The sequence below is a fragment of the Colletotrichum fioriniae genome (assembly GCF_027942845.1).
Source record: "Colletotrichum fioriniae strain IMI 355084 chromosome Unknown scaffold_6, whole genome shotgun sequence".
In the NCBI taxonomy this organism is placed as follows: Eukaryota; Fungi; Ascomycota; class Sordariomycetes; order Glomerellales; family Glomerellaceae; genus Colletotrichum; species Colletotrichum fioriniae.
In genome coordinates, this window is record NW_027076842.1 from 1,326,281 (window position 1) to 1,440,000 (window position 113,720).

The 113,720-nt window shown below is 53.8% G+C and overlaps 25 protein-coding genes across 25 annotated transcripts; 13 read left to right on the top strand and 12 right to left on the bottom strand.

The window, feature by feature from the left end:
* Positions 1 to 1,204: 1,204 nt before the first annotated feature.
* lsb6 (Phosphatidylinositol 4-kinase LSB6) lies at positions 1,205 to 3,739 on the bottom strand (the record flags this gene model as incomplete). The annotated part of the gene is made up of 3 exons (XM_065757494.1): positions 1,205 to 2,135; positions 2,233 to 2,644; positions 3,091 to 3,739. The coding sequence occupies 3 exons, from the start codon at positions 3,737 to 3,739 to the stop codon at positions 1,205 to 1,207; spliced, it is 1,992 nt and encodes a 663-aa protein (XP_065613837.1).
* A 4,598-nt stretch (positions 3,740 to 8,337) lies between these two features.
* Positions 8,338 to 11,850, top strand: N0V96_005793 (uncharacterized protein; the record flags this gene model as incomplete). The annotated part of the gene is made up of 2 exons (XM_053189588.2): positions 8,338 to 8,362; positions 8,513 to 11,850. 2 exons carry the CDS (start codon positions 8,338 to 8,340, stop codon positions 11,848 to 11,850), a joined length of 3,363 nt encoding a protein of 1,120 aa, XP_053053041.2.
* A 2,107-nt stretch (positions 11,851 to 13,957) lies between these two features.
* Positions 13,958 to 15,449, bottom strand: OLE1 (stearoyl-CoA 9-desaturase; the record flags this gene model as incomplete). The annotated part of the gene is made up of 2 exons (XM_053189587.2): positions 13,958 to 15,272; positions 15,331 to 15,449. The coding sequence occupies 2 exons, from the start codon at positions 15,447 to 15,449 to the stop codon at positions 13,958 to 13,960; spliced, it is 1,434 nt and encodes a 477-aa protein (XP_053053040.1).
* A 4,308-nt stretch (positions 15,450 to 19,757) lies between these two features.
* N0V96_005795 (uncharacterized protein) lies at positions 19,758 to 22,626 on the bottom strand (the record flags this gene model as incomplete). Its single annotated transcript, XM_053189586.2, has 2 exons — positions 19,758 to 21,674; positions 21,724 to 22,626. 2 exons carry the CDS (start codon positions 22,624 to 22,626, stop codon positions 19,758 to 19,760), a joined length of 2,820 nt encoding a protein of 939 aa, XP_053053039.2.
* A 5,750-nt stretch (positions 22,627 to 28,376) lies between these two features.
* PIM1 (ATP-dependent Lon protease pim1) lies at positions 28,377 to 31,796 on the bottom strand (the record flags this gene model as incomplete). The annotated part of the gene is made up of 2 exons (XM_053189585.1): positions 28,377 to 28,571; positions 28,647 to 31,796. 2 exons carry the CDS (start codon positions 31,794 to 31,796, stop codon positions 28,377 to 28,379), a joined length of 3,345 nt encoding a protein of 1,114 aa, XP_053053038.1.
* A 1,384-nt stretch (positions 31,797 to 33,180) lies between these two features.
* N0V96_005797 (uncharacterized protein) lies at positions 33,181 to 33,723 on the top strand (the record flags this gene model as incomplete). The annotated part of the gene is made up of 1 exon (XM_053189584.1): positions 33,181 to 33,723. The coding sequence occupies one exon, from the start codon at positions 33,181 to 33,183 to the stop codon at positions 33,721 to 33,723; it is 543 nt and encodes a 180-aa protein (XP_053053037.1).
* Positions 33,724 to 34,014: 291 nt separating this feature from the next.
* Positions 34,015 to 35,430, bottom strand: N0V96_005798 (uncharacterized protein; the record flags this gene model as incomplete). Its single annotated transcript, XM_065757495.1, has 5 exons — positions 34,015 to 34,228; positions 34,494 to 34,645; positions 34,833 to 35,060; positions 35,255 to 35,319; positions 35,394 to 35,430. 5 exons carry the CDS (start codon positions 35,428 to 35,430, stop codon positions 34,015 to 34,017), a joined length of 696 nt encoding a protein of 231 aa, XP_065613838.1.
* A 7,960-nt stretch (positions 35,431 to 43,390) lies between these two features.
* GPA2 (Guanine nucleotide-binding protein alpha-2 subunit) lies at positions 43,391 to 44,756 on the top strand (the record flags this gene model as incomplete). The annotated part of the gene is made up of 6 exons (XM_053189582.1): positions 43,391 to 43,514; positions 43,586 to 43,931; positions 43,996 to 44,124; positions 44,181 to 44,310; positions 44,368 to 44,606; positions 44,657 to 44,756. 6 exons carry the CDS (start codon positions 43,391 to 43,393, stop codon positions 44,754 to 44,756), a joined length of 1,068 nt encoding a protein of 355 aa, XP_053053035.1.
* A 4,655-nt stretch (positions 44,757 to 49,411) lies between these two features.
* Positions 49,412 to 52,599, top strand: GPH1 (Non-essential glycogen phosphorylase; the record flags this gene model as incomplete). The annotated part of the gene is made up of 6 exons (XM_065757496.1): positions 49,412 to 49,577; positions 49,877 to 50,197; positions 50,259 to 50,524; positions 50,577 to 52,006; positions 52,062 to 52,134; positions 52,192 to 52,599. The coding sequence occupies 6 exons, from the start codon at positions 49,412 to 49,414 to the stop codon at positions 52,597 to 52,599; spliced, it is 2,664 nt and encodes an 887-aa protein (XP_065613839.1).
* Positions 52,600 to 59,957: 7,358 nt separating this feature from the next.
* Positions 59,958 to 61,364, top strand: HOG1 (MAPK protein hog1; the record flags this gene model as incomplete). Its single annotated transcript, XM_053189580.1, has 6 exons — positions 59,958 to 60,061; positions 60,149 to 60,278; positions 60,350 to 60,493; positions 60,553 to 60,909; positions 60,966 to 61,228; positions 61,289 to 61,364. 6 exons carry the CDS (start codon positions 59,958 to 59,960, stop codon positions 61,362 to 61,364), a joined length of 1,074 nt encoding a protein of 357 aa, XP_053053033.1.
* A 3,610-nt stretch (positions 61,365 to 64,974) lies between these two features.
* N0V96_005802 (uncharacterized protein) lies at positions 64,975 to 67,611 on the top strand (the record flags this gene model as incomplete). Its single annotated transcript, XM_065757497.1, has 4 exons — positions 64,975 to 65,204; positions 65,317 to 65,743; positions 65,800 to 66,012; positions 66,097 to 67,611. 4 exons carry the CDS (start codon positions 64,975 to 64,977, stop codon positions 67,609 to 67,611), a joined length of 2,385 nt encoding a protein of 794 aa, XP_065613840.1.
* A 2,094-nt stretch (positions 67,612 to 69,705) lies between these two features.
* On the top strand, positions 69,706 to 69,926 carry N0V96_005803 (uncharacterized protein; the record flags this gene model as incomplete). The annotated part of the gene is given in 2 exon segments (XM_065757498.1): positions 69,706 to 69,905; positions 69,920 to 69,926. The coding sequence occupies 2 exon segments, from the start codon at positions 69,706 to 69,708 to the stop codon at positions 69,924 to 69,926; spliced, it is 207 nt and encodes a 68-aa protein (XP_065613841.1).
* A 104-nt stretch (positions 69,927 to 70,030) lies between these two features.
* Positions 70,031 to 72,546, bottom strand: N0V96_005804 (uncharacterized protein; the record flags this gene model as incomplete). The annotated part of the gene is made up of 5 exons (XM_053189578.2): positions 70,031 to 70,728; positions 70,808 to 70,898; positions 70,964 to 71,943; positions 72,026 to 72,250; positions 72,330 to 72,546. 5 exons carry the CDS (start codon positions 72,544 to 72,546, stop codon positions 70,031 to 70,033), a joined length of 2,211 nt encoding a protein of 736 aa, XP_053053031.2.
* A 1,749-nt stretch (positions 72,547 to 74,295) lies between these two features.
* On the bottom strand, positions 74,296 to 76,659 carry N0V96_005805 (uncharacterized protein; the record flags this gene model as incomplete). Its single annotated transcript, XM_053189577.2, has 4 exons — positions 74,296 to 74,325; positions 74,381 to 74,444; positions 74,498 to 76,502; positions 76,560 to 76,659. 4 exons carry the CDS (start codon positions 76,657 to 76,659, stop codon positions 74,296 to 74,298), a joined length of 2,199 nt encoding a protein of 732 aa, XP_053053030.2.
* Positions 76,660 to 77,642: 983 nt separating this feature from the next.
* Positions 77,643 to 78,705, top strand: N0V96_005806 (uncharacterized protein; the record flags this gene model as incomplete). Its single annotated transcript, XM_065757499.1, has 2 exons — positions 77,643 to 78,245; positions 78,337 to 78,705. 2 exons carry the CDS (start codon positions 77,643 to 77,645, stop codon positions 78,703 to 78,705), a joined length of 972 nt encoding a protein of 323 aa, XP_065613842.1.
* A 363-nt stretch (positions 78,706 to 79,068) lies between these two features.
* Positions 79,069 to 80,149, top strand: N0V96_005807 (uncharacterized protein; the record flags this gene model as incomplete). Its single annotated transcript, XM_065757500.1, has 2 exons — positions 79,069 to 79,406; positions 79,870 to 80,149. 2 exons carry the CDS (start codon positions 79,069 to 79,071, stop codon positions 80,147 to 80,149), a joined length of 618 nt encoding a protein of 205 aa, XP_065613843.1.
* Positions 80,150 to 80,321: 172 nt separating this feature from the next.
* Positions 80,322 to 81,632, bottom strand: N0V96_005808 (uncharacterized protein; the record flags this gene model as incomplete). Its single annotated transcript, XM_053189575.2, has 6 exons — positions 80,322 to 80,441; positions 80,501 to 80,773; positions 80,872 to 80,947; positions 81,008 to 81,101; positions 81,229 to 81,443; positions 81,538 to 81,632. 6 exons carry the CDS (start codon positions 81,630 to 81,632, stop codon positions 80,322 to 80,324), a joined length of 873 nt encoding a protein of 290 aa, XP_053053028.2.
* Positions 81,633 to 83,137: 1,505 nt separating this feature from the next.
* PEX12 (ubiquitin-protein ligase peroxin 12) lies at positions 83,138 to 84,472 on the bottom strand (the record flags this gene model as incomplete). Its single annotated transcript, XM_053189574.1, has 1 exon — positions 83,138 to 84,472. One exon carries the CDS (start codon positions 84,470 to 84,472, stop codon positions 83,138 to 83,140), a length of 1,335 nt encoding a protein of 444 aa, XP_053053027.1.
* Positions 84,473 to 85,108: 636 nt separating this feature from the next.
* N0V96_005810 (uncharacterized protein) lies at positions 85,109 to 85,704 on the top strand (the record flags this gene model as incomplete). Its single annotated transcript, XM_053189573.1, has 2 exons — positions 85,109 to 85,219; positions 85,294 to 85,704. The coding sequence occupies 2 exons, from the start codon at positions 85,109 to 85,111 to the stop codon at positions 85,702 to 85,704; spliced, it is 522 nt and encodes a 173-aa protein (XP_053053026.1).
* Positions 85,705 to 85,902: 198 nt separating this feature from the next.
* Positions 85,903 to 88,022, bottom strand: N0V96_005811 (uncharacterized protein; the record flags this gene model as incomplete). The annotated part of the gene is made up of 4 exons (XM_053189572.2): positions 85,903 to 86,215; positions 86,355 to 86,505; positions 86,621 to 87,560; positions 87,837 to 88,022. The coding sequence occupies 4 exons, from the start codon at positions 88,020 to 88,022 to the stop codon at positions 85,903 to 85,905; spliced, it is 1,590 nt and encodes a 529-aa protein (XP_053053025.1).
* A 1,736-nt stretch (positions 88,023 to 89,758) lies between these two features.
* Positions 89,759 to 92,966, bottom strand: N0V96_005812 (uncharacterized protein; the record flags this gene model as incomplete). Its single annotated transcript, XM_065757501.1, has 3 exons — positions 89,759 to 91,661; positions 91,711 to 92,577; positions 92,629 to 92,966. The coding sequence occupies 3 exons, from the start codon at positions 92,964 to 92,966 to the stop codon at positions 89,759 to 89,761; spliced, it is 3,108 nt and encodes a 1,035-aa protein (XP_065613844.1).
* A 7,640-nt stretch (positions 92,967 to 100,606) lies between these two features.
* Positions 100,607 to 101,238, top strand: N0V96_005813 (uncharacterized protein; the record flags this gene model as incomplete). Its single annotated transcript, XM_053189570.1, has 2 exons — positions 100,607 to 100,819; positions 100,909 to 101,238. 2 exons carry the CDS (start codon positions 100,607 to 100,609, stop codon positions 101,236 to 101,238), a joined length of 543 nt encoding a protein of 180 aa, XP_053053023.1.
* Positions 101,239 to 102,002: 764 nt separating this feature from the next.
* MDJ1 (mdj1 protein precursor) lies at positions 102,003 to 103,700 on the top strand (the record flags this gene model as incomplete). Its single annotated transcript, XM_065757502.1, has 3 exons — positions 102,003 to 102,188; positions 102,247 to 103,481; positions 103,622 to 103,700. 3 exons carry the CDS (start codon positions 102,003 to 102,005, stop codon positions 103,698 to 103,700), a joined length of 1,500 nt encoding a protein of 499 aa, XP_065613845.1.
* Positions 103,701 to 106,896: 3,196 nt separating this feature from the next.
* On the top strand, positions 106,897 to 110,100 carry BRO1 (bck1-like resistance to osmotic shock; the record flags this gene model as incomplete). The annotated part of the gene is made up of 4 exons (XM_053189568.2): positions 106,897 to 107,174; positions 107,256 to 107,685; positions 107,771 to 108,922; positions 108,976 to 110,100. 4 exons carry the CDS (start codon positions 106,897 to 106,899, stop codon positions 110,098 to 110,100), a joined length of 2,985 nt encoding a protein of 994 aa, XP_053053021.1.
* A 956-nt stretch (positions 110,101 to 111,056) lies between these two features.
* N0V96_005816 (uncharacterized protein) lies at positions 111,057 to 111,455 on the bottom strand (the record flags this gene model as incomplete). Its single annotated transcript, XM_053189567.1, has 1 exon — positions 111,057 to 111,455. The coding sequence occupies one exon, from the start codon at positions 111,453 to 111,455 to the stop codon at positions 111,057 to 111,059; it is 399 nt and encodes a 132-aa protein (XP_053053020.1).
* Between the last annotated feature and the right edge of the window lie 2,265 nt (positions 111,456 to 113,720).

Consider the following 113,720-nt stretch of genomic DNA (forward strand, 5'->3'; position numbering starts at 1 on the left):
GCCTTTGGCCGTGCTGTGAACACCTGGGCTTTCTATGGGTAAGTCCTCTCTGTATTTTTGCTTCTTTCTCCCTTCTTTATTTGGTACCGTGTTTGGAATTACGAGAAAACGCCGGTTGGCGCATAAGCCCCCTCTCCCATCCCCTGAACCATATGGGCGCGCGAGAAGGTGCAGATATGTAGGTCTAAGGTGACAAGGCCAAGTTGGAAATCCTTGCCTGATTCAACCCAGGAAAAAAGGGACCTTTTTTCCTCGTTGCCGAAAAAGGTCACTTGCATGCGCGCCCTCTTATTTTTTCTTAACCCTCTTTCCAGCCTCCCGCAAAATGGAAAAAAGGACCAACAGTAATAGCAAATGTAGGTACGGATGCAACTGTTGCGGTATGAACCCACCCCTTCTCTCCCCTCACTTCACGGCCCATACCTAGCCTCCCCTATTCTTTGCTTTTCCTTCGTTTGTTTCTCATATCTGCGCCTATCCCTTCAACCCTTGTTCATCTCACGATGTCCTTTGGGAGTCCTGTCTCCTCTTCTGACCATGGGTCTGACTCTGCGGCCTGTTGGGACCCACGTCCCTCCTCGCGTGTTGTGTGATACTGTGTCGTGTTGTCATCGTGTGTCTCCCTCATCATGTCTCTGGCTGTTGCCCGCCGTCCGGTTTCGTGTTGTCTGTCTCAGCGACCCGAGATTTCTCTTCTCTCTCCCTCTCCCATGTGCCCAGCCACGCCAAGTCAAGGGACGAATGCACAAGAAACGCCGCCATATGCCATGTGTATCGTGATTTCTCTTCGTGATTTCTCTTCTCTTCTCTTCTGTGCTGACGCGCTGAAGGGCGGGATGTGCAGAAGGAAGAGAAGGAGGGGTTAGTCAGCTATTCTAGACACACGATCCGAAATTGAACCCCCCCCCCCCCCCCGGGCTCCCCTATTTCGTACTCGGTGGTAATAACCGCTCCAAAGCAAGCAAGTGGGAATAAAACAAAAAAAGAAGGAGGAAGAGAGAGGGGGAAAACACCGCTTCTCGACTCCTCCTCCTTCTCCTCTCTCCACCGCGGGACCCCTTCCCTGGCATGGGACAACCGCAGGCGGAGCAAGAGAAAAAGGGACCCCACCAATCGATAATCCAGCTCCAACTCCTCTCTAACTCCGTGCCACCCCCCCCCGTAATGTTTTGCTCGATGCAGGCCCCCCGAGTGGATGGGTGGATCACCAGCAGGTGAAAACCGGGTTCCTGGCTTTCACCGGCTCCAACCTCTCCACAATAACCTTGCGTTGGTTGCCCTCCATGCCCTCGGCGGCCGCATAGCCCAGGTCGCCCTCCTCGACGTCGTCTTCTTCGTCATACTCTTCCATGCTCCGGCGCGAGCCATACAGGTGCTGCGCGATGCTGCCGCTGTTGCGTCGTCCAGCTGCCGTCGCGAAAGAGTAGCGCCGTTGCTGCTGCTGTTGGGACTGCTGACGAGCGGGAGAATACATGTTGAGGGCGCGAGTGCCGTGGTAGCTCTCTCGGTGCGATTGTCCCGAGAACCTGGGCCGTTGTGACGCCGCTTCCTTATTACCTAGCGGTGCAGATGACGCCAGTATACCCGAACCGCTCATGGACATCTCGTCCGGTGATTGGGCTCCCTCGCTCGTCGGGCTTAGAGCAAGCTCAAACCTGCCCGGATGAGGCATGTCGGCCGGGGGACTAGCGAAGCCGAGCAGGTCCTCGTCCACGCGGTGGGTAGGTGCAGCAGACGTGTTTGCCTGGCCAATGTCGCCCTCGTCAATGGAGCGTCGGAGCTCTGCCTCGCGCATCATCTCAGCGGACGTTACCCGCATGGGCACTGCAACTGGCACGTCGACAAGATCATCCCAAACGCAGACCTTGGCGCGCCGGGTGAGCTCTAGAGGACCGTGATCCGGTGTCTTGAGCGTCTCTACCACGTTCCACGCCTGGCCCTTCATGACCGCGATCTGCCGAGCAAACATCTTTTCCTGAAAATCGGGATCCAGTTGGAACACTTTTCGCAACGCCAATTGTGTCTGGCTCCACCAGTGCGTTGAGGTCAGGAGGGGGAGGAAGTGATCTCGCGTCTTTTGCGAGAACGGCCGTCCAATCAGATCAACGGGAAGGAACAGCCAGCCAAATGGGAAACTGTATGATATGGGCGGTTAGTATTCCTTTCCACGCGCATTACTGTTCACGCGGAACAAATTGAAGAAGAGAATTGGACCATCTAAGGGACACATACCTTCGCCATGCATCGGGGTGTTTCCAGGGCCAGGAGAGTGAGTTGTCGATGGCACCAATCGTTATCTTAGGATCTTGTGCGCTTGGATTGGGACTGGACGCCTCCATCGGCTGTTGCGTCCTGTAAGGGTATGAGGAGCGGTTTTCTGCTGCTGGTCGCTGGTTCAAGTCTACTGGGCGAGGCCCGCTCTCTTCCGATGAAGCTGTGTCTGTGTTCATTTGAAGTGGTTCCGACACGATCGATACTTGCTGTGTGCTCCAGTCCACTTTGATCATCCAGTTGTCCAGGCCGCGATCAGTGTTGCGCATCATGTAGTCCAGAATGACCAGCTTCTCGAGCTCTTCACGGAATGATTGCTTCAAGCCTTCGGTCCACACAAAGTTGTCCGGGACCTGGCGGCAACCGTTCCCGGCTGCCTTCATCGTCACTCTCAATGTCATCCAAGGCTGCCGCACTGCTCGGCCGGCAGTTGTCTGCCCACCTTCTCCTACGCTTGCGATGTGGATCGTTGGTCCTGAAGCCGGACCAGTACTGGTCGGGCCATGGGTGTTCTCTGAGGAACACATTGGCGTCTTTGAAACCTTTCAGGAAGACCTGAAAGCTCCCGGGCTTTTCTGGAAGTGGCTTTTGCTTTCTGTAGAAGCTGCGACGGTCCCAGAACGGATAGTGGAAGGATTTTGAGGATAACCAAACGACATCCGTGTAAGGCACCATGTGGGTGCGCAGTTGGCAATCTAACGTGTATGCCGCCGCTTCGCTGACGTATGAAAGGTTGGGAATCAGACTGCGATGCGATTAGCCATGAAGCTTCTTGAGGTATTGTATGGAGAGTATCATACCATGCTCGCCCAAAGCAACAAGGAAACAGGTTCCGATGGATCCATTTGTTCCACTTGGGATTGCCAGCTGCGTACGGCTCCTCGTCCTTGGGCTTGAAGACGCCCACGACCTTGCCCTCCGTATTCCGGGCAAAATAGCTGCCGGAACTCCCCTGTGCAATCATTCGAGGATGCGTGCCCTGAAGGATGGCCTGCCTGACACTGCCCACGATCTGTTCGAACTGCGACTTGGACATGACATCTTGCGGCGCAGCCAGACCTTCAGGCGTAATGGGTCGGACACCCTCGGGAGCTTGGAATACTGAATGATGGATCTCTAAATGTTCATCGTCTCCCGTCTTGCCGCGCCCCTTTGTGCGCTTGAACCGGCTGGCGATCTCATCGGCCCATCGTTCTAATCGAGCATTGATGGCTTTTATGTCGACACCGGAATTGCTGCCGCCGCGACGGCGATTCTTAGGTCTGGAAGGGCCGGCTATCGCTGGTTTGGGGGTCGTCATACCCGAACGGGGCCGCGGTTGCGTGATGGGTGCGAAGCGAGGGGCCGAGGCCGGCTGGAGGGAGGCATACGACTGGGTAAGAGGGTCGTCGTCTTCGGAATCGGAGGAGAGCGCATCGGCTTGAGCGAGGCGCTCGTAGCCTGTCGTCGGGGGTCGAGAGCGAGGCATCGTGGCTTTGGGGGGGCCAGGGATGAGGGACCGTCTCGGCAAGGAAAGGGCAAGGTAATTATCGAGCAAAGGCAGGGCCGGAAGTCAGAGCCATGTGGGTTGGTTTGGAGGACTTTGGATGAAAACTCGCGGTTGAGAAGGCTTGTATGCTAGTTGGTCGGCTGTATTTCCGTTTGGATGCGATAATTGTGCTAGCGAAGGGAATGCGGAATCTCGGCCTAAGGATGGATGGAGGAAGCCACGAGGTCAAGCCCTCAGCAGGGAGAGAAGAGAGAAAAAAAAGGATAACACTGTAGAAATAAAGGTGGCTTCAAGGAGACAACAGGCAGCAAGTTGGCGATGAAAGCAAAGGAGGGAAGTAAAATGGTAGGGCTGTAGCGGTGCTCGTGGCGGTGGTAGACACAGAGCAATTTCTCGGTGAGTCGCGTCGTCGAGCATGTGTCGTTAGAAATCCGTGGTTTCGGCGGACCGCGATGCTGTCATTGGGGTGCAACCGGCGCTGCTGTCACCCTGGGCAGGTACCTTTTCAAAAGTACCTGCTCCAAAAGCTTGCTTAAGGTTCCAGAGCGCCTGAGGTGCACCGAGGTCGCCAGTTCTAGGCGTTCATAGCGGTTTAGCACTGGGCAGTCGGCCCCTTGCCTCCGCGCTTCCCCGTGCTAGTGCTTGAGCCGGTGATTGGGGTACGCGGAACGGACGCAGTGTTTACCCGACTCAAGTAGACTTACCTTAGGTAATATGGATGTCAAGTCAAGTACCTTTAAGGCAACTTTGCTCAGAAGGTGCTGGACTCTTTTGATTAGCAGAGATAACTGATCCGATACCTTAGGTAGGTATTGAAGAACCAGAAAATTGCATAGGAACTCGAGGTAGAACTCCTCGTGTCTTTCAGATCACCTCATTTGTTACTGCTGTCAGCAACTGTGCCGTTCCAGGTCAGCTGATACCAGGCCGGACACTTGTCAAACGTGTACCAAAGCCAATGAGATGGGGAGATCCAAGTCTGAGAGCGGTGGTGCCAGCGTTTGCTTATCAGTCTGAAGTGAGACACAGGTGGCCAGGCCACACTCTTGGAGCGTCTTCACATCGAACTTGTCGCAATAAACCTAAGAAAGATGATGCTCGTCGATCTGGTCTCTCTGGAAAGCGAGGGATACTTGACCAGCTCGCACAATGTGGTTGACAGATGAGATACTCTCAAACTCGGTTCTGAGGTAGTTTCGCTAGGTAGCCTGCATATCTCGATTGAGCCAGCTGTGGATGGCATTTTGATCAACACTGTCAAATACCCATCTGCGTTCTACGAGGTAACGGCTGTGCAGGCAACCAGACATGCCGCGCAGGATGGACAGAAGCCGTCGACTGCACAACCCAAAAGTAATATCGGCCTTTCTTACCTCACCAAGTGGCCAAGCTAGGTACTGGTAGTGTTGCTCCTCAGTCGAATGAGATGCCACGGCTGTCACCCCAGAATCCCCCCCAAACTCTCGGGTCACAGCCATGGACCCCACCCACACAGCACCGTTCTTCTCCTCCTCCTCCTCCCCCTCCTAGAGTGCTCCCCTCCATGAATTGGTTCGATTCATCACCCGACCTTTCGATTCTGACTTGATCGTCCCGGGCCAAGGTTCCGTTTGCATTGCGTAGGTAGGATTGTAAGACCCGACCAATCCTGTCCCAACGACTTTCATGATCCCCCGCGTCTTGTAAGTTTTTTTGGTGACTGATCAAGCCTGGGCAATCCCCCCCCTTGCAGAGTGACAGATCCCCCATCACCGTTTGCTTGCGGTTTGGATGATTGAAGCGCGCCGTCTAACCCGAATAATCTTCATACGTCAAGCCTCCCGGTGTATACTAAGATCCCGATCAGGTCAAATCATCAGCTACGACGCCCAGCGCACATCTTTCGATTACCTCGTGATTTGCTCTCCTCTACTGGCCTAGTTACTTTACCACGGAAGTAGAGAATGAATTCTTTATCATGCCTTGAACCCGCTCCACCCTTTTGCTCCCCCCCCAGCTTCTTCTTACACAGCAGCTCAGGTGTTACATTCCCATATGTGACTTCTTGCATCAAAACATTTGCACTGACATCCCATCATCTAATTTTGATCAAATTTTCGGTCAAGTGAATATGACGTCCCAACTCGAAACGGTTGCCAAGCTTCGTTCCGTAACGTCGAGCCCCTTCCCACCCGAATCAGATGCTCTCCGCGGCCGCAAGAGGCACCGCAGCCTCACGAGATGTGACCTAGAGGCCACTCACTACGGCGGCACGGGCGAGTCCAGCACGCTCCGGGGCCGACCCCGTCGTCGATCAACCTCGCCGACGCCGGTATCGTCCAGAGCGTCTTCGCGAACCGGAGCCGTCGCCGGTGGCATGCCGAGTACGACGGACGTGTCTCCCATGAGGAAGCGTCTGCTCCGCGTCGTGCTGCTGGAGCGCCGACGAAGCCAGAGCCCCTCTCGGTCTAGGTCGCCTGACCGCAAACAGGCCCCACCCCGACGCCGACACAGGACTCGGAGCCGGAGCCGAACGCATACCAAGGATATGTTCCAGCCAAAAGATCAGCTGCCTCGGCTTTTACTTGGAGAGCAGGCACACAAGAAGGTGGATACATCAGTTCAAGTCTGATCGTCAGCTGACCTGGGAGCACGCGAACACGAAAGGAAGCCCAGAATGGTCTAAATAAGGACGGAACGTGAAGAAGGAAACAACATCTCTATAACGCCAGTCATGCAACCGCTCACATGGGATTATGCGGTGTGCTACCAAATTATATCCTTGGTATGCTGGCTCTAGTCCCTTTAGTCGTTCGGAGTTTTTGAGCGCGCCGATGAGACTTTGCCACGAAGGAAATGTCTCGCACACCTCAGATCAACGCAAGACAACCATCGAGGCATCCAGGGCCATGATGGAATCGACCCGGTTGGGGGGGATCAAAAGAATGGGTGTGGAAGTTCACTATGGCCCATTGTCCGGCTGGTAGTGGGGTGAGAGCGATCTAAATTGCGTGGTACTGAAGGTGGTGGGCAGCGCTTGGAATCAGTGAGTACCTCAGGGAGTACACGTGTAAGAGACTTCAGGTCAAAGATGGGCCGGGACATGTTATCTTGGGCCGCACTCGAGATACTACTGCCCAAAGATTCGGACATTGAAGGTTGAGTAATAGCCAGTTGCTCAGACTGGGAGGGGAGGCGGTGACGCTGATGGTTCAGTTGGTGGTGTTGATGAATACGAAGAAGAGTGTCAAATGTATTATTCTCACCGGTAGATTCGGGTGACACTGTGGTAAGGCGGGCAGGTTTGGTAAACAGGATATGCCTGATTAGGAACATCCATAATGATACTACCTAGGTGCCTTACACACAAATGACAAGAAAGAAAGAAAAAAAAGTTGCATGGTCAAGTGATCATCCACCCTTTCACAGGCTGCCTCTGGGGAACCACTCGGACGCCCTGTCGAGGTGTACTTAGAACCCAAGAGGTGTAATAGAGGGTAGGAAGAAGGTGGGAAAGGCTTGGGCCGAGATGGGAGAAAGTGGGGTGCACAGATGGTAAAGGGTGGCCACGTGAGGATGCGAACTTTCCAGGTAGCTAATCGGAAATCGGGAATCAACGGGTCTCCACTGCAGCTGCCCCGCTGCAAGAGGCGGAGGGAACTCAGGGAGTGACCTCAGCTGCAAGAAGGCTGCAGCCAACTGCTGCACCACATTCCATGTGCCGCGCCTACCTTCACTTTTTTTCCTACCTCCACGACGACGACGACGACCACCACCACTAGTTCACTACTACCAGTCTACCACCACCTTACGGCAACCTGGGCTTCCTTTTCTATTCTTTCCCTCCTCCTTCAGCCTGCACTTCCATCCATCTCGCCCGGGGTGTTGTATTGGTTCCTTTCGTTTGAACTGCTTTCTTCATTTCGCCTTGCGCCGCCCCCCCTGCACAGAACTTCTTCAACCGCCGCGAATCTGATGAGGACGCAAGAACAATGATATGGAACAAATGACACTTGTGAATAGGCGTCGGACTTGACTCGACCTTTGGCCTCCTTCTTCCCCCGACTTCTCGCGCCATCCACCTTCTCCGCTTGGGCTCTCTTGTGTGTTGTTTCTGGTCCCCAGCTGAGCCTGCTCAAAGTACGAAGTACCTTACTTCAAGTGGACTCGACTCACTCGACGACTCACCATTGCGGAAGTGACTCCTCTAATATCACACTCTCATCACCCCCCGGACCAACTCATCTCAACCGCGATATAGCCTTGCGCCTGCCTTCCTCTCCTCGCCTCTCACCATCTGCATCATCACTGCCTTCAATCTATGCCCTTGAGCGACACTCGTTATTCGGAACTTTGCTGCTTCTGCCACTTCTTTCACATATTTCCTGGATTTGAGGTCGACTTATCTACGGTACGACTGTTCATTGTCACGCCAATATCAAACAACGACTCCACACCTCGCTCTCGTTTGTGATGATCGCAACCACCCCTCTCAGACTGCTCTACTGAAGCCCGCCCTCTGTGTGCAAGCTAAAGCACCTTCCTCACGACAGCAACAACAACAATAACATACTAGACGACAGTATCGAGACGCAGCCATGGCATCGCCAAACGGGCCAAATGGTGAGTGAGCCCCGCCATGGACCGGTTGCCTACCCCTCCAAGCCCTAGGTCGACTGCTCTTTCCCTTCTGCCAACCTCTGCCACAATCACAACCTCTTTCTGTCCATCATTTTGTGATTTCCAAATACTTACAACCTTTCCAACAAAAAGGCCGAGCAAATTACATCAACGCCCAGCCTCAACCACAGTCGTGGAATGCGCAAGCATTGCTGAACCCACGATCCTACGCTGTTTCAAACGCTGCCTCGAGGCGCAATTCACCCAAACCTCAGCACTTATCGAACCGATCTACTCCGGGAAATCAAAATACCACCAATAACCCTGTTGTCTTCCAGTTCGCGAGTCCCAACGACACGACTAGCGAGTCTCTGACGCCTAGCATCACCTCGGGCGCTTCAACTCCCGTTCACGACGGCGGCGTTTCTCCATACGGAATGGCCAACATGATCGAGAGAATGAATGACGTTCAAGATCGCGCTGCGGCGCCCCTGCCCAAGCGGCGAAAGTTCGATACCCCCGACCCCGAGTCCGACGCCGACAACAAGAAGAAGATGGGGCCTGCCGGTAGCGGAATGCTCGGCGCGTATGTGAAGGAAAAGCAAGACGAAGGCAAGAAGGAGAATGCCAAGGTTTCTACCCAAACTGTGGACTTGACAGAGGAGGGCGACGATGTGGTCATGGTGGAGGACCCCGCAACCGAGGAGGTCTGCTACGGCATGCTCACCGGCTTCCTGGACTGCCACAAGGTACCTTCCGCCAAACCGGGCACGCAGAGTATCTTCGGAGCCGACTTCATGCCACCAGTTAAGATTGTTTTGAAGCGAATCATCGGGGACTCGACCAAGAAGATCCAGGCCTACGACTACACTCGCGACATCATCGGAAATGTGGATGCCAATACAGCCAATGCTCTTGTTCCCCTGCTGGACTCCAACGTGCGCCTCCGGACGGACTGCAAGATTCCTGCGCGTAGAAAGCAAGCGGATGAGCAGCCGGGCCAGGCGATCTCGAGATCCTACCCCGTGGAAATGACACTGTATGGCCAGTACAGATTTGTCAAGGCTGTCGGCAAGCACTTTGAGAGATACAAGATTGTTCTGCGCCATCCCAACAGAGTTGACAAAGGCGTCAGGTACGAGAATGTTCATACAGCCAACAAGCCTAACCCAGCGCCCGGTGCCAGAAACCTGGCCGGAGCTCTCGCCCAGTACAACAATCATTCCTCGTCTACCTATTACACCAATCCCACCCCGCGCACTGTCGAAGAGATCAGATCGGACGTGATGGGCGTCTTCGACTCCATGGGAAAGACCGATGAGCTTCCTGAAATGGATCCAGCTCCTATCGTCACCACAGAGTTACTGAAGCATCAGAAGCAAGGCCTCTACTTCATGACTGCGAGAGAAAAGGAGTCGACGGCGGAAGAACGAGTGAAGGGATCCATGTGGCAGCTCAAAATCGGGCCCACTGGACAGAAGTTCTACTACAACGTCATCACTGGCCACCAAGAGCGGAATCTTCCCGCAGACACCCACGGCGGATTGCTCGCCGACATGATGGGCTTAGGAAAGACCCTCAGCATCCTCTCGCTCATTGCCGGCTCATTGGATCAAGCCAAGGAATGGGCAGGTCGCACACCAGTCCAGCCCGAGATGCCACCCCAGAAAGCTGGAGGGAAGACAACAGCTTCGAGCTCCCTGCCTCTGACAGGCATCGCAATGAACGCCAAGGCTACATTGCTCGTGTGTCCCCTGAGTACGGTCACGAACTGGGAAGAGCAGATCAAGCAACACATTGCGCCAGGAGAGATAAGCTACTATATCTATCACGGTTCGAATAGAATCAAAGATGTCGAGAAATTGGCCGACTTTGACTTGGTCATCACCACTTACGGCTCTGTCTCTAGTGAGCTAGGCGCTCGCAGCAAGCGAAAGTCTGGCAAGTATCCTCTTGAGGAGATTGGTTGGTTCCGAATCGTGCTGGACGAGGCGCACATGATTCGCGAAGTCGCGACTCTGCAGTTCAAGGCCATTGTTCGTCTTCAGGCCGCCCGCCGTTGGGCTGTGACTGGCACGCCCGTCCAGAATCGACTCGAGGACTTGGCCGCTCTCCTTCAGTTTGTCCGGCTGAAGCCATTCGATGACCGCAACAAGTTCAACCGGTTCATCGTGGACCCATTCAAGGCCTGTGACACGGAGATTGTTCCGAAACTCCGCGTGCTTGTTGACAGTGTCACACTCCGTCGGTTGAAGGATAAGATCAACCTTCCGCCCCGAAGCGACCACATTGTCAAGCTCGATTTCACAGAAGAGGAGCGCGAGGTTTACAATCTCTTCGAGAAGAATGCTCAAGATCGTGTCAAGGTGCTTTCTGGTAACGGCGTACAGAAGGCATTGGGCGGTCACACCTACATTCATATCCTTCGATCCATTCTTCGGCTTCGACTCCTATGTGCCCACGGCAAGGATCTCTTGAATCAGGAAGATTTAGAGGCCTTGCAGGGTATGACTGCTGACATGGCTATTGACCTTGACAGCGACGATGAGGACAAGAAGCCTGGCCTGTCGGATCGTAAAGCATATGAGATGTTTGAGCTCATGCAGGAGACGAACACGGATGCTTGCAGTGCCTGCTCGAAGAAACTAGGGACCAACGACGACGCTAGCATCGAGTCCGAGGGACAAGAGGACATTCTCGGTTACATGACGCCTTGCTTCCACATTATCTGCGGCTCCTGCATTAAGGGTGTCAAGGAACAGGCTAGACGACTGCTCCCTCCTGGCCAGGCTTTGGGACCTTGCCCCATCTGTTCCACCGTGATCAAGCCTGCCTACGTGGATATTCGTCGATCTCGACTCAAGGTGGAGCACGAGGGTCCTGCGAAGGAGAAGACTACAACGAATGGCCGTAAGAGCTTTGGAAAATACACGGGCCCGCACACAAAGACGAGGGCGCTGGTCGAGGATCTGCTCAAGTCAAAGGCTGACACTGATGCGAACCCCGATGAGCCGCCGTACAAATCGGTGGTGTTCTCCACGTGGACCTCCCACCTTGATTTGATTCAAATGGCTCTTGACAATGTCGGCGTGAAGTACGTCAGGCTGGATGGCAGCATGACGCGCATCGCTCGAACTCAGGCGATGGACAGTTTCCGGGAAGACCACTCAGTCCACGTGATCCTGGTGTCGATCACTGCTGGTGGTCTCGGCCTGAACCTGACAGCAGGTAGCAACGTCTATGTTATGGAGCCTCAGTACAACCCTGCGGCCGAGGCCCAAGCCATCGACCGTGTTCACCGTCTCGGGCAGAAGCGGCCGGTTCGAACAGTTCGCTACATCATGAGAAACAGTTTTGAGGAGAAGATGCTCGAACTGCAGGAGAAGAAAAACAAGCTGGCGAGTCTCAGCATGGACAGGAAGGAGAGAGTCTTCGACAAGAGCGAAGCGGCCCGGCAGAGACTGCTGGATCTGCGAAGTCTTTTCAAATAGGCCTCGATCAAATCGGCGGTATGGAATTTTCGGCTTGCGCAAGCATATTATCGTGGCGTTTGGGAGTATAGGGAGGCAGGAATCCAGCAATGGAGTGTGGCGAAGTCAAGGCTTCAACGGGTTTCTTTTCTTTTTTCTTTTCAACGGCCGCCTACGAATGAGCTCACGACAATTTTCTTCGGTGGCTGCGATTTCGGTGTCAGGACGGGGAGGCAATCTCACCTTTCATGCGTTTGACGGCGTGACCATGCGATCGATACCACTGCTTCGAGGTCTTCTATTCGATGATGAAAGCAACGGGGACGAGATCATTTGAGAGGAGGTAGGAGGAGTTGGAAGGCAAGCTTCAAATCGGTTTCCCATGCTTTTGGCCAGGGTTATGTCAATGTGTGTTACACTAGAATTGCATTAGACCAACGTAGGCGACTTGCTCTTGCGAAAGGCAACGTCCTTCGGGTAGTCGAGGATAAATGAATGGTACAACTTTGCAACAGATATTCCGTAGCATGTTGGGGGGCAGGATATCTCCTGGACGTGGCAAGTCTGGGTACTTTCACATGTGAATGCTCGAAGACCATAGGCGTACGTTTATGGTCGTCTGTTGGTCCCCAAAGGTAGCTAGCTGTTGAGCCATGCAAGTCATACAGAGCCGTTGTGATGTATCTGGGAAGATCAAGTTGGGGGGCGACATGAAGTCGGACCCCCATCCCTGTTCTAGAGCATCTCATTGTTGAATAGCCCCCCCAAACCCGAGGTAAACATCCAACCAAGCTATTAGCGAGTATCGTAAACATCATGTGGGTTTGTTTCGCCTGTTCGTCACTTGAGTGTTTTGGGTGGGGTGTGCATAACTCGGTAGCGAAATGTGCCCGCATGAATGATTCCAAGTTCTTTGTTATGTGGAGAGTATGTGTGAACACATTGTTTTTTCGTGGTATCCCGGAGCTCAAGGAACTTTTTTGATTTTTTGTTGAGGGTAATGAGTAAGGTAGGCAAGGTAAGGTTGTGTAGTACTGGTGTGTGTGTGTGTGTGTGTGGTTGTGTGAGTGTCACTCTTGCGCGTTTCGCTACCTTAGGTAGTACGCCTAGGAAGCCCCCGTGTGAGACACGGATGAGAATGATAAGGTACCTAAGGTAAGGTAATAATGAAGGGGAAAAAAGCATTGGGCGGGGGGCATTGAGAGCCCGCTGTGAGAACCGACGCCCGTTCGTCCGCGTCTCCGCCCCCCCCAACCTGGGAGAATAGATCTGTTATGCTGTTTGTTGACTTGCTTACCTTGCTTTTTTTTTTTTTATCGCAAGCGCCAGCTACCTTACCTTCCCGGCCGTGTGGATAATCTTCCCCGTCGGAAGGACAAGACGGCTCCGGTAGATGTTTAGAAGCGTACAAATAAGAAAACGAACAAGGGAGGGGGGAAGAAAAAACATGTGATTGAGGCTCCTGGTTGTAATGAGAGCGTGAGACGTATTTAGCTTATCTGGACGATATCAACAAGTGTAGATAGGAGAGAATCTGATAAGCTACTTCCAACGTGGAGAGAGAGAGAGAGAGAGATGATGATGAGTTGGGTAGAGCCTTGAGCAATCGCCGCGTGATGATAGAGGACATTCTTATTTTCAACTGGCTGGGCTGAGTTGATAACATTCAGCATTTTAAAGAAATGACTCGTGACCAAGTCATACCGTCGAATTGATCACAAACGGTGGCAAGTACGAGAGTTGTCTTGAAGTGAAGCTTATTGTTATTGTCATTCTCGCCCTTTCGATGGGCTTTCCAGTTTTCTAAACAGTTTCTCATTACTGTTATAGTGAACGCCCTCTTCCAATGCCTAACCCCGCAAACGCCTAAAAATATCCCATAAGTGTGAGGTTGGCAATTGCTCTCACCTTCAGTCGAAGCCGAAGTGTCGAAGGCTTGTCACCCTAAAACGGCTTGGATATGCCGTGCCGTGATGACGATGGTTTGAACAGAGCCAGCCCAACGGACTAGCTCGTTTGTACCAATCTATTGAAGTGAAAGTCAAGCGCTCCCACATCACCCGCCTCGGTTTTGTTTGTTTCAAACAAGCCGCCCAAAGTCATTAAACTGTCCTATCCATGAACTCGTTCATGCAGCGTCGGCGCTGGCAACAGGGACAGCAACACGAGTGAGCTGATCTCCCGCACGAACAATGCGCTCGCCACTTGAGTCGGTGACGGTGGTCATATCCTTGTTCTCGTACTGGGCACGCTTCCAAATCTCAACCTCGCAACCACCACGAAGAACACCAACACGCATGGTAGAGAGCAGGTTGTGAGCGGCGTTCGAGTGGAGATAGACACCGCCGTTGAAGATGGCGGTGGCATCCTTGCCGAGGGCGGAAGAAATGAGAGCCTTGCCACCCGGGTGCTCCTGAATGAAGTCGGTAACGTCGTGAATGACACCGGCAATAGCAACGAGACCTCTGCCGTTCTTTGCCTGTGCCTTGAAGTCGTCCCAGTCGATGACGGGCAGCTGCTCCAGAGGGACACCCCAGTCGAGCTTCGCGCGCTTCTGGTCAAGCTTCTTCTGCAGCTGCTGAACGCGGCCCTTCTCAATCTCGTTCTGGCGGAATTGCTTGAGGTCGGTGGCGAGTCCAAGCTGCTTCCAGGTCCAGATGCACCACTTAGTGGGGTCGTACTGCCACCACTGGATGGCGTTGCGGTAGTCGGAGGGGAACTCGTGGTGGAAGTTGTGGTATCCCTCACCGAGAGTGACAAGGGCAGTGATGACGTGGTCACGAGGTGAGTTGCGGTCGTCGAAGGGCTGGTCACCGAGCCAGTGAGCCAGGGAGTTGACGCAGAAGGTAGCCTGCTGAACGACGAAGATGCGAAGAATTCCACCATAGACGTAACCGCCAAGCCAGTCACCCCAGCCGAGGCCGCAGAAGAGCGTGGGGAAAATGACACCCATGGCGAGAACGCACTTGATGAAGTGAACGTGCTGCCACATGACGACGGGGTCCTCGTTGAGATCGGAGATGTCGGTACGGCCCATACGCTTGGGGTCCTGCTTCATGACCATCCAGCCGATGTGGCTGTACAGAAGGCCCTTGCGAACGGAGTACGGGTCCTTGTCAGTATCGGTGTAGCGGTGGTGGGCACGGTGTCCGTGAGACCACCATCGGATGGAACCCTCAACGGCACCGGCGCCGACGGCGGCGAGGTAGATTCTGAGAGGAAGGCTGGCTTTGTAGGAACGGTGAGCCCACAGACGGTGGTAGCCAGCGGTGATACCGAGACCAGTGTTGAAGTAGTAGACAACGGCGAAGACGGCAGTCTTCCATGTAAGAGGAATCCAGTAGGAGCAGATGAATCCAACCAAGGGGACAATCAAAATGAAGGTCGTGTTGAGCCAGTTGACGTGCTTGTACCAGTTGCTCGCGGTGATTGGCTGGGTTGAACTATTTCAATGTTAGTTGCCATTTCATATTGGTTTCGTTGGGAAAGCGGCCAACGTACATATGAGGCTTCTTGAGATCGTAGGCCTTGGCACGGGTGGGAACGTAGTCGGAAGTTCCATCGGGGAAGTTCTCGGCCTTGGTGACCTTGGCGTCGGAAGATGAAGTCGTCGCCGACATCTTGGAGAACGGAGCCAATAGGCTATGGATCTGAGAATCGGATGTTGTGGTCGGAAAACGAGTAATCCGAGGTGTCTGTTAGGAGACAACTCCAACGATGCTTGGTGAAGAAGCAACGTTTGCAATCAGACTTGCTGATCAGAAGTCCAAGTGGGTAGTGGACTCTCGAAGGAAGAAAAGGTCTAGAGGAAGAATAACAGAGTGGATGGGGTGGGCGAAGAGTTGTGAATTATATAAAGGGAAAAGGATAGGTTGAAAAGGCCCCAGTAAGGAGGGAACAGGTACGGAGGCCGGGGTACCTTTGGGCGAGGTGTCCGCCACTCACCAGGTTCAAAATCCCAGCAAACGAGAAAGTGGAAAGGGTGGGATGGTGGTGGGGAGGGGGGGTCAGTGAATCAGATCAGTTAGTTTAGACCCAGGTCAAGTCACAATCAGCCGAAAAAATGCAAAGACAGATGGGTTTCGTGGGCCGTGGGGTTAGACTTGACTTGACTTTTTTTCGTCTTTGCTGGCACGCCGGACCGCTGGCTGGATGGGAAGAAAGGGCGGGACCCTCTCGATCTGGGCCCGGGATTTGCAGGCGGAAAATGGGCAGATGGGAAGGGGGAAGAAGAAGCTTCCTCGCGAGACCCGCCCACAGGATTCGTTGTCCTGCCTCCTTCCCGAGAGGTACCGGACGACGCGTGTATCCGAATGGCGGGAACACTGAAGGCTCTAATCAGTACTTCGTACCTTCCATTCCCTTCAGACACCTTGCGGAGAAGGTACCATGCTGAGGTGCTCTTCTCGACGATGCAACCAGGTAGGTAGGGCAGGAACAAGAGAAATGTACTTTCCCTCAGTGCCTCCTTCCTGCCACAAGCCGGAAGGTGAAAGGTACCTCACTTCCAACCTGGGGATGGGCAAAGTCCATGTCCCCCTTGCAGATGCACCAATGAGTGTGTGTGTTGCAAACCGACCAGAACAGGAAGTGACCTTCTCCTTGCCTTACATCTATCACAGTAAATGGCCATGCATAAGCAGGTATTTTCCCTGACTTTGGGTAGTAGCTACACCCAATGATTACCAAATCGGCATACGAACCACCCAGTTACACTTAGTCTGCAAGTCTGCAAGTTGTAAGCGATGAATGATCGGTGTGCGTTACGAATACCTTGTGATTCAGAAACCTCGAGACTTGGATACTTGAATTCATGCAATTCCTCCGTCTGTCCGCCTCTGGCCTGACTTTTGGATATCCAACAACAAACTTACATCCTAACCTCACGCCCACTTGCAGAGCATCGTCATCCATCAAAGACGTATCTTTCTTCGTTGGGATTGAGGCCTGGAGAGATCCAACTCAACTCCTATTCAGATCCCGCAGAGGAGCCCTTCAAATTGGACTTTGGACCAACAAAAACCGATCCAATGTCATCAATATCGACGCGAACAGGAAGGAACATGCCACGAACAGCCCGACAGTCGATAATCAGAAGCAAATTCGGAACCTGCCAACGCATAAGAACACTCCGCACAGCCGAGGATAGGACGATGAAAGGCTCCAGATCAGGTCACACTTTCCGTTGGCTTTTTACGACACCCTGTCTGTCCCGCAAGCTCTGGGGTTTGTTCGCTATGCCGCAAAGTGCCTTGAGGTTGTCAATCTGCAATGGGCGACTGGGCTGGTAAGCACGCACGAGATGTGGTCCGAAAAAAAATGTCCCGGCTCCCAACAAGTTCCCCAACGCTTTTTAATATGACGGCCCGTTCATTGGCGGAAGCAGGGGGTTGCCCCTGCCATGTGGCCGCCGCTGGGGCGGGGCGGATGGGCGGCTGGAATTGACCATTCCGTATTAGGAAGTTAGCTCCACACTCTACCTCCAGATCCCACGACTCCAATGTGTCTCCAGGGCTGAAATGAAGACCTGCCATTCTCTCAGAAATCGCACCAGACGTGTTCACACACTTCCCATCAACCATGTCGTCTCGATCATCATTCCTAGACTGAGGATCGCTTCTTATCCTGCCACTGACCCCAGATCCCCATGACGGTGGCAAAGTCTCGTACATCACTGTCGGCGCTCGGCTCCTAGGCGAGTTACGACGTAATCGAAAGACGTTTCGACCATCATCGAGCGCCGTGAGCCTTCGGTCCTTGGACTTTCACGTTCCCTTTACTCCGTAGTTTCTGTCTCACCGCACTTGCGGCTGTAACTTTGTACCTGCAGCCGCCCATCACACTGCCGATTAGCACATCTCATCAATAGCTCTTTACCGCCCTCCAGGCGACTACAGGCGACAGCTAGTTCTCGGACCAGAGCGCACGAAAAGAAAGAAGTCGTGAACACAGGGACCTGATGAAAGCCACTCACCAGTCGCAAGCTCTGAATTGGCTGGTTCTCATGCCAAGGGTTCGATGAGCATGTCTCCAACTACCTAATCAATACCATCGCGTCGCCGTTGGATCATGCGCAGAAACTTACATGCCGAAGCAGCAGAAAGGCTCGGAAGACAGAACCATCAAAAAAAGGGAACAATCAACAGTGGCGGCGGCTTGTGCAATCCACATTCGCCCTCAACATGTTCCCCACCAGAGCTCCATTCAATGACGGAAGTCTCTCGTCGCCCCCGAGCTCTCCTATGGTAATGCTCCCCCATCGACAGGGGCTGGTCTTGTCTCTTTCTGTTCCTTATCGCCGAGGCGACCACATCGTCCAACTCAAACTTACGCCAACTGCCTCACCCACTTTCCTCCACGGGCACTCTCTCGAATACTCTCGGTCAGCCGCGAGAGAACACCGATGACACCCACGAGCCAGCTCGAATTCGGTGTGCCAAAAGCATCCTCGGCAATTCCAGGTCTAGGTCCATAGTTTCGCAACACACCCAGTCCGGCCCTTGATTTCGCGTTCCCCGGTGATCTTGTTAAAGAGAAAGACGACATCCGCTCATCCCACTCCGGCATCCCGGCCCATCCCCAACAGAAACAGGACCCTGCCCCGCAATCCTCCGCCCCAGTGCTGCAGGACACAGCAGGGATGAAAGTTGTCTTTGCCTCGCTATCGTCCCGAGGTTGTCTGCCCGTAGCTAGTGTAATTTGGCGAACAATCTTTTGCTATGCGCAATTCTCGATGCTCCCTTTGCAGCGGTGGCAAGGGTCACGTGTTTTCTTACAATCGTACACTTGAACATTCAAGGTCCGCGATGGTCATTGGCAGTGTACAATCGCAAAAGGGACTCCAGGGCCTGGTCTTCCAAATCTTCAGCTGGCTGGGCTGACCTATTCTGGAATATTTCTATACTAACCCGATCTGGCGAGGCGCCCCCTCTCGTACTTGGCCGACGCCACACCCGATCCGCCCTGCCAATCCCCGTCACCACCAAGAAGCAGAAAGATGCACTTCTTCTGGCGCACTCTCTTCTTTTTCATCCCATCCTTTTTGCAGCCGCTGCTGCCCAGAGCTCTCAATTCGTACCTTAATATTCTTAGCCGCACCTGAGTTGTGTGAGGCGACCCAAGCTCCAAGCTCCCCTTCTCGAGCTTGCCCAGCTTGACGCCCCTTGTCACACAGCTACCTTACTCCAAAAAACTCGGGAAAAGGAGATCAGCATACCTACTTGCACACCGCTCTGGTCTTTTCAAAGTCCAGACTCGCCATTTTTACTCGGACGTACACTAGCATCTCGGCCGTTTCCCTTGAAAAGACTGCCAAAGCAGTGGCAAATAGACCGCAGAATGCCTTTTGGACTCATGGAGTACCTACACATCCCAATTACATGACTTACACTGACTCTTGATCTAGACGGCAGTGATCTAGACGGCAGTCAACGGCCACCACCTCTCGAACGGAAAAAAAATAAATTCACTGGCCGCTTGTATGTGGCTGATGGGAGAGAAGGGCGATTCATCCTGTCATCGGGGTCCTCACTTTGACAAACCACTTGAGCTGCAAAGTCGTTTGCGTATACACGGCCATGTTTCTCGCCCCATTTTAGTATTCACAGCCAGAGCTCTGCTTTCGATTCCTCGACATTTTGATTCCATGATATCCCACGATGCAAGTCGGCTCACGTCCCGAGTCTTGGTAAGGATTGAGGTTTGACCAAAAGTCGTCTTCTATTCCACGTACAGTGTTCCCCGGATCTCTACAACAAGGCTATGCCGCAAAAAATCAAACGTTGTGACCACCAACTTGATTCGTATGCTGGTAGTATCATCATCAAGCAAAGGAACAGAAGAAATGGCGCCTCCAGATGCCTCGACAATCAAACTGCGCCTATGCAAAATCGCCTTCAGTTCCCCCCCGCTGCTAGTCTTACATCATATCATTTCTGGGCATCTGTCGTTGTTGCTGTTGTCGCCGTTGAGAAGTCATCGTCAAGGGATGTCTTCTCTCGCATCATTTGCTCATCAGTGTTGATATGTGCCGCGCCAACCCCTTTGAGTTCTGGTGTATCTGCCCCTTGAGCTCCCGTACGATTGTCTGTCGTGGGTACCTGAGTAGTAGTAGGTGACTCCGCCGGTGCCGCCTCTTGCTTTGCAGATTCGAGCCCTGGTCCGGCCGTTTGAGCGGCATTGATCTCGAACTCAGTTTCGGCGTTTTTCAGGTCGTCCATAGCTAGCCTCTTTTCTGTCAAGTCCGCTGTCTTGCCGTTTTGTGGCCCGTTTCTGTTCAGTTCTTCGGGTTCTGTTTCCCCCGTCTGTCCGGGCGCTGATTGCCCTGCTGTGCCTTTTCCGACTGAGGAACTCTCTTCAGTTCCTTCAGGTTCTCTCACATTCACCTCCTCTTCCTCCACTTCTTTCCCCTCTGTCTCGATATCCTTGATCGTCGTAGGACTGGCCATCTTAGGTCGTGTCTCAACGGGATCGCCGGTAGCAGTTGCCTCCAGCTCATGACTCCGCAACGTGTCGACCAAGCCTTCTCCAATGAGCCTTTTGCCATCTTGTCCCGGCGTATGGTCGAGTTCAGCACGATCGAGGGCGGCGAGATCACTGGATAAGGGAGTCCACTGCAAGGCTTCCAGTTTTTGTCGGACTGACTTGCTTGTCTCCTCCAATGGCTCGGGCGTAACGACGGAGTCCTTGCTTGTTGTCGGTGTTGCGCTCTTTTGATCGTAAACCTCGTCTGCCCCAATATCGCTGTATGATGGTGCAATATTTCTAGCTTCAGCCCAGCTGGAGACATTGCGTCCCATGTTAGGCGAGTCGCAAGGTCCATAATGACTTGGCAGTGGGCTAGGGGGGGAGCGGCCTCTAGTGTAGTAATACGGGTCCTGTGAGAAGCCCCTTGTCGGTTCGTCAACATAAGGTTGGCCCAAGTTTACGTACGACCAGTCGTGCGCTGGCTGAACAGTCTTGACCCTCGCGTAGCCGTGGTTGCCGTCCACGAAGTATTCCTGCATGGTATAGCCGTCGTCTACCGAGATTGACGGGGGTGGCATGTCGTCTCCATCCGCGGGCTCCGGAAAGAGGGACATGAGAGACGAGGCTTGTAACCGAAGCCGCGGGTCTTCGCTCAAGCAAATGTCTACGATTTGTCGATACCAATCTGGAACAACATACTCGTCTCCGAGCTGTAGCGGCCGTCCTTGGGCCTCGGGCTCATCATCCTGCGCTGCCAATGCCCACAAGACCATGCCCAGTTGATAAAGATCAGATTTGACGCCGATGTACATGGAAATGCGCTGGTTACTTTCGATAAGAGGCGTTGCTTCAGGAGGCTCCCAGCCTACCGGGCAGCCCCTTCTGTTAATGTCAATAATTTTGGCATCATCGTCGTCATCAATGACTATGTTTGAGAGAGTGAAATCGCCCTGCACAAAGCCAGATTCGTGAATATCCGCCAAGCCCTGTACGATTTGGCGTGCCCACTTCTCACGAATCGGCCAGGGCAGACCTAACTCTGAGTCCTGTTTGTTATCATAAATAACATCAATAAGCGCACCATGAACGGCGTAGCTGATGAGCAGTCCCTTAACGTGCTCATCTTCGTCATCAACCACGACACCATAGAACCGGATAATGTTCCTTGAATACCGAAGCCGGTTCAAGGCGTTGATCTCGTAGAGGAACTCGTCAATAGTGTCGGGGCCTGGAATTTCCTTTTTGATGAGTACCTCTCCCCCTACAGACACCTTGTAGACAAAGCCGGACATGTGAGAGTCGAAGACAATGTCCTTTTCTCTTATCCTGCGACATCCCAAGTGCTGGACTTGGCGGAAGGTAGGGTACTGAATGATTTCCTGTCGGATATTAGCACTGACTGATTTCCCTCGAAGCCTATCAACTCACATTGACATCTTCGACCACATGTACATGAAGGCGGCCTTCCGTGGTTTGGAGTTTCAGGTTGGTGACTGATGGGTAAAATTGTATGTCCTGCAGACTATCTCTGATGGCTTCGTAGATCTTGGAACTTTTGTCACGTTGAGACTTGGTGTGGAGCAAGTCCACCTCGAGGGAGTTATCCGGGGCATTGCGATAGTCGAGAGATATGGTTACTCTACGCCAGTGGGTTGGAGTTTCTCGGTATGTGACGAAAAACTTCTCTCTCTTGGACTTATCCCGGAAGTGCATGCTGAGGTTGAGAATCCAAACATTTTCGAGCTCATCGTGAATCATAGCCTCGTAGTGAGATTGAGATGTCGTTACTGAGTGGGCGTCCGAATTAGATTGAACCTCATGCGCATGGGATTCATCTGTCGTGGGTTCTGCTGCAACTTGCGATACCATCTGACCAAGACTGACTTCGGCCTTTTCTTCGACAGGGCTGACGGGGGCAGATGGGGCAGACTGGACCTCGTATGCATTTTCGAAAAAGTCCGGTGCGCTAGCTCGGGGAAAGGACTGAGTCTGTGACGCCGTACGTGACGACTGCACGCGCCTGTCCACTGATAGAGCACGCCTCTCTGCCGGTGAGGGTTCAACTGGTGCGAGGTTGTTCCTGCGCTCCGACTGTTGGCGTTTGAAGGTCTGCACGCGAGGAAGTCCGGGCACGACTTTTCTCGAGACTCGACGCACCAGGCCAGTACTTTGCTGGTCATCGGAGTCGGGGTCAACCTCGGGTTCGGGCTCGTGCTCCTTGGTCTGTAGCGGGCCGACGGATGCCGGGGCTGCATTGTTTCGTCCGAAGAGTTTACGAAGAAAGCTGGTAGACTGATGGCCCGATGAAGGCGGCGGTTCCGCAGAAGACATGTTTGGTTGCGTCATGATGAGTTGAGGAAGATGTACAGCTTGCCAACTCGGTTGGACTTTGGAAGTCGTCAAGGTGAGCCGATCAGGACGCTGACGGTGTGAGGTGAGGCTCTAAGCGGTGTGGTTCTGGGGACGAGGTGTTAATTATGGATAGTCCCGCAAACCTGGTCCGGGAGCGAACCAGGCGGGTGACAAGGATGAGCCTTGAAGCGAAAGACGGTCAACCTCCAGCCTGGTTTTGACCGGGCTTGGTGCCAGGTCGGAGCTAAATTGGGCTGGCAGCGGCTGGGATGTGTCCGGGCGCGGGGAACGCGATACAAGAATGACGGCGGGCGTCTTTTGTGGACGTTGAATTCGCAGTTCGAGCGTGACACAGTAGATGCAGGCAACCGTAGGCAAGATGGGACATCAGACGCTGTGACGAGATAGGATGGAAACGTGCAGAGAAGCAAGGGCGAAGATGACCATGTTCAGACGAGAATGACGGTGGCGGGGGTCGAGGGATTGGCCGATGCTCGACGGGCCTTTGGAGGAATCTCAAACCCCCAAATCAAGAGGCTGTCGATGATTGCTTCGTGTGCGTGTGTCCCTAGGTGGAAGCTAGATACGGCGGATGTGTTCTTTTCGTCCAGGGTTGTTCGAAAGAGAGTTCTGGCGAGTCCGAAGCACTGAACAAGCTCGTGATAGGCTTACTTTGGATGGCAGTTGCACAGATGAGAGCGGCAATAAGTCGTCTCACGTCCGCACGTCTGCATGTGCTTTGCTTCGTCTTATTTCCTCAGCGATGAAGGTGATGACTTTGGCGAGCGATGTGATTCGTTTGGGCCAAGGCGGGGTGGCAGTGTAGCCTGCGGGAGCAAAGCTATGTTTGATCGCTCTGCGGCTGGGCTGATAAAGGATGTACAAATAGGCAAGTAGCGTCAGAAGAGGTAAGATGACGGAGGACGACGTAGGCGTAGGGACAGATAGGCGAGCAGGAGAAATATGTATTGATTGACGAGGATGTTGGATGGATGGACGTATGCCGTTGAAGTCGGGGTGCGGATATGTATGGCTGGGTTCGCGTTGACCGGACGTGCGTCGTGAGCTGCTGGACGGCGGCAGTGTTGGTGGTGGTGGTGGTGGTGGTGGTTGGCGAGCACGCAGGCTTGGTGAGATGAGGCGAACGTTGGACTTTGGGTGATTTGTATGGAATCGGGCGGCAAGAAGATGACCAGGGGCTTCCGAGAAGAGGAAGAGGGGGAGGGGCACCGTTGACGGTTGCCGTGGACACAATGAAGGTCGTGGGGTCGTTCAGCGGTTGCGTCTTTTGCGGTTTTCCTTTTTCTCTCTCTCTCTCTCTTTACGGGACGGTACTGTGCAAGGTACGAAGTCGAATCTGCAAAGAGGAGCTGTAATGTACCATATCCAGAGTAGTGCAAGCGCATGCAGGAGAAGCGCGTGAAAGTGAGCAGGGCCGCTGCGAGGGCAATATTGGGTCCCACTAGGTCGTGTTTCTGGTTTGCTGCGACTCTAAAGAGAGGCTGGGAGGCTGGGCACCGGGTGAGGCCTTGTCAAGCTCCCGTGCCAATGGAATACCGGGTGAAGGAGCGGGAGTTCTAGTGGCGCTCTTCAGATACCGTAAAGTACTCCAAAGTATGTACATACGGTAAAGTACGAATAAGGTATATGCCCCTTGAAGGAACGAGGTCACTGGGAGGGCACATTGAGAGAAGGGAATTCATGGGGAGAAGAAAAAGACGTGGCCAGTGGTAGTGAAGACTCGAAAATGTCAATGGCTGACGGGAAAGTGCGTGCCTATGAGCGGACGCTAAGGCGCTTGATATTGTGACCGAGTGACAACCCACCAACAATGCGGGCAGGAGACGCACGCAAGGTGTATCGTACCTACCTCACTTTCCCACCTCAGTTAAGGTGGTACCTTTCTCAATTTGGTAGATGAACACTGCAGATCAGTGAAGGCTTACTTCCCCTCTACCTTACCTAGTATGTTCTTGCCCTTGTTCTTTTCTAGGATATGGTACCTTAGTTGGCTCTTTGCTAGAAGTGATGCCTAGAGGGAAGGGAAGGTACGTACGGTGACTTACCTTGGGGAGGGATAGGTACCGGTAATTGGTACCTTCCCAGACTCAAGATGGACGGTTGCGCTACTAAGGCGGGAGGGCACGCCTGGCGGAGAAGCTTGGCCATTTCTGGAAGAGGCGGGTGGGACTTTTCCCTACTTTGATGCGCTGGCTGTCCCGATATTTCCACTTGGGTGTTTAAACGCCGTTGATTTGAAGCTGACGAGACTTACTTTAGGGGCTTAGAAGTTTAGGGGGGATTCTCTCCCGTTGGAAAACGTGCCGGTTCAGGATGGAACTCCATGCCTTCCAAGTGGTGTTGGTTCAGGTGCGTCGTGAACCTTCCATAGTCCCTGGCCTCTCGCCAAGGCAGGGAGTACAACACTTTGACGTCCATCCTTCTTCCATCATCGTCACTTCATCCCTTTCTTCTGTACACGCCTCACCCCAAAACCATCTCATCCACAGACATCGTCAAGGCGAGCTGAGACCGGGACCGCGGGACCCAGAACGACAACTCAGCTGCAGCCCGAGGCCGCCCTCCTTCACGAACTCTTCCCCATGCTGCTCCTCTTAGCGCATCTCGTCTCATGTACGATGACCTCCGAATCCAGCCCTCCTCTGGCGATTGGGTCCCGACTTGTTATTCTGTGGGCGTTGGGTTCGTTGGGCTCGCATCAAGCCCTTTCATTCAAACCTGCAAACATCCACATCGTCACTAAGGACTGCAGTTTTCCAGATCCCTCAATCAATTGGCCTCACATTCAATCATCCGTCCATTGACCGCCCTTTGCTTTCCGTGTTCGACCCACAACTTGATATGGGGGAATACCATGGCATTCATGGGTACGGGCACTGTCACCAGACGAAGATCAGATACGCCCAGCACTTTCGATGATACGATCGCTGCCACTAAGGCCAGGGCCCAGGAGAGCATGTCATAATGGACCCCCGAGATGCTTCCTTACCTTGGTCAATTGATGAGTCAGTCGCTCAAGGACTACCTATCTTGCTACATCTGATCAGGGGGTCTGGCCGATTTCGCTTCTCCGCACTCGTGGCTTCCGGCTCATCGACCTGGTCTTTACCAGACTCACGTCTCGGCCGTGCAATGCAAAGATTGTTCAACTCCAAGAAGGCAACAGGCCGGATCCGAAAACTGAAACCAGAGCAATGCTTCTATACATTTATTGAGAGTCACTCAGCCACACGGAGCGTTTTTGACCCGCTATCTCCAAGGGACGCCAGCTCAATGGGAAGCACTTCGCTTACCGACCTGCGTTAAAGATATCATCATTGCGCAATCTCGCAATTGATGCATCTTCTCCGTTTTGTTGCGTCGAACTGCGTCGTCGGACCATACCCCTCTAAGCATTAAGCAATAAGGACGACTTACCCACGTGCTCGTCTCTCCTCTGCGTCAAAGCCGTCTGCTGCACGACCCAGCATGTTCACTCGTAGTCTGGAGGCCAGCACATCACCAATCAACGATGCTGGACGTGCTTTCAACCTCCACTGCCTGACACTACCTCTACTACTTGCAATGTGGCACGACATGAAGTGAGACTACCACAGACGATGGAACCGCAGCATAGCAATGCGGTGCATGCAAAGATGGACGAACGTGCGGACTGTCCCGGTGTCATTCAGCATAACCCTGTAGAAGTTGGTTGCAGTACCACCATTTCATCAAGTATTCAAACCCGAGGGAGACGAACCAACGACGGCGGCCTATCTCGGGACCGTTGATGCGTCTGAAGGGAGGTTACGGAGACCATAACAATAAAAGTGTCGGATGGCCTCGGGTATCTGCACTGTCTGTTGGCTAACATCAGCGGCCGGGTCAGGGGTGCGTCTTCCACACACTGCGTGCATTTAGGCATCGACGCAGCCCAAATGATGAGGCTGTCTTGTTGTTGACAGGCTGGCAAAGTGTCCCAAGGGACGGCTTGTATCTCTTGTCAAGCGTACGCTGACATCAAGGTGTTCAACTTTGCAGACGCCTGCCTACGACATGCTCTCTTCGAGTAACTATCCAGGAGCTCCTAGAAGCCCGGATGCTGACGCGTTTGTCGTTGCAACCTCACCCGCCATCCTGTTCGCTATTCCAAGCGCCAGGAGCAGGCATAGCCATGCCTCGTCAAGCGCCGCATCTCATCCGACCTGGAGATCTCCCGTGTCCGGTGCACTGAGAAGCCGGCTTTAGAGATGAACGATCGATGATCGGTGGCGAGAAGAAAGGGTAGAACGCAATACAAGGGTCGTGTCGTTGGCCCTTTTGACACTCACACATCCCAGCCAGTCTGGATGTCTTCCCGCGAACCCCACCGATCCCGCGTGGACGGATGGGCGTGGCACACCGGGTCAGACCCTGAGCAACCCAGCAGAACCCACCCCACCTCGCTGTCAAATAGAAATGCTAAAAGGGAGCTAGAAGCGTTGTCACCAATCTGGACAACATTCAATGTCGACGTCGTCAAAGCCTCTAGCTGCTACGGATTGGGCCACAATCAGGCACACAGAACATGTCACCATGACTCGGTTCCATATCGTACTGTAACCTCCATCATATATCACAAACGCGAAGACTTGTGTCCTGCACTCCGGCAGCACGGAGACGTACGCTCCACCGTTCAATACCCCCGGGGCTACAACGGCCTCTCGCGATTGGCAATCGAAATGCGCGGCACCGCCGTCTCACCAGCACCATCGCTGCGGCCGTTGACGTACATACTACATACACGGTGGCCAGGTCGGCCGCATCTGCAAGCGACAGCGTTTCCGGCGAGCTGGTCCTCTCCTCCCTTGGCTACCGCTCCACACGTTGTTGCTCGCCTCGAACGGCATCAGCGGGAGGTCACCACACCCCCCGCTCATCGGAAAACCAATCAAAGAGGCAATGCTGGCACTAACAAACTGTAACTCATGCCGCAACGTACCCTTTGGGAGGAAACAAGCTTCGTTATGTGGCTGTTCGCCGAGTGCCCTGCGACGGATGGCTCACGACCAGTGTTGGTAATATACAAGAATTCGCTTACTCTGGCCTGTCCCGAAAGCTAGCTACCACACCCTATGCAAGCATCGCGCCCTGCTATTCCCTCGCACAGCCGCCAATACCTATGCGCGAGACTGACTGCTGCGCAATCTAACCATCCTATGCAATTGGGTGTCGCTGCAACCCTAGTCTTACAAAGCCGAGTCCGGTTGTGTCTTCCGACAACACCGCCTGAAAACGGCAACCAGCCAAACAATTAAAATAGAAAAAGAACCATCTAGAGTAGAGATGCAGTATCGAGAGAGGGGGTGTGTGTGTGTGTGTGTGGTTGTTGTTGATATGCCGTAACATTTTTATGCGAGTTCGTCTAATCGTCCGGCTTTGGCTTTTCCTTTCCCAATAGACAGTACATCCAGCCTGTCATCCGCCCTCATCCGCCTATTGGCAATCTTTACCTTGCCAGGATCCTTCTCTTCAACGCGTCTGTGGCCCCCACAGGGCGTTGAGGATTTGGGGGGTTGAGGCGCGGGGGATGGATCATCCCAAACGGGAAGGGGGAGGGGACTGGGTGTGTCAATGGATTGGAAACCATCTATCGCGCGTGAAGAATGTCGTGAAATCTGTTTGTAGATTTTTGTCTGGCTCTTCACCCTCTCAGGGAGGAGGCGAGTGGTTGGTTGGTGGTGATGCATCTAGTCGTCGTCCTCATCGTCAGAGTCGTCCCTCTTCTTCTTCTTCTTGTCCTTCTTCTTCTTGTCGTCCTGGTCCTTTTTCCACTCGCACGTCTTGCACTTGTTGGCAGCCTCGCGATCGAGCTCTGGGAAGATGAGATCAAAGACGTCAGAGTACCATGCCACGGGCTTGCCCTCGATGCCCTCCTTGATGTTCTGTAATGATGTGTCAGCACTGATTCCGCGATAGTATGTATGAGTAGTAGGACTATTTGTTGTAATAGAACGTACCTCTGGGAGCTCGAGCCAGTCGGACATGCAGTCCTTGGGGAAGATAATCATCTTGCAGCCGGCGCGGCGCGCGGCGACCGTCTTCTCGCGCAGTCCGCCGATGCGGAGGACCTTGCCAGTGAGCGTGAGCTCGCCCGTCATGGCGACGGTGGGGTTGACGGGGGTGTCGAGGGCGAGGGAGAGGAGCGAGGTGGCCATGGTAATACCGGCCGAGGGGCCGTCCTTGGAGACGGCGCCGTCGGGGACGTGCAGGTGCAGCCTAGCCTTGTCGAAGAAGTGGTTGTCGGGGAAGTCCTTGACCATGAGAGACTTTGCAAAGGAGTAGGCAATCGTCGTCGACTCCTTCATGACGTTCTTGAGGTTACCCGTGATCTCGAGCCCGGGGCGGCTGCTCGGTCGCAGGGGCGCCTGGAGGATGGACTCAATGTACATGGCGGCGCCGCCCATCTGAGTCCACGCGAGACCCATGGCCACGCCGGCGGGGTTGACCTCGTAGAGGCGGTCCGAGGTGAAGACGGGAGGACCGACGTAGTCGACGAGGTTCTCCTTACCAATGGTGACATGGACCGTGTCGGGGACGTTGAGGGCGACACGGGGCTTCTCAGCGGTCGGCGTCTCGGCCGGCTGCTCGCCCGTCTCGCGCGCCTCCTCAGCCTTCTTCTCCGACGCCTCGAGCGCCTCCTTGCCGTCCTCAGTCAGAGCCTCCTTCTCGGGAAGCACCTCCTCGCCGAGGTCCTGGACGATCTTGAGGGCGGATTTCCGGTAGACCTTTTCAATCTGCTTCTTGAGGTTGCGGACGCCGGACTCGCGGGCGTACGACTTGATTAGCTCCTCAATGGCCTCCTCGCTGAGCGTGACGTCGGCGTTGGCCAGCCCTGCGGCTTCGCGGGCGGCCGGGGCGAGGTACTTGTCGGCGATGGCCTTCTTCTCATCGGCGACGTAACCCGACAACTGGATGAGCTCCATGCGGTCGAGGAGGGGTCGCGGGATGGTGTCCGTCATGTTGGCGGTGCAGACGAAGAGCACCTTGGACAGGTCGACGGGGACGTCCATGTAATGGTCCAGGAAGGAGCTGTTCTGCTCCGGGTCGAGGAGCTCAAGCAGAGCAGACGAGGGGTCTCCTTGGTAGCCGCGGCCAATCTTGTCGATTTCGTCAATGAGAATCAGGGGGTTCTCGGTCTGACACTTCTTGAGCGCCTGGATGATGCGACCAGGCAGGGCACCGACGTAAGTTCTGCGGTGACCCTTGATTTCAGCCACGTCTGTCAGACCACCAACGCTGAATCGGTAGTACTGGCGGTTCAGGGCGCGGGCAATGGACTTGCCGATAGACGTCTTTCCGACACCGGGAGGACCGACGAAGCAGATGATCTTGCCCTCGACCGTACCACGGAGCTTGCCGACGGCGATGAACTCCAAGATACGATCCTTGACATCCTTGAGCCCATAGTGATCCTCGTCCAGGACCGTCATGGCATTTTGAATGCCAAAGTTCTCCGCGCTGCGCTGGCCCCATGGGATCTGCGTCAGCCAGTCCAGGTAGTTACGCGTGACATTAAACTCGGATGCTGCGGGCTCGAGATGGGCAAGCTTATTGATCTCGTCGTCAAACACCTTGCGCACGGCTTCGGGCATGGCCAGATTGTTGGCCTTCTCCTTGAACTTCTCAACCAGCTTGTCCTTGCCGTCGGACTCGAGGCCCAGTTCGCGACGGATGCCCTTCATCTGCTCCATCAACCAGTACTCCCGCTGACGCTTAGTAATCTTACTCTCAACGTCCTTGGTGATCTTTGACTGAAGCTGCGCGTTCATGAGCTCCTTCTTCAAGACGATCAGCGCCTTTTGCATTCTCTCCTCCACGTTGAGACTTGACAGGACCTCTTGCAGCTCGCCCTGCTCGCCGGAAGACACGGCGGCGGCGAAATCTGCCAGCTTGGCCGGCTCGGACGTTACGTTGCCTGTGGACTGGCTCATTGAGAATGTCGAGATCTGATCACGGAAAAGGCTGTTCATCGTGGCGACTTCCTTGAACACGTTGACGATCTCGTTGGTCACGGCACGGATGACAGCGCTCTTGGGATCGTAGGGCTCCTCGGTCAAGTTCTCCACGTTGACGAGACTGACGGGGTATCTCTTGAGGAACGCGGTGGGCTCGTACTTCTCCGCGGCCTGGTCGGCCTTGGGGGCCACAGCACTCTCTTCGAAGCTGGCAACGACATCACCCTTCTTCTCTTGTTGAGCCTCCTCATCGGTGGGCTTCGAGGGTATCGGGTCAGGCACTGGCTCGACCTTGGCTTCGCTCGGCTTCTTGTCCTCCGTTCCCGGCGGCAGCAAGCTAGAAAGGCGGATACGGCGGTGAGGGTAGAGGATAGCCGTCAGGGCGCCCTGCTCCCCATGCATGGGGAACGCACTCGTGATCTGCGCAAAGACACCGGTATCGTAGACGTCATCGACATTGCGGATAACGTCCTCGTCTTGGTTCTCGTCCTTGAACAAGAAAGCACCGACGTACGGCTGGCCTCTCTTGATCATCTCGGTGATGGCCGCGGCGACGTTCGGGTCCTTAATGGTGATGGCTTTGTAGAAACCGGGGAACAGTGGCCGCTTCGCAATCGGGATAGCGAGGACTTGGGGGTAGACGTCGGGCACAACGGGCTTCTGCAGGCTCTTGTCAGAGGCTCTGCGTCCGCGTCTGCCGCTGCCGTCACCCTTGTCGTCGCCGCCGCTGCCGCCGGATCCCGCCGATGAACCACCGGCCGCGCTACCGGCCTTACCATCCTGTGCAGCTCCCGAGCCCTCGCCCTTGGCGGATGACTCGGAGTTAGAGCTCTTGGCCTCGGCCAACTCCTTCTCCTCGAGCTCGCGCTGGTGCTTCAGGTTCGCCTTTTGTTCCTCCTCGGACAGGGGCTCGACTGCACGGTCAAAGAAGCTGTTGTCTTCCTCCTTTAGCCATCGTGTTGACGTTGAAAACGGGGCGACGGCTCGCTGGGACGGGCGGGTAGTGAGGAGAAGACGGTCGAAGGTGGATGCGGAGCACCTCGGAGTACTCGCTGCGGGTAACCTGCTACTCGAGGCCGCGTAGGGGTTTCTGAGGTAGTTTGCCGAGCGTCCGAGGGCCAGGCGCCTGGGGAAGCTCGATCGCATCACCATGTTGGCGGCAGTTGGGGGAGGGTTTGCCAGTCGACTTGGAAGAAGCTCCGGTCGCGGCACGTGGTGATCGGGTAATACAGGGCCGAGGGCGAATTCGGATGTGCCGCTGTATTGGTTGAATTGGTGACAAAACAAAAGAGATGGTGGACGCAATTGAAAAGGTTGCAGATGTGTGTATTTGTGCAGAAGGGTGGTGAAAAGGACTCCGAGTCCTAAATCGCGATGCGCATCGCCTCCTGACGCCTTACAAATACAGAGTGTAGGTGAGTTGAGTAGGCTTTCTAGCTATTATGGAGACAGTCGGGGGGGAGACTAGAAAGTAAACGACATCACCAAAAAAATCAATGAGCACTGACGTTGCCGCCCGTGCCTGGCCACTCAGCGCGCGGCGGAGGCGGGAGTTGGCTCTGGAACCAGGAAGAACATCGGCCCCGTTTGCCGGCGGGGCAGCTTACCTCAGGAGGGTTCTCTAGGACGACGTCCCCCACAGATTGAAGTGTGGCTGGCGTACGGAGTACAGAGCACAGAGTACGTATAGCTGGACACGGCAGTACACAGAAGTGGTTGCTGCCGCAGCTATCCGTCACTCCGTACGAAGCACATTACTTTCGTATAATTACAACTTGCACATTCCGATATTCACTGACTTACCTTACATGAAAGCACACACATTGTGGCTAGTCAACTGCTTACAGGTATACCAACTTGAGATGTCCTCGTGTTGTCATGTACAACGATGAAGAGTACATCTCTCGGGTTGCCTGCCACAGTGCCTTCCAGACTCCCGTCCCTCTGACTCGCTGCGGGGAAGGGGTCAACCCAACCCCACAATGGGAAAGGGTTCCAAGCACAACCAGCCCATCCACGTCCCGCCATCCCGTCGTGCCCGTCTAACAGCAGTCCGTTCGCACACCTGAAAGGAGCCGAGGCCACTTCCAGTTACATCAACCTGTTTACCAGAACTTGTTTTCTGCTACGGATACTCTCTTTCTCCTTTCTTCCACCCTGTTTTCTTTCAGGAGCTTCACATTGCACAGAAACTCAGCCATATATTCATCAACCCTTACCTTCTCATAGTTGTCTCGGAGGATCTCTCTCAGGCCTCCTCCAGCATCACTCCAGCTGCAAGCTACACCCTCACCTTGTCGATCCTTCATCGGCGTCGTCCAAACACCACCGCCCCGTCGTCCACCGATCGACCTTCCCTGCTACCCGGAACTTTACCCACTCTTTACCTCGCTTCCCGACGGAACCGCACCCGGGTTCCTAGCCATCTCAACCTCCTGTCCATCTCAAGCAACGTTCTGCCATCTCTCTCACACACCTATATATATCTCTCTTCTCCGACTTGTCTAATATTTATCCATACACACACATCACCATCATGCCTTCCTCAAGTCAAAAGTCAGACGTCACGTCCTCGCTCTCCAAGCTCTCAATAGACAGCAGCAAAAAGACACCATCCTCCAAAAAGACAAAGGCACCAGTGGCAGACTCATGGGAAGATGAGGACGTAGACGAGGACGACGATGAGGAAGAAGAAGAGGCCGTAAAGCCCCAAAGCGACGGCGCCAAGGCTCCGCCGCCGACCCCCATCTCACCAACCTACAACGCCGCAGACAGGTCCTTCCCCAACCCCTACGGCAGCGTCGACTCCGTTGCTGGTGCCGGTGCCTCCTCGGGTGGTGGTGGAGGTGGTCAGGACGCCGCCTCATCACGCCCCAGGCCAGAAAAGACAGACGCCGTGGCCCGGCGCATGATTGCCAGCGCCCTGGGCGTGAAAGTGCCCCGGATGACAGAGGAGCAGAGGGCCTACGACAAGGCTGTCAAGGAGAAGGAGAGGAAACGCAGGGAGGAGGAGAAGGCTGCTGAGAAGCGCCGGCTGGAGGACGCCGAGAAGGCCAAAGTTGCCATCTGGGAGGACTAGATTTTGCTTCGCGACTCCGGTTGTCACCGGCTCTGGTAATTCTGTCGTCAGCCCAGCCCTCGTCTTGAGACGGATGGTGAATGACTAACGGTGGAAGATGGACTGTTTGTCCAAGCCACCACGGTTTTCGTTTGCACATATTCATATATATATATAAAAAAGGACAATATCATATGGGTTATTCCGCTTATCCTACGGGACAGAATACAATCATTGGGTTTCTGTGTGACAACAACATACGCATATGTAGCCAGCTTATATCGACTCTAGCCTGACTCGACTCCCATCCACTCACTTCTGAGCTTTAGCCTGCTCCTCCTCAGCAGCCCTCTGTTTTCCCATGGTCTCCAGTACATTCTTAACCACAGGCCGGGCGCGGATTCTCTCACCCCAGGCGGCGTAGTCGGGATACTTGGAGTCGACCTCCCACTTTGCGTTCCACCCTTCGCCAATGAGTTTTCTAGCGAGGTTGTCCCATGGCATGAAGGCGATGTCAGCATAGGTCCTACATAGCACACAGCCCCCATTGTCGTTAGTTACAATGAGTAGAATCATGCAAAGAGCTCTAGATGGGTGGTAATAGTGGATTTTCTCTTTTTCTGGAGAAAAGTGGATATCTGGGTCCAAGTTGCTATTCATAGCAAAGCAGAGAAGATCCAGATGGGAAAAGGGGGGAGTTGATGATGGGGGTCAGAAAGAATGGGGAGTGTGAAAGGGGAAGCATGCATGGGATGGGTGGGTGAGGATCTCCTTTCTGTCGAATAACGTACGCTTTGTCTCCGACGAGATACTTCTTCCCCTTGAGAGCGCGATCGAGGACGGAGAGGACGCGGACGGTCTGCTCTTCGTACCGCTCCTTTGCGCTAGGGACGTCTTCGGGGTGGAAGAGCTTGAACCAGCCGAGCTGGCCAAAGTACGGGCCCTAGATGGGTGGAAACCACAGTGAGCTGTTCGTTGCCTTATTGAGACCAAATCCATTCATACTATGCCTAAGAAATAAAATAAACGGTAAAGTCCAGAAAAGGGTGGGGGGGATGTTGTAATGGTAAAACGACGGGAGCATATAAGTTGACACATGTGAGCTAGGAAGAATTCAAGGACGCACACACCTGGCCAGACACCTGGAAATGCAACCACTGCTTCAAAAGGAACCTATCCTCTCTCGACGCGAGGGACAGCGCGCCGGTGTCGTCATAAGTCTCGACTAGGTACTCGACAATGGCGCCCGACTCCCAGAGCGTGATGCCCGTGTTAGGGTCCTTGATGGCCGGGAGGCGGCCGTTTGGGTTGATGGAGAGGTAGGGTTCCTCCTTTACGACGGCGAGGTCGATGATGATCTAAAGTGGAGGTGGTTCAGGTAAGTAAATGAGTGTAGATGTGTGTAGTGGTCTTGCAGTGACGTTGGCTTCGCATCGTGGGGAGAGGGGGTGCTATTTGTTTTATCACTGGGGGTGGGTTATGGTTGATGAGGTTGATGTGTGTATAGGGTCAGGAGGGTGGAATGAAGAGAGAGAGAGAGAGGAGACGTTACATGTTCGTATGGAATCTTTAGCTCCTCGAGAATCATGACCACCTTTGATGGGTTGGGGGTGTAACCTGTGATGGAGGTATTAGCATCTGTCCTAGGCTCATGGGGTGAAATGAGGATCTCAGGCTAAAACAAAACATACTGTGCCCGTAGAGAACGATGGGCTTTGAGGCAATCATGATGGCTTGTGATTTTCAAAACGTCGTGTCTATACTGGTTCTTTAGAGTGGTTGGTTTTAATGTGTGTTTGTGATTAACGTTACTGTTTGATGATCTCGAGAACGGTATAGTAAAGGATAGGATGGCGGATGTCTAGATATTTATCTTTCTATCGCAACAGGAGTCCGACAGAATGTTCAAAATCCTTCAGACACTCTTCCTACCCACAGAACCCCTCGTTTCAATGCTAATTGGGCGCGCCTCCAGGCGTTAGACTCATGATGCAATCATCAGTCTCCTCCAAAAGGACCTCATCTATTGAAGTTGCTCTGAGCCCCCGATGTGACCAAGCTCTTAAGCCCAGAAAGCGTAAATAAAAAAAACTCGAAAGTTCTTCTCACAAACATAATTCCACCACATGTGATCATCACCAATCCTAAAACTCATTTCTGCTGATCCTCCCGTTGCAGGAGACCTTCCCGCGCGATAGATGACGACAACCCCGTGATCTCGCCATCTACTGAGCATAGTCAGCTTTGTCATGCTTGGAAATACCCGTCAAGAACACCTCACAAATCCTCCCTCGCACACAAAGAGGAAATTTGGTACATCGTGTGATGCGCCACGTCGCGGCTCACGTATCCTTGTACACCCGGAAATATAGGGCTTCTGTTCGGCTGCGCCCCGGACGAATGGTCCGGATATCACGCCGATCAGCTTGTTGCTGACGAACCCGCCCCGGACTACGGACAATTTTCGTATAAACCGCCCGACTAACCAATCTCTCCGACGAACTTCCACATCTCAACCCGTCTCAACTCTGCTGCCTAGTTTCTAGCTATTCTGTGAAATACCTATCCAGATGATCCTCTCCCCAGGATACTCAGACACCCTGCCAAACCAAAGTCCAACTTACACTCGGAGCGAAGTCTCAAGACATAAAGACACACACAAGTCCCGAAGAAAGACGAGAAAACAAGGCCACCTCGAATTTGCGGCTTCCACGCTCCTTTTCGAGAAAACAGCCCAAAACTTTGTTTCGAACTCGAAAGATGACACATCCCAGAATCAATGCCCCCTCAAGCACGTGGCAAGAAGAAAGAAGCTTGATCGAATAGTCGGCCATGTTACCATACCCCTTCCAATTCACGAACCCGAAAAGGAGATAACCTTTTTCCTGCCGCTTTATCAAACCCTCCACAACCCGATGTTTTTATGAAAAAAAAAGGACGACGTTGCGAGACTCTGGGGCGAATCATGCGCCTTGGAGCCTCTGTTCGTCCCAGATTTGAAAAGGTCTCATCACCTGAATAGAACAGAAAGTTTCTCGACTCTTCAACGGCAGAATGCGAGCAGAAATCAACCACACAGAGTCAGAACTTCGTAATGTGGGCAAAAACATTACTCAGGGACAAAGGGGGCTCCTCATGAGATGACGTGAAACATTCAGGACACCCACGAAAAAGCCCAGCACACCCTTTTTTTCGACTTTTCAACGTGTGGGACACGTTGCCGATGAAGTCGGGAAGGCTATTCGCCTGAACTTGCTGGCTTGGCTGAAGATATTGCAGAAAGACCAGACCCGTTGTCCGTCGGAGTCCGGATGTGATATATTGGCCAAAACCAGGAAGCTCTTGAAGGGTCGACCCTAAGACGGCCGAGGACACTTTCCGATCACCGCCCATACACTTTTTCTAAGATACTCGCAAACATTTCGATGCAGCTTCCAGAAGCCGAAAATGCCACTGTTTGAACACACGGATAACATGCTGGTCCTAGATGTCATGAAACAGGTCTTTCTAGCGATGTCGCCCAGGTGTATATGGCGATCTTAGGTACGGCATTATTCATCTTCGGCCGTTTCCATTGCCCGTGGAGCCAGGAAGAATACGTCGACCACATTGCCGCGTTTGGGGTTCACCCTTTAAATGCTATTGAGAGGTTTGTATGATTTGCAGGCTAAAGAGTGGGCCGTTGTCGCAAAGCCGGACTTTGAAAAACTTCATCGGAGAATGTCCTGCATCCCGGCCTGGAGCGCCTGGCTAAGAAAAACACACCGGCCGGCTGAGCGCCGAGCAGAGGCATGGAAGCTCGAGTTACGCCGGCGAGGGGCAGGGCGTCCACCAAAGTCGACGTGCATCGGGTCTTGTCTTCTTTGGGAAGCTGATAAAGAAGTCTGGCAGGGGATTCCGACGAGAGTATCCGTATCGCTGAAGAAAAATGTTCAGGCGTAAGGCTTGCTCGGATGAAGATCTTATCAGACAGGCCTTAGTCGTGCTGTCTCGATGGCATGGCGCTCGTCTCCCAATGCGACTTCAAATACGATTACGGCGCTTGAGAATTAGTGCCCCGGCCAGCCGAGATCACCGGCGTACGTGGAATAGCTGGGAGTAGCTCTGGCCACGCTCTTATGATCCGACGAGCTCAAGATTACGAAAGCAAGGTCTATTGAACATTGATCACACAGGTGCTCAATGGCGAGCCGGACCGTTTGGTTGTTTGATGATTGACCCATGTCTGTGTGTCTGGCCCTTCAAACTGGTCAGAGAAGATGAGACTTGATGCCTCCTTCTCCCACGTGTGCTCCCTGCTGATATCTGTTCCAAAGGGCCTGTGAACCGCCAGGCCATTGACGCTAGCCGATTGGGCGAGGCGCTCAGAGGATACTCATATTGGGCCCAATCAGGGTCGATTTTCTGACGAAAGCGTGAAGGAGACCAGGGTTTCCCGTCATCAAGGCAAGCGGCCGATGCCCCTGCAACGCTTGAGAGGTATTCGGTCGGGCTTGACACGAAAACAGCCTATAGAACTCATACGGCAGAGTTGCCGTGAAATGTGAAATGCCGTCACGACACAGGTGCGGAGTCGACCATTAAGCTCAGGTCGGTATTAAATTCCTTTGTCAAGGGCTAGACTGACGTTGAGAGGAAGAGTATCAGACATTGGCGTGATTCGGAGGGTCCCAAGTTAGAACTTCTCGTACAACCTCGTACAACCAGTAGCTCGTAGCCTCATCATGTGGAATTGGAGCACAAATGGTGACCTGCGGCTCGATGACCTCCAACTTCCAACGCAAGAGTGCAGCCTCATATTGAGGCGAGAAAGGCCAAGAGCCAGGATGGGGCTGCAGCCATGCTGGAATTCGAGGAGCGATGAAAGTGCCCAAAGCGTGTATAAGGTTTCCGTGGTCCGAATTCTGTGCATCCGACTTGGATATGGTCAATTGCCGTGCTGTTCGTATGCTCCACCCCTAGTGCTTCACGAGGAGAGTCTGGGCTCCGTGTAACAGCAGAAAATTAGGGACGGACAACCGTCTCTTTGAAAAGTCGTTTGGGAGGTTTGAGGGGTTGAGGTCTATGGCTTGTCGAGCAATTGAGTTGCCGAGTCCTGGCATGGTGGAACACTGCGACGTTGGAACGTGGCCAGTAGACCGCAGCTCGACTAGACGGGAAACCGGTCAAACAATGATGGAAGGTTTGTGTCCTGTTGCATCTGCGCTCGCAAGCGCATCGTGACCGTAGCATCGCCGACGTTCTGGCCGCGTGCAGCTTCCATGTTCCGCCTCGCCTGTGTACATTTGTGACTCGTGAGCGAGATGGGTTGCATTCCTCGGTGTGATGCGGGGCGGCGACCGAAGCAATAGGTATGTAGTTGAGGATCAACCCGTACATGGCAAGCCAGCCGATGCTGGATGGGTAGATCTGCACAGTCAACTAGCAAGAAGAAGCCCGGACTCACGCCACAGACGCCTAGTCGACGGGTAGAGGTTATCCGTCTTTTCTGCTCAAACTGTAGCTTCGGGATCCGATGACTGAATGCCACTTAGCTCGTCATTGATGGCGGTCATTTGTTCTTGGCCGCCTCAGGTTGAGGCTTGATGAATCGTTGCAGCCAGAAAGAAGAAGATCGATTGTTGCTGAGCCGTGAAGCCTCATGCCAGGGTTCACCAAGTCGCTACGCAAAGTCGTTGGTGAAGAAGTCGGCATTTGCATCGCATGTTGCGAATTAATCTGTTCCCTGTTTGTTTTTGTCGTGAAGCAGTAACTTCACCCAATATTAACTGTCCAATGGTGCAGCGAAGGGATGGTCTGTCGACAAACCAACGTCTTGAAATGTTGGCGGGCACGCGGGTCGGGATCAGACTGGGGGCTGTGGAGGGTCATTACTCGGGAGTGATGACTGAAACACTTGTTCCATTGCCTAGCCCCCTCTTCCATTCAGTCTGCAAAAGACGGCGCTCGCTCATTGACAGCGTCTGGGGCTGCCGGATGCGGAGACGCGTTGCCGGGCGCGGTGAATCTTGTGTGACTTTCCTGGATGGGCCGAATTTCTTGGGGCCTAAGAACATATAATGATGGTCCAGACAATATCAAGATCCAGATCCGTCCGTACCTTGAAGCTTATAGCATCTTCCGCATCTGTTGGGGAATGGTGGAGAGGGTACGAGAGAAAGTCATCCAGAGAGAAAGAATAATGAATTGTGTGGGGCAGAATGAAGCCTTGAGTACACGAGCACGGGGTAATCAACACAAATGAGAGAATTCCGAGACTGGGAGAGGGAGAATGCAGCGGAATTCAAGACGTATGATCTACAATGGTGCCTACCTTGGTTGATGAACACAAAGTAAGGTAAAGCAAGTGCGGGTTCCGATAATCTGGATTGTGGCAGGAGACGACATCCGGGTGCAGATACCGATCGGGTCGGGCGGGAATGGGAAAGTGAGAGGAGAGGGCAACACCTTCTCCTTCAGTCCATACTCCGTTGTAGTAGAAGATTCGGGAACGGCCTGAAGGCATGTTCCATTGCAAGTGCGAACCAAGGGGCGGTAAGGGTAAAATCAATCTGATTTGAGATTGAAATTTTTCTGTGGTGTTGCAGAACGAGGATGCCCTTCTCAGAGGCGGAACCTTGTTGAATGGACTCGCGTTGTCGGATGGACTCTTGGTGCATGCTCAATTTGCAGAGTGCCTGGTACCTACGGATAAGTACGCGATGCCTTACCGCGAAGTGCAAGGCCAAGACCAAGACGGACCAAGACGTGGTGGGATGAGAGGCACGCACGTGGACCTTGATTTAAAAAAGGTTGAGGCCAGGAGCATGGCCCATTAAACTTTGCACTTTGCCTTTTGCTATATCTGTATCCGTAGGTACTCCTGTTAATAGCGTATGTCATACCGTGCCTCAGCTTGGATGGGCAAGCTGCCCCTTGCTCAAATTTCCAATTTCCAACAGCTTCATTTATTTTCTTCCAAGTCTCCGACTGTCTGATGCCTTACTTTACCTCAGGCCCTCCCCTTCCATGAGGCTCCCGTCCCAATGTCCCCATCACTGATCAAGCCCGGCTGCCTCGCATATTACACATTATTGGGGGCCACCTGGGGGACATGTCAAATAATCAAAATTGATCAAAAGGGATGAGAACAAGCGCCAGCCCAGCCGGGATTGGCAAGAACAACAAGGAGCAGAAAATATCCCGAAATGCCTGGAGAGATGAGAAGTCGGTACGTACCGTGAGCCGTAAATATCTGCGAGAGCTTGAGTTGGCCGGGGTCACCGGGGTGTACGCCCAATGAAAGTGATTTAAATGCCATGCATGCGGCAGAGGGAAGAGACTAAAACGAGTGGAGCTGCCCGCTGGTCTGTCCCAGTTCTTAGCGGTACCGCCTAAGTTGAGCAGGAGAGCTCCTGCCCGCTCTTTTCTCTGCTGTGTTCTTGCCCCAATCCAATAGCAACCTGAGACTGCAAGTACCTTACCTGCCCGTCTCGACCACTTGCCAAGTATCTTTCCATGCTTACCTAAGATTACTTCACCTGCCTTATGAGGTAGATTGAGGGAAAGTCCGTGTCAATTGTTTAGAACATGTCCACAGGCGTAGGTAACATTCTGCCTTGCTCTCACGATAATAAGTCACTCCAGATATTCACGCGTACCTACCGTTCGAGCAAGGTCTTCCTTATCACCCTCAACTCCCCAAACCTCGAAGGCCTGGCCTGTCATCATCAGCTCGTGCCTTGCACCTGAAGGTTGCTTGTTCACCCTGTGCCATGTACTAGTCCCAAGCATCCCGTCCACCACCAAGCCACAAGTGGCAGATACCTCCATTCCCCTCAAATACACTCAGAAGCAGTCGGCCAGCGTTCAACTGTGCTTCAGAAAGCTGAGAAAAGGACGTGGGTAAGCAAATATGTAGGAACCTAACCACATTACCTTAGGTAGGTACATTCGTCTAGGTCTATACACCATCAGCACTGCATACCTCTCCCGGCTACTCCCTGCTCGGCCTGTTCCCCCTCCGGCAGGCCAAGACCTGTCCAGGTCGATTGAAGAAGCTGTCCGCAGGTGGCATAGACCGAGTCCGCCCCGTCCACACACACACACACACACAAAACCTCTCTCTCTCTCTCTCTCTCTATCCTCTCTCCCACATTCATACTGGTACACACTCACTCACAGCAAAAGAGACAAGGCCCATAGGTACTGTACATGCCTATCCTGATCCACACACCACACGCTCACCCGCACCCCGCCGCCCTGGCCTTGCCTTGCCAACTTTGCCGGGGCCTGCTGCACCACTTAGTTAGTTCTGCGCTGGGAACGTGTCCCTGTCACCCATGCCGCCGCATACCTGAGGGGGTGAGCACTGAGGATTGAGGGACCCCGACGGGAAGGGAGGGCGGGTGGTTGGTGTCTGGGCTGAATGGGTCTGATTGTCTGAGCTGACTGCGTATGGGATTGGGGGACGTGTGTGTATGTGTGTGCGCCTTGCCTCGCCCATTTCTCCCCGTCTGGCTCTGGTCCTCTCACTTCTTTGCCGTCAGTGCCTTTTAAGTACATCGCGAGGTGTGAGGTGGCGGCAGAGGTATCCGTATCCGTAGATTCCAGTGCAGAGGTACCTGACCATCGAGACCGCTGCTTCTCGCAACTCCACGAGTCCAGCCTGCCCACCACTAGCATCAACTTTACACTTTCCCGCACGACAGAATTCCTTTTCCTTTTACCCACACCTGCTCTCCTCACTGGCCCTCTCCTCCCCTCCAACTCGTTTCCAGTCTTCTGTCCAGCTTTTCTTTTTCCGATCTCCCTCACTCCCCTTCGTCACTTGACAGATCAGATCCGAACCGCCAGTACGGCCTGATCTCTTGTCCCATTGATTCCCTGGGCCGAACGCGCTTTCTTGTCACACCCAGGCTGTCTGTCTACAAACACCTCACCTTCCATTACCAAATCCCCGTCTCTCTGATCTCAGTATTACAAGACTCAGGTCTCCAGGTCTCCTCCCCATATTGCCATACCTTATACCCACCCACCCAAGCACCTCTCACACAGCACGCTCCTTCGCTGCCAAGGTACTCCCAAAGGTACCTAAAGGTGTCGCTCTCGGTACCAAAGGTACATCGGTGCTTACCTTACCAGCTTGGGCCCGTACCCAATTGCACTTACCCGCCCGCCTGTCGAGGTCCTGGTGATACCCACATTTATTCCTCCGACACTGTCCTTGCCCGCCTTCCCGGTCGCACTCTCGTCTTCCGTCCTTCGCTACCCATCTCCCTCGACAGCTCCCGCCCATCCCCGATCTTCAGGGTCGTCGCTCATCATCCGTCCATCCTCACCCCGTTCGATAAACAATCATAGCAATTCACCGCTCTCGCTTTCGATCCTCGCCGTCGCTGTCTCCTCTCTCGAAGTCTTCTGATCCGAAACGCCTACGTTACCGCCGAGTCCTCCGCCGACCAAACGATCATCACTACCAATCGACGACGACGACGCCCTGCGATCCATCTCAGCCTCGCCATTAATTTTCTCCTCGCCAGCGTTATCTAATACTACTATGGGCATTTAACGTGCATCCATTCGGGATCTCACGCGCGGTTAAATCATTTCGAAGGCTCAACGAGCCCTGCACTCGAACATTTGACGCCCCCAAGTCCCATCATTATTCCCGTCAACGGCTCGACCGAAGCCCCGGCCTCTTTCGAAAATGGGTGCCTGTATGAGCTCAAACAATGAGGAGGTGGAACAGAAAAAGAAGAGTCAGGCAATCGATCGACAACTGGAAGAAGACTCAAAGAGGTTACGCCGGGAATGCAAGATTCTCCTGCTCGGTAGGTTTTTGACGCCAGACTTCAATCCTGCGGGATCTTGAGATGGAGCTGACTTGCTGACAACCATGCAGGATCCGGAGAAAGTGGTAAATCCACGATAGTCAAGCAAATGAAGATTATTCATCTGAAGGGCTATTCGGAAGATGAACTCTACAACTACCGCCCGACCGTGTTCAAGAACCTGGTGGAATGCGCAAAAGCGGTGATCCAAGCCATGCGACAATTCGACATCGAACCGGTAATCGAAGAGAACAAGGCGTATGCCACTTTCCTCATGGAATACACAGCCGAATCCGGCCCGCAAGCACACATCGATCCCCAGATTGGAATCGCTATCCAGTCAATATGGAGCGATCCCGCGAGGGAACAGCTCATGGAGAGGCAGACTGAGTTCTACTTGATGGATTCTGCAGAGTAGTAAGTGTGCTCAATTGGAGTGTTAGAGGTGCCAGGGCAAGAAGTGCTAACAAGATGGCGTCAGCTTCTTCCAAGAGGTCATGCGGATCGTAGCATCAGACTACCTGCCGAACGAAATGGATGTTCTCAGAGCCAGAACAAAGACAACTGGTATATACGAGACAAGATTTCAGATGGGACAACTCAGCATACAGTGAGGCTTTGTGATCGATTGTGCGCATACTTGACAATTGCTGACGATTTCTACAGCATGTTCGATGTTGGTGGTCAAAGAAGTGAGAGAAAGAAGTGGATTCACTGCTTCGAAAATGTCACTTCAATTATCTTCTGCGTTGCCCTTAGCGAGTACGACCAAGTTTTGCTGGAGGAGAGCAGCCAGGTACGTCATCCCATGAAGCCATGTCTCCCACCCGATGCTGTGTACTAATGTCTGCAGAACCGCATGATGGAAAGTTTATTGTTGTTTGACTCGGTGGTGAACTCAAGGTGGTTCATGCGCACCAGTATCATTTTGTTCTTGAACAAGGTGGATATCTTCAAGCAGAAGCTTGGACGTTCACCGCTGGGCAATTACTTCCCAGACTACTCGGGCGGTAACGACGTCAACAAAGCAGCCAAGTATCTCCTCTGGAGGTTCAATCAGGTCAATCGAGCACACCTCAACCTGTATCCCCAGTAAGTGAAAGCGTCATTGTTTCGGTGGGCGGGGGCTAATCCAACTGTAGCCTGACTCAAGCAACCGACACATCCAACATCCGATTGGTGTTTGCGGCCGTCAAGGAGACGATCCTCAACAACGCTCTTAGGGACTCTGGCATCCTATAAACCGCCAGTTGCCTCGGCTACAAATTTTCCTTAATGTTTAGATTCATCTCCTCTGTTGCGGGTCAGCGTTTTACAGCATTGCCGGGCGTTGTGGGCGGCACCTCGTTTGGACGGCGTTCACTCTGGTTTACACGCTCGCTTGCGATACGACACGGGTGCGAGGAAATCGTCGGTTAGTGCCTCGACTTGAGGACAGCACGGCACGACAATTCCTTTCCATTTTGCATCACGGAACCAATCGCTTGAAGATGGACATTCGCAACCGGTTGCTGCCCGCCTACGCGAGATACGCCGGGTTACTGTGGTGGAAGAGATGCCCATGTGAAAGCGTTTCTGGGACGAAAAGTACGCCATGGGTTGGAGTATGGTATGGGAAACGGGAAATTCAAAGATGATGTGATGAATTGGCCGTTCGTTTTCTTTTGTCTCTATTTTGGGATGATGCTCGGAACTTGGGAAAGCGACAGCATCTACCCTATTGGAAGCGGTAGCGTATGGGCCTGATTGATAGCTGGAGAGAGTTGCGACAGCCAAATGAAGCACATCTCTATATGCGAACCATTCGTGTGCCAGGAACGTGCCAGTACGTTCGTTGTGTGTACACAACGTATGGATACTCAAAGAGCCCATTCCAGATTCCAGATAATCGGATTCGGGAGAGAGTGAGAGAGATAGAGAGGTTGGTCGTGGGCAATAACAGCGAGGACGAGGGACGTGGATCGGGTCTCACGAGAAAGAGAGAAGAAGAAAAACCCCGCAGATGGCTGGCTTGAGGCTTCGCGATTGCGGCAGATAATATTCTTTTCTTTTTCCTCTACTTGTATACTATATGTCTTAATCACGCAAGGCTGTGTATGCGCTGCTGGAAGCGGCTGCATCTTTTGTTCTCATTCATTCGTTTCGCTACAAAGTTGTTTTGATGTGGGATGTGGTGATATCTTGCATTTGAAGTTTTTTAACGGCAGGTGAGGGTCATTCGTTTAATGATGGCTACTAATGCGGAATCGTGCTTAAATGATCCGTAAATTTGTATGATATCTTCAGTGGGCCTTGATAGCCATGGATTCGAGGGTAAAAGATAGGTTGCGAAGACAGGACCCAGGAATATCAGGTGATGTATTGTTGTAGACTTTTTTTTTGGGGGGTTGGTAGATTTTGGCAGGATATTAGATATTACATTGCATTCCGACTGGAAGGTGAGTGAACTGACCCTTAGCCTAAGATAGTGAGTGAGTGTGTCAGTTCCCCCGTTCGGATCCCCGTTATCATGTCGTGCTCGCTTTTGTTGTCTTGGGTACTTGCTTGGTTCCGTTGGACGACAGGAAAGGTGGGGAGGGAGGAGAGAGAGAGAGCTGTCTGACGCATGTTGATGGAGACATGGCCCGTATTCGAAGAGGTTGGGGGGTGGGAGTTTATCAGACTTTTGAAGAATGGAGCTGAAGAAGAACCCACTCCTCGAAGAATTAGAGGAAGAAGGAAGCGGTGGGGCAATCGCAAACGGGATGTTCGGCGAGAGCGGAGAGGGTTTTCATCCTCCCCTGTCACTATTCACGATTCCTACTGTCAAGCTTTCTATCTATCCCGGGCGATATAGCAGAGTTGGCGCTGGTATCAGGAGTTAGTCCAGTCCTCTTGTCGTGGAACTTGGGGGAGTAGTGAAGGGGGAAGTCTGGTCGAGTCGAGTCGAGTCGAGTCGATTGGGGGTTGGTGAATCACCATGTTTCCCTTACTTACTAAGGCCAAATAAAAAACTACGGATACGCCGTCCCGTCAAGCAACGTGTCAAGGAGCAAGGCATTCGTAGGCCGGACAGCCGTGGTCGAGCTTACGGGTTACCGGGGTGCTGGCATTCTTCGTGTGTCCCGCATCCGCATCCGCACCCGGGAGGCGACTGGCAGCTAAGGGCAGCTGGAATGGCAGGAAGCGTCCAGGTAACGGATGCCGCATGCCGTGGGCAACGAGAAGAACGTTAGTTGCTAGAGGGACAATGGCAGGAAGAGATTTGAAAAGTTCTGCCCTCCCTTGGGGGGATGGGGGAATTGGGGTATGCTTATTTGCACGATGCGGTTTTCCGGCAGGCTTGGGGTTGCCTTTCAGCTTGCTGCGAGTGAGTAGGTTAATGAGTGAGTGGTTGAGTCAGCGCCATATTATCATGAGAGCTGAGAGCAGACCCAGCCAGGTAAGGTGGTGTATTTCAGCAGAAGTGCGCAATTTGATGTGGGTGCATCTTTTGCTGGGTCCCCTTGAACCTTCTTTCCCTCCTTCTCGGATTGCCTAATTCGGGGTTTGCGGTTTGGTTGGTCCCGTCACAATCGGACCATACTCTCAGATTCTGATATCTCGACTTGCCTTGTTTTGTATCTGACAGATCCCCCCCCTTCTCCTTCAGTCGTCTAGGAAGTCACGGAGCAAAGAGTAGGTAATACCAAGACATGGAAGGAGGCACGACATGTATCGGTCTGGGATGAACATTCCGGGAGGGGCGCCGGTCCTACCTTACCTTAGGTTGCCTTCCCCACGCTCGCCAGGTGCAGGTATTTTGGTGTTAGTCTGCCGCCCATTTCTTTTCTGATGCATCGCAGCATCACTAGACTGGCGGCTGCTGCAGTCGCACCGAATGGTGTCTTTGGGGCTGCATAAGGTTGATGAGGTTCCTGATAGGTTGCTGAGGTACCGGAGCAGTACGCCACAGCAATTGGGCAATGGGGTGCTCACCGTGTCCTGACCGACATCTTCACCGCAGTGGGATGGGATGGACTGGTTGGCCGATTCCAGTCCGTCTCATCATCAGCATCATGATGTGCTGGACCGGCGACAACACAGACACCACATGCAGAGTAGATCAGGTAGGCGCTACTCTGCCCTACCTTACTTTACCTTTTGACTTCCATTCCTCAGCTTTTCACATCATGGATACTTAGGGAGGCTTGAGAAGTAAGTCAAGGTGTAAACCGTTGTTGGGGTTGCGTTCTTGGGACGCTTGCCCACTCACCGTGCGTCACACAAAGTCACCCCGCATTGAATCGCAGTACCTTAGCTCGAGGCACCAAAAACAAGCCGCAGCCCGTCCAATGAATGAATCCTGTTGAGCTTCGACTGTCGACTATCCACTGCTTCGAGGTTTCTCGCCAACCTTTTGCGATGCCGCAAGATGAGGTCATATCAGGTGGTATTCTTCTTTCCCCTAGGAGTTATCTTTCTCTTCCTCTGTCTCTCTCCCTCTGTCCCACGACACCCGGTCCAGAAACAGACCAGGGGGGTGGCCCAGCGTAAACCCAAATATCCTGACGGATGGGGAACCGGACAGGGAAAATGGGGCTCAATAGCTCCAGAGCTCCATCGCGTCTTCACTGGTGTGTGCGGGTTGTCAGATCAGCCCCAATAAAAAAGTAGTCTGGCCTCTCCAGACCTCAGGACCTCAGACCGTGGACCTTGGAACAATGCTGGGTTTGTCTGACACTCTTGGGGAAAAGTGCCACATTTGTTGGCCTCGGTACCTTCAGCGAGACTGGCGCATTCTGGGCAAGAAGATCATGCAAATACTTAACAGCATCTCATGCGTGTACCAACACATTACACTCTGTCCGCATATAGCAACCAGGCCATGCCACTCACTGCCCATGATCCAGGCCCCATGTTCCATACCTCCCGTGCCCATCTCCATGTAAAAAGGTAGGTAGCAATTAGCAATCGCCAACCTCAGCAATCCATCGAGACTGACTGACCGACTGCCTTTACCTTCTTGCCTACGTTGCTACCCACCTACCTACCCTGCACAGCACAGCACAGCAGGTAGTCAGGTACTTTGCACAATGAATGGGGGAGCTGCTTCTGCTTCTCCTTGCCCTTTGTCCATCGGGTATGGTCGTCCGTTGCATGCCATGCCCGAGGGGTAGTAGCTACCTTAATACAGATGCTCCGTACCTACCTCACCTCGACTCGCTCGTCTCTCTTTCTTTTCTTCTTAATAAGTGTCCCACCATCCCCCTCCTCCTCTTCTTGACCTCTGACCTTTCCTTCTACTTTACCCCTCCTCCCCCATCTTCCACTCTCTTCTTCCAACTCGCAGAGCTCCCAGTGAACCTTGTAGGAGTCCTCCCATCATCCATTGGTAACCTCGCCTCTACCAAGCTTCGTTGGCACCGTAGAGCTATCAGTATCTCCTACATCGTCTTTGACGGCTCCTTTGCAGACAACCTCACCTAGGGAACGCTATTCAAATTTGGATCTTCCAGCAAAGCTCTTCCACCAGCTTTGCTCATCTTTCAGCTGAGACGCTTCGTCCGCGTTGAGCTGAGTACGAATCCCGGCCGCGAGTGGTGTGGACTGAGCTTCAGGCACCGCCAAACACCCCGCTCTTCTCCCCACTAACATCCTGGGCCTGTCCTGTACGTCCCGTTCGCTCCGCCCGTCAAAATAGTCTGGACCTCCTCCTGATCCTCCGTCGCCTCCCCCTCGTTCTTCGCCAGTCGCGTATGACCGAGTGGTGTTTCGATTTCCGCATTCTTGTCTCTCGTATTCTCCGAGGAAGGGTTCTCCAGCATAGCTAACTAAACGTGCTTTGACAGTTCCCCAGACCAGTTCCAGGACTCGATCGAGCCAATTGACTCCCCAGTTCACCACCACTTTATTCCATCGTACGACAGCTACTCAAAATGTCGGCAGCTACGGAAGAGCGCCTCCCTGTGCGGGAGCGTCGCCCCTCGACCAGCGCCCCCATTGTTGATATCCAGGGCTCTGTTGGCCCAGCCGGCATTTCGCGCCCCAAGCACAAGAGAACTTTCACCGGTTTCGGTGCTGGAGAGATCAAGAGCGTCGAGGGTGAGTTTGTTCTGTCTTCTCCATTCAATTGCATGACTTCCGGGGAAGGGGGCAGACGCCATGTGCTCGCCAGCTTCCGAAAGATGTGGGCGAGCGAGCTCTCGCGCAGCTTTCGTGGAGCTTGGAGGGGCAGCTCCTCAGCCCGGGCCCAAGTACCCCGCACTGATCGTCGCGAGCTCCATCACGCCACACTAGGATCCAGTAGCTTCGTTTTCCCCTGCCACACATTCTCACTTACACCAGTGCTACTACCAAATGCAATGCCAACATCGGATCACGAGCTAATGGCCTCTGAACAGCTTCCATCCCCGAGCCTCAGCGTGAGGCTTGGTCCAAAGCCCAGGGCGGCCCTTTCAAGACAAAGGATGAGTTCGAAAAGGAGGTCGTTCGTCACGTCGAGACCACTTTGGCTCGCAGCATGTTCAACTGCGACGAGACGGCGGCCTACTCCGCCGCCAGTTTGGCCTTCCGTGACCGCCTGGTCAAGCAGTGGAACAAGACTCAGCAGCGCCAGACCACTGTAGATGGAAAGCGTGTCTACTACTTCTCTCTCGAATTTCTGATGGGCCGTGCCCTCGACAATGCCATGTTGAACGTTGGCTTGAAGGACGTTGCCAAGGGTGAGTTACAAGGAGGCACCGAACAATGTTAGAATGATACTGTGCTAACGTCATCATACAGCTGGTCTTGATGACCTTGGTTTCCGCATCGAGGACGTGATTGAGCAGGAGCATGACGCGGCTCTTGGAAACGGCGGCCTGGGTCGTTTGGCTGCTTGCTTCCTCGACAGTCTTGCGTCCCTCAACTTCCCTGCCTGGGGTTATGGCTTGAGGTACAGGTACGGTATCTTCAAGCAGGAGATTATCGATGGCTACCAAGTTGAGGTGCCCGACTACTGGCTTGACTTCAACCCCTGGGAGTTCCCCCGTCACGATGTTACTGTCGATGTGAGTTGTTCAGAGAGAGATCAGTTTCGAACGAGTGCTGATAATCCTCAAGATCCAATTCTTCGGCCATGTCACAAAATCGACGGACTCCAATGGCAAGACTATCGCCAGCTGGGAGGGTGGCGAGACGGTCACCGCCGTAGCATACGACGTCCCCATCCCAGGTTACGCTACACCTTCTACCAACAACTTGCGTTTGTGGTCCAGCAAGGCTGCCAGCGGAGAATTTGATTTCCAAAAGTTCAACAATGGTGAGTACGAGAGCTCGGTTGCTGACCAGCAGCGCGCCGAGACGATCAGCGCGGTTCTGTACCCCAACGACAACCTTGAGCGTGGAAAGGAGCTTCGTCTGAAGCAGCAGTACTTCTGGTGTGCTGCCTCCCTCTATGACATTGTTCGTCGCTTCAAGAAGTCCAAGCGCCCCTGGAGAGAGTTCCCCGATCAGGTCGCCATCCAGCTGAACGACACTCACCCTACTTTGGCGATTGTTGAGCTTCAGCGCATCCTGATTGATCTGGAGAAGCTTGAGTGGGATGAGGCATGGAACATTGTCACTGCCACTTTTGGCTACACCAACCACACAGTCCTGCCCGAGGCTCTGGAGAAGTGGCCCGTCGGTTTGGTTCAGCACTTGCTCCCTAGACACTTGCAGATTATCTACGACATCAACCTTTTCTTCCTTCAGAGCGTCGAGAAGATGTTTCCCAACGACCGCGAAATTCTCAGCAGGGTTTCGATCATAGAAGAGTCGCAACCCAAGATGGTGCGCATGGCGTACCTGGCAATTGTTGGCTCTCACAAGGTCAATGGTGTAGCTGAGCTGCACTCTGATCTCATCAAGACCACCATTTTCAAGGACTTTGTCAACATCTACGGCCCTGACAAGTTCACCAACGTCACCAACGGCATTACCCCAAGACGTTGGTTGCACCAGGCTAACCCTCGCCTGTCTGACCTCATCGCGTCCAAGACTGGCGGCAACTACGACTTCCTGAAGGACCTGACAAAGTTGAACCAGCTTGAGCTCAGCGTCAACGACAAGGAGTTCCGCAAGGAATGGGCCGAGATCAAGTACGCCAACAAGGTCCGCCTCGCTAAGTATATAAAGACCACGTTAGGCGTCAGCGTCAACCCTGCGGCACTCTTTGACGTTCAAGTCAAGCGTATCCACGAGTACAAGCGTCAGCAACTCAACATCTTTGGTGTCATCCACCGCTACCTCACCCTCAAGGCCATGTCGCCGGAGGATCGCAAGAAGGTTGCTCCCCGAGTTTCCATCTTTGGAGGAAAAGCGGCACCTGGCTACTGGATGGCCAAGCAAATTATTCACTTGGTCAACAGTGTTGGTTCAGTAGTCAACAATGACGAGGAAATCGGCGACCTTCTCAAGGTCATCTATCTGGAGGACTACAATGTCAGCAAGGCAGAGATGATCATTCCTGCGTCTGACCTGAGCGAGCATATCTCCACTGCCGGTACCGAGTAAGTGAACCACCATCCTCACCCCCGACGGCGTCTCGGCTAACGTGTCATGCAGGGCATCCGGTACCAGTAACATGAAGTTTGTTCTCAATGGCGGCTTGATTATCGGCACGTGCGACGGCGCCAACGTAAGTGAACCCGACGGAATGGAACTGGCGGGACGATCGTTTCTAACGCTAGCCTAGATTGAAATCACTCGTGAGATTGGCGAGAACAACATTTTCCTCTTTGGCAACCTTGCCGAGGATGTGGAAGATCTCCGCCACGCGCACAACTATGGAACCCACTCGATTGACGAGAACCTTGCAAAGGTCTTCTCTGCCATTGACAGTGGCACATTCGGCTCCGTGTCCGATTTCCACGCGCTAGTCTCGGCCGTCCGTGACCACGGAGACTACTACTTGGTATCAGACGACTTCAACAGCTACATTGAGACGCACCACCTTGTCGATGAGGCGTACAAGAACCAAGAGGAGTGGATCACAAAGTCCATTACCAGTGTAGCTCGTATGGGCTTCTTCAGCAGTGATCGCTGCATCAACGAGTATGCCGAGGAGATCTGGAACGTCGAGCCTCTTAAGGTCGAGGACTAGGTAGACTGAACTATAGCGCTTCAGAGACAAGACCCAGACGGCGTAAAGTGACCTAGATGGGGGATGGCTAGTCAGGCGTGCACGGAACCGAGTACCTATTGCACTATTGCACTCGAAACTCTTGAAGAAGGCGGGGCCTATAAGGAACAGTGCTAGATAATATCTTTCTTTTGTATAGTTTATGAGAATGCCCTAAGACTGGTGTCCGCAAGTATTGAAACCATGAGGTGTTGTGACTTGTGTGAAGCGAGCGTCTATGGTATGTTTGAGATGACTCAGCATTCAAGGTAGCAATTCGTTGTTGTCGTTTTTTTTTTGGAACGGCCTCGAACGGCGACCATTGTTGGAAACGGAGCAGGGTGACAAGGGGAATTGCAACGTGAACGTTTCGACAAGGGGAGTGGAAACAATGGGGCGCCTGTTTTGCTTCACTGACGTCACTATGCGGCAATGTGGACGTCGCCCACAGTGACCAAGGGAAAAGAGGAAAAGCACAACAGGCCAGGGGTCATCAGCAGTATGTACGGAGGTAGTGGCTCTCTCTCCAATGCTCCAGGGAGTGCCTTCTTCTGGGACGGATCGATTCCGGGTACTACTTCCAAGCTTCCGGTGAAGGGACGCAACTCTGGGAGAAAAGGGCGGTCAAGGATCATACTTACCTAGAGGGAGGGAGGGAGGAGGAGGGAGATCTAGAGCCAACTTTTTTTTCTTCCCGGACATTCATCATTGATCAGCAAAAGGTGTTCTGGAACTTTGGAAGGCTTCCCGTGCCCAACCCAAACTGAAATAATTGTGCATTCTTCCAAACTTGCTTGGTTCAGCACCCCGCGGGCGAGTCAGCAGACGAGTAAGCAGTGTAGGTACAAGTTTCCTTGCGTGCTTGCATGCCTTTGCGAAACAATGGAAACAAGTTTAAAAAAGACATTTTGGCTGCGTGCTGCATATGCGTGTATTCGAAAAAGTGAAGTGTGAGCATTTGGGTTGGCCGACCGCCTGCCGGCGTACATGTCCGTTTGAGGCGTAAGACAATACCGATCCGTTACGGCATGTCGGCAGCGAGTGAGATTGGTCCGGGGGACAACCTCCGGGGAAGAAGGTCAGGTTTATATTGGGTTGAATGCTGTCGTCATCTTTGCAAATGTGGGAAAAGTCGAGACCCTGCTTCTCTTTCGTGCTAGGTTCTGGACCCAGATGTGTTTTTCTGTGGTGAACCAAGGGACCAACTCAAAACCAGCCCTGCTGGAGCCTGGGAGAGCGAGACTGGAGGAGAGGTGCATGATGACATCAGAGGAACGACAGGAACGAATGCTGGCCCTCGTTAGGTCCCTGATTCCTGCCTTCCCCCCTTTTTCTGTCTGTCAAAACGGTATGAACCGGTCGGCATCGAAGAGACTTTTCATCTCGTCGAGTAGATGGATACGCCGGACGCGGTATGGTATGCTTAGAACAGTGTCGTGGCCTTCGATAGAGCAATACGCGTGCAGGATGTGATTTGGCTTCGGAGACGCATTCTTATGTCGAGTAAATGATTCGTGCAAAGAGGTTATTTTGTTGTTCTGCGCTGATTTTAGTACCGGAAGAGAATCGTCAGCTCACGGCCGCCCTGATGCTATGGATTATGTGGTCAATGGAGGAACCTCAAGGCCTTCAGCGCTAGTTTCGCACCGGCCGGGAGCTTAGAGACCATCGGCCGCAACGCCGGCTTGCGAGCTTGCCCTGGTGCTGAATGCTTCTCTAGATCACGAAACAGAAGCGTCGTTAGGAATAGTTTGACGAATCAGCATGTTGACAGGTCCAAATAAACGGGATGATCTTCGATACACATGAAAGAGTTCAGGGTCCAGAGGATGAAGGATCCTTGGGCCGTGTGCTTGTGTTCCCACCATTTCATCCTTTTCTGGTACACCTGCTGGCTGCATGAGGTAGGGAGAGAGTTGGAGGGTCCTTTTCATACATTCTCCCGCCTCGTGCTGCACCGCGCCGTTTTCTTCTTCTCTGCGGCTCGGATTAGCATCACCAAACGGATTACACACAGGTTGACCCCTGGAGGTTCTCGGCATGAAGGGTCCAGTTCGAGATCCATCGCAGCGAAGCCAGGGCACAATGTGCCAAAAGTTGTACGCATGTCACCCTCAGAGTTCCTGGGAAGCTCCTGAGTCCCGGGTGGGATGGTGCTACTTGTCATGATCTTACTCCATCATGACGGATCTGAAAGGTAATTGTTGACTCGAAGGTGTCCACTCTGCAACCACACAAGCAAACCAACGTCGCCGCTATGCATCGCTGTGCCTGAGCTGGCCGAGAATGGTAGCCGAATATTGTATATCCACGTGTCGCGTTTGGTGGGTGCATGCTGTGGGCGATGAATTGCGAATATGGTTCCGTTATCTCAATCGCCGAGACGGTCTAGAGACTGAGAACATAACTTGTTACAAGCATGCCAAAACCGGTTCTTGTCAAGCATGCCAGATTGTCATTGACAATTCTGTCCCAACGGTGGTGAATCGAGATTTGCTATCACAATCAACTCGAAAGGGGCTTAGGCTCCTTTGTTGTTTTTCAGCGTCTTGAGAGCTGGGAGGTCCCGTCAGTGCTTTTTGAAATATAAAGAGCATTAGTTATGCAGAGAGGTGTTACCCGTTCCCGTGCCGCGGAAGGGCTTGATGGGATCCATACCGTATTCTGCCCCTCGCAGCCCAATCAATGCGGCCGGACGTATGTCCAGCTACAGCAGGTAATGCGCTGAATTGGGCATATTCAGGCCAGTCTAGAACATGCGGCTACTGTAGTCGGGGAAGCCCCGTGACGGGAATTTTGAGCTACCGCAGTTGCTTTGCGGCGGTCACACGGATTCTATACCGCTGGGAAGGATAAGGAGGGGCGTGTTATGTGCGCTGTATGAGCTGTGTGACGGACCGTTTTCTCGATTCTCGATCTTCGCCTACGAAGTCGATGTTGGGTGAGGGAGGAGACTGGGAGGGACTGGGACCAGGGATCGACTAGCGTTATTGCCAGGGTAGTCTCTTGCTCCCTGCGAAACGGTGTGAAAGGTACAGCAAACGTGTTAGTGCTCGAGGGAGTTTGTCGACGTCTCGGGGCGCTAGAAACTCGGACAGTGAGCGGCTAGTATCCCTTTGCACGCTAAGCTGACAGGATGGACTCGATGGAGAGAGCAGGGGCGGCTGTACGGAGTACTCTGGTCTTTGGAGTCTGGATTAGCGGGACGGATCACAGACACACCCCTCCCCAGCCCGTCAACGCGACACGACACATGAAGGTTTCCATACCCCAGTACCATCTCGATGCGATCTCAGAATGACGTCAGAGGTTGCGGTTCTTCTTGTGGTGGTTTTCACACCTAGCCCCTCTGATGTGCTCAGAAAGTGCCTGGCACCTCGGTGCCGTAGTGCAGTGGGAGGAAAAGCTTTCGGATGGATGCGTTCGACGCGAAGCAGCCCGGGCTCCTCTATATGCACCTCGATATCAGGTACGGATACATATAGCTTGTTGGAACAGACCGCTAAGGAATCCACTATTGAGGTTGGTCAAGGGAGGATGATGCTAAAGGTATGCGGGTCGAGTGATTATACCAGAGTGCACATGTGCGCACATGCACAAGCGGCGGAGATATCGCGTTGCGGATGGCAAATATGATCTGGCATGGGAATTGGATGCGCGCCTGAGGATTATGCTCCTGCGACAGAGTTCGAGCCTCCGTGAGAAGGAGGTATGGTGTCTTTGGTGTCTTGAATACATGATGCTGGTAATTCGACAGTTGCATCGACCGGTGGTGCAAGGTGCTTGGTCGTGCTTGGTGCAAGGGGATGATGGGGAACGGGGAAGGAGAATACTGTAACTAAGGTAGGGGTGCCAGTAGAAAAAAGGTAGAAGAGAAGTTGGGGGCTAATTGGAACCGTTTGAGGTTCACCGTATCTTGGAGCCGGCGGGGCCACGGGGGCTTGTTGTCCGATGGTAAAAATTCCTTGTGGTGCTTGGGTGAAGAGGATCGAAACGGCAATTGAGCGATTTGGACGGGAAACGGCAAAAGTGCCTTTGAGAAAAACATGGCATTTTGGCAAGACGGGTGGGCAATCTCCCGTTGGGGTGCCTTCCATCTGTCTGCTCATGGGTGTCCTATGCTCCCGCAAGGGGCGCGGGAAGGTGAGGATAAAGATTGGACCGTCGGGGAAGGAACCACGAACTAAGGTAGCAGTTGCCACTTGTGTTATCGCGGTCGCAGTGGCAACTTCAAGGCAGGCACGGCGGGCAGGCCAAGACCATCATCGTCGATCTGTTATTGCTGGACGTTCCCAGATATCCATGATTGCGCGCATCCGCACGGTGGTACACTAAAGACTTCATGCTGATACTTCACCGATGCCTTCCCTGCCGCGGGTTCACCGACCAGTTGTCCAACGAACGTTGTGATTTGCTGTCTGGCGACTGCCCTGCCGCTAGGATAAAACAAGCCAGACCATGCCGTCCGGTCTTGGGATTGGAGAGTTATGTGACCTGCGACCGGCTGGAGCGGCGCCTTGTCTAATTCCATCATTATCAAAAATAACAGCTGGAGATGCCCTCTCCTGCCCGTCTTGTCTGAGTTGAGCGTTGAACAAAATCTTATTTTCACGGCACGGCTTTGTGGAAGAAAAGATTCCCAAGCTCGGCCCGTGGTGAGCTGAAAGTGAAATTGGCGGTGCCGCTGATGCTCAGGCCATTCCATGAAGCTCCTTTTGTGACAGGTCAACCTTTGATTGTCTCTCGGCCATTCTTCTGAGATATCTCGCAGCGGTTCTCCCGTCGTCTCATGTTATTAGCAGCCGCTCCCAAAACAGCAATCCAGAAAGACCGAGGCTCGCGGCAAGAGACAATATACGCAACCTCACACAATCATGAGTTCAGCCTCATGTTGACTTGTTTCTCCTCGAACCTACGAGATCGGATCGGAAAGCAAGTCTCTCTACTTCTGGAGTATGCACTCACGAGTCATCCCGGACATTATGCTCCTCTCCGTGGTTGTCGTTGCCGTTGCCGTCGTCTCATCTCAGTCTTGGTCAAGTCCTTTTGACTTGGCCATCTGTGACTTGCTGGCTAGTCTGGTAATTGTGCGCATTCAAGTACCTTACCTTAGTACCTAGTGTGCTAGTATAGCTGCCGTCCCCATCTAACCTGCCTCTCTGTCCAGTCAGACCTTCTGTAGTCTGTACGCACACTTATGTAGCCTGCTACGATCTTGACCTTGCCATGCCCTACCCATCCACAGTGCCCGTCTCGTACATGGAGGACACCGTTACCGCTTGCAAGTTCTCGGTTCAACAGAGAAACGCCCCCTCCCCGCCAGCAACATTCATTCGTAACCTGCCTGCCTTGATATATCATTGGACAGAAAGACAGCAGCGGCGGGGGTAAAGCAAGGTACAGATACCCCTGTCTTCCTAAGTCTTCACTCCGATGCTTACCGTGCAAGCTCTTCCGTCTTTCACGCTGGGCTCAATGTTACTTCCAGAGTTAGCCAGTGTCTCTCCGTCTTCTGGCCGAATTGTGCACACCCCTCTACGTCCTTCCTCCGCGAAGTACTCTCTCACACTCGGTCGCGCCTCCTAGAAATTATTGAAAAGTACTTTCCCCCTTCGAATATTGTGCCTATGAGTTGCCTGACTCTTCGTCTCCTTACATTTTTTTTAGCCAGAATCGATTCTGAGTATATATCTCTCCCTCTTACCCCCATAGCCCATATTCACGTCCAAAGGCAATTCGAGAAGCAACGCCTGAGCCACTTCCTGGAAAGCCTCATACGCGTCCTTGCCTCCATCCATCGACAGGTGTTGTGCATCCACCTCCAGCGGCATCCTCAGCTTCACCGCAGCAGCGAACGAGAGACGAGAACGACGACCTGATCGACACTTGTACGGATTTGCTACCTGCATTCCCCACGTGCGCCCGCCACTCGCGCGCCCATCACCACGGCCACCATTTGGTTTGAGCTTTCGCGCCCGGACTTGATCCCGAAGAGACTCAAGAAAAAAAGAAGGAGAAAGCGAACCGCTTTGGATAGACAAAAAGAAGAGGGAGACGTTGCGAAAGATAGAAGAAAAAGAGCATTACCGAGATCTTTGACTCTGTAAGTGAGCAAGCATCTTAACAGAATGTTGTGCCGGGGAATATTTTGAACATCCCCTACTGTTCCTTGCCATCATACTTCCCCCTTGCACTGAAAGTTCCCCCGTTCTTGTACTACAAGACTACTGCCTGCGCCGTCTGCGGCATGGTTAATGGTGGAATTGGACGCCCTTGGCACCAAAAGTCGACAATACCGGAAGGGCAAAAAACGGAATATGCATAGGAAAAAAACGGCGAATGACGAAGGAGATGGAACAGAATATGGGCGGGCCAGGATGCGAGAAAAAACCAGATTCTTGTTCCGCGATTGCTGTTGCCCCCTAGCTGCATTCGCTACCATTTACAGTACTCCGTACTGCGTACTGCTTGCTTCCTTGCAAGAAAAGAAGTCTCGCTAATGCTGTTGCCACATTGTTCAGGTTGCTCCGGATTCCATACCACGTATCCCAGAAAAGGCCCAGAAGCAGAAGCAGAAGGAGAAGGAGACATAGAAGCAGTACCTCAAGGCAGTCCCGCCATACGTACCCCAACGACAGGCCAAAACGGAGAAAAGAGACGTGCGCTCACTCGCTGCCCACGCTTCCACCTACCCCGCTGCGCTTTTGCAACTCCCACGCCCTCACGTCCCACACGTCCCACACGTCCCACGCCCACCGTCCCACGTCCCACGTCCTATACGGCCACAGTCCACCGTTCACCGTCTTCAACCAGCCAGCCAGCGAGCGGCCTTCTCCTCCCAGCCCAAGAATCCACGTCCCAGAACCAGGCCTAAGACCAGGACCGCCCCGCCGAACAGCCACCCCTCCAGCGCGCAACAAATCCTTGAGCTCGCTCCCCCGCCGTCACTGCGTCTCTTTCAAATCCAGCCGACTCCCGCTCTCTTGTTGCCTTCCATACACGCGCAGACCAGACGGAAAGCTGCCCATCGCACACCTCACATACCGCAAAACCTCTTCTTCGAATTCCCTCACCTCGTCCAAATTCGAGCTGATCATCGAGCCTGTCTCTCGCTCATCATAGCAGAACCGTCAGCAGAAGCATAACTTGGCCCGTCGATCTCCCGGCTGTCGTCTTTTTACTCCACCACCCCTCATCACTCTTGAATCCTCCCCGCCGCACGACGACCAATTTCCATCCTCCTCCCCGATCAGTCTTTCTCTCCCTCTCCCTCCCCCCTCCAGCCGCTCAATCCGAAAATCCAATCCTTATCGATCAGGTAGATCGACAATCACACGAAAATGGCCGAATTCGTTAGAGCACAAATTTTCGGTACTACCTTCGAGATCACCTCGAGGTACTCGGACTTGCAACCCGTCGGTATGGGAGCCTTCGGTCTGGTTTGGTTAGTCTGAGAAAATACCATCCATCGCAACCAGCGCTCGTTGCGAACGTCTATTCATACTTGCTGACACGTCTTTTCCGCTCGCAGCTCCGCCCGTGACCAACTTACCAACCAGAATGTTGCCGTCAAGAAGATTATGAAGCCCTTCAGCACTCCCGTTCTCGCCAAGCGAACATACCGTGAGCTCAAGCTGCTCAAGCACTTGAGACATGAGAACGTACGTTCTGTCCCGCCTTGGCTGCGTCTCTTCATACTCAGTCGGGTCGACGTGTGTTGATATCCACCTAGGTCATCTCTCTCAGTGATATCTTCATCTCCCCTCTCGAGGATATTTACTTCGTCACAGAGCTTCTCGGCACCGACTTGCACCGACTGCTCACCTCCAGGCCTCTTGAGAAGCAGTTTATTCAGTATTTCCTTTACCAGATCATGGTAAGCCGCGGCCCCTAATGGGAATTCTCTCCGACACCCGAATTGACATGTTTTTGTAGCGCGGACTGAAATACGTCCACTCTGCTGGTGTTGTCCACCGTGATTTGAAGCCCAGCAACATTCTCGTCAACGAGAACTGCGACTTGAAGATTTGCGACTTCGGTCTCGCCCGTATTCAGGACCCCCAGATGACTGGTTATGTCTCGACGAGATACTACCGTGCTCCCGAGATCATGCTCACATGGCAAAAGTACGACGTTGAGGTCGACATCTGGAGTGCGGGATGCATTTTCGCCGAGATGTTGGAGGGCAAGCCTCTGTTCCCCGGCAAGGACCACGTCAACCAGTTCTCCATTATCACCGAGCTTCTCGGCACTCCTCCTGACGATGTCATCAACGGCATTGCCAGTGAAAACGTGAGTTGATGCAGAGCACAAGCGATAATTGATTTGCCTACTGACACGGACCCAAGACCCTCCGATTCGTCAAGTCCCTGCCCAAGCGCGAAAGGCAACCCTTGAAGAACAAGTTCAAGAACGCCGACCCCTCCGCCATCGATCTCCTGGAGAGGATGCTGGTCTTTGATCCCAAGAAGCGGATAACGGCCACTGAGGCGCTCTCGCACGACTACCTTGCCCCTTACCACGACCCCTCTGACGAGCCCGTTGCTGAGGAGAAGTTCGACTGGAGTTTCAACGACGCTGATTTGCCGGTGGACACGTGGAAGATCATGATGTAAGCCTATTCTCATCTCAAATTTTCATGAATTACTTGCTAACGAAGTACTCTTTGCAGGTACTCCGAGATACTCGACTACCACAATGTGGATGCGTCTGCGCAACAGATGGAAGAGCAGTTCAACGCACAATAGATGAGGGAGTTCAGGGGCAGAGCGAGGATAAATAGGAGAGGGGGGGCTATGATACCACGCAAAACCAGAACGGCACGTGTTTCCAGTACATTCGCACGCAATCATGGTGTTCGGAAGAGGGGATCGGTTATTGTAACGTTGACAATGCAAAGGGCCAACAGTATACGCGATATAAAGGAATGGCATGCATCTTGGAGGTGTTTCTCTTTTTTTCATCATATTGTTCCAACAAATTTCCTTTTCCTGGGTCTCCAGGTTCTGTTAGAATAAAGTCCGCGGCATAGGGCATAGGGACAAGCTGACAACGAGCTTAGAGGCCCTGATTACGAGGACTTGCTTTATCAATCAGGATAACGGACGCTCTACTGGACACTTGAATATGGGATGCCCTTTGCGAACTGTAGGATGGATGAATTCGGGCGTAGTAGCAGAAAATGCTGCGGCAGATCACAATTGAAGACAAAGACGAGAAAAAGAAAAAAACCATGGAAACCGTAAAAAGGGTAGCCAAGGCTTGTGATCTACCTTCACTACTACCAAAGCGAATCAAACGATGATCCCAAGGGGTTAGGTACCTAGGTACCAGGTATGTTTTCAAAGACAACTGTGGCTTGATATGTGGTTGTGTACGTGCAGACCACCGCCACAGAGCGTGTGGCTTGTGGGCTGCCTCAGCCACATATAACGAGAGTGTGGCTGGCATTATGCCACGATCCGTCGCAATTAGGATGGTCGCACGAAGCGGAACTATACCTCGAAAAGTTTCACTGTGACCCTTTTTTTGACTGCAAGAAATTCAATTCATGATAGTCAGAAGGAAGCATAGGTGAGTGACACCTGAGGTGAGATGTTAAGGGGCGGGCAGGCGGCACACTCCGCACGGTGAAAAGGTGGTGGAGGATGGTGATTCGACGAGAGGGAGGAGGAAAAATCCCATCTCATGCAATGCAGGACACGCTGGCGGTGCTTGAGGTTAAGGTGAGATGAGGTTTGGGGTTTCCGGGAAGGGAGGGAAGGTTGACGTGGTGTTTTTGCCTCTCCGACTTTTGGTCGCTTTCGCTGAGGTAGTCGGTCATGGACTGGGAGGTTTTATCGGTAGGAGACTAGGAGTTGACTCCGGGTTGTTCTCAGTTTAGTACCTAGGCATTATGGGTGGTGGCATTTGTGATGTTGCTGGGGCAAAAGGTTTATTGATTTACAGGCTCAAAGTTTAGCTTCTAGCGTTGTTCACACCACCTTTCTCTCACCGTTTATCCGTCGTTATTGAAGAACTACACTTGAGGTAATACCGGTAATACCGGTACACCACACATGCAACTCATGAGTGAGTCGTCTTGAGAAGGGGTAGCACGGGAACCGAAGTAGCGGGAAGAAGCAAAGCTGTGAGTCGTGAAATCGTGATCGATTGATTGATGGACGTGCCATGGAGACGTGGTCGGTGCTTTTCCCTTCGGTGCATGGTTGACGTGTCTGTGGTGGACCACACGACCGGACCACAGACGTCGATGTCCGGCCTTTGGCGCTAGGCTAGTTGGAGGATGGTGAGGTTTTGAGATGGATGTCGAAAGTCTGGTAGATAACGAGTGTCTACACGGTCTGCTTGGGCTACTTTGCCTCCGTGAGAAGCAGTTTGTTGTTGTCGTGGTTTATCTCTTGCGGCAAGCGTGGACTAACGATGATATCCACTTAGAGCGAAGGGTGTTGGATGTCTCCGCGATGCTAAGGCTTGTGAGTTACTCGGCCAGGACTTAGTGGCTATAGCAGAATGTCAAAGAACGATTCAAGATGGCAATCAACTTTCAAGCATTGTATACTTGTCGCGATGGTGAGTGCAGATGTCTGTGTGTGCGTGACAGCGTGCATTTCCCAAAAGTAACGTATCTTGCTACGGACACTTGGAGTGGCATTTATTCTCGAACCGGGGGCCACGCGGGGTTACCGTAGTCGCCTTTTTTCCTGAGCCCGTGTTCTTGCTATTTTTCTTTTCCCCTCCTCCCCCCCATTGTTCTCGAACCTCGCTGGAACCTCGAACCCCTGAACCTGTCGTGCTTTCTTTCAATGTGGGACGAGTCGTTCGTTTTTAATTGCAACCCATCCCCGACAATTGACTTGTCTGGACTTCTGGTACACACTTGGCTCTATTTTAAGGGGTCCTGTGTCCGCATAAGAGCGTTCTCATAAAACGCGGGCAGAAAATAAAACAGAGAAGCCAGTGAGCAAATGAGAATAGAGGGGCAGGACGGCAAGGAAATTACAATGAGAGTGGAAAGACTGGACTGGAAGTAGTAATAAAGTATTTTACTATAGTTTTTTGCCATAGTGCATTAGCACTAATTCCAATACCTCACCCACAATGCCCACTCTCCCGAACCCAGTCTCATTTTGAACGTTGCCCGCCTCCGGTCCAATACAAAGCCTACTGCGAACCCACACCGCGAACAACCGTGCTGTGTGGTGGGCGAGCCATTCGAGTCTCTCTATCCCCTCAGCTCTCAGGTTTCCATCACCCTTACTTTCCACTCCTCCGCTCGCCGGTCTGCCACTCACATCTTTCTTTGCCTTCAACTTTTCCCCCAGGAAAGGAGGCGGCGAATTGTCCCTTTCTGTGCTATTACTGCCCTTCGACGCTTCGTATTAGCAAGGCCTTTCTCCACCGACCGCTCATTCTTACGGCTGCTAGCAAACGTCCCCTTCCCAGGACCCTAATTCGCCAGTGCAACTACGAGGCGGCGGTCGAATCACCGAGGCAAACTGCACAGCGGTGCAACCCGATTTTCCTAGCTCACAGTCTCACGGACGCCCCATTCGCGCACCCGCAACCGCGCTCTTTCGAGAGAGACGAACCCGTCACCGCTTTCTGCGAGTTCTGCTTGGCAACGCCGGCAGGAAGCTTGCCGGCCGATTTTCGAGGAGGGACGAAGACTAGGCGGTATAGAAAGCAGACGCCCATACTTCCCTACATAATTCTACGGCCCAGGGAGAGAGAGAGTCACATTTCTTGACGACCAATTCTTCGTATAGAGGACGATAACCGAACCCGCCAATTGCTCTCCATTGGAGACTTGTGCAGATCAACTTTCCCGGCGGCTTGTCTCACACTACCCCCCATTTGAGTGGACGGGGAATCTCGATACTACGTCAGAACAGTAACCCGCAACCCCTCCTCGACCTTTCCGGGGGTCGAATTGCTTTACCACAAAGAAGAGCTTTGCGTGCCCGCCCCGAGAGATCTCGACGCCGAAAAAAGACCTCCTCCCATCGCGAGGCTTTGCCAGCGAAGCGGCAACCGGTAGCCCGAAAAGGATTGACCCACGCAAGCAAACGTTGGACGAAACGTGCGACGCACGCGAGGGGGACAAGTGAAGAAGAAACACAAACAAAAGACCAGGAACCCAGGAAATACATGGCAATGTCGTAGGAGTGGCCTGGTTGCGCCAAAGAAGTCGATTTACAAACATAGATTGAGGGATTCGCGAAGGAATTGGGCGGTTTTCCGAAGTAACCCAGTCCTGGTTTCTTACACAAACGGGAGATTTCGACGCATGTCCACCCCTCGTCGGTGAAAGGCATTCCCCAGTAAGAGAGGCAGACACGATAAGAAGGAGGAAGCATGGATACTCCCGAGGTTGCGACGCCGACGTCTGGCGCCGCTACGCCCTTGACGGTTCCGTCAACGCCGGCCAAGCCAGATTTCATTCCGCTGGTCACGGTTGTTGACTTCCACCATGCCCGCGGACCCGAGGTTGAGATGTGGTTTGGCGCGGCCGAGGGCACCGATCCGGCAGTCGAGTATGACTGGGGCTTGCTGCCTTTCATGGCGTTGAGCGACGGCGCGCATTTGTGAGTATCGACTCTGTTCATCGTAACGCAGATGGTGATTGGAAGCTCTGCCTGGGTGCCCAGCCGCTATCTACGTCTCAGAGCTGGATCAGAAGCTAACGACCCGGACCAGATCAAGCGAGGACTTTTCCTACTTTACGCTTCTTCGTCCGGCCACCGCCACAGGGCCTGCGACATCCCTGTTCGGCATATCCTGTACACGGCAGCTCGATGCCTCCCAGCTCCTGAACCGGCCCGCCGACGTCACGCGCTCGACGGTCCAGAAAGCCGTCGTCGTCATCGCCGACACGCCGCAGCACTTTGGCATGATGCGTGAGCGTCTCAGCGTCGTCACGCAGGCCTGGTTCGCGCAGCGCGAGTTCACCGACACGGAGATTCTCCGCCGTTTCCAGGAGAGTCTGGCCGAGGAGAAGGAGCGCGGGTTCTTGACGGAGGAGGAGAGCCGCGACCAGTACCTCGGCATGAGCTTGCGTGAGCTGGTGCACGAGTTCAAGTCGCAGACACTGATGCTGTTCAAATGTTGTTTGCTGCAGCCAAAGGTGCGTTTTTCTCCTGGTCAAGTGGTAGATTTTCGGAAGCTAACCGATGAGCATAGATGCTTTTTTTCGGATCGCGATGTGAAAGGTTATGCATGATGCAGTTTTCTCTTATTTCTCTGATACCCGGACTTATCCGTAATCTCGTCGACTGCGCCGACCCGGAGCTGAACAACTACGAGAAGAGGTTGGCGCGGCCCACGAGCTTGCGGACCAGCGATCGCAACTCTTTGCTCACTTACATGGGCTTGCCCCTGCAGATTTTCGGCAAGGTATGTTTGTTGTTGCCATGTCAAGGGCCCTTCAACTGACAATGTAAACAGGGTAGTCTATTTGGCCCATACACCCCTCTACAGCAACTTGACATACTCGCCGACTTTGGCACCAAGTCATACATTGTGGGCAGCACGAATTCACTCCTCCTGCAGCAGAGGGACCGCTACAGCGACATTCTAATTAATCTCGACGAGCACACCGTCAACGTCACATCCTCCTCCCTCAAGAACGCCCTGGCTCTGTCAGCCGCAGACCGCCGTTGGATCGACTACATTACCCAAGTAGTTAATGACACTTGGGACGAAGCCAACCCTCAGCGTCCAAACACCATGGGCTATGTCGGTAGCGAGGAGTTTATCCGCCTTCAGTTTGAAGAGTACATACTATCTCTCGTCTCTTCGGTGAAATACCGCAACCACCTCCATGCGCACCCGAATAACCCGCGGGCGCTCCTCCCACATATTGAAGGCGACCCGTCCCTCGACTACGGAAACGAATTCATCGAATACTGGTCCCGCACCGAAAACCATCGCATCTGGAACGGCAACACAGATTCTCACCTCTTTGACGTCGTCGAGCCGCGGCACCCCTGTGCCGGCGGTCTTACGATTGATGACGTGCAGCGCCGCATCGCTCAGCAGGTCCAGGACATGCATCTGGACGAGCGTCTCGCCGTGGGCAAGGAAGTCCTCGGACGCAACTTTGCCGTGGGCAAGGAGAAGGCGTCCAACATGTTCAACAAATTCTACTCTGACCTGGAAGCGCTCCGCGAGGCGCAGAGGAAACGAGCCGAGGAGCAGCGCCTGGCTCAGGAAGCTGCTACCGCGGAGGCCGAAAAGGCCGGCTCTCCCGCCGCCTCCACCGCGGCGACGGAAGGGGGAGCAGCCGCCAAGACGGCGGGGAATTCCGGCAACAAGGCTAGTTCGTACGTGAGTTCGTGGGTCACTTGGGCGGGCGAGAAGCGCAAAGCCGGGTGGGGTGGAGGCAGCGGCAGCGGGAACAGCACCGTGACGTCGCCAACTACGAGTACCAGTGGAGGGTACGGCTGGGGCCGCGGATGGGGCAAGTCCAAGACGGATGCCAATAAGGCTGGGAACGGTGACAGGGACTCTGCTTCGATCTCGGGGTCGCGGGTGTCTACTTCGTCTGCGGGGACAGAAATCAACGATAAGAGGCCGCACGGGGAGAAGCACGATTTCCAGCCGCTGACGCAGGGATCATACACGGAGTCGATTCTCTCGACGGGATCGATTGAGTCGGAGACGCCTGCGGGTCACGCGAGGCCAGAGTCGAAGGATGGGACTGCGCCGTCCACGGCGGTAGGAGCTTCCAAGACGACTGGTGAGGCCGATGGTAAGTTGAATGGCGACGAGAGCAGCACTATTAGGACAGTGGCTTCTGAAGCCGATGGAGAGGAGAAGAGGGGAGGTTCTGCCACCGCGGCCGCGAGTGCTTTGCCGACCAAGGCGCAACAGCCGCCACAGCAGGAAAGCGACGACGAGGAGGAGGACGAGGCGGAGGAATCCAGGGCGACGGCGGCTGCTGCGGAGGCTGCGGCTGAGGCGGCCAAGGCTTGGGGTGATGATCGCCCATGAAGAGGTAGAAATCAGCCCCCACGAGAAGGAGAAATCGTCCCTACGCAGAAAGAAAGAATGAAAGCATGTTAGCAGGCCGGGATGATAATGGGAATGAAGAATGGATGGATGGATGGATGCAGAGCAACAGCAGCAGCAGCAGCAGCAGCAACAACAACAACAACAACAACAACAACAGCAGCACCGAACAGGCCAAACCTGCAGAGGGGAAAAGAATCATCACAGTACAGAGTTGTACAGAAGTATCAGCATAGCGAAGCATTTGTTGGATGGAGGAGGAGGGGGGGGGGTGTCCTATCTCCATCCAGGGTTGGATTGATGGGAAATATGGCGCGCATGAAAGAACCTCAATAGGGGACTCTACCCCTAGTTCTCCGGCATCTTGGTTTTGTCATCAACCTGTAGCTTTAATCATCATATATTTTACATGCAGAAGAGATTAGAAAGCTTGTTTAACGGCCTTTGATGGGTTTGAAGAGGGGAGGGGCACTTGGGATTTGACCGATGTACTACGGTTTGCGTGTGTTCGAGGAGATGGCTTTGGGGAGCGAGGAGTTGGATTACAGATCGGGAACAGATGAGATCAATGAGAAAGAAATACGGTTCATAACGATGTGTGATTGAGTTTCCGTTTACATTCCGTGACTTTGGGCATACGCGAAGGCTGAAGTGTCTCGGGAAAAACTCTTGTCCTCTCGTTGCACATCTAACTAAATGAGAAACGTAAAGTCTGGGTTCAAGAAAAAAACTTTTTCGTACCTCGTGCTCGAAACAAATGATGACCTGCAAAAGTGCCATGAGAATTCGTCCACGTAGACGGGAGACTCATCTGTGGTCAGCGGTGAGTGAGGAAAGCATCTATCAATAAAAGCCGACGTCAGGCTCACGGAGGGGGCTTTCCTTCCTTCTGCTCGAAGCAAGACGACCAAACTTGCATTTTGCCGTCCAGTCGAGTCTCCTGCTTGGACGTTTGTTCCGAATTTGTACTTTTGTTCTAGAACAAACGAAGATTTCAGGAGACGAGGTAATAGTCATTACACGCTCTGGCCCTTCTATACTGTTATTTATTACACAGAAGGGTATTAGTCTTGGAATATATTGGGAATGCCAAACGTTTGAGGAGAGAGAGTCTGTTGGCACGAAGCGGAGTTGCTAAACATGGAGCCCAGGCAAGACTGATATCACCGCCAGACCCAACAAGATTGTAGGGACTGGGTACGGAAGGTCTCTCGTGCCTAGCCGAAATGTCGCTTTGGTTTATTGTTCCTGATCGTTTCTCGTGTCGTCAGACGACCTGTCTTAGACTACGTGTACGTCGCGAACAAAACTTTGCAGCGACCTCGTACAAAGAAAGAACCCAGACCAACCTTCTGTATGTCCCCTTTTCCGAGACAGATGTAAACCTTGAGCGAATCCGAAGAGAAGTTGCTACGAGTGGAATGTTCCATAGCATCGCTCGTCGCTTTGAAGCTAGACGGCGAAGGTGTGAGTTGGAGATGGGGGGGTTATCCTAGTCTGTTGGAAGTACCTGTGAGGAGTTGGTTAGGCAAATGTGGAGGGAAGCGGTCAAAGTGAGAATTATAGGTGTCTGGGCCCGCATGCATTCATCTTGTAGGTCGATTATTGCTCTGAATATGTGGTTTCCTCTATGCCAAATAGAAGGTGGGGCTTTGTGTTGCTCTAGACTACGTTGTACACATTGTCGAGACCCCAAACAGGGCGAATACATGGCGGAAGCCTTTGATGTCCCTACGAGTGAGTCTCACTCTATGGTTATCATGGACGCATTCGAGACCGCGTAAGGTATGCAGAGCAATGTGCCTTCTCTCGGTGACGGCGAATTCTCGTCTGTATCTTTCAATCGTTACTGGGTATTGAAAACTCCTAAAAAAACAACCCAAAAAGGTATCTTCGTCCAAGTCCACGAGCAACATAATCCCATCACATCATATACCACATCACAATCCATCAAACTCATCCCCAGAAAACCCATCCATCTTCAAACCCCTTAACCAACAAATCCTGCCAAAGCCCAAGCCCTTGCTTCTTCCCCCCCTCCGTCACACGACCGAAGGCCGCGGCCCAGACGAGACCATGACATGCCCAACACTCGACTGCCTCGACGCCTTCCTGCCGGAAGAGAACCTCTCAAAAAAGCCCGCCGTCCCAGACTTCCTCCGCTCCCCGCTCGAGATGCTCGATCTATCCGAGACCTCGCGGATCGAGGCGGCGTCGATAAAGGTCTGCGGAAAGATGCCCCAGACGCCCTTTGCGTTGGTGCCGGACCAGCACCAGTGATCTTGCCAAGCCCCTAGAAAGTCTTGTGTCAGCAGACTGAAGGTACTCTGAAGGCACACCATGGAAACGTCTACACGGGAAAAGGGGAAAAGGGAGGACAAGAGAAAGGGGGAGGGGCAACTTACAGCTGATGTTGGTAATCCTCTCCCTGATCAAACTTCAACCAATCCCCGCCATCCTTCGGCCTCGGGGCAAACTTCCATCGCGCAACAGCCGAGATATTACTCGTCGTGTCCGCGCGAATCTCCGCCTTGGGCGGCGCCTCCAGCTTCAAAACATCCAGCGGCGCGGACCCGAAATTCCCCTCGTGCCACCCCATCACCCACTCCCCGTTATACTTGGCCGGAAACTCCAGCCCGCTCAACCTCGCACCATTTGCCAGCTCGAACCCGGGCGTATTATCGTACAGCAGCCGCATGCCGTACATCCTCTTGACAGTCTGCGTCGCCGTCGCCGTCGGGAGCTGCGCGAGCTCGAGCTGGCGGCCCTCGATGCGCGAGGGTCGGGGCGGGGCGCGGAAGTGCAGGTCGTAGTTGTTGCGCAGGTGGAGCGGGACTTCCCCGCCGCCCGTTGTTTCTGAAGATTCTACTACGGTAATGCCGGGTACTTGGGGAAGCGGTCGCGGGTGCCGGGCGAGGTGCTCGAACAGCTTCTTCTGGCTGAAGAAGACTGTCGCGTCGCATTCTTCAAGCGTGTGTTGGGCGTGGACACAGAAGACGCAGCCGTAGAGGAACTCGTCTGCGCGTTTGGTGGCGATGTGTGATTTCTGGAGGAAGCGGGGGCGGTAGGAGATTTTGTTGGAGGTGTGGTTTGCTTCCTCTGGAGGTTGTCATTATATTAATTAAAGCTCCTCCCTTAATTTGAAGTCTGATATCAAAATGCAGAGTTGAGTACGTACCGGCGTTGTTGACGTCGTTTTCGACTTGTTTGAAGTCGAGCTCGTATGAGCAGCTCGAGCATTTGGCGACCTCGTGTGCGCCAGAGAATCCCTTGCACCGAAAGTCAGTCCAGGTGTACTGCATAGAGAAAAGAGACTGGGACACTGGCGACTCACTGGTTTCTTAACCTTCTTAACACCGAGACCTCCGCGCGTAACCTCCTTCGCACCCTCACAGAACCCCTTATACAAATAAAACGAGCTGCTCAACCCGATATTACAATCCTTTGGCCGGGACGAGACCTGAAGCGCCGCCTCCCTCCCCTGCGGAGAAGACGACTCCGATTCGACGGGGATTAGCCCTTCACCGTCGCTCATGACTAGTGGAACCTTCTCGATGCCCTCGTGGACGCCGGGCGGGAAGTTGGGCGGGATGATGGGCGGCCTCGACGTCGGGCTGAGCCGGCCCCCGTCATGGGCCGAGGACGTGGAGACGCGGTGCTCCGTCATAGTGGGGCTAATGGCGCCCGAGTTCCTCCTGCCGCCGCCGTCGAATACGGAGTCGTGGAGGGATTCCTGGGAGCGTTGCCGTGAGGCGTGCGAGTACATGGAGCTGGTCTGCGAGTGCCGGTGGGGCCGCGGGGAGTGGCCTCCGTTCCCGTTCCGCGGCGTCTGCGTCTGATCTTCCGTGACGATGCCTAGTGTTGTAGACGGCGCTCGTCCTCGCGAGACGAGAGGGTGATTTCGGTCCGTCATCGATACTGGTGACCGCGTGAGGTCCTGCGGGCTCATCTGGTGGTACCGGTCTTCTTCCGAGAGAACGCGGTCGGTAGGGATCTCGAGCCGGTGATCTGAGCCGTGCGAGAGTCTGCTCATATTCTTCGGGCTGCCCGGCTCAGAGATGGGTGAGCTCATGGAGACGGGCGGACGACGCTCAATGTTCATCTCGCCCATTGATCCCTCCAGTCCCGTATCGATCATAGGGTTTGCTCCTATGCTCCACGGGTTCGTCGGGGGAGGAGGCGGCGGCTGCTGCTCGAGAACCTCCTCTCTGACTCTTGGCTCTGGCTCGGGTGGTGCATGTTGCTCTTCCTGTGGCTGGAAGTGATGTCCCTCGTGGGACGTGGTTAGACTTGCGTGGCCGTGGTCTTGGGTCTCTATGATCGGGGGGATCTTTGGTCAGCTGCATGGGTTTCCTTTCTCATGTTTAGATTCATGGGGGGCGATGGCTATAGTTACCGTGTGTAGCCGGTGGCGATGTCGCGATGAGTGGAATAGGAGGCTGCTCCCGCGGCGCCGGCTCTAGCCTCATCCTCCTCAAGATCTCACCGGTCCCGAGGCCGGCCCTCTTGCAGAGCTCCCGCAGCTCGACATACTTTTCCTTTTCAAACGTGTCTGCATCAATTACGTCTTCGAAATCCCATATCATATCAGTCATCTGTGACCTGTAGTCGGCGATCTCGTCTACATGGATGACAAAAAGGTCAGTTAACACCGTCGCTACAAGGTATGTGTATAAGGAAGAAAACGGAAATCACCATACTGTCATCTTTGAGCGCATCTATAAAGTTGACGCCAGACTCCTCCAAGTGGCGCAAGCACAGCGGCTCAATCATCTTGAGGATGCGCTCGGCGCCCTTGACCAGCTTCTGGCTCTCGGAGAGCATGTCCCGGTCATCGCCCGCATTCCCAAGCGCAATGGTCCCCTTCTCCACGACCTCCTCAAACGGTCCTGTCACCAAGTCCTTCACGACGTCCATGGTCGGCAAAAGGGGGTCCCGTAAGTCCTTTGAGAGCCGGTGGCCGTCTCGTCTGGTCTCCCGGCGGCGGGGTTTAGGTGGAGTCGTCGGTCTGGTTGGTTAAAGGTACACGATGGGCTAAGCCAGCGCGACAAGCTGGCAGAGGGTCATCCGAATCGCAGGTTTGAATCCGAACTTGCGCAATCGCCAAGTATTGTTTGGGGGTTCACAATCACACAAGCTTTTGAGGAAAGATCTTGGCAGAAAAGGTAAGAGAAAGAGAAAGGAGGAAGAGAAAGGAAATGCAAAGAGGACGGCAGGTCAGGATAGGACAAGGCTGTAGAAAAGCTACTAAGCTGAGCTGAGCAGATCAATTAGTCGGCTTCCCTCAGAGTCACCACCACAAAAAAACAGGGCCAGCTCCAGGCCGCAGGATAGATGGGCAAGGTATGGCACACAAGGACGGGACGGGGATTGGAGATTGGCGGCTGGCGGGCAAGGTAGGCAGATGCAGGGCGCACCGCATGTCAGACTGGCCTCTCTTTCTCTCCCGAGACACAAGGCGCACCTCTAGGCCGTCCGTCCATCTGTCACTCGAGAGATAGAACGAGAGAGCGAGGGCACAAGAGGACCGGTAGCCAACGGGCGTGGCTTGCTTCTCGGAACGCCGCCGCACTTTCCTGTCCCAGTTCAGGTCTTGAAAGTTGACAAGCATGCAAGGCGGTGCGGTGCTGTTGCGCCCAACTTTTGCAAGCGAATGCAGGTGAACCTCGCCCCGGTATCAGGCTAGTCTCGCGAGGAGATCGGCATGGCGGGCGATGAAAAGAGTGTCGACATGTCTGCTGCATGTTCCAACGTGGAGGAGGGGGAGAAGCGCCAAGGTGGAGGAGGAGGCGTTCTGGCGTCTTGGATCCGAGGTAGGGCTGCTGAGCTGTCGCTGGCTAGCCTTCAAACTCCCCCAGGCAGACCCGTTTGGCTTCATCGGCGTGGCACATTCCTAGAGCACGCTCCGCGATTGGTGTTTCTCAAGCGAAAGGAATGTCGCGGGCGTGACGGAGTTTTGCTGGTAAGGTATTGAGGGAAGAGGGACGTTTGGTAGGGGGTTGTAAGCGAACAAGTCCACAATGTCGGTACGTACTAGTACTGGATAAGCAAGGAGCTTCAGGCAGGTAGCACTGGTACCTAGGTCACAGCACAGACTGTGGTAGGCTCATCAGATGAACGCTGCAGCCACGAGGTCCAGCATAGCTAGCGCAGAGGCGCAGTTCAATATGAGCCCATCGACGTAACCTCTTAGAGTCAAGAGGCTCCTAACAAGCATTTGGATCATTGAAGTCGACGCCCAGGTGTTTAAGCCTCCCGATCTGCCTCGCCCGGTGCGCAGTTTGTTTTAAGTGGTCATCTGCCCTTTCATTATGAGGCAATACTGAGTAAGGTCAGGTAGGTAGACAGCCCTGACAACATACCTTATCTCAACCCCCTCGTCGGTCACCCTTTGTGGCCACCGACGACCGCATCACAGCTACTCCATATTTCTTCACCGAAGAAACAAACATCAAAGAGGTTGGCTACCTCTTATTTTGACCGAAACAAACGCCCGATTACAAACAGTAAATAACCCGTAGCTTTTCGAGAGACCCCAATTAAACATATTCGCTAGCAATACACGCCAGAATAGGCATAACTCATATTCTCGTCAATAAGGGGTTGTGTGTATACTTTGTTTCTTATCCACCGGCCCGTCCTTTGATCAATTATTGATGACGGCCTCTATGCCTTGGTTGTGTTTCCGGAGATGCTCTGATGATCCCATGTCAGAAGGTGGCAGTGGCGGTCATAGTATACAGCGACTTACCTGAGAAATCAGATTGCGACCAATCTGGATGGTCTCGGCCATACCGCGTTGGCGAAGCCAGAATCTGTCAAAGTGTCAGTTTGAATCTTCAACGTCAAGAGTAGAACAACAACTTACGCTTCCTCGGCGCCTCCGTGGCCTTGAGTCGAGATCCTGCGAGCCTCATCCTCAAGAGCCTGCATGGTGATCATCTCCGTCTTCTCGATACCTGGTGTGGCAGCTTGGTCCGAAACACCTTGGCCCAGGTTCTCCTCAAGCAGTCTCTTCTTCATCATGAACCGTTCCTTCTTCTCCCTCTGCAGTCCCGGGCTATCTAGCTTCTTCATGACGAGGCGAACGACGAACTGAGCGCCAAAGTAAAAGTGCTCCGAGAGGAGGATGCTGAGGAGGAGGCCCCATGCCTGAATGCTTCCAGGGGTGCCGCGAGGTCCATCGCCCTTGCCAGCGGATCTGCACAGGAACACAATCGAGGCGCTGGTGATACTACCCAACCAAGACAAGAAGCCGAGGGCATTGAGCCAAGGCCCGATCGAGTCGGCGCGCCAAGGAATTGGCCGCCTGCTGCTAATTGCAATCTTGACAGCGTCTGATCTCATCTCAACCCAGTTGTTGACGAGGAAGCAGCAAGCTGTCAAAGGCCAGGCCACGGAGAAGAGGGAGAGGTAGCCGAACTGAATGACCATCTCTCTGTAGTCTCCGGTGACATCGTACGTCTCAAGCTCGGCTTCGTTCCTCACACGCTCCAAGAAGGCGGCCTCTTCAGGCTGGTCCTTGATCTTGGCGGCGCTGTCCTCTTTGGACATCTTGGACTGCACCTCTCTGACCTCCTGGAACACCTGGCGCTTGACGTACGGCACAATGACCTCAGTGGCGAAGTTGACGACCTGGGCGGTGACGGTGAAGTAGAACATCTGCTTGCTGATTCTCTCGGGGTTGATGGAAAACTCCTGGGTCTGGAAGTTGACGTCCTTGGGGGTGATCTTCTGCGCAGTGGTTCGCCAGAAATCAAGGTAAGGAGTGAGGTGGTCGCCGAAGGGCAGGTAGACGAAAGTGGTGAAGAACAGGGCCATGTAGGAGGTCAGGAAGTTGAGAACGAACTCCTTCTGAACCAAGGCCGCGTGGTGTGCGTCAATAGTTTCGTAGTTTTCCATCTCGGTCAGTCTCGTCGCGAACTTTGTAAGTACGGTAGAGAAAGTGGGTGTCATAACCACCAGAATGACGGTTGGGAGGAAGGCCAAGTAGGATTGGAAAGGTCCGTTGTACACCTCGTTGATGAAGATTTCCAGCGAGTTGCAGGTAACGATAAGCGTTCCCAGTACCACGATGCACGCTGCGGCGAACGGGATCTGGAGAAGCTGCGTCTGCAGGCGCTTGATGGGCGAGTAAATCTTGACGGGCTCCCCGGTAATGGGGTCCTCGGCCTGGCGCTCAAACTCGAACTGCGGCCGAGGGTGCTGGATGTTGGAGACGCCGCGGACGCCCCACTGCACGGCGAGGTCGACTTCTCTCTGCTTCCAGAACTCGAAGAAGATGACGGACCACAGGCAACTGACGAGAGCATAGAGCCAGGAGAACTGGCCAAGGAACATCCAAGCACCAAAGCCGGCGGCGGCGGGAACGACGAGGAACTTGAAGTAGGTCTGCATAAAGGCAAAGTAGAAGGCGACGCTCTCGCCGAACTTATCGCGAATCTCGTCGAGGTCGTTCTCGTCCGTCTGCCCCTTTGTGCTTACCCTCTTGATCCACTGGCGGTTGAAGGAGTGGTTGTGGAGGGGGAAGATGCTGGCAACGTGCTTCCACTTGCCGGACTCGGGGGTGATGCCGGCTCCGCCCTCGTTCTTGGGCTTGACCATGAGCAGGTAGACGAGACGCAGGCGCTCAGCGTCGGAGACGGGCTCATCGCGGAGGGCCTGGGAGAGGTCCTTGTCTGCGGTGTTGGTTCGAGCGCCCTGTAGCCAGTCTTGCAGTCTGGATCGGTAGACTTGGTCGGCGAGGAACTTGTCGGCGATCTTGATGAAGACGAGGACGGAGCTCTTGTCGCCTCTCCGGACCTCGGTGGTCAGGCCGACGTGGGTCAAGGCTTCGATGAGCTGTACGAAAGAAGCTTCGGCGCTGACGCGGTCTGAACGAGGAATAGGTCAGTTTTTGTAGAAAGACGCAGGGGCAAAGGGGGACTCACCCTCTTGCGGGATCTTGTAGTTAATGACATAGTCGACGCCAAAGTTGGTGTCTAGACCCTTGGTCTTCTCATCGCTGTAAAGGTCGCGAAGAGTCGCCATGGCTGCTGTGGGCCGGGCGTTCGTCCCAAAAGATCAGTCGTCGGGAGCTCGAGCACGGATGTCGTATGTGCAGATTAGGAAGTTTGGATTGCGTAGGGTTGGTATTCGTAGAAATGGGATGCACTTTTGAGAAAAGATATGGGAGATATCCAAATGCTTGAGGGTGACGGATTCACGATAAGAGAGAAGGTCGCAGGATTCGCGATGGTCTTAAGGCCAAGTGCGAAAATGTAGCCAAGTGGCTGAAAGTAATGACGGTGATGTCTCGCTTGGCAGGTTTTTTAGATGAACAGAAGGAGAGAGAGGAGCTTGGGCATTTGGCTGGCGGGATTGAGGGAACCGTCACGTCACCGCGCAGGGCCCCGACTTGGGCGGGGGAGCTCATTTTCAGGGAACAAGCTCCAGCCCCTCAATGCCTCTACGAAATTCCTACTTGTAGACCGCTACGCCAAACAAGGATTGGCGCTGCCGTGTCGCTGGGAAATGTCCAGTAGTGTTGTACTTCGTAGGCTTGTTGCGCCGTAGCAGTGACAACGGTGGTGCGTGGCTCAGTGCTGCCCCGGCCTCCCTCCACCACCCCCCTCCTCTGGCCCCCCAGCATAGCTGAACCGCCGCCGTGCCAGGTGCCGGCCGGCCCACCTCACTGTGGACATGGCGATATGCACTGATTGATTGACTTTTGACCAGTGGATTGTCATTGGATTGCACGAGTGCTAGCTGGTGCTGTCATCGGTGGGGTTTCAGCTCGGGCAGCTGCTTGGAGCTCTCTCTGCCCCATGTGAAGATCCGTCCGGCCAACCTCAACACCACTTCACCTCACCTCACCTCACCTCACCCACCTCATCTCACCGTATCTCACCTCACTTCATATCACCAATCTCACTCACCTTGCACAGCAGCTCACATGGAAGTCGTATAACCCCTGCGTCCCCCCATCCGAAAGCCCCCACGAACAGGGACACCGACGGACACACAACCTCCAAATGACTTTCCTCACAGCCCTCGGCCTCCGCCGCAAAAACGACTGGGAACCCCTAACCCTCATCGACGCCCTCCTCCTCTCACCTCTCAACCTCCTCGTCACAATCATCTACAGCATCATCCTCTTCCTCCGCGGCCGCCCCTTCACACCGCCCCGCGACAAGCCCGCCATCCGCATCGTCTGCCTCTCCGACACCCACGACCGCACCGACGTCGACATCCCCCCCGGCGACCTCCTCATCCACGCCGGCGACCTCACCAACGCCGGCACCGTCGCCGACATTCAGGCCCAGCTCGACTGGCTTGCCGCTCAACCTCACCAGCACAAGATCCTCGTCTGCGGCAACCACGACAGCTTCTTCGACCCCAGCGCGCGTCTGCCTGAGGACCGCGGCAAGAGCCTTGACTTCAAGGGCATCCGCTATCTCATCCGCGATGCCGTCACGCTCGAATTTAAGGGCGGCCGTCATTTGAAAATCTACGGCGCCCCTGATATCCCGACCTGCGGCGGCTCCGAGATGGCTTTCCAGTATGATCGTTCATTACCGCCCTGGACTAACACGGTACCAATTGACACTGACATTTTGATCACTCACACACCACCAGTAGGTCTCATCACATCTCATATTATCTCCTTTCGCTTCATCTCATCCACTCCACCTTCGAAAAACTTTCTCATCTAACACACGTCACAAGAAAACCCACCTGGACCTAAATCTAGGCTGCCCAGCCCTCCTCCAAGAAGTCTGGCGCGTCCGCCCCAAACTCCACGTCTTCGGCCACGTCCACTGGGGTCACGGTCGCCAGACCGTCCACTTTGACGACTGCCAGCGCGCCTACGAGGCCCTCATGTCCCGCCCGCCTCGTGGCCTCTTCCGTGACCTCTTCCCCCACGCCGGCTGGCGCGACGCCCTCGCCGTCCTGGGCTACGGCATCCACGGCGTCGTCTGGAAGTGGCTCATGGTCGGGCCCGGCGGCAACACCAGCAGTCTCATGGTCAACGCCGCGCAAATGTACGGCAACACGGGACGGCTGGGAAATCCGGTAGAAGTGGTGGACTTGTAATAAAATAAAGAGTAAGATAGTGACTTGGAATCATGAAATTTTTGTGTAACTATAACAACAACTACTACATATAATGTAGTAAGGCGATGCGCCCGTTGCGCTGGTGTGGTATCATGGCGATGTCTATGCTAATGAATGTGTGGTTGGAGAGAAGAGCAACCAAGGGAACCAAGCAGAAAGATAGAAAAAGAAAGAGAGACCAAATGCGCCGCCAATATGCACCGGGAACCAGCCCCTTCGACACAATTATCCCTTCATCAGAAAAACATCAACGCAAATCGTACAACCGCAATTGCAACCCCCAACCCAACTGCCCACCCAAAATTCACCTCCGCTACGGACGCCCCGGCACTAACAGACACCATGGACGGAGTGGGTCTCCCGGTCGCAGGCGGGGTCGCCGCCGCACCAGTCACCGATCCAGTAGGCCAGTACCCCGTCGTCGCCGTCCCCGCCCCGGCCCCGGCCCCGGTACCCGGCACCGCAACCACCAAAAACGGCACCGTAAGCGTAACCCGATCCGCGCCGTCGGCACCACATCCAGCGCACGAAGCCACCGTCGTCGTCATCGGCACGCTCACCGCCGCGGGCTGCATCCCGTCGCCGCCGCCGCCGCAGTACTTGTTGCAACCCGGTACCAGAATCGTGGTACAGTGCTCGGCGGGCGTCAGGCGCGCCGCGTCGGTCGAGCAGATGGTGGTGTAGGTCACCGTCGTCACGAGCGTCGATGTGGAAGGGGAATGGGGTTCCGGATCGCCGAGAGGAGGGGCATTGGGGGGTACTTCGTCTGTGAGGCGGGCGTAGACCGACAAGAGGTAGGTTGAGGGCGCGGCGCGGCGGTGGAGGTGGAGGTGCATGAGACGGCGGTGGGGATTCGAGGAGAAGGATGCTGGGAGGGTGTCTCGCTTTGGCTTTGTGGCTGGGGTGCTTGTGGTGCCGCCGCAGAGTTGGGTGCTGTTTCCCGGGCAGGGGCTGTTGCAGAGGGCGCGGTCTGTTGTTGCTCTGGTGTCTGGGTCGAGGTCGTCTGCGCAGAAGCATTCACTGGGAGGAAATGTGTTAGTGAGGGAAAGATTTTTCATATAAGATGGAGATGGGACCAGAACGTTACCTTTCGCGGACACCGGCGTATTTCCCAGGCCTGCAGAGATCAATACACTTGCCCAGCGTCATATCCGCCGCCGAGGCCTTGAGCAAGAAGCTCTGGAACCCGGTCCCGGAGCCGAAGCAGCCGAGGTACGCATACTCCCCAATTGTCGCCGGCTCGCGCCCTGGGACTACGGGGTCCGTCGAGGGGCTTGGGGGTGCCGTGGCGGTCGGTCCCACGACGGTGGACAGGACGACGGACGAGACCTGGGAGGACTGCACTGTGGCGGTAGACACGATGACGGTACCGTTTTGCGTGAAGCTCGTCACTATGGTGGCAGGGTTCGGAACCGTGGTGTAGATTGTCGACGTGGTCTGGACCGTCGTCGTTGTTGTCGGTTCGGACGGGCTGGCGGTGGTGTTTGTGGCGAGGCCTTGTTCGTAGACGTCGATGTAGTTGACTTCCCAGTACCTGGTTTTTCGCTTCTCGTCAGGCAGGTTCCAGGGAGAATATTTGAGTAGGGTTCGATGACTTACGCGTTTGCGAATGCGGTAGGATTGTTCGCCACATACTCAACGCACGTCGGCGCCCGCTGGTTACAGGTATCTCCGTCCTGGCCCCAGATGTTGGCAGCATAATCACCGCAGAAGTTCTACATCTCAAGGTCAGCGTAACTTGTAAGATACCTACACAGCTTGGGGCAAAACATACCGTCTGAATCACAATACTCATATCCTTAAAGTACGTATCGACATCACAAGTCGACGTCCCAAACAGCGCAGACGGCAAGCCCCAGCCGGACGGATCCGGATTCTTGGCGATGATGTCGTCCGGGATGCTCTGTCGCGGCCAGTGCCAGATACTGATGGCCTCCGAGGTCCACTCGAGAGCGTAGACGCCGCCGCCGACGGCATTGAAGGCGTCACCGTAGGTGTGCGTGTCCGAGGCCGGGGGCAGGTAGTTGCAGCCAGCGTTGTTGGTGGTCTTGTTTTTGGTGCATTATTAGCGAGAGAAGATACAATCACACATCACCAAAGGACGAAGAGGAGAGAGACGGGGGCTTCATTGAGAGGGTTACGTACACCTGGGCTTTCGCAATCGAGAAGGAGAGGTTGGCCGGCAGCTGCGGGGGAGTCTGGGATACGGCATCCGGATGTGCTAGGTTTGTTGTTTTAGAGCCGATAATTTAGTATGGTGTGGGTAGATGACAAGACTCACGAGTGTCCAGAAATGATGTTCTTCGTAGCCTGGTTCGCGCCCTCAATGATATCAATCTCTCCGCTTGTAGGCCAGTCCGGTCCATACATCCAGACTACCCAAAATTCAGTGTCAGCTATCGAGCCAACAGAGGTAAGATGATACATCTTCAACGAGTCTGACTCCCCCTCAAAAACTCGCCAAAGATGCATAAACCAAAAAGAGGAGAAAATACAACTTACACGCAGGCCACAACCCGCAAACCGACGGCGGCATGTGCGCGAAATCACCGATAAAGAGGCCATGATTATACTGCCTCTTACTCTCCAGCCTCAAGCTCGGCCGGCCGTCGCTCAGACCGTACGTGTTCTTGTTGTCCACGCCCAGCGTCACGGCCTGCGTGTCCGGGTCGATGAAGTAGAGGCCCTTTGAGAGGGCGTCGGGCTGACTCTGGTATCTGTGATTTTGTACAACGTCCTTGCCGTCAGTTCATCTATTCAGAAATAACAGGATGGAGGACGATGTCTGTGAGCAGGGGAAAAAAGACGTACCTTACGAAGCCGTTGGACGGGTCGGCATAGTTGATAAAGTTGAAGTCTGAAATCAGGTTCGCACCAAAGTACGACTGCGATAAGCTGTACGCCATGTTGGCTTCTCTCTTTCTTTCTTTCCCTTCCTCTCCTACTGTTCCTTTACACCCTCTTTCGTGTCTTCTGCAGTTTTTTTTTTTGTTGCCTTGATTGTCGCGTCACCGGATTCAAGAGAGTGTAATAAGTGACCACCCTAAAACAACTGGAATAGAGCGAGAGAGGTCTGGTGCGTCAGTGATCGATGATCGGAAACCGATGGGCATACACACGTCAACGAGAGACTCTGGTTGATTCAGATAAACAGAGAGAGATCGAGAGAAGGAGAGTGAGAGAAAACGCCACGACTCAGTTTCAATGATCGAACAGAGACCAGATGTCATGAGACCCTTTAGAAAGAGGGCGTGTAGTTTCTTTATAACCCTTTGCTCGTCAAAATCTCCCTTGCGACTGATCCAGGTACAAAATCACCAAAGATGCGAACCTCGACGAATGGATTTTCAAGTCTGCCCCTCCTCCACATGAGAGCCACACCACCATCATCGCAGCCCTCACGTCCGGTCAGGAATGGCATTGCTCGACCGCCGTCTGGGCCAAGGACTTATCCAAGGAACCCAAGCCCTTGGGGGGCTCTCGAGATCCCCATCTCCCTCCCAGCCTCCTCAAAGCAGGCCCGTTTAGGACAGGTGACGTTTGCTTCTCCATAAAGAGTAGCTCCTCAGAGCCTCAGACGAGAGAGCGAGTTCTACAGGCTACACCTAAGTGGAGAGACAGAAAACCAAAAAAAGGACAAGAAAGCTGGACCGGTCTGGTGGGAGACTACAGAGAATTCAATACGCAGGTAATCCATTTCGAGAAGCCCAACCACGCAATATCCACTCCAAAGAAGAAAGTCAAGGAAGGGGAGCAACTTTGGCGAGAGAAAGAAGGGGAAACAGGAGGAATGCAAGCATCGCTAGCTCCAGTCAAAAAGTTGCCTTCATAGGTTATACTCTTACCCATAAACCCTCCGAGCGTGGCAGACTCGGCAGACCGAGACATTTTGACGGCGAGACAGGAGGTGCCGCCCAGAGAATTGAACGACACTTGAGTGAAAAAAACGTGAAACTCAATAGAAGTGCACCCAGAAAACTTGTATCGAATGCCAGATCATGAAGAAAGGGATCGGGTGGGCGTGGGGCCGGACCACCGCCCCGATGTGAGACATCCTCCCCTCCATTCCAATCGGTGGAGGTTTTCCAAGTCCCGCATTCTTCAAGTCCGACCCTTGCTTCCACCCGGCTTTCCACCTCCGAAATTCTCAGAGCCAGCCACAAAAAAAAAAAAAAAAAAAAAGAAAAAAAAAAGGACACAGATGCTCTAGATCATGAGTGGGTATATTATTCATATGGTGGATATGGCATACGAGCGACAAAAAAGACAAAGTTCGTGACCCAAACGCCGTGGCCTTTTTTCGGCTTATGCCCACCACCTTTAAGCAATCCCTCCCATCAACGCTCACCCCGACTCTTTCTCGTCAAGGGAAAGCTATTGATCCAAATGCCCTCTGACAGCCGCACTAGTCTTACACCATGATCCTCCTCAGCCCCTCCGTGCCTCCCAGGACGCGTCGGCCAGTGACCGCACACCGCCCCTGTCCGCTCTCCCACTTTCCCTCCTTGTCTCCCATGAAATCTTCCTGCATGGGATGCAGACCCTCTACCCAGCGGTGAATACACGTGTAGCAGTACACAATACCCGTCTGACACGCCGTCGGCGTGACGATGGGATCCTCACAGATGGGGCACAGCGAAGAGTCCTCGGGCGCAGTGACCGTGTAGATGGGCAGCAGCGAAGGCGTCGCGATAGGCGCTGTCTCAGCAGCCGGAACAGCCGCGTCCGCCGACTCGTCGTCGCCGCTGACCGCCTTCTCCTTGCCCTTGCCCGTCTCGATGCCGCCGCTCCTGGCAGCACCTGCTCCTCCCTTGCCGACCCCCAAGCCCGAGACCACAGGGGGCGGGAGATCCAGCGTCTCGGACGCCTTGCGCGACAGCTGCTTGGCAAAGTCGGAGGCGTGCCACCACTCGAGAAACTTGAGCGCAAAGATGCTCATGGGCAGCAGCAGAGACAGGCTGGAAAGCAGACGCGGGCCCATCTCCCGCGGGGAGAAGAGGGATCTCCACCCGGGCGGCGCTCCGGCCTTTCCATTCGCCTTGCCGCCGCCACCGCTTGTGAGCGCGTCAATGGCCTGGTAATCGGCGCCCGTCATCCTCCTCATGCGGGTGCCAATGAGCCACAGGAACGGGTTGTGGTACTTGCTGTTGTCAAACAGGTAGGCCAGGTTGAACGACAGCAGCGCAAAGTAGTAGGCCGCGTTGACGCTCGGGTAAATGTTGCGCAGAAACCAGCGGTAGTAGTGCAGGAAGCGCTGCTTCAGCGTCGGGTTGGGCGGCATCTGGGTGTAGGCGGCGCCGAGGAGCGCCCGCGGCGCGTTCACCTCGTAACCCTCATCGAGCTTCCTCTGCAGGTAGGGGACGCCGACGGCGACGGCGAGGTTCATCCATATGTCTTTCGTGCCGAGCTTCAGGGTGTCGCGGACAACGCCCGGTGCGGAGGCGCTGGCGCGCGGGATCTCGGCGTGCAGGGCCTTTTCGCGCTTCAGGCCGTAAAAGTTCTCGGTGAAGCTGCCGCCGCGGGTCTTTAGGTAGTGGCGCTCGACGAGGAGCATGAGCAGGGCGTAGAGCTCATCAAAGGAGTTGAGGGCGCGCAGGAGGTAGCGCGGGTATCTCTGGGTCGCGATTGTGAGGAGATATCGGATGGTGGGCGGGAGAAGAGAGTTGAGCTGCTGTTCGGAGATGAGCTCGAAGAGGGAGGGTTTCTGGTCGTCGAAGGAGCCCCGGAGGGCGGTCATGAACTCCATGGTGGGCGAGGGCGGGCGGGCATCGGGGTTGATGTGGTGGCGGTTCCCTCAATGGTTTTTTTGTGTTGCGAGTGCGCGGATGCGAAGGAGTGAGTTGCGGGTTATCTGAGCATGGCGATGACGGATCAGGCGTCGTCGGGTGGGTTGGTGATAATAAGGTAGGAGGCTGCAGGTCTCCGTACAGGTAAGGTGGTGGTTATCTTATCGTCGGCGGTTGGTTTGTCAGAAGTGGGAGGTTGAACGTACCGAAAGGGATTTGCCGAGGCAGTTCCACTAGCGTGCCGAAGATAGGGACCAAGAACCCGGGGAAGCCAGCGGGGGCCATTTTGCTGTGGAAATGGAAGGGTACCTGAGAAAAGGTACCCATTCGGACCCCCAACCAAACTCAATTGGATTATAGCATCATCAACTCAATCATTCTCATTTCAGACAGCGGCTCATTCATAGATTGCCTGTCTATTCAGTTATAGTCTTCTGGTTGATGATTTGTGGTCTAGCGTTACACCGATACCCTCACTTGATCCAGCTTTCTTCCAACAGATAGAGACCGACTCGCTGTCAGCGCCAAATAACTCTCACTTTCTTCTCTCACTCTCACTCTCACCCCCAAACTCACACGTCGTCACCTCGTTCATCATGGGCATCCCATCTCAGTTCAAGTCCGTCTTCGAAGCCAAGGCAGGCGAAGAGCGCATACAAGCCTGGCTCAACCTAGACAAGGACGATGCGGGCAACTTCAAATTCGGTGTACGTCCCCTTTACCTCCCTTCTCATTCATTTCATTCAACACAGTTAACATGAGACTTGGAAAACCCCCTCAGAACTGGATGGGCGCCCTCATCCCCTCCATAACCCTCCTCTCAACCTCCCTCACGCCAACCCCACGCGCCACCTTCTCCTTCACAGTCCTCCCGGAGCACTGCAACCGCGCCGGCAACCTCCACGGCGGCGCAGCCGCCACCCTCTTCGACTCTCTCACCACCCTACCGCTGGCCCTCGTCAACGACAAGCCGGGCTACTGGCAGTTCCTCGGCGTCTCCCGCACCATCAACTGCAGCTACCTCCGCCCGGCCCCCAACGGCGAAGAGTGCCTCGTCGAGTGCGAGATTGTCCAGATTGGCCGGACGCTGTGCCAGCTCAGGGGCACCCTCACGAGGCGGAGCGACGGGGCGGTGTTGGCGACGTGTGAGCATCACAAGTTCAATACTGATCCGCCCGCGAGCAAGTTGTAGTTGGGGGGAAAGACCTTGTTTCTACCTTGTTCCTTGAGAGGGAATACGAAATGTAAGGAGTATGGATGAGATGAGATGTTTGAGTGAAACACACGATATCTATTACCGACAAGGTCATACATATACAGTCGTAGACGTTACACATAAGCTAGAAAAAGAATACATAACCCCAAAGACCAGACTTCATAAATGACCATCTCACTGCTCTATAAGATGATGCCCATTCAGCACAAGGTCCATAATCTCGAGATCCGGCGCCGCCAACGCCGCCAAATCCTCCACCAGCTCCTCGTCATCAATATCCCCGTCGTCATCCTCGTCCTCCCCCCACTCCCCGACCACAAAATCCTCGTCGTCGTCCTCGTTGCTAGCCAGCTCCGCGTCAAAGTCCATGATGGGTAGGAAATCGTGAATGTCAATCTTCTTGTCGTCGCCGTCCTTGGGGCCCGGGGCCCGGTCCGAGACCTTGAAGTAGGCGCTGGGCCCGCAAGGGCCGTGGGGGTCGTAGTCTCTATAAGTCTCGGAGGTTAGCTATATCTCCTCTCTCATTCAGAATTGGGTTTTTTATTCTTTTTTCTTTCTTTTTCTTCTTTTGCTTCTTGGTCGATACTGGTAAGGGGTTTGAAAGCAAGAAGGGGGATACAACATACGTATCGAACCAGTGTCCCATGACGCCGCGAGCCGACCCGACACCACCAATCTGGATCCCTTCGCTCCGCCACCGCGCATGGCCGTTGAAGACGGAGAACGTCGTCCACCGCACCTCGCCCTCCTTGGTCATCCGAACCGTGCCTTTGATAGCTAATTAGAATCAGTCGAAAAATTTAACAGAAAACCCACAAGAAAAGCAAAGGCTCTTCTTCTCTCGTATAATCAAGCCTTTTCTTTCAAGAAAAAAGAGACGAGAAAAACTTACCACGAAGTTGCGAATGCGCATTCTCATCCCACGAATCATCAACCGACCGCGACAACCCATCAAAATGCACAACAGGCAGCTCCTTCCCATCATCCTCCCCGGGCGGCTGCACATCAACGACATACATCTTCATCAGAATAATCCTCGTCGCCTCCCCGACGTCCAGCGGCGGCCTCGGCACCTCGATCGGCGGCGGCTCCTCTCCGATGGGGAAATTATAGTGAAAAAAATCGTTATAGTCGATGAAGCAAACCACCCGCAACCACGTGCCCGCAACACCGTACGGATCCTCCAAATCCAGGTCGCGAATCCCTCGGCCCGGCGAGGGGACGTAACTCCCCGACCACGAGCCCGCAAACGGCTTCTCCCAGAGGTTGGAAAACACTTTTGCCGTCAGGCGCTGCGACTTGATGTTACTCCCCAGCACGATCATGATGGCCTCCATCTTCTCCCAGTCCACCCTCCCCGAATCGTCGTCGCGAAAGGGCCCCCATTTCGTGCGCGTCGTGTACTGCCGCATGTCGTAGACTTTGCACGCGGCGTAAGGGTACACGCGCGAGGACCGCGTGCGGCCAAAGTTGAAGATGGGGCGGCCGTAGAGGCAGTGGAGCTTTGCGCTCTGTTGGTGGATGTCGTCGGCGGTCGGGTCCTCCGTTTGGGAAGCGGAGGCGGAGGGGGAGGATGCCGACGATGAAGAAGACTGCGGGCGGCGGCGGCTGCTGCTCGTCGGGCGTGCTATGTCGCCGCGCGCGCGATCAAAGATGTGAGAACGACAGAGGAAGGCCACCCGCGCGTCCTCCTCGTGGAAGAAGTTGGCCAGGGCGGCGGCGTTGCGGGAGACGGCGTGGGTGCCCGTGTCGTTTTGCGTCTCGCCCGTCGGGGAGGCATGTTGTAGCAGCCTGTTGGCGACGTCGGATACGAATGGGAGGAGGTCGCGGGACTAATTACAAAGCATAGATGAGAATTGGGTTGCTCATAACTCTCCATATGAGTCTTTACGATAGTGAACAGGGGAATCTCTCTCACCTTTTCGTTGACACTATCCCCGGCGCAAACGAGACCAAGTCTCACGAAATCATGCAGTTCCCTCTCCCAATCCAATCCAGTCTGCTTAGGTGTGTCCTATTCCGAAAACCGCGAATTAGACCATTTCCCTTCCCCCAATGCGACGCCAAGACAAAAGGTAACTGTGGGACGGGGGGGACTTGTTCCATACAAGAGCATTCAAATACACGTCCTTGCAAAGTTTCTGGTTCCCCTTTACGTAGGAGTGCAAGAACCGACATGTGCGGGGCAGACGTCCGAGGTCGCGGGGCTCGAGGCCCGAAAAGATGTGATGGAGGATCTCTGCCGGCAGCAGGTTGATATGCAGCAGCTGTTGCTGATGCGGCGGCTGCGACATCTTGGGCGACGACGATGGGTACGAAGACGACGCCCCGTTGGATTCGACCATCTGGAGGGGGAGCTTATCCGCGCCGCTGCGGTTGCGGCCTCTTGTATGTGTGTATGTGGGTGCTCACAGCTCAAGAGAGGGATGTGTCATTAAGAAACGGACAGGTGGGATCGGGGATCAAGATCTTGAACGAGGGTTGGTCTGGGTACTGGTCACGATGAGAGGAAACGTTTCTTGGGGGTAGCAAGGTAGTGAAGGTGGGAAGAATAAAGCAAGGTAAGGTAAGGTAAGGTAAGGCAGGGAAGACAAACAGCGGATCGGAAGCTTAAACTTACGTCGTCTATCCGGTTGGTCAAACCCACACCGCACGAAAACCTCCCCACGCGGGAACCTGGAACCACCACATGCAGCGAGCGTTCGTGCGGGGGGGCACTACTTACTTTTTGTGTACGGAGTACCTATCCGAATCGCAGGGCGGGCTGGCTGGCGGGCGGGCGTGTGTGGGTACCGCCTGCGATCCGTGAAGCTCCCCCGCCTGGAGTTCTGCACTCTGGTCAACCCCCGGAGGTTAGGGGTGTGTAAGCTTCCGGCGTATCAGCGCGGTGGAGAATGACGGACAGACACTGTGTGTGTTATGCAGGCAAAAGTTGTCATGCCTTTGAGATTGGCTCGTCAAATTCCTGACGAACACAGCTCTCTCTCTCTCTCTCTCTCTCTCTCTCTCTCTCTCTCTCTCTCTCTCTCTCTCTCTCTCTCGATGGAGGTGCCTTTACGGATACCAACCTCTCTAGTGATACAATAGTTCCTCGGTTTCCCGATTATCCCGTCCTCCAAATTGTTCTCTTGGAAGGGTACCAATAGCCTCTCTCTCTCCAAGAAGCCATACTAGAGTCGGTAAAGTCATCATGACGTAAGGCAGGGTAGAAAAGATCACCAAGTTCCCTTCCTTACCTAAGACAAACTATCAAAATGCGCCATCGAATCCGTTGCCCCGCACTCGTCGGAGCCGTGGAAGTGGACCCGCCCCGGCTCCGGAACCCCGGGGTTCTAATGTCCAAAGCAAACGGAAGCGGAGCATACGATCGATCCACAATTCCAACTCGCCAACGTCGCCGGCTTTCCCTTGGCAGACGACCGTCTTCACATTGCCGAGCTTGCATGAGGAATCATCAGAGCCACCTCTCCGACGCAGAGAAAAGTCACCGGCAATTCCCGAGCTACATGGTCTTGGATAGGTGGAATTTCCAATCCCACGGGCGTCCCACGTTCCGTCCTCATCTAGGTCCGTTTTCTCTTCAGGCAGCGGGCCGTCTACCGCGACCAGGAAAGGTATGGCGCCAACATGTGTTAGATATTGCAAGGGAACATGGCATGTGATCAGGTAAGAATATATTCATCAATGTACTCTCTCCGAGACCCTACTTTTTCCATCTCAGCGCTAATGCTGCCATGCCACGAATAATCCATCGCGCTGCGGTAAGGCGTGCGCATCATGGGGGTATAGATACAGTACCACACACAAAAAGGAAAAAAAAAATGGGTTCAAGCTATATGTCCATGCTGGCTCCCATTTGTTCGAACTTCATCGTTTGGGGCCGTAATCCTCCCGTCATGTCGTCGCAAGAAGTGGTATAATATTTCAAAGTCAGTCCTCCCAGTCGTCAATAAGTCGTGCCATTACCATGTGTAAGTCGTAATTAAAAATGGCTCGAATGCAGTTTGGTCGTAATTTCGCGACTCGCCAGTTACATCGTGGTAGCCCCAGCGTTCAGCTGGAGACAATTACTGAGCAAATTGGCGCCCTCGTGCAACAGCTCCCACCGGGTGGTTTCGAATGAGTCTTTGAGAACAAGTAGCATCGCCGTGTTTTCGTTGATGCCCTTCATCGCCTTGAGCTCGTCTGGCGAGGATGCGCCCCCATATTTCAAAAGGTACTCGCGCATTTGTCGTAACTGCTCTTGCTTGGATGTCGGGGGTGGGACATCAGGACAGGGACCTTCCAGAGCGAATCCGTAACACCAAACAACAAGGGCAGCAAAGTACAGAACCCAAGGCCTATTGAGGAGTACGTCGTCTCGTGCAGTGTACGGCTCATCGTACTTGAAGCCGTTGGGCTGATGCGCGTGGCCGCCATCGGGTATGAGAACAGAGCTGATGAACTTGAGGGCATAAAAAGTCGCGTCGCGAGCCTTGGCAGTTGGTGCCCAAATGTCCTTCATCCTTCGCTGTGCACTGTTGAGATCTTGCTGCCCAATAGCTCGTCCAAGAAGCCGCTTTGCTCTAGCAAAGATCTGGCAGTCGACAATGTCAACATGCATTGCCATATGTGCAAGATGATGCAGGACGGTACGGCTCTCGAAAACAACGTTGGCGTCATTCTTCTTCGCCGAGTCGTAGCGGTATGGGTCAGAAGAACCTTCTGTCCTTGTGAGGGACTTGTCGAAATCTTCCTTCCAAGCATCAAAGGCCCTGGTGAGTGTTCCCCGCCATTTGTCTCTGCCGCCTAATGCCTGAGACACGCCACCACCAAGAACATTGACCTGAAGGTCTCTTTGATTCATATGCCAACTAACGCTGAGAAGTCCGGCCATGAGGACCATGCGACCAAATGGATTGGTCTGTACGCCTTGGCCACTGAGCGTTCGTTTGAGACCCTCCAGAAAAGAGATGGGCTTGACACCGTTGGACAGTAGATTGGACTCGACTCTGCCGACTTCCGCACCACTCGTAGCTTTCCACAAGGCCTCATCGCAGGGCAAAGGCAGCCTCATTTCGTGCGTGACCATGACCGTAGAGTGGCCAAACATGGTAGCATGGATGGAGTCAATGACGAAAGCAGCAAAAGCAGCTCGTCGTGTCGACTCGTTAGTGATCCAGTGATTCCACCACTCGTCTGCGGTATGAGCCATACCAGATGCTGAGGAATGGCGTGAGCTGTTCGTCTTGTCGTCTCGAGGGTTTGGTGGCGAGTCGAGAGATGATTTGCCAATGAGGGACCTTCCACGGCGCATCAGGGTGATTGTGGTTGCGTGGTGGATGTGGGCTCGCTCGTGCAGCTCTCTGGTCGAGTACATCTTTTCGTACAGTTCAAGAAGTAGAAGTGTCTGGAATAGCCACAGCTTTGCCGGGGGCCTGAAATTCGGGTCCATGAAAATCTCCCATCTCAGGTGCCAGGCCAGGAAGTTGGACAGCTGAGCACCCGCCTTTGTAACCTTCTGGCCATGTGTCTTGTCGAGGCATGCCGCACCGATTGTCATCATTGCTAGAAGAAGCAAATTCGGGGTCCGGTCGGGCGAGAATGTCGGCTTGTGGAGGATAGGAATCTGATCACTGAAATGAACCCAGTATGAGCCAATGTAAGCCTGCATCATCCGCTTGCTGAGCATGTGATCGCCGTCGCTGCGGTCACCCTCCAAGATGCTTTCACGTTGTCGCATCGCCGGAGCTTCATCGTTATCGTGAAACCTTTGGTTGATGAAGTCGTAAATCTCTTGGCTCTTCTCCTCAGAGATTGTGGCCTCTGGAAGATTCTGGTCAAGCAGGTTGTTGACAGCCATGACTTGTTGAGGCCCCGAAGGGAAGTATCCCATAGGAACGCCTTCTGTTCCCACATAGGGGACACTGTAGGGATTCTGGTATTCGCCGTAGCTGCAAAAATGTTAGTGAAGTCCGTGGCCAAACAAAGGTTAAAACCAACTTGCTAACATACCCGGGAGCCACCATCTGGCCCATGGGCGAGCCTTCACCTCCTTGTTGCGTGTTGAAGAGGTAGGCAACGAAATCTTCGGGAATCGTCACATAGGGCGATTTACTCAAGATGCTGTCGCTCCCAAAAACGGGGATCGTCCCAGGCATAGACATCTGATCAAGCAGCATCATCTCACCTGACTGCTGGGGATGACCCTGCTCACTGTACTCGGCCGATGTGGTGGGCGCATATGTTTGGCCCTCGCGGGGTACGTTACCCGCGCCGTTGGAGAAGTCGGAGGGCGGCAAGTTGAATTGCGGAAAGTTTTGCTGAGTTGTGTACGGCGCAGACTGAGGGGTATTGTGCGGCTGGGTGTGGAAGCCGTGTGGATTGGCAACCGGGGACATGTAAGACCCGTTGGTCTGTCCAACCGGCCTTGGACCGCTCGGAGACTGTTGCGGGGGGCGATGCGCCTGAACGCCTCCGTACCCGTTGTCGTGATGCATGTAGCCGTCCATTCCACCAGGGTGCACACCTATTGGGTATCCCGGCGGGGTGTTGGTTGCCTGGATGAACGGACTGCCAGATACGTCCTTGGGCGACTGATACTGCATTTGGGCTTGCCGCATATTGGCGAAGCCCGTTCCCGGCCGACTAATCTCGGGCGAAGCAGACCCAGGTAATGGGAAAGGTGGGCGATCCGTGGTAGGGGAGATATGGCTCATCATCGAGTCCTTACGGTTCAGGGCAGACCCCTTGGCCGTGTGACGGTCTCTATGGCGGTTACACAAATCAAGCCGAACAAAAGTGCGACTACAATCAGGAAAGTCACAAGCATAAATTTGCTTGGGTGTGTGGTTGAGCTGGTGACGGTACCTGAAGAGTTGTTAGTCATGTAGGACATGGACTGTACAGGGCACCACGTACAAGTGCTCGGCTCTGGAGTAGCTCTTTCCACAGCCCTCTTGAGGACATTCAAACTTTTTGTCCAAGCCTTTGCGACTCCTCCGTCTTTTCCTAGCAGGACCACCGTCCGAGTTGGATGAACCGGCTTTTCCTTCGTCTCCATCGTCGTCCATGATGTCGGCATCCTTGTCCTCGGAAACCTCCCGCAGTCTTCCTCTCCCGCTTTCGTGTTCCTGCTTGATGAAGTGCTGCGGACTCGCTCGCGGCTCGTGATTCGTCGCCATTGTCGCAGGCCCGGCAGAGGGCAGCGTGGTCGAGGATTTAAAGGTAGTTGGATGTGCAGGTAAAACAGAAGTCATGATTTTTCAGACGGCAGCTTCGTGAGGTAGGCGTCGGAAAATCCGAGGTAGTTGGCGGCGCGGGTCCTGTTGCGATGTAACAGACCAAGACTCGAAGAGAACAGCTTCGTTGCGCTCAAAGTTTATTGTCGCAACGGTGGTACTTGAGATCTTGTTTTGCGAAGCCTACAAGGGGCGGTCGAAGAATATTCAAGTGGCGCGACTTTGTCGGTCCAGTTGGATCAGTGTGCTGGGCGTCTCGTGTTCTTCAGTTCTCGTAGTATACAGCTGCAGGCGCAAAATCGCACTCGAGTTTTCTGGGTTGGCCTCTCCAAAGCCAATTGGAGAGGATTTTCAAAACATGACTGAGAGGGAGTAACACCGGCCAGCAGAGGTAACGGTAGCGGCAACGGCGTGGCAAGAAGGTAGAGTGCGATGCGTCAGGGAAAAGTCGCGGCTGAGAGAGCAGTCCTCGAGGACAGTGAAATGCTCCTTGAGTCGAGGTACCAAGACCCTTGAGGCGAGATCAGGCAAGGCAAGGTAAGCAGCTGGGAATGGTTAGCAGGTGGATGTCGGTGGAGATGGTAGTATTAATGACGGGTCTGCCGCCTGTTGCGGTAAAATGGACGAGCGCTGGACTGCATGACAGAGCGAAAGTGAGGGGAGGGGGTGGGTGTCAAAAAAACAAAATAAGAGACGGCAAGGTTGGAGGTTGCGGATGGGAGTGGACCGGGGCCTAAGGGCTGTGGAGATGTGGACTAAAGGGCGATAGAGATGGACCATAGCGTTGCGACCTAGGGGGTGGGCGTGTAACAACCATGAGCTAGGCCTGGCGCCATCAACTCTCTGTTCCTCAGGTCTTTCTCGCGTGGTTTCTCTCTCTTTGCCTCCCCAAGCGGATGAATCTCTGCTCAGTAGACCGAAGGAGTCCGATGCACTATTGCTTGGACGTTGGGCGATGACTTGCAGACAGGGCCTACCTAGCCCACGGCCCGGAAGGGAGTGTGGTTGGAGAGCGCAAGTACCGTAAGGTATCCGTAGATGAAGAGAGCAACTGAGTGACGAGGGGGTGGGAGCAGAGATGGCGAAGGGGGAAAAGAGAGTTTCGTCTTTTCCTTCCTCTCTCTCTCTCTCTCCCTATTTCCTGGGGGAGGCGTCGCCGCCGTTCCAGTCGCACAAGCTGTCGTCCGGGGCGGTCCAGCCTCTAAGAAGGAAGACAGGGAACCTTGAGTGAAAGGATGGCGGGAGACGGGACGACGACATGGTGTTGTATCGGGTACGGGATCTGCTGGTGGTAGCGGAGATGGACTGCAGTGGTTGTGGTCCAAGATCAGGTACCTGGAGCTTCGGGGTACATTGGGGCCGAACGGCGCGGTCCCTTGAGTGCGAAGTAAACCGAAGCGAACCGTTGCTGTCCGTCAGTGGCATTCCCAGCTAACCTGAGGTTAAGGTAGGTACCTCAAACTCAAGGAAAGCGGCGACCGATTGCACGTCGGGGAGCGCCGCTGGGCAGATAGATCGGTGTTCAGCGCTTGTGACGACTACAGCAGTAGCTGCGGCTGTAAAAGTAGCCGATGGAGCTTGGTCGCATGTCATCCGGCTGAGGCATGCCGCATCACCGTCCCGAGTAATCCGTGTTGAGCTCGATTCGTGGTCCTGGGCGATGGATGGTCTCCGGCACTGGAAGCTGGATGAACATAGGTAGACGTAGACGTGGACGTGGCGAATCTTGGTTCCTGATCCACGGCGGCATGTCTGACGGGTACCAGGTGGGATTGTCTCTCAAATCCCCAGGGGGTTGGGTTCGAAATGCCGGGAGACATGGTAAGGAACGGGAAGAAAAGAGAAGGAAATATGGAGGGCGGGAAAGAGGCGACGAATGACGAAGAGACATAAGAATAGAGAGAGAGTGAGAAAGAGAGGGAGAACAAGACAGACAAATTGGATTGGAATGCCTCACCTGAAGAAGATTTCACCTCGCCAAGTTGATGGATGCAAGGGCATCCGCTGGATAGTGAACGGCAGTGCAACGCAAAGCCAAACAAAAGGTGATGGTAGTTGTACGGAACGCGAGGCGCAGACACTATCGTTTGTGTTGCTAAAGAGAGAGAGATAGAGATAGAGAGATGGGGGCGGCACGCAAAAGCAGGAAACAATGTCGTCTTTCTTCTCGAAGCTCGGGTGGCAGGGCAGAAAGATGTTTGCTGCCGTTGAAGATTCGGGGCCTGGTGGAGGTATCGAAGGGAATGGATGGTTGTGCGTGGGTGGGTGGTTCTTGTGCTTGGTGCTTGGTGCTTGGTGCTGATGCTGGTCCACCGCGTTAGTAGTTAGTACTCCGTAAGGTATGGATACTTCGTACGCAGCAATGGCGGCAAAGTCCTGGGGAAGTGGGTTGAATTGGAAGGGGGGGGGAAAAAAGCGTTTGACCATCTGGGCAGATGGATCGAGAGCGCAGAGTGGGAGTGTGGGGGGTCTTATGCCGCCTCCCACATCTCATTCCCACTCCCCTTCTCGCCAGTCTTGCCTCTCGATTCCCCAAGCATCCAAGGTAAGGTAAGCTTCCCTCTCTCTGCTTCCATTCTGTGCAGGGCAGGGCAGGGCAGCCAGGCAAGCAAGAGTGTGCGGGTTCTCTCTTCCAACCCCCGTGCCCCCCTCCCTCCCCTCCACCTTTCCATACAAACCTGGCCATCGGTGAACCCAGGGTGTAGTCAAGGTGTGAGGCACGCCGGCGATGCGATGCGATGCGCAGAACGCAGATAGATGCCATTGACCAAGCAGCTACTAAGCTGTGCACTCCCATAGGAGCACACATACCGCAGTACCTACGGATACACGGTAGGGCCGTAGCATGCCAAAAGAGGTGTGGTGGGCCACGCCATTTGGGGAGGGGTCCTTCATTAGCGCGCCTTCCTTCGTAGTATACCTAACTCCGTGGTTCCGTACTCCGTACATTAGTAGTGACAGAGTACATGTAAGTAAGTAATAATGAACATGGCATGTTGCGGTTGGAATGCTCCTTGACTTTAGGTGACTCCCCTTTTGCGACCCTTCCTTGGCACAGTCTACAGAATGGTCTTTGAGGGTGCACTCGGAGAGGGGGGAGGGGGAAACTTGAAAGATGATGCGGCCAGGCACTACTACTATCGTATATCTGTACATGCAATAATTGCCATGGCACCTCGCCTCTGGCAGGATAGATGCGCCGAGGGAACGGCCCTCTCTGGAAGTGTGCTGCAGGGCAATATCGGAACATGAACAAGGGCAGCAGGCCGTGTAAGCAGAAGGGGGCATACATGATCCGGCTGGTCTTCGGTACCGTTCGCGAGAACCCGACAAAAAAAAAAGTTGACAAGTGACCACCTGTGCATGTGCGTTCCTGCGCCTCGTCATTTACCCTCATGGAAGAAAAAAGCGTGCGGTATCCGTCCGAGGCAGCCGCACCATGCTCCCGTACGTTTCCTCGGTATAGGTACACGGAGAGAGAGAGAGAGAGAGAGAGAGAGAGAGAGAGGTAGATAACGAGCAATGAGCCCAAAAACCTGGTTGGCCGCAAAATCCCGCTCCAATAGCCGTCGCTATAGTGGTAGCCGAGGAAAATGCAACTGAACATGCTCAAGACTACCGGGCACGGCTGGGTCTGGTTGCAATCCATGGATGCGTTTCGTCGGATAGGAAATCAGACACTTCTGACCTGCTTTTTTTTTCTCTCTAGGGAGCCAAGATCGATCTGGTTGGCGTGGATAATAAAAAAGACTAAACCGTAAGTATATCGGGTCAGGAACCCCCCAATTCACCACATTGCTCGCCTCATCTTTTTGGTCGACGGATATCGGTCGGCAAGCCGTCATGTTGAGCCAAGGTGAAGATAGAATCAGTGACGTTTTGCTCTCACAATAGCTCCACATGGTTCCGAGTAGCGAGGCAACGGAGCGGGTCAGTCAAGCTGTGAGGGTGCTCTCATGACATTTCCAAGTGGTGGCCTCTGTCGTCGTACGACCATCAACTGGATGAGCACAGCAAACACAGACTGGTCCCTCCGAGCTAGAGGGTCCCCGCCCAGAGACCCCCAAAGATCCCCCGAGTTCTCCTCGCTCGCCTTACGACAAGCATGCCCATGCCGTCCGTGACTGGCGTGGCTAGCTTCTGCAGGGATGGCCGGTGTGAGACTCAAGTCCCCTCCGTAGCTCACTTGAAGAAGACGAGACGTGTGGGGATGGGCACGGTCTGGAGCTTGGACGGTGGACTTCACTCTTCTGGGGCGCCATACCCCGGCCTATCGACATGGTTGGCGTGGATCGGCCGCCGGTGTCACCTACTTGTAGACTTCTCGAGCTTCTTTTTTGGGGGGTTTATTGCTGCCAGCCTTTGCCAACTAAAATGTGCGTTATTTGGTGGTTAGCTACCCACAGACGCCACTGTCAAAATTCCCACCGAGATCGTTCTCATTAGTGTAATTGCCCACGTAATTTGCTTCATGGCCCTTTGCCGCTCTGTGGTGCCTCGGCGTCACTGGTGCCGAGAGCTGCAAGATTGCTCCGCCCGAGGGTGGTGTTGTGTTGACAGAAAGTAAGACAATGTGAGAGAAGGACACGCTGAGCGTTGAGCAAGACGCAGAAGAGAGGCAGAGTCGCGCCACAGAACCAGCACAAATTTGCTGCAAATTGCCTGTCAATCACCCGTCACCGTTAATCTCACACGTGATTATTTTCGTGGCAGGTCGCACCAGACCTACCAAACTGCCCGGCTATCGCGTCTAAGTTGTCGCTGTCAAACCGAAGCTGTAGCACTCACTGGCAAAGCTCGGAAACGGCCATGCCGTGGCACTCCAAGCTAGCCGCCCATCATACGCGTTCGATTTCACCCAAAGGCGAATGCCATGTCGTTGTCGATCTTGTGCCAGTTATCAACCCCACGCTCTGAGGCTGAGATGCGTGAGGCACATCAGGAACAAATGCCGCATTCTCGGGTGGGGCGTGGGTGAATCTTCCAAGTCGGCATAGTCTAAATACTGAAGCAGATGGATACGTTCAAAAGAGTATTTCCGGAGTCTCAGTCGGTACGTCGGCCATCCCCGTTGATGCACTCATAATACCTTGGCTCTTCTCATCTCGTAATGGGTTCCCAATCTGGTATAGACCCTGAAATCGGAAAGGCAGCACACGACCGTCTTGGTCGGGGCACTGGCACTACCTACTTTTGCTCGTAGGCAGCTATCCAAGCCCGTCTTCCATCGATGCCGGCAGTCAAATGGGCTCAAGTCGCATTGCTTCGGTCAACAGATTGGTGGTGACTGGTTGGGAATGGCTATTCAACTCGGAAACGATGGATCTTCGGACTCGCTACCCTGGTACCCTGCACCCCAATAGTGCTTTGTAGCTGCGCAGGACACTTTTTCTGTTCGCTCTGGTAGTTACTCAGCCAAACAACTCGTTCGAAATGACGACGACCTAGCTAGATCTCGGATCGCCTCTCTCTAGGCAGGTTATGATGCCACCTGACGTGGAAACTCGAATCTCCGGAAGAGAAGGGAGGCCAAGAAAATCTGGTGTTCAAGTTGCCAACTAGATGATGTCGATAGTACTCCGTAGCCGTCATCTAAAGCTGTTCTCTTCAGCCTAGGACCGAGGCGACTCGCGAAAAGTTGTAGTGGAGGTGGTTGCAGGGATATTTAGCTGATCGTCGGTCAGCGCCTGTTGGAGGAAAACCACAGACAGTCGACTCCACTCACGGTGAGCTTCGACAGGGACAAGGGCTCCTTCGCAAGTTGGCCGTGGGCCCTCAAGGGTGAGGGTAACAGCTGAATGATGTCCCTGGCAAGCTACAGTTCGGAAGTATATCTGACTGACAGCAACTTGATGGCTTTCGCGTTGGTCTCGGAGTTGCGGTTTTTGGAGGATTTGTATGGTAATGCCATCAACTCTCCTTTCCGGGTGAGTATCATTGGTAGATATTTGTGGCGTCTACGGCGGGCAAAATGTCGTAAGGGTTCAGGTCTCTAATCGAAAGCGTGCCACTTGCGCATGTAGTGTACTTGCGGATTGAAGCTGTGGACAGGTTTGACACCTGACCAATCCGCACGCTGATGCGCATTCGAATGAGGATGCCCGATCTTGTATCGCTTGGGTAGCCAGCCCCCCTTCTCGCGGCCTTTGGCAGGACCATGGCGTCAGTCAAATGACCCGACGAAATTTCGAGACCTCAAAGCAGACGATATTTCCTCTTGTCTGGCCTGCGTACTCCGTAGTTAATTTCGATATTAGTTGAGGAATAGAGCAGATAGAACGTCGTGGGGCTCCCAAGTCTGGCGTCGAAAGAAAGTTTGGGGGTCTCTTGGTCCACCTGCGTCTCGACGCGGGATGACCCTCGTGCAAACATTCAATTACGTGCGAGATGGTAGCCCGAGCTACTGGGCCAGCCACACCTAGTGTTTCGTACAGCGTGGGGGATAGAAACCTAGACACAGTCTTGACAGGCAAATCTCGCGGGCCGTACTGTGACTCGGGTATCTGTATGGTCGGGAGCCCTGGAGGTCTTGAGATGCCCTGGCTCGAATCAACAGGCCAAGAATGAAGGAGAAGCTCCCTTGGTGCTCGGGGATGCGGCCGGTATGTTCGTGCAGCCCAGAGTCGGCCTCCCTCGATGTGGGGAAATTGGGGTTGATTTTGTGAAAGGGGATTGTCCCGTACAAGCAGACGTCAATCGCTGGGCGCACAACGGCCTTAATTTCCAAGCTCTGCTGAATAAATACTGCATTCTGTGATTCTGATTTGCGGCGGACAGGAGCTTCCCCAATCGAAAGCTTGATTTACTGCCTCTGCCTGGACTGGCAACTTGTCAATTCACGTCCATGTTTTGTACGCCGGTGGTGGCATGCATGGCTTCCAGTATTCATATAGTTCAGGCCGCAGCTGCTGATATTGCCTCGAGATTGGACATTAGTGAAGGGCGTTTGGATTCCACGAGCCTGAATCAGCAGGATCTGTTTGCTCACTGAAAGGGACAACGGGAATGGGTAGACGTCTGGAGTTGGAGCGCGCGGAAAAAGGTGAGGGGCCGATGGAACCTCCACTCCCGTTATGTTGAGGGAGGGTCCACCATCGCGCTATCCCAATTAGGCTGGAGCTGAAAATTTCCTCCGGAGCCGATATGTGTATATACCTTAGGTAAGCAGGCTGAATGTCGGAGATCGCATTTCGAGCAGCGATTTTGTGTACGTACCGATGTCGCACCACATTGACGCCAGCAACGGGCCCAACTTTTCCAGGCACAGCTTCCTGTCTCGTGCCTCTCTAGCTGTCCTGCGCTCGCTGTTCAGAGTTCGCGCCAGACCCCGAATTCTGCCATGGCTGCCAGTGGCCGCCCCGCAACTCGCTCCTCAAGGCAGGCAAGGCCCTGGGCAACCAGCAACCAACAGAGGCACCGCCGGCTGTTTGGTGCCATGACGTGAGAAAAAATCCCCTTCTCGTCCACACCACGCATCCACGCTTCCACTCTTCCCCCCCTCACCACACCACACCGTTTTATCCCCAATCTTCTTTTCCGACTACGATGTGATACCTGGGCACGCCTCTCTCTCTCTTCTCCTCTCTCCAGTTCCTGCGACCTGGACCAAACCAGCAACGTCAGCCTCGGCAAATCCTCATTTCATCCCTACCACTGTCATGGCACCCAAATCTTCCAAGGTCGCTCACGACGACACAAAGTCCGAGAACACAAACACTAAAGAGAAGCACACGTCTGGTACTGGTGGTCACTCAAATGGCAAGCTTCGTCGTGTAGCTAGCTCGACGGGCTCTCAATTGCGAGAAGTCACAAACGCCAACGCTTCTGCTGATGCTCCCACTCCGGCCAAGGAGGCTACTCAAAATCCTGGCGTAAGAATACACCTCACCACTTCCACCTCGCCATACCCACGTAGGCATTCCAGCCTTGAATGACTACCGGCTAACCTCGTCTTTTCCAGATTCAATGGAAAACCTTTGAGCGAGACACACTCCATGCGTACCGTCGCGAACACCACCTCAACACTCCTACTTCCTTCTCGTGCTCGTACCGTCAATTGGTTCTTTCGCGACCCGGTGGCATTGGCCTACACTCCCCAACGATGGCCCGAAAGAAGGAGAACAGAAGGCAAAGCAAAGAGCAACTAGCGATGACGGTGCGGAAACACTTCAACGGTGTCGGCATACAGGAAAACGATGTCATCGTCGACTTTATTCACAAAGTCAGGAGCCAGGCTATAACCAAAGGCGACCGCCACAGAAGAGCGAACTCGAAGTCGCACAACGCTTGAAGACCTTTAATGACGGAACGACGACTATTTGGGAATTACACGCATCGAAAGAAGTTGGCTGACGGGTGCTTTTGTGTCACCGGAGCATAGAGCCACGCCGGCCGTTGGGGCGATTTCGGACTGCATAATGATACCTCACCGTGGGCAGGAAACCCCCCATGACGATAGACGACAAAGGCAAGAATCTTTGTCTCAATTTTTTTTTAATTCTTCTTACATAGTCATGATCTATTACAGTAATGGAATTTGGAGTATTGGATCGGGAGAGTATCCAGAAATCTGCATTTAGTCTTGACACTGGCGCCTTACTTACCCCCGGCTGCTCCTCCGAGTCCCGGCGCACCAGAAGGCTTTCATGCACGCACAACGCGCATCCCCCAGAAGTAGCCGCGAATTTCCACCTACGTGCTGTGGGGCCTGTTCGCGAGCCACTTAAAGCCATCCCAAATTGCTGACGTGAAGCTTGAGGTGCAGCAGCACAGCAGTTACCCCCATTTTACCTAGTACCTAGTATCCAAATTAGCCCCGGTCCCCCTGCACTCACCCGCGCCTTTGTTGCTGTAGGTGCCTGAGGCAATCACCGACTTTCGGCTTAGCATCGGGCCAAAAAAAAGTTGATATCATCCCGTCTTCAATGGCATCGAAGGGCAAAGAATTTGCGGGAGAGTTCCACCTGGACGTTGATGCTTTTTTCGCATCCCCGGGCCAATTTAACCCCCCAAAATCTACGACATACCGCTTCAGATGAATTGACAAGCTTCACGATGAATGCAAGCATTCTTACCAAGACAGCGGCACCGGGCCGTCTGCTGTCCAGCCGAATTTCTAGACAATCCAAGCTCAAGGATTCGGTCTGCATACGCGCCCAAATCCACACCGTCACTTGTACCCTTAGACCCACGAAGCCTCTAGCTTCTCGGGTGACATCTCAAGCTCCCTCATCCAAGCGTGTAAGTAAATACTACTTGCCAAGGTGTCTACACAGCTTGCTGAATGTTTACTCTTTAGGCATTCCATGCGACATCCACCAACCTTGCCCCGAGCGACCCCTACAAAACGCTGGGTGTTGACAAATCAGCATCCGCGGGCGACATCAAGAAGGCGTACTATGGCCTAGCGAAGAAATACCATCCCGACACCAATAAAGATGCCGGAGCGAAAGAGAAGTTTGGCGAGATCCAGAGCGCATACGAAATCCTGTCCGACCCCAAGAAGAAGCAGCAATTCGACCAGTACGGCGCTGCCGGCTTCGACCCCAGCGGCGGTGGCGGCGACCCGTTCGGAGGCGCAGGAAACCCATTCGGCGGCGGGTTCGGAGGGCAAGGGGGCTTCGGCGGCGCCGGCGGCTTCAACTTTGACGACATCTTCTCCGCGTTCACGGGCGGCCAGGGATTCGGACGCCGCGGCGGCGGCGGAGGAGGCGGACGGAACCCCTTCCAGCAGGAGATCCTGGTGGGCGACAACATTGAGGTGCAGTCGAGCATATCCTTCATGGAGGCGGCCAAGGGCACGAGTAAGACCATCACGGTGACGCCCCTGACGGAGTGCGGGACGTGTACGGGCAGCGGACTCAAGCAGGGCACCAAGCGGTCGGCGTGCAAGTCGTGCAACGGGACGGGCACGCGGGTGCACTTTATGAACGGCGGGTTCCAGATGGCGTCGACGTGCGGCAGCTGCGGCGGCACGGGCACGACGATCCCCCGCGGGTCGGAGTGTAGGTCGTGCGCGGGCAACGGCGTCGTGCGGGAGCGCAAGACCATCACGGTCGATATTCCCGCGGGTATCGAGGACGGGATGCGGCTGCGCGTCGACGGCGCAGGCGACGCGCCCGTGACGGGTAAGAATGCCGAGGCGGGCATGCGGACGCAAAAGGGTGACCTCTACGTCTTTGTGCGCGTCGCGACGGATCCCAAGTTCCGCCGCGCCGGGTCGGATATCCTGTACACGGCCAGCATCCCCATCACGACGGCGATGCTCGGCGGCGAGGTCACGGTGCCGACGCTCGACGGGCAGGTCAACGTCAAGGTGGCGACGGGTACCAACACGGGCGACAAGCTGACGCTGTCGGGCATGGGCATGAAGAAGCTCAACGGCAGACGGGGCGGCTCCGGTGACCTCAAGGTGGAGTTCCGGGTTAACATGCCCAAGTACCTGAGCGCGAACCAGCGTACGCTGGTGGAGATGCTGGCGAACGAGATGGGAGATAAGACGGCGCGGAAGATTATGAACGTCACTCCCCAGGGGTGAGTCCTTTTTCCTGCGCGAGGGCACGGGCGAGCGAGCGAACCAGTCGACAACGGCCTTTCTTCTCCTTTCCTCTCTACCTCACACTGTCCTAAGCCTAGGAGACACCTCGACGCCCTTTTATACTAATTCCCGAAAGTAGAACCCAGCCGGCATCCCCCGATGACTCCGAGACTCACAAGAACGAGGCTTCCTCAAGTCCATGTGGCACACCCTGACGAACCACCCGGCTCACCAGAAGCCTGGTGAGGACGGTGCGGCAACGACGGATAAGAAGACGGACGAGAAGAAGGACGAGTCCAAGAAGGACTCTTGAGCTCACGATGTCTCTTTGTCCTTCGTCCTTGTACCATATCCCGGGCCTCCTTGCGCTGGCCTTGGCGGGTGTAGACGCGAACTTATAGAAAAGCGAAAATGGGTTGGAGGATCTTGCATGGCAGGTGTTTAACAAAGGTTTTTATTCCTGGGTTTCTGGCTTCTTTGTCGACCCGACCTTCAAGAGAGGGGGGAAATGAGGTTACCAGCCCATGTTTGTTTGGTTTATGGAGAAAGCCTCATTGCTTTACTCGATTGTATTATTCACATGACTAAGAAAAGTGTACAGTGTAGTATAGACCATAGGAGAAGAGAGAAGAGACTGGGAGGAGGATGAGGAGGAGAGAGAGGAGGGGAGGAAAGAAGGATAAGCCAGCTCCCCGCGGAGGCCACTCACCTCAGATTATTTACAAAAGGACCACACCCAATCAATGAAGACAGTATATAACAACTTCTTTCTCAACTACGTGTGCCGGAGAGGTAGGCAACGAGAATGACGCCTGATTGTGACACGAGGCGCTCAGACATCTAGACGATGAGACGCATGGAATTCATGTGAGCGCCGTGGTGCCCACCTGGCAGTCAGGGTCCAGCTGGTTGGTTTCGATCGCAGAAACGGCGTTTTGCCGCGCAAAGGGGAACTGAAAGCAACGGGTGGCTGTTGAGGGAAAACTGCCACAAAGAAAAATGGAAAGACGGGGTCCCTTGCAAGGAGCGGGCCGTTCGGGCCTGTTACCTGGTCCTGGCTCGGGTCCCTGAAAGTGGGGCTACGAAGCGCCGGCCGCCGGCGACCAATGGGAGGCCCGGGTGGAGGGGTAGCTAAAGGTCCGGATATTGAGTGGCCCGTCACCTGCATGAAGGTCGGGGCCAATGTGGTTGCGGAAGCGTGGTTTGTTGAAGTTTGGGTGAAGTGTGCCTGTGGGTGTTAGTGGGATTGCGGATGGACTCTCCTGATATTGGAGGAGCATCGCATCGTTGATGGTTAAGCTGCTTTCTCTTCCGTCGAGTATCTGTAGCGCATCTTCAGGTTCCCGCTCGGTTGAGGTGAAGAAGTGTGGGTGAATTCGTTCCGCTCACTTGTAATAGTCAGATCATCTCTGTCGGTAAAGAAGAGAATTGCTGACATGCAGAAGGCGTCGGAACGTACATGTAAGCATCGATGGTACCGTGATGAGCCGAAGGTGCGGTCTGGCCAAGGTGGAACTGAACGGAACCACATGGATATCACGAGACGGCCATGCCAGAGCTAGCTGGGTCGAGGTGTTCAGAGCAGACTATCGGGGGTGGGGTGAGGCCGCATGCGAGAGACGGAGGAGAGTTGCATTGGGCAACGTCTCACTGTGATCCCGCCAGAGATGAGGGATAGGCCATCTGGGCATGTCGACGCGATAGGCGAGGTAACCTGACGTACGGTGAGTCGACTAGAGCCCGAAGAAAAGCTACATACCTAGGATCCTAAGTGGTCTCATCGTGGTTGACGTTACTTTGTGATATTGGCACCAGAGAGTTGGGATAGGCGCGTTTAGCTAGATGTAGATAGATGCCCGATCGAGAGTAGGTTGAGAGCGCCTGGCTACGGCTGAATTGTCTGGTGAACTGACGGATCATGGATAGCCGCCACTATTCGCCCTATGTGAGGTGCTGTGACTCGGGTTGAAGCAATGGAAGTGTAAGGAGTTGCCTAAGGTACTAAGAGAAAAGTCACCAAAGAGGAAGAGGAAAAGAGAGTCGACTCCGTTACGTGGAATCTTCACAGTTCACTTCCATGTGAGTCAAGTGCGACAGACAGGTTCGTACCCTCGTCTAGGCCCCCCGCCAAAAAGCCAGGAACATCCCCGGCTCATAGTGGACAATTCTTACTGCCTGGCGGCTACGTAAGACAGCCCAACGCATCTTCTCCCAGTATTCGTGAGGTACACGTTATGCGCCAACGTCAACACCACTCACACGAGGCTAAGCCGAGCAGTGCAACAAGACCACGGCGACGAATAAAGAGACGGCGCAGACATTTAATCGCCTCCAATCTCCGAGGCGTGGGCGCTTCGTCAACCAAGCATATATCACCAACAGTCTGGAACCGCCACCGCCAGAGGCGCAACCTGGTGTGTTTAGGTGTTTGAAGACGAAAACGAGACGCCTGACGACGCCGAGCCATCTCGGACAAGACGACAGCTGCCCCGCCCTTCCCATGAAGCTCCTCTTTACATAGACCCTCTGTCTAAATTACCGACAGTCCCTCATCAAACTAGGTCCCCCAGCATTATGACCTCACAGGAACACGAGTCTGGTACATTTCTTCGCAAGCAATAGCCGGAGAGGAAGAAAGAAAGAAATAGGAAGGAAAACAACGATATTATTGCCGCTTTTGCAAGACAATTTGTCGCAAACTGCCGTACTACCACACCAACACCCTTCACCCAACCTGCACCTCATCCTGAACAGGCACCAAAACTTAAGGACGGCCGCAGAACAGCAACCCACCCGACCACAGCCAGCGCCATCAGCACCGCCGAGAGCAACTACCCGACCACGGCGGGCATCCTTCTCCATCAACCAGCAGCCAGCGGCACCACAAACCGGGTCTGCCTCTCTATCCACCAGCAACCGAACATACGTAAGGTACTCACACTGGGTCCACTCTAGTCGGGTACCTGACCTGGCCTGGCCTGGCCTGACTTACCTTAGGTACTACCTATTAGGTTGACAGAGGGTCGGAAGTACGTACACGCGATCGAGCTTGGGTGCACTGACTCTCGACTGCACCCGACTGAGCTGCTACCATTCTGGGCTCCTTCAATCGTCGCTGCCCGCCCCCACCCCGCACTCCGCCCGCCACGGCAAGACAGACAGCAACCAGCAACCTGTCCAGCGACCTGACCGGAGAGCTGCATCCGTCCACCTCCAGCCCGTCGCTTTTTCTTCCCAAGGCCACCTCTGACGAGGCCCCGTATGCCACCCAATCATCAAGACATTTGAACGAGGCTGCCCATCACAGCAAACCACCCCTCCGACTGCGATTCACTGTCCCCCGCGACATCCCCGCGATTCCCCCGGGCCGAAACCTCGTCTCCGGAGCTGGCCTCGTCGCCCTCTTTCAAAATGACGCAGTCGCCCATGATATCCTCGCCTCTCAAGGCCACAAACGAAATCGACTGGGTCACCCCGCTGAAGGACTACATCAGAGACACATACGGCGATGATCCTGAACGCTATGCCGAGGAGTGCGCCACCCTCAATCGTCTGCGACAGGACGTGAGGGGCGCCGGCAAGGACAGCACCTCGGGTCGCGATATGCTCTACAGATACTATGGCCAGCTCGAGCTTCTCGACTTGCGCTTTCCTGTTGATGAGCAACACATCAAGATCTCCTTCACCTGGTATCTCTTCCGCTATCCCTGCCTGCCGCGTCTCGCGGCCCAACGCGCCGTTCAACCATACTGACACCTAGTGCTTTGCAGGTTCGATGCCTTTACACATAAGTCGACGGCCCAATATTCGCTCGCCTTCGAAAAGGCTTCCATAATATTCAACATCTCCGCCGTCCTGTCATGTCACGCCGCCCACCAAACGAGATCCGAAGAGTCAGGCCTCAAAGCCGCGTACCACTCCTTTCAAGCCTCCGCCGGCATGTTCACTTACATCAACGAGAACTTTCTCCACGCACCTTCGTCCGATCTTAGCCGCGAGACCGTCAAAACTCTCATTTCAATCATGTTGGCACAGGCCCAAGAGGTTTTCCTAGAGAAACAAGTGGCGGATCAGAAGAAGGTGGCACTGTTGGCCAAGCTCTCCAGCCAGGCAGCGTACTTGTACGGGCAAGCTGTTGAGGGTGTCCAGGACAACTTCAATAGAGCCATCTTTGAGAAAGTCTGGCTTCTCATGGTTCAGGTCAGGATTGCTAGCCCATTGCATCCCACCACTTCTACCAGAGGTGGTTTATAACAATATGCTGTGGCTATGCTAACAGACCTAGGTCAAATTCAACCTCCTGAGCTCCATGTCGCAATACTATCAGGCTCTCGCCGACGACGAAGCTGGTCAACACGGAACTGCTGTTGCTCGACTTCAAGCTGCAGAAACCCAGGGCAAGGAGGCAAGCCGCATCGCCGCCAATTTTCCAAACTCAGTACCCCCGAGCTCGAACCTCGGCGCCGAGACTGGAGGGCTTTTGGTCGAGTTTAGTAAACGGCATCTGTCGACTGTTCAGGACAAACTGAAGGAGTTCAGCAAGGATAACGATTTCATCTACCATCAAACCGTACCTGCAGAGGCCAGCCTTCCGCCCGTCCCGAAGCTTCCTGCGTCGAAACCAATCCCTGTCAGCGAGCTCTATGCCGGCCAAGATATCCAGCGCATTACCGGACCTGACCTTTTCTCCAAGATTGTGCCCCTGGCTGTGACGGAATCAGCCAGTCTTTACGATGAGGAGAAGGCCAAGTTGATCAGAGCTGAGACGGAACGAGTGGACACGGCGAACAGCGAAATGGCAGCAAGTCTGGACTACCTGAGGCTCCCCGGCGCTCTGCAGGTTCTCAAAGGTGGTTTTGATCAAGAAATCATGCCAGATGAAGAGTTCAGGACCTGGTGTGAGGATGTTGCGGGGCATGAAGATCCCGCCGCCATTTTCGACATCTTGAGATCCGACAAGGATATCATTGTGAACACACTGGATAAGAACACGAAACAACTGGATATGGAAGAGAGTGTGTGCGAGAAGATGCGTTCCAAATACGAGAACGAATGGACCCAGCAACCGAGTTCGAGATTAACATCAACCCTGCGAAGCGATATCAGGAACTACCGAGAAGCGTTGGAAGAGGCAGCGAGAAGCGACAATCAACTGGCGGCAAAACTCAGGCAAAACGAAGTCGAGTTCGAGGAGATGAGGGCGGCTGCTTCCCACAGAAGTATCGAGTCCCTGTTTCAACATGCCGTCAGCAAAGTGCGCGGAAAATCGAGCAATGTTACGAGCCCTTTGGGCAACGAGCCAAACCTGCTGGATGTCGATTTTGACGAAGGGGGCCCGAGTGTCGTTGATCAAATCCACAAAGTGGAAGAGATCATGAAGAAGTTGAACCTGATCAAGAGGGAACGCAATCAAGTGTTGAAAGACCTCAAGGAAAAGGTTTGTCCCTTGAAGTCCTTACAAAACGTCGAACAATGCACTAATTTCCGCAGGTTCACAATGACGACATTTCGGAAATTTTGATCTTGAACAAAAAGTCGATAACAAATTACGAGAACCAACTCTTCCAGTCAGAATTGGAAAAGTTCCGGCCGTACCAGAACAGACTGCTCCAGGCAAATCACAAGCAGTCCGCCTTGATGAAGGACTTGACGACCAGCTTCAACACGCTGCTGCAGGACAAGCGAGTCCGTTCGGAGCAGAGCAAGTACGAGACAGTGCAACGCCAAAGGACATCGGTCATGAACAAGTACAAACGGGCGTACCAGGAGTTCCTCGACCTGGAGGCTGGTCTTCAAGGTGCCAAGACTTGGTATGCCGAGATGAAGGAGACTGTACAAAGCCTCGAGAAGAACGTCGACACGTTTGTCAACAATAGGCGATCTGAGGGGGCTCAGCTTCTCAACAGCATTGAGCAGGAGCGATCGACCCGTAAAGACGCACATGCTGAGCTGGAGCGCGAGCGTCTGAGGGGCTTGATGGAGCGTATGTCAATGGAGCCTCCTGCTCCGTCGCCCAAGCCTGCCTCGAACCGGCCAACGCCGTCGCCTTTGAATTTCGCCAACAACTCGACCCCGCGATACCCCCAGACCAACTTTTCGGGTCAGTACCAAGTCCCTCAGTCTCCGCCTCCGAACCAGCAGCAATACCCGAGCTTCGCCGCCCCTCCCACCTCACAGTCTTACACGCCTCAGCCGGCGAATACATACGGCCAGCCAGCATACAATCCGAGTCAGTACGGCCGCACTCCCGGCCCAACATCACCGCCTCCCCACCAGTCCACGTTCGGTCCAACTGTCTTGCGAGGCCCGGCTTCGCCCCCGCCAACGCAGACCTCATTCAATCAAAATCAGCAATACGGCAGTTTCCCTAACCCACAGCAACAACAGCAACAAATGCCTGCCGGGTTCGTTCCGCCGCCTCCACCTCCTGGTCCTCCGCCACTGGGCCCTCAGCAGACTTTCTACGGTCAGCAGGATTACCAACAGCAGCAGCAGCAGCAACAAAACTACTCACAGCAAAACCCTCAAAGTGCCTACCCCTCGAGTGCGCACCCACGCTCAGCTCAGCCACAACAGAACAGTGATCCTTGGGCGGGATTGAATAACTGGAAATAAGAGTGGTTGGAAATGATGAGTCGAAAGTTGAGGACGTAGACAACACTTCAGGGGGTGGTAACTTTTGCGCGAAGCACGCAACTGAGAGTTTAGTAGCTGCTCAACATCTGATGTGAGCAAGTGAGTATTGGTTCCAGGCAAAGTGGTACCACAAAATCAATGGTTTGAGTAGGCCCAGGGCGTGTCAAAGCTTGCAAGGAGGTACAACAAACTTGCAAGACATGTTGAAAGGAGAAAAAGCCGAACAAGGGTGGAGAGCGGCTTATAAATAGACCAAATGACCACAATTGCATAAGGCGCCTGTCTCCCACTCATTGATGTGACGGACTATCTAGATAGTCTGAGGTAGGTTTCCATCGCTTTGAGTCCCTGGAATGGTATATATGCCCAGTCCACTCTTTGAGTTAACTTCTCCATTAGAATCAATCACTAGAAATGCCAAAAAAACAAGAGTTCACTCTCCCCGGTGGCGAATGGGGACTACATCTCTGGTGCTCATGCTGGGACTCGAACACGGGACCTCTGAGCCTTCACCGATTAGGCTGTTCGTGGAGTTCAACCACTCCACCAACCAGCCAGTTTTGGCCTGACCCCCAAGGGGGCGCCTGCTGGCTGGTGGCTGGAATGGAGGTGAGGGGGTAATATATGGGATTGTTGTGTATTCTGGGGGAAGGTGCGGTCGGTGAGGTACCTGCCTACAAGTGAGGTAAGGTGGCTCATGATGAGTGGATGGATAGAGCGATGAATCAGCGCCTCTTCTTTACGTCTAGCAGAGCAGAGGTTCTGACGACGGTCTATGGTAGGCTAGAGTGTGAGGAGAGGGTAGGAGTAGCACCTGAAGTGTCTATGGCATCGTGGTGGATTGGTTGAGATGCGGTAGGAGACTGCGAAAGGGAGTTTGGTGGCCCTTTCCTATTGCAAGCCTTCATATCTATCCAATGATACCGTCTATGTGTTCAGTTCTTAGCTACAACCCCAGCCGCTTCGTCGTTGGACTCTTGATTCTCGGACTTTGTCGTGCGTGGGAGCTTTGGGGTGCTATTCGAATCCGTACCCCAGCCGCCGTAACCGGTCTCAGTCATCATACCACCCAGACCCGACGGGCTACCGGTCGTGATGCTCCCCGCTGCCCTGTTTCCGCCTACACCGGGACGATCGGCCGCCCACCCGTTTAGGGTATCTTTGCTCATGCCCGTGTACTTTAGGACGTCGGCGTCTGAGATTTCTCCTCTCTTGGAGTCTTGGAATTTGCGGTATAGAGATTTCTTTGGGCTGGAGCTAGTCTGGGACTCGCTTGCGGAGTCGTTGTCGATTAGAGGTTTGGTGCTGTCGGTTTTGGAGAGGCGAGAGAACATGGCGAACTGAGTTGGGCGAGGATTTTGGCTGGACTTTTTGAGAGGAACTTGGTGTGAGTGAGAGGATAGGAGATAATACGTTTAGTGATGAAAGGCAGCTGAAAGATGAAGTGATGGAATCAATGTACAAACGTCTGCCTGAGTCGTTGGAAACCGGTGCAGTCGCTGCTCCTTATGCATCTGGTGAGCCCTCTTGAGCCTCTGACACATGAGAATTGAGTTGCATCGATCTAACCAGTTGTAGGATATGGAACCGTTGCCTCACATTACCCCACCCAAATAAACTACTCACCTGCCCAAACAAGCTTATTTCCTGGGGGATAAACCCTTGAAGTGATTGCAAGCGTAGTCCGTATAAGTCCACGAACGGTGCAAGGGTATGATCACCCATTCACCATCAAGAGATGAAGTCGAAATCACTTGACGGGTACAGTAACCTAAACTGAATCTGCAATATCTTTTGACTCGTATTGCATTGACATAGATGGAGACCAAGACATACACTTTAGAAAGCTTGCATACCTAAGATGACTTGGAGATGATACCCATCCCTGCCTATAAATTGACCGAGTTTCACCTTTCACTGTATGAACACGTCTATCCACGGGCTCATGACTTGGACATGATCAGGCAGCTAATGATCCTGGGGAAAGCGAGCAGATACCAAGACCATGAAGAGAGTCTGGGTCGCCTCAAGAACTGGTTTCCAGATTTGGGCTTACGGAGTTGGTGACCCTGTTGAAACCCTCAAAAGGGCCGATGGATACGATAATCGGTTGATATAATCCACAGCCTTATATGCGGTCCAATTGGAACCCCTCGTGTAAAGAGTTGTTCGTTGGTTGTTGGTTGCTCCCCGTTGGTCGTTGTTCTTCAACAAAGTCTTGGCGCTGGACTACAAAGGACCCTAAAACTGGATTTCAGTATTATGGTCAGCAAACTCGATCCGAATTCCATTATGACTAACACCAGGTCAGACCGCATGTAAGTTTCTGAAAAAAGGCACAGCCGGTCCAAATGCCACTTAAGGAGAGTCTCGTGGTGTCCGAAGAACCGAGAATGATTCCTGAGTAAAGAATTGCGAGGCTTTTCCAGCCTGACCCTGAGCGTAGGCTGCGCAGTTCGCGATATGTGATTTGAAGAAAGAGATTAATACACAGTGATATCATCCATATAAAGATGTGTAATACGATTGCTACAGCTGTACTCTCTACTGCAGCTCTTGCTGCCGTAAGTGCTTTTTCCCACAACCTTGGCCCTCACGTATCCTCTCATGCCTACTAGTATCTGATACCGCAGATCTCTTAAGTCTATCTTCCTATTAACAGGCACTGACTTTGAAAAGTCCTATTGAAGGGTACAGAGTTGAGCCTAGTGATTGGGAGTTCAATCTAGACACGACTGGAACGGGGACCTCCGTCAAGCTGAACGGTACTGTGCACAAGGTTTGGCTTCAGCTTCCGGCCATCTGATTGATTAAGCCAGTAAGGGACTTTTTCTCCAACAGCTTTCAAAGCAACACTGCAGTCTCATTCACGTATATCATAGAAAGCTTTCGGTAAGTTTCTAACCAAGTTTTTCCCTACAACAAACGTCGAAACTTACTCCATCTGTTGTACTTTACTACTTAACTATCCTAACTTAGTCTCCCCCAGCTAGACTTCTACCGCGGAAATGTTTCAGGTCGAATTTTTAAATTCGGCGCCTGAGATTCCAGTGAGATTCAATATTCTAGTGAGATCTATTATTCCACCCACAAACCAACTCCAAACGGTCTTGCGTGCGATGGAGCGCGTCCAGCAGTCATCGTCACACGGGTTCAAACCCTCCGTGCCTTTCATGATGTTTCCGCTCAGCATCTAAATCATGCCAATCCAACTCTTCATACTCCATGTCGGCCGTAGTAACTGTATTGGGTGGCAAATCCCTTGGGAGAACACCGAGGCTGATCAACAGCTGCCTCTCTATCCGGAGCTCCTGTATTAGATACGCTGCCACATCCATCTCGACTTGCCGATCCTTATATCTAATTCTTTGCCTCATTGCCCCGTCGATACTTCCGCGTCGCTTTTCCCTTGTTGTCCTGTTTTCGAATTCCTTTCTTCTAGGCCGTACAAAGGTAAGCTGAGCCAAATCCGCCTCTGCTTCTTCAACAAGAAACTTGATCATAGACAGAGACTGCTCATGCCAGGGACGCCCGAGAATTGCAGCAGCCAGAATACTGCCATAGTTTCCGAACTCCAGATATGCATTGACTTCAGCGCC